Raw genomic sequence first — 139,783 nt, 5'->3', positions numbered from 1 at the left:
TTTTTCTTTTCTATTTTTTTTCTTTTTTTTGTCTTTTAATTTCTTTTCAATTTCCTTATTCCCCCTTCCTTGAATTCTACCTGCTTACTCTCATTCTCTTTAGTGACTTCTTCCCTTCCCTTCTAATACCTTTCCTCCCAAGCATCAAATAAATTTATAGGAATAAACAGTAACTCAGCAGTCAAACAAAACAAGAAGTAACATGAGCAGCATGAAAAAGCAAGGAAGAAAAGGAGTACAAACAATGCAGGACAGCCTAAATATTCAGGAGGACCTAGAGGCATCAGAAAAATGGTCAAATAAAGAACTCAAGGAATACCTTAGACAGATGGAATGGAACATTAAAGAGGACATGAGACAGCAAATTCAAACAGTGAAAGAACACATTCAAAATGAATTACATAAACAGATAAAAGAAATTAAGCATCTTTATCAGGAGATAGAGATTATAAAAAAAATCAAACAATAATTCTAGAAATGAAGGAAACTATAAACCAAATTAAAAACTCAAATGAGAGTATCACTAACAGAGTGGAGCAAGTAGAAGCCAGAATGTCAGATAATGAAGACAAAATATATCATCTTGAAAAGAGTCTAGCCAACTCAGAAAGGCTGGTAAAAAATCACGAGAAAAACATCCATGAGGTATGGGATAACATAAAAAAACCAAACTTAAGAGTCATCGGGATAGAGGAAGGTACAGAGGTTCAAATCAAGGGAATGAGCAACCTGCTGAATGAAATAATTATTGAAACCTTTCCAGAAATAAAAAAGGAAATGGATATACAAATTGTAGATGCATACAGGACACCAAGCATACAAGATCACAGTAGACCAACGCCAAGACACATTGTTATGAAGACATCCAATATACAGAACAAAGAGAAAATATTAAAAGCTACAAGAGAAAGGAGGCAGATTACATTCAGGGGTAAACCAATAAGGTTAACAACGGATTTTTCATCACAGACGCTGAAAGCGAGAAGATCCTGGAACAACGTATTTCAAACACTGAAAGACAATGCATGCCAACCAAGAATTTTGTATCCAGCAAAATTAAGCTTCAGGTACAACAACAAAATAAAAATCTTTCATGATAAACAAAAGTTAAAAGAATTTGCAGCCAGAAAACCAGCATTGCAAACCATCTTGAGCAAAACACTACACGAGGAAGAAATGAAAAACAATAACCAAAACCAACAGTGGGAAGTGCCTCAGTAAAGACAGAGGGCAGGGGGAAAGCTAATCATGGAGAAACAAACTAAATTTAAAAAAAAAAGATAAATAATCAAACATGGCTGGAAGTACAAACCATATATCAATAGTAACTCTAAACGTTAATGGCTTAAGTTCTCCAATAAAGCGACTTAGGCTGGTAACATGGATTATAAAAACAAATCCAACAATATGCTGCCTCCAGGAGACACATCTGATTGGAAAAGACATACACAGGCTGAAGGTGAAAGGTTGGGAAAAAATATACCACGCACACGTTCCTCGTAAGCAAGCAGGGGTGGCCATCCTCATATCGAATAAAATTGACTTCAAGACTAAGTTAATCAAAAGGGATAAGGAAGGACATTATATACTGTTAAAAGGAACCATTCACCAACAAGACATAACAATTATCAATATTTATGCACCAAATAATGGTGCTGCGACGTTCATAAAACAAACTCTCCTCAAGTTCAAAAATCAAATAGACCACAACACAATAATTATGGGTGACTTCAACACACCTCTCTCATCATTGGATAGATCCTCCAAACAAAAGTTGAATAAAGAAACTATAGAACTCAATATCACCATCAATAACCTAGACTTAACGATCATATATAGAATATATCAACCATCATCAAGTGGATATACTTTTTTCTCAGCAGCACATGGATCCTTCTCAAAAATAGACCATATATTATGCCATAGGGCAACCCTCAGTAAATATAAAGGGGTGGAGATAATACCATGCATTTTATCTGATCATAATGGAATGAAACTGGAAATCAATGATAAAAGAAGGAAGGAAAAATCCTATATCACATGGAAAATGAACCATATGTTACTGAATGATCAATGGGTTACAGAAGACATAAAGGAGGAAATTAAAAAATTCTTAGAGATAAATGAAAATACAGACACAACATATCAGAATCTATGGGACACAATGAAAGCAGTTTTAAGACAGAAATTCATCGCCTGGAGGTCATTCCTCAAAAAAAGAAAAAACCAACAATAAATGAGCTCACACTTCATCTCAAAGCCCTAGAAAAGGAAGAGCAAAATAACAGCAAATGTAGCAGAAGGCAAGAAATAATTAAAATCAGAGCGGAAATCAACGAAATGGAAACAAAAGAAACTATTGAAAAAATTGACAAAACTAAAAGTTGGTTCTTCGAAAAAATAAATAAGATCGACAGACCCTTAGCTATGCTAATGAAGAGAAGAAGAGAGAGAACTCAAATTACAAACATATGGGATGAAAAAGGCAACATCACAACAGATACTACAGAAATACAGAAGATAATTAGGAATTATTTTGAAAACCTATATTCCAATAAAATAGAAGATAGTGAAGACATCGATAAATTTCTTAAGTCATATGATTTGCCCAGACTGAGTCAGGAGGATACACACAATTTGAACAGACCAATATCAATGGATGAAATAGAAGAAGCAATCAAAAGACTACCAACCAAGAAAAGCCCATGACCGGATGGGTATACAGCAGAGTTTTACAAAACCTTTAAAGAAGAATTAATACCAATACTTTTCAAGTTATTTCAGGAAATAGAAAAAGAGGGAGCTCTTCCAAATTCATTCTATGAGGCCAACATCACCCTGATTCTGAAACCAGACAAAGACACCTCAAAGAAAAAAAACTACAGACCAATATCTCTAATAACCTAGATGCAAAAATCCTCAATAAAATTCTGGCAAATCGAATACAAAAACACATCAAAAAAATTGTGCACCATGATCAAGTAGGATTCATCCCTGGGATGCAAGGATGGTTCAATATACGGAAATCAATAAATGTTATTCACCACATCAATAGACTTAAAGATAAGAACCATATGATCATCTCGATAGGCGCAGAAAAAGCATTCGACAAAGTACAGCATCCCTTTATGTTCAAAACATTAGAAAAACTAGGGATAACAGGAACATACCTCAACATTGTAAAACCTATCTATGCTAAGCCTCAAGCTAGCATCATTCTGAATGGAGAAAAATTGAAGGCATTCCCTCTAAAACCTGGAACAAGACAGGGATGCCCTCTATCACCACTTCTATTCAATATAGTTCTCGAAACACTGGCCAGAGCAATTAGATGAAAGAAATTAAAGGCATAAAAATAGGAAAAGAAGAACTTAAATTATCACTATTTGGAGATGACATGATTCTATACCTAGAAGACCCAAAAGGGTTTACAAAAAAACTACTAGAACTAATAAATGAATTCAGCAAAGTGGCAGGATGTAAAATCAACACGCATAAATCAAAGGCATTTCTGTATATCAGCGACAAAACTTCTGAAACGGAAATGAGGAAAAACACTCCATTCACAATATCCTCAAAAAAATAAAATACCTGGGAATCAACCTAACAAAAGAGGTGAAAGATTTATACAATGAAAACTACAGAACCCTAAAAAGAGAAGTAGAAGAAGATCTTAGAAGATGGAAAAATATACCCTGTTCATGGATAGGCAGAACTAACATCATCAAAATGGCGATATTACCAAAAGTTCTCTATAGGTTCAATGCAATGCCAATCAAAATCCCAACGGCATTTCTTGTAGAAATAGATAAAGCAATCATCAAATTCATATGGAAAAATAAAAAGACCCAGAATAGCAAAAGCAACTCTAAGCAGGAAGTGTGAATCAGGCGGCATAGCGATACCAGATTTCAAACTATACTACAGAGTAATAGTATCAAAAACAGCATGGTACTGGTACCAAAACAGGCGGGTGGACCAATTGTACAAAATAGAGGACACAGACACCAATCCACAAAGTTACAACTTATATTTGATAAAGGGGCTAAAAGCATGCAATGGAGAAAGGATAGCATCTTCAACAAATGGTGCTGGGAAAACTGGAAATCCATATGCAACAAAATGAAACTGAATCCCCTCCTCTCGCCATGCACAAAAGTTAACTCAAAATGGATCAAGGAACTTGATATCAAATCAGAGACTCTGCGTCTGATAGAAGAAAAAGTTGGCTCCGATCTACATATTGTGGGGTCAGGCTCCAAATTCCTTAATAGGACACCCATAGCACAAGAGTTAATAACAAGAATCAACAAATGGGATTTACTTAAACTAAAAAGTTTTTTTCTCAGCAAGAGAAACAATAAGAGAGGTAAATAGGCAGCCTACATCATGGGAACAAATTTTTACTCCTCATACTTTAGTTAGAGCCCTAATATCCAGAGTATACAAAGAACTCAAAAAATTAAACAACAAGATAAAAATAACCCAATCAACAAATGGGCCAAGGACCTGAACAGACACTTCTCAGAGGAGGACATACAATCAATCAACAAGTACATGAAAAAATGCTCACCATCGCTAGCAGTCAGAGAAATGCAAATCAAAACCACCCTAAGATACCATCTCACTCCAGTAAGATTGGCAGCCATTATGAAGTCAAACAACAACAAGTGCTGGCGAGGATGTAGGGAAAAGGGTACACTTGTACATTGCTGGTGGGACTGCAAATTGGTGCAGCCAATTTGGAAAGCAGTATGGAGATTCCTGGGAAAGCTGGGAATGGAACCACCATTTGACCCAGCTATTGCCCTTCTCGGACTATTCCCTGAAGACCTTAAAAGAGCGTACTACAGGGATACTGCCACGTGGATGTTCATAGCAGCACAATTCACAATAGCTAGACTGTGGAACCAACCCAGATGCCCTTCAATAGATGAATGGATAAAAAAAAAAAAGTGACATTTATACACAATGGAATACTATGCAGCACTAAAAAATGACAAAATCATGGAATTTGCAGGGAAATGGATGGCATTAGAGCAGATTATGCTAAGTGAAGCTAGCCAATCCCTAAAAAACAAATGCCAAATGTTTTCTTTGATATAATGAGAGCAACTAAGAACAGAGCAGGGAGGAAGAGCAGGAGGAAAAGATTAACATTAAACAGAGACATGAGGTGGGAGGGAAAGGGAGAGAAAAGGGAAATTGCATGGAAATGGAGGGAGACCCTCATTGTTATACAAAATTACATATAAGAGGTTGTGAGGGGAATGGGAAAATAAACAAGGAGAGAAATGAATTACAGTAGATGGGGTAGAGAGAGAAGATGGGAGGGGAGGGGAGGGGGGATAGTAGAGGATAGGAAAGGTAGCAGAATACAACAGTCACCAATATGGCATTATGTGAAAATGTGGATGTGTAACTGATGTGATTCTGCAATCTGTATTTGGGGTTAAAATGGGAGTTCATAATCTACTTGAATCTAATGTATGAAATATGATATGTCAAGAGCTCTGTAATATTTTGAACAACAAAATTGAAAAAAAAAAGAAATATCAAGTACCAGTATCTTTGAATACTGTTGTGATTTAGATTTCCACTAATTCAAAACTTGGTCACACACAACATGCTCAAATTTTCCATCTTTCATAGCACATTAAAAATATTAGGAAAGGTGAACTTCCACAACCAAAGATGTTACAGAGTACACATGTTTCTGACAGCAATGATCCAGCAGTGACCTTCTTTAGGAAATAGTTCTACTAAAAAAAAAACAAAACAAAAAAAAATGAGAAGTAATTTAAAATATTCAAGACATTAAATGCATGACTGTGACTCTAAACTGCCATTTAATATGCTTTGTACTGTAGGCTATAAAGCTAGCCCCTCACCTATGGCATGTTAAGCTGACACCCAAGACAGTCCAAGCCTCCCATGATTCAATACCCCACTGTTTTTTGGTTGTACCCCAAAATAAACAACCAGCAAATTATCTCACTTGTGAAAAAAAATCATTTACAGTTAAAAAATGGGATGATGTAGGATTCCCTCTTTTATAAAAATGCTTCTAGAGCTACTTTAAAACTTGCATTTGTAAAATAGTCGATGAAAATACCCCTCTGGGGCTGGGCTGTGGCTCAGTGGTAGAGCGCTTGCCTCACATGTGTGAGACACTGGGTGCGATTCTCAGCACTGCGTCTAAATAAATGAATAAAATAAAGGTTCATCAACATCTAGAAATATTTTTAAAATATTCCTCTGGATTGTAAGAGAGCGGAGATGGGCCCACTGGTAAGACATGGAGTATGAGCAATGAGACCTGGCTTTGTTCTCGTCGCTTCATCAGAGGCTGGACTCTCCTCGGTTTTCGCTCTCAGGTAATGTTCTCTCCTGTGTGTCTTCTTTAGTTTCTTGGTTAGCCACTTCAGCTCATTTTCCCTGTGCTCCCCTTTTTCGCTTTTGTTTGAAGGTTTTTGTCCCCAGATTTGTCCTTGCCTGCGCCTTCCTGGGCGTGACCTCCACCTTGGCTGGCGCGGGTGGGCAGCCTCCTCTGGGGCTCCTCCTTGGCCGAGCAGTCAGCAGACTGACCTTCCTCTTGCCTGGCTGCTGCTACCACTGAGCTGCAGAGTCCCACCCTTTTTAAAACCTCAACCAGGATTTGTGAGGCTTCTGATGTTGGCAAGACCCTAATTCCACCAGTAAGGTGAGGTTTCTGCTGGTTCCTCCCTGCACCCAGCCCTAATTCATTTCCTAGCATCAAAACAGCCCATTATAGAGGCCACAAACCATGCTCAGAAGTCATATGTGGGATTTTGGTTTGTGACTTGCCCTTTTCTTCAAGCTGCTCAGTGACCAGGAAGCTGGAATCTCCTTCCTAAGCTCAGTGTCCAGGAATGCCTCCCTTCTCTCCCCACCACCTGGTCCTGGCTGGCCACAGCCTTTCACTGAGGGGATGGGGCCAGGACAGAAGCCCCAAGGTCACTCTCCAAACCGGCATGTCCTCCGCCCCTGGAGTACTGTTTCAAAAGTGCATTGCTCACTTCCTGTCTGGCTCTGGAGTCTGTCCCACTTCCTGTCTGGCTATGGAGTCAGGCAGGACCAGGCCAATCTAGAGAGGAGTCCAAAAGGCCAAGAAAAGGTGAATTTGTTTCCTGTCTCTTTGGGAACCAGGACACACCCTCTGCCCTGGACATCATGCACCCAAGTTCTCCAGCCTTCAACCTCAGACTGAGAGTTCTCCAGCGGCTCCTCTGGGTCTCCAGTCCAACCTGGACTGACCTACACCTCTGCTTTCCCTGGTTCTCTGACCTGCATTCTGAATGTGATAGGGCTTCTCAGCCCCATCCTCTATGCTTCAGTCCCTGATGCCCTTCTCAGGGGGCTGGTTATCTGGCCAGCTCCTGTTGGCCACACTTCTTTAAAGAATCCCAACTGACATGGGGTCAACATGCTGCGTGTGGTGTGATCATTCCCAGGACATGCCCACAGTCCATGGAGCTGGGAAGTATATCAGGGCTTGCCAGGGCTCGGGAGGAGGCCATGGACTGTGGCCATCTCCAGTTTCATGGGCTCTGCTGGGGTGAGAACATGGTCAGGACCTGGCTGGGGGCAGCATCTGCACAATGTTGTCCCTGTCCTAATGTCACTGTAAGGGTTGATTTTACATTGGTGTGTTTACCACCAGTTTTAAAAGCAGTTGGGCATGGTAGTGCCCATTTGGTCCCAGCTTCTTGGGAGGCTGAGGCAGGAGGATCACTCGAGCCCATGAGTTCAAGACCAGCCTGGGCAACACAACCTGACCTTGTCTCAAGAGAATAAAGAAAAGAGAAGGAAAAAAAAAAGTAGGAAAAGGAAAACAAATGTGGGGACGGAGGCGCGTCACCCTGGCTCCCTTGGCAGTTCTAGGGAGCCACCTAACACCCTGCCCAGGGGCGTCTGGGTGACGCTGGGCAGCTCACTGTTGAATCCACAGCAGGCCTGCCATCCGGACGCACCTTGAACTGTCAGGCAGGCCCAAGTTCCTTGTCTACAGCTTGTTTTACGAACAGGGCCCCAAACCACAGCCCAAACCTGCATCTATCTGTCTAATGTGGCTCCTGTGTCCCTCACTTAGGGACCACACAAGAGCCTCAAGGTCTTGGATGCAGTCTGTGTCCCAGGATGTGGGGGCAGTGACGGACCTGGACAGCCTGCCTCAGGAGCACCCCAGCTCTCACTAAGGAACTGGGAGGACTCTGAAGGGCAGTTTCCAGAGGATCTACATTTTTTAATTTTAAAATTTTATTTATTTATTTTTTAACCGGGGATTAAACCCAGGAGCACTTTACCACCAAGCCACATCCTCAGTCCCTTTCTTATTTTGAGGCAGGGCTCACTAAGGCTGAGCTAGAACTTGGGACCCTTTTGCCTCCTGAGTCACTGGGATTAAAAGCGTGTACCACCACACCTGGCCCAAATGGTCCATTTCTGCACAGGATCTTCCCTGTGTGGGAGGAGAACCTGCTGGCACCTCCCCAGATCCCACCTGCACACTGTTCAGGAAGACATTTCTGGGGTCTGGACTCCTTGCTTTGTAGGGGTGCTATGACTTAAAAACAGGGACGGAGTGGCTGGACCTCATCCCTCCAGCCCCCCACCCAACAAGGCGCAGGAGCAGCTGCCTGGATCTGCAGGCAAAGTCGAGACATGGCTAGGGAACCCTGAAGGCCCAGAGCCTCCACAGAGCACTCAAGCACATCTCCCTCCCTCACCCTCTCCCACTCTTCCCCACCTCCCCTCTCCCCCACACTTCTCTCCCTCCTCCCTCCCTCCCTCCCTTCCTGCAGGTTGTCTTGCATCTGGGAGGAGAGACCACCTTGGCTTAATGACAACAAGTCTGAATTGGAACCTCCCCGTGTTCCAAGAGCCATGCACTAACATCCATGTGAAGCTCAGGCCTGTTCTCTTTAATGTGGGTGGCAGGAAGTGATGAAGTAGGTCAAACTGGGTTATTAAATCACCTTTAAAAGCTCTGCTTTTGACCAGTCCCTTTATCCCAGACTTTCAAATGCTTAGTCTTTTCTTCTTCTTCTTCTTCTTTTTTTTTGAACCAGGGATTGAACACAGGGGCATCAACCCCTGAGCCACATCCCCAGCCCTATTTCGTATTTTATTTAGAGACAGGTCTCACTAAGTTGCTTAGTGCCTTGCTTTTGCTGAGGCTGGCTTTGAACTTTCAATCCTCCTGCTTCAGCCTCTTGAGCTGCTATGATAATAGCGTGCACCACTTGCCACCTGCGCTTAGTGTTTTCTACTCTTACAGCAAAAAGTAAAACTGGCAGGGGAGCTGTCAGAGTGAGTGTTTTTAGAGCAGTGTCTACCTTGCTCTTTCCTTAGAATCTTAAGAAAATGATCCTGATGTTTAATAAAATGAATGAAAGTTTCTCTGATTTTTTTTTTTTTTTTTTTTTTGATGGTTCTGGGGATCAAACCCAGGGCTTTGTGCATGGTAGGCAAGCACTCTACCAACTAAACTATATCCCTCGCCCCTCTCTGGTTTTTATACTTGATGCTGATTTAATAAATCCTCAAAGCCGAAACCGCACATGAACACACACATGCACACACATTTATCAAGTGACCATGGGAACTTCTGTCACACTCCTGGCTTCATAAGTAACTTGTTCCACTCGGTATGTGTTATGTTGCCTAGTTGTAAAGGATGTCAAAGAGCGTGTTGATTGATTTTCTTGTTCCTCAATATATGATAAAATAGATACATGAATTTTGTTTTTATCATTTAAATCTTGACTTCTTGTTAGTAATCTGCCTTATATGTCCCTTAGTTTATTTCTCAGTAGATTCTGTTCTGTTCCTGGAAATGTGTCTGAGCACACTGATGTAGGTTGGAAGATGCAGTTGCCTCCTGAAGGGAGTGAGTCTGGGCAAAAAGAAGGTCAAATTCAGCAAAGCAGATTGCATGCCAAATTTTCCCATAAACTAAATAAGCTAAGTCTACAACTCTAAGGGTTTGACAAAAGTGTATTTAAAGAATCAATAAGGGGCTGGGGTTGTGGCTCAGCGGTTGAGCACTCGCCTCTCACGTGTAAGACCCTGGGTTCGATCCTCAGCACCACATAAAAATAAATAAACAAAATAAAGATATTGGGTCCATGTATAACTAAAAAATTTTTTAAAAAAAGAATCAATAAATCAGGGTGTGGGACACAGCCTGTCTGTCCAGCTGAGCTAGGAGATCACAGGGTCAGCCTGGGCAACTTATTGAGACCCTGTCTCAAAATGTGGCTCAGTGGTAAAAGGCCCACCTCCACCCCCACCGGACCCCAGGTTCAATCCCCAGTATAAAAAAAAAAAAAAAAAAAAAAACGGAGCACCAGTCTATAGGGTTTGCCCCTTTTCCCTCCTGTGGCGCAAGTCTCTGGAGTGGACTGCTGGCTCATGGTGTGGATGTACGTCCGCCTTTGCTCAGAGCCCACACTTCAGGGGAGGGCAAGCAGTGTAGGATCTCACACCACTCACCCTTTCCATCTTGGTTTTGTTGGTTTCTTTCTTATTAGTCATTCTAGTGGTTGTGAAGTGGTGACTCATTGTGGTTTTAATTTGCATTTCCCTCATGACTAATGACATTGAGAGCCTTCTCACATGCTTATTGACTCTGTGTATGTGTGTGTGTGTGTGTGTGTGTGTGTGATGCCTGGTCAAGTCTTTTGCCTATTTTAAAAAAATCGAATTATTTATTTTTGGTTGTTGATTTGTAGTCATATTTTATATATGCTGGATACAAGACCTTTGCTGGCCATCAGTGTCACAAGTACTCTCTCATTCTGTGGTTTGCCACCTTCTTATTTTCTTAAAACTATCTTTTGTTGAGCAATAATTCTTAATTTTGAGAAAGTCCAATTTATACTTTCTTAAATACTTTAGTGCTTTTTGTCATCTTTTGTAAGGTATCTTTGCCTACCCCAAGGTTACAAAATAGTCACATTTTATTCTAAAAGCTTCACAGTGTCAATTTTATGTTTAGTTCTGTGATTCATCTTAATTTGTGGAGGAACACCAGGCAGGTGTTGAGGGGCGTTATTTTCCATGTGGACATCCAATTTGTACAACACCTTTTATTGAAAAGCTCTTCCTTCCTCCATCGGATTACTTTGGCAGCTTGGCTGAAAGCCAATTGACATTCCTGTGGATGTATTTCCAGCTTGCTGCTCGGCTCTGCTGACCTCTGGGTCTTTCCTTGTGTCTACACCATACCCACCTGGTTACTGTAGATTTGCAATCAGATGTGAAATTGAATAGAGTTGATCCTGAAATCGACTAGTACAAGCTATCCCATTTTGTTCTTTTTCAGATATTTTCTTTATGCCTCTTCTAATTCCTTTTAAGTTATATGTACATTTTGGGATTACTTCGCTGGTTTCAGGGCAGGGGGTGGGGCTCTGTGGTACAGAGGTCACCTAGCATGCAGGAGGTCCTGGGTTCTCTCTCCCCACTGCAAAAAATAATAAAATACTTTTTAAAAAAGTGTTAATCTGTCATTTTTTTTCTCCTTTTTTTCCTTTGCAAAGTGAAGTCTCTTTATTGTGATGATCTTAACAGGCAAAATTACGTAGGGCTGTCCGTCCACAAGGAGGGGGTCTGTCTTTAAGGAACACCGCGGGGAGCTGAGCCTCAGGGGCTCCACCAGGGCTCTCCCGGGAGCCTCTTGCCCTTAGGGGTGGGGGGCACCCTTCGGGTGGGAGGAGTCTGCCTGGGAGGTGGGGCACGCCCTCCCCTCTACCCCTCTCCTCAGACCCGCGGGCGCGCTGGGGGAGAGCAGGCTCGTGCGTGTTGGAGAAAAGAGGTCAAACCGCCTTTTCTTGGGAAACGAGATGGAAAATGGATCTGCGCACACCGTCGGGAGTCGCCCTTGACCCTCTCGCTCGCCTGTGAAGGGGGCTACATTCACCCGTTCCCCCGCGGCGGGGCCCTCACGTGGCCTCTCTCCTCGCCCTGCATTTCCAGGTTCTACGAAGCCCGGGGCCCGGGGCGCGGGTCCTTCCGGCGACACTCGTCCCCGCCCCGGCACCGCGGGTGGTCAGCGGAAGCGGTGGGGCTGGCGGGAGGCGCTGCCCGGGCTGGACTGGCTCGGCGTCCACTCGGGGAGGGTCAAGTCTCAGGTCTCCGCGAGCAGAGCTGGGGACGTCCCCGGGCCGTGCCGTCACGGGGGTTCCCAGGGAGGGGCGGGGTCGCCCTGGGCCGGGGTCCGCCCACCCTGCGCTCCCCGAGGCCGCCCTCGCCCTCTTCCCCAGGGCTGGACAGGCAGCTGCCAGCTGTGGGCCGCGCCCTCGGCGGTGCGAGGAGAGCACGTGGGAGAGGGCACACGGGACCTGGCATCGGTGACCGAGCACCCTCCATTCCCATTTGGCCTTTAGGGCACAGCCCTCTTCAGAGCTCACGTTGTGAGATGCAAAATGGGGACACCATTGAAGAGGGCCCTCCTGGATCTGCTTCCAGGACTAGGCGGGTCCGCCCCAGAGCATCTGCCTAGCAAGGCCCTGGGTGCCATCCCTGGCACAAAGAGAAAGATGCGTTTCCAACAACATTGTACTTCTCATGACTGATCATGATCACCCAGAATTTGTAACGTATCTGCAACAGCTGTGTACTGTAATTGTCATGATAAACAAGATTTTTTTTTTTTCTTTTTTGGGGATTGAGCCCAGAGGCCCTCTACCACTAAACCACATTCACAACCCTTTTTGAGACAGGGCCTCTCTATGTTGCTCAGGCTGACCTCGAACTTGCAGACCTCAAACTTGCTGTGCTCCTGCCTCAGCCTTCCCAATAGCTGGGATTACAGGTGTGCAACACCAGGCCTGGAAAGGATTTTTTTTCCCCTAACAAATGGAGCTTTGCAGGAAACCAAACAAATTTGGAGATTTCAGCTTATAGATTTTTTTGTTGTTGTTTGGTTTTGTTTGCTTTTGTTACTGCTGGGCATGGAACCCAGAGTCTTGCCCATGTTAGGTAAGCCCTCTGCAACTGAGCTATATCCCCAGCCCCTATACATCCAGTTTTGCTGTAGAGAAGTATGTAGAGGGATCAATGAAACTTTCAAACATAAAAATGTTACCTGAGGAGAAATATCTGTAGAAGAATTAAAATGGAATATGGGTTCTAGGAGCACAGGATGTCCTATGTCTGCATCCTGTGCTATTTTAAAAGGATTGTGAGGGACATCAAATGGATGTGGTATTTATATTCCATCTGGCTACATTCTTTAAAGTGATATGACAGTTTTGCTTCTAAGTGTCAATATTTACAGTATGCCAGAAGTTGCATTCTTTGTAACTACTTAAGCTTATGTAATGTTTTAGGTGTCGACTTAATGTGTTGGGGGATGGAATATTTCAGATTGTAGGGATTTATGAACAAGACTGTTTGAAGACTACTGAAGCCAGTGTTTTCAATGGCTCTTAGGGTCAGAAGGAACCCAGAGACCAATCTCAAGGTCCCTTGGTGTGATGGTACTACTGTGCCTCTTGGGAGGTGGCTGGTTCCACACTTTAGGCCAACCTACTGTGTTCAAAGCCGGCTGTGAACTCAAGGCCTCAGTTTCCCATCTGTAGGATGAGGGTGAATATGGGAATTCACGCACTGCCTGGCGCAGGCACTGGGCTGGCAGAAGTGCACCGTGCCAGTGTTCACTGGTTCTGATGGGAAGAACTTGTCTCCCAGCTAGGAGGTTGCTCCTCTCAAGGAACCATTCTTGGTCGGCTTTTTCAGGAAGCAGCAAGATTCTTCCCTTCTCAGTAGGAGGGCCCAATAATAGGCCTTGGTACCTTTGGGCTAAAACAGAACACCCTAGACTGGGTGACTTCAAGCAAGAGAAATCAGGGCTCCTGGAGGGCATGCCCATCTAGTCCTGGGTACTCAGGAGGCTAAGGTGGGAGGATCACTTGCGCCCAGGACTTTGAGGCCCGCCTGGGAAGCACAGCAACTCTCATCTCAGAAAAAAAAGAGGGGGATGGGGAAGGAGAGAAGGAAGGGAACAGGTACACAAGGGAAGGAAGGGGAGAAAAGAATGACATCAGGGTTGTGGGGCAGCTCAGAACGAGAACTCTGCCTCCTGCATGAGGTTCTTAGTTTGAGCCCCAGCACCCCCCAAACCAGAACAACAGAAACTGATTTTCGTAGTTCTGGAGAGGGAAAGCCCAAGGTCAAGGCAGGGCAGATCCAGGGCCTGGCAGGCCTGCCTCCTGGTTCAGGTGGTGCCTGGTGCTTATTCCTGCCTGATGGGTCCCTGGGTCTCTGCCACCAGGGCACCAGCTCCACTGAGAAAGGCTCTGCCCTCACGTGCTCATCACCCCCAGGGTCCCCATATACCGACGCTGTGGGGATAAGGTCTTCAGCGCGGGAATTTGAGGGCACACACACGTTGAAACAGCAATGCCCACTATCCACCCCACTGACTCAGATCAGAATTCAAATTTTCCTTATACTCTTATGATTTCTTTTCAGTTTTTTAAATATTCAAATGCAAATCCGGGGCATACTTTCTTTTGTTGAATAGAATTTTTAATTCAATGTACTCAAATTTTTCTTCACAGTAGTGTTATTTTGTCTTATTTCAGAAATCTGCACTACATTCTCAGTGTGAGACCTTTCCAAGATTGAATTTATTTTAAGATAATTGTAGGTTCACATGCAGATCTGAGAAATAAGTCCTTCCTGAAGAGGACCACCCTCATTCTGCCGGGTGTGGTGGCCACTCCTGTGATCCCAGCCACTCTACTCAGGAGGCTGATGCAGGAGGATCCCAAGCCAAGGGCAGCCTGGGAAACCTATTGAGAACCTGACTTGGAATTTAAAAAGGAGCTGGGGAGGTGGTTCAGTGGTAGCGTGCCCTTGGGTTCAGTCCCATTACCAAAAAGAAGGGAAGGAAAGAAGGAAGGAAGGAAGGAAGGAGGGAAGATGGATCCTGGGAGGCTTGACTCAAGTCCTCAATGCTGACACTTGCAAAAGGGCAGGACAGTAGCACAACCAGGCAGTGACAGTGGCCACCTGAGGTCCAGGGCTCTACCTCGCCTCAGGGTCCCTCACGGGGCTCTTTATGGCTGCACCCTCTTGCCTCCCATCCACCAGCTTCCTCACCCCTGGAACCACTTGTACTTTGTCATTTTGATAATGTTACATACATGGAATCACACAGCATGTGACCTTTTGGAATTCTTCTTTACCCTACATAGTTCTCCTGAGCTTCCTCCTGGTGGCTGTGCATTTCAGGAGTTATATATCTATATCTATATATTTATATTATTTGTATATTTATATTTGGGGTGGGTACTGGGGATTGAACTCAGGGGCATTTGACCACTGAGCCACATCCCAGTCCTATTTTGTATTTTATTTAGAGACTGGGTCTCACTGAGTTGCTTAGTGCCTTGCTAAGTTGCTGAGGCGGGCTTTGAACTTGCAATCCTTCTGTCTCAGCCTCCAAAGCCGCTGGGATTACAGGTGTGCACTACCATGCTTGGCCAGGGCTCTGTTCTTTTATAAATTATTCAATTTGTGACATTCAGTTACAGCAACAGAAAAGAGACTAAGATACCATCTCTGTTTCCCTCCTTTCTCTTTGTAGAAGTGAGATTCCTCATACTTTGCTAAAGGCCCTGAGGAGGCCTGCACTCAACAAAATAGTGTAGTGTTGTTTGACCCAGTGCTTCTCAGTTTGTTCCTGGACCCTCTGAATTATGTTCAGATCATGCTTTGGGAATGTGCTCATATTTTAGTCTTGAGGGAACTGAGGGCCCTCGAGTTGAGAGCTTTGCAGGCCCCTTCTCAGGAGCTGGCTTTGTGCTTGCTTTCCCCCAGGCTCTTTTTTCTTTCCTGGATAGGTCCTGTGTGCCCTGCCCAGCTGCAGAACAGCCAGTCTCCCTGCCTGGGATTGGAGCCCACTGCCTTATCACAGCATCAGGAACCCCTAATAAAGAGCCCAAGTTGCAGCAGGGAGGAGCTGGCCCTGGGGGCAGGCTGAGTGCTGGGAGAGGGCTGGGGAGCAGGATGTGAGGGTTGGAAAGGGTCAGAGCTGTGAAGAGAGGACTCAGCCACATGGAGGAAGTAGGGTCACTAACTACACGAGAAGAAGGCCGAGGAGAGGGAGCTTCCAGCTTCTCTGGTGGATGGTGAATCTGTTGGCCAAGCTGGAAGAGCAGGTGGGAAGAGGAGATGATGCACTTGGCTGGAGCTGTGGGCCTGAAGCTCTTTGGAGGCTGGGAACTGGGGCTGCAGGAAGGGGCTGGCGTCTGAGGAGGACAGGCCGGCCAAGAGCCGGCCGGCCAAGAGCCACCCGGCCAAGGAGTAACCTGAGTCCCAGTGCTGTGGGACCTGAACCCAGCCATTTCTTCTCGCCCTGGAAGTGCACTGGCAGACTGTAATGGCAAACCTTTGCCAGCAGGGGGCCCCCAAGTGTCAGGTCTGCGCAGTGAAGCAACACAAGGGCAGCCCGAGGAGACAGTATCTTGCTGCCCTCCAGGAGGGAAGCTTGGCAACAAAGTATCCCATTACGATACTGTTAAGTTCCGGTCTCCTCCTTAAGCAGTTCGGCTTCCAGCGATTTAGGGCAGAAGCCAGTTTTGTGGGTGGGTGAAGGAGAGAGGCAGAGTGATGGGTGTCTGGGCGTTGGGAAACTAATGAGACGGTGTGGTTCATAAGCAGGAGAGTGATAACCTTCATGATTAGTTGAATATTCTTTGTTGAGAAATACAGCAAAGGTACAGAAAAGTACATTAAAATGTCAATGTCTAAGTACATAAAAATTGTTAAGGGTTGGCTGCAGAATGAACAGCCAGCAGTACTGCTGGTAGGAACATGCTGGCACCCCAAGAGGCCCCAGGGCTGTGCTCCATATCAGCTCTGCCCATCATTCTGACGCTTACAGATATCTGTCTTGTTTTTCTGTGGATTTTTAAAATTTAATAACACATTAAACAATGTAGTTTAACTTAAGGGTTAGAACTTTATGAATATGAATGGAGCCGGGCAGAACGCCTACAGCCTCAGTGTGCTGAGACTCATCTATCTGTGTCGCTGTATGTGGCTGCAGTGGGTTCTCTTTAATAGCTGGATTCCATTCTAGCAGAGGCTTGATTTCTCATTGTACTGCTAGTGGGTACCCAGGAACCCCAGCAGTGTTCAGACCTGGCTGTGTGAGCAGCACTGCATCCCATCCAAGATTCCTGATCCACAGAAACCCATTTTATCACGATGCTTTTTGTGGTTGCTGTTGTTTGTTTGAGGTGGGGTCTCCCTGTGGTGCCCAGGCTGGTCTCATCTCTTGGGCTCAAGAGATCCTCCCACCTCAGCCTCCTGTGCAGCTGGGACCATAGGCCACCACCTATAGCTATGATGATCCATTAGTATCATCCACTGTGAAGACTTAGGTCCTCCTTTTCCGTTTATCTGGAGGAGAGTGGTAGTTTCCCTGCACTAACTTAGGGCCTTCCTTGAGGACTGCAAGTAACTAACAAACCTGCTTGACCTCTTGGCAAGCAGGATACCTGTTTATCTTTTGACCTGGATCCTCAACACTGGGCATTGCACCCCATAAGCTGATAACACCTGTTTACAGGACAAGGGAAGGGGTTGACACGGATGTTGAAAGATGATGAGCCAGTCTGGGTTTTATTTCCCCTTCTGCCTTCTAATCACCAATTAGGGGAGAAAACAGGAAACCACTGTCCGGCTTCTGCTGGACTCAGGGGCAAATGAAGGACCAAGAGTATTTGGGTTGGAGGAAAAACGGACGCCAGCAATTGGGGAAGGTACAGAAATGCCCAAAAGGAGTATGAGGGAGGTCCATGAGGTCCGCAGGGCAAAGAGAATGGGTTTGGATGCTCTGAGCGCGGAGAGGGGGTGGTGTTTGATCTGATCCTTGACAACTGTGAAAATTCACCAAAGACTGACTACTTTTTAAGTGCTTTAGGCGGATCATCTGGGCGCTCGGGACGCGCCGGGAGGTGGCAGTGTAGTCGCGTGCTAGGGCCGAGCTGCGCTCAAGTTCAAGCTCCGGGTCGGCAGAAGCTTCGCATTTGTTAATGACTTAAAGAGCCAGGCCGCGAGCTGGGGCCGGCTGCGCGGGCAGCCAGCGGACCCCAGCGCCCTCGGGCCTGCAGAGCTCTCCCCACGCGGCGAGGGACGGTCCTGCCCGGCGGCCGGGGCGCGCCCACAGGGGCCCGGGCGGAGTCCCGCCGCGCCGCCTCCCGCTCCTCCCGGGCCTCGGGTCGCCGCGTCAGGCCGGCCCCGGGGTCCCCGCCGCCCGGCCGAGGCCCCCGCCCGCCGCGCCGCGCCCGCCCCGCCCGCGCCGCGCGCCGGGCCCCGCCCCGCCCAGGCCCCGCCCCGCGCCCGCCCCCGCCGCCGCCCCGCCCCCGCCCCTCCCCCGCCCGCCGCCTCCGCCCGCCGCCGGCCGCGTCGGGTAAACCTGTTTGGCGACGCGGCCGCGCCGGGGCGGATCGTGCGGCCGGCGGCTCCCTCGCGGCTCGCGGCGTCGGGGCCCGTGGCGCGGCGGCCGGCCCTCGGCCCCGGAGCCCTCGGCGGCGCCACCATGTACTCGGGAGCCGGCCCCGGTGAGTGCTCGCGCGGCGGGCGGCGGGCGGCGGGCGGCGGGCGGGGGTCCGGCGGGGCGGGGCCGGGGTCCTCCGCCGCCGCCGCCGCTGCCCGGCCTGCTCGGCGCGGCCCCGGGCCCCGCGCGGCCTGCGTCCTGCGCTCGGGCCTGCGCCCCGGCGGCCGCGCGCCTAGGCCCGGCCGGCGCCCACCGCCCGCCGCTGCCGAGGGTCGCGGCCCGGGCGGGCGTCGCCGGCGGCTCTCTGGGCCGCACCTCCTAGGCCCCGGCTCGGAGGGGAGGGGGAGGCGGCCCCCCTGGCGGGGCCGGGGCCGGGGCTGGCCGGGAGGGCGCCCGCTGGCCGAGCCGCGGCTCATTCCCATTCCAGACACGCGGCGGTGGAGTGCTAATTGCCTCGTACGAGGTACTCGAGAGGTGGGGGACGTGTCGGTGTCCCCAGCACCCCTACGACTCAGCCTCGCTCCTGGGAAAAGTTCCAAAAAACTTAGACCCATAAACATTTTTTTTTCTTTTTCGTTTTCAATGCAGAGTAGTGGGGCCGTTTACTTGCTGGGCCCAGAAAACGGTCAAGTGCTCTGGTGCTTTTTTGCCTTCTCCCGCCAGGCACGTGGCTCCTAAATTTCCCGGCACTTGGACCGGGCACTGCCTGCTCCCCTTTGTCCGCCACACTCCAGCCTGCCGCCTGCCCCACAAGTCCCCGCCTGTCTACCTGGTCCACTGCTAGGTGGTTCACGTCCCGGTCTCTCCAGACCTGCTCCAAATTGTAAGGTCCAGAAGCTGCCTGATCCACTCAGGTCCCTTAATGGTGGCCCCGCTGCTGTGTCTGTACACAATTAGCTCCGTGCCTGGTGAATTCTGAGCAGCTTTTTTCCCCCTGATGTCACTTAGCTGCGCCAAGGCTCTCTGACCAACTTTTAAACCCCCAAGGGCCCTCAACAGTTTGATTGATGAATGGTTTAACCCTGCACCTAGAAGGTGCCGCAGACCTGATGGCAAATGCTGGCCTCTGGAGATTCTGGCAGTCAGCCCCCTGACTGTGAAGTGGGCTGCGCAGCCCCTGCCCTGTAATGTGAGAATCTTCTAGAGCAGAGTTACAAAGGAACCCAGCAGATGTGAGTCATGAAGCTGTACATTTTTTCAGATTATCAGTTTTAAAGTTGAAGGCCCAGAAAATGTGAGGAACCTTGAGGAAGGTCAGGCTTCTGTCTTGTTTTATGTGTTGATGGTTTAGCTTGTTGAAATTGGTGGACCACCTTCATTTTGAAGGCGGGCAGCAGAGGCTCAGAGAGGTTAAGAACTCTGCCAAGGTCATGGAGCCAGGAGCATTAGAACAATCTGCCTGGCTCCACTCCTGAGCTGATTTTCTGAACCCTCCTTACAGAAAGTGGCTCTCAGTCCCTTTTGACCTTGACCCACAGTAAAAAATACCTGTTAAGTCTAGGCTAGACTAGGCCATGCTGCGTACTTGTAACTGAAATGAGAACTTCAGGAAGTGGCATTGAGGCTGCTTGCTATGTGTACCTGCACCAGGCTGTTGACTTGTCTATGGAACACTGCTTGAAGATGGCTTCTGTGCTGTGGGCTTCTGCTTGGTGGCCTAGCGGGGACAACCTTTGGCCCGCTTTCATGGGGAAAATAAATGTCTGCAGGATAATTCCTAGCTAATGGCTGGACAGGATTGAGCCCAAGCTCCAGGTGTACAAGTGTGCTGTAATTATGCAGTTCAGTTTTTTTTTTTTTTTTTTTTCCCTACCCAAGCTTTTAATTTTGTTTAAAAGGAAATTTTTGGAATAGAATCTTTTCAGTGAGACTCTTTCTAATATATTGTTTCCTAATTTAGAATCCTAATTGCATCTGAATTGTAGAAAAGTTACAGATAGTTCTGCTACTTCCAATTGTTATAGACTTACTAAGCAACTTGTAAATTAATTTTAAAAATAAAGTTCACAGTAGGTTTATATTATTATGCCTGTTACAAAAAAATACTGTTACATATGTGAAACTGAAATTTGGATTCCAAAGTTAGGAATGTTACTGTTTCTAAATTTTTCTGAACTATTGAAAAGAGTGAGGATAGGTGGATTTTGCATTGACCCTGAAACTTCATAGATCAATCAATTAGTTGTGGGCTCCCCTGGCCCCCCAGTACTGGGGATTGAAGCTGGAGGCCTGTGCCTATTAGGCAAGTGCTCTACCACTGAGCTATATCCCCAGTCCCACATATTTTCCAATTAATTAATTAATTTGTACTGGGGATTAAAAACTCAGGGACACTTGACCACTGAGTCACATTCCCAGCCCAATTTTGGTTTTATTTAGAGACAGGGTCTCACTGAGTTGCTTAGCTCCCTCACTTTTGCTGAGGCTGGCTTTGAACTTACAATCCTCCTGCGTCTGCCTCTTGAGCTGCTGGGATTACAGCATGGGCCACCACGCCCGGCTTTATTTTTTATTTTGAGAGGGACTTGGTAGGTTGCCCAGCTGACGGGAACTCTTGACCCTCCTGCTTTGGTGGCTGGGAATACACCATGTGCCGTCTGAATGCTACCCACCTTGCCCCCGTTTAAAGATCTTAAATGGCATCTAAAGGCTGTTTCCTCCAATGGGGTGGTTTTCTGAGGATTTTGCCTGATGTTATACCCCCTGTGGGTTTGCTACAAAGTAATCTCTGTGACACCTAATTCCTAGTGAGAGTTGTCTAAATAGGATCTTGACTTTGAAAATACCTGGCTTTCATTGGTAATTTCTGGTACACTTAATTCTCTCTAAACCCCATTTCTCCGTGACTCGAGTTGTCCAGTTGTCCCAGCAAGGATGCGAGCAGCCCTCCCAGTGATGGTGCCTGTCTACCATGGCAGTGCCTCCACCTGGCCAGGAGGCATGGCAGTATGGCTCTGCATTGTGCAGTCTTCCTTCCTCTAACTGCAAGAGCTGTGACTCCTAAAAGGACTGTTGAAGAAGTAGCAGTATTTTTTATTGAAAATGTTGTTTTGTTTTGTTTTAGAACCACCCCCAGGTGCTCTACCACTGGGCTACAACCCCATCCCCCTAGGTGCTGTACCACTGGGCTACACCCCCACCCCCAGGTGCTCTACCACCCCCACCCCCAGGTGCTCTACCACTGGGCTACACCCCCCCACCCCCAGGTGCTCTACCACTGGGCTACACCCCCACCCCCAGGTGCTCTACCACTGAGCTACACACCCCCACCCCCAGGTGCTCTACCACTGGGCTACACCCCCCACCCCCAGGTGCTCTACCACTGAATTACACCCCCATCCCCCTAGGTGCTCTACCACTGGGCTACATCCCTAGTCCTTTTTAGTTTTTGTTTTGAGGCTGTCTCTTGCTAAGTTGCTGAGGCTGGCGTCAAACTTACTTACCTTCTTTCTTTTCAATAACTTGATTTATTTACATGTGGTGCTGAGGATCGAACCCAGGGCCTCACACATGCTAGGCGAGCACTTTTACCACTGCGCCACAATCCCAGTCCCACTTACTTACTTTTTTTTTTTAGTTGTCAATGGAACTTCATTTGATTGATTGATTGATTGGTTGATTGATTGTTATATGCCAGGCAAGTTCTCTACCACTGAGCCACAACCCCAGCCCTGGCATCAAATTTTCAATCCTCCTGCCTCAGCCTCCCTAGTGCCTGGGATTATGGGTGTGGCTACTCTTCCGGGCTATATTGAATGTGTTGACAAGGGTCTGGTTCATTCTCTGAGTTAAGCAATATTCTGCTGCAGTGTGCCAGTCTGATGAAATGTGGTTTTTTTTTTTTAATGAATTGTTACTGTGAACTTTGAAAATGTAACATTTGGCTTCTTTTTAGAAAGAGTTACTATTGTGAAGTAATTTGAAGAACATAAAAGTAGAGTGATTAGTACAAAATGTGCCTTCAGAATTTTCTACCTTTGCTTGTTTCCCCCACTCTTGTTTCTCCATGGATATTGTAGATGGACATGATACCTTTGTTCTGTCTGCCTGCCTACCTATTTGTGATGCTGAGGAGCCAGCCCAGCGCTTCACACGTGCTAGGCAGGTGCTCTACGCTGCAGCCCCTCCGTGAATACCCTTTAAAGTGGTTCCAGCCAGGTGGCTTCCTCTCTTTGTACGTGTGCACCCAGAGGCCAGGGAAGTTTTAGAGGAGGCTACTGTCACCCCAGTTGGCTGTCAGTTCTCATTCACTCAGGGACACGCTTATGGTTGACTGTTTTCTCTCCTGAATTTTAATAGAAGTCATACATAAATCTGGGTTTCTGTCTTCAGAGGCAATTTACTGAGTCCCCGAAAGCTAGTCCCCCTTTTGTCCTTTCTTTTTACTTGTTACAAACATTTAAGTCCTTAAAATTATCTTTTTTTCAGAGTAGGCATCTCCTCCCTCGTCTTCCTTGTTTCTTTTGGTTGAACCCCGGCGGCTTCTTGCCATTGAGCCACACTCCCAGCCCTTTTTGTGTTTCATTTTGAGCCACGGTCTCATTTAGGTCCTCCCTAAGTTGCTGAGGTTTGTCGCCAGCTTGCCGTCCTCCTGCTTCAGCTTCCTAAATTGCTGGAATTCAGGTGTGCACCTCTGCGCCCAGCTCAGTTTTCTTTCTTTAATCAGTTTTATAGAGAACCCATATTCACAGTCCTCGGTTCCCTGAAGACAGAGCTTGTGAACTTCACTCCAGTACCCTCACCAAGTGTCTTTGCTGACAGGTCACTCTGACTGTAAGTCACAGGTGAAGCAGAGCCCTCTTCATGTAGCGTCTTTCAGTAGAGTGACCTAATACTTAGAAAATGGAAATGACACTGTGGACTTAAAGTCATTCAAAAGAAGAGGGACCACCCTTCCCCCATTTTGGGCTGAGAGGGCCTCTCTGGCACGAGGAGGCTCCAGGACCTCCCCTGACCCGCTGTGCCCTTGTCTTTGCCCACCATTCCCTGCACTTGGCGCTTCACCCTGGCCTGGCTGTCTGTGGGTGAGCACCACCAGCCCACACCCGTGCTGAGCCTCCGCTGGTGCCTTGCTGTGGCCTGGCCTTTTCCCTCTGGCTAGCTAAAATGGAGCTCTTGGTATGGTGAAATGTCATTGAATATACTACTCTAATTTCTTTCTCCACCTTTTCTCCCCAAAAGTTTAAGAACCTGAAACCACTATTTGTTCTCTGGTCCCTTAGTCTTTTTTTTTAAGTTTTTTTTTTTTGGTTAGACACAATACCTTTATTTTATTTATTTATTTTTAAACCCAGGGCCTCGCGCATGCTAGGCAAGTGCTCTACTGCTGAGCCAAAACCCCAGCCCCTGGTCCCTTAGTTTTTGAGACCAGATAACCGTACCCTTCTGGTTTATCTTTCAATAGAGCTGTACCCAGTGACCACAGCTTGTCCTCTTGGCTGGGAACTTTTAGAAGTAAAACGGGGTCCTCCTGATTGTTTCCTGGGACTGCAAGCACATGCAAGGACTGTGGGCAAATTGGGGTGGCTGCTCCCTGACTGAGGGCTGGTGCGTAGCCTCAGGAGTAGTAGGCTTGCACCCTTTAACTGTGCCACTCCTTAGTGGTCCTGCGCTTCCGGGGAGACTGAAGGGTGTGCAGGTGGCTCCCTGCCCTGTGCCAGGAGGGGGAATTGGATTCCCACTTCCAGTCTTTCTCAGCTCCAGCCCTGTCCTCCTTCACTGGTATGGTGTGGGGAGTTGTCCCCTGTGTGGGCCTCAGTTTCCTCATCTGTAATGGCCGGGAGTCGGACCTGGATGGCTCATGCTCTTTCCGTCTCTGGATCTTGTGACTCAGTTGCTCTTCTGCCTCCTACCGCTAGGGCCAGAGGCCGAGGAGAGCTGCACATTTTCTCTGCTGTCTTGAGAGTGTTCTGGCAGGGTGGGTAGTTACCTAAGCTAGGGGGGAGAAGGCTGCTCCAGGCCAAGCAGGGATGGCCCGAGCCTCAGTGGAGTCCACTGGGCAGCACTCTGCTCCCAGCCACTGTGCTGTGTCACCTGCAGAGCTTCTTACTCTGTGTGTCCAAATAGACCATGGGTTCCAGAGTCAGGCCTACCTTAGAAGCATCTGTGCTGTTTTAACACTGAGTGGAATTATGGGGGGTGCTGAGAGCAGCACCTTCCTGCCATGTGCAAACACAAGTACCTGTGCCTCCATGTGTGCTGGCCCCAGGTCCCTGACTTTCCTGACTCTGGGGAACTCGCTCTCACAGATGCTTCCCTGAGAAGCACAGCCAGCTCAGGATGGGAGCACTAGCTATCCAGGAAGCAGTAGGTCAGAGCAGGTGAGGTTGCGGTGCTTTGGAGGTGGGTTTGTGGGGAGGAAGTAGATCCCTGCTGCTGAGAGGCAGGGTTGGAGCAGGGAGGTTGTTTGGGGTTTGGTAGCTGGGCAGTGCTAGTTGTCTAAAGAATCAGGGCCTGGCTTGGTGACACATACCTGAACTCCCAACTAACTACTCTGGAGGCTGAGGTAGGAGGATCACAAGTTCAAGGCCGGCCTGGGCAACTTAGTGAGTCCCTGTCTCAAAAAATAGAAAGGGCTGGGGATGTAGCTCAGTGGCAAAGCACTTGCCTAGTTTGTGTGAAGCCCTGGGTTCAATCCCCAGCACCATACACATCAAAAAAAAAAAAAAAAAGTGGGGAGGGATTGGACTCTGGGAATTTTTGTCTTGAACACTGGAAGGCTGATCATGCTCTCCTGGGAAACAGGGTGGCATGAGACCCTCCTGCCCGTCTCTAGAGAGTGGGGGGTGGGGAGAGTCTGAGCCCTAGGAACAGCTGGAGGAGACCCACTACTCTATGTGTGGGTATGCAGGGAAGAGGCTGCTTAGACTGTGAAAGGCTCTGTGCTCCCAAGCACATGGAGTGTCAGCTGGTCAGACTTGTTCTAGAAAGGCCATTCTAATAGCATTGTGGGGGCGGGGAGTTGGCAGCAGTGTTGGGAGGCAGACAAAGGTTGGAAGTGGGGAAGGAGAAATTGCAGGTGGGTCCTTGGGACCTGAGAGGTGGGGCTCACTGGGGGAGGTTGTAGGGGAGGAATGATGAACAGGAGCCTGTAGACCCTGCTCAGCACCTGGGCCCTGTGGGGGTGAGCGCTTGGAGCTGATGCTCTGGTACTGGGTGTGGAGGTGACAGGTGAGGCTGCTCACTCAGGCTAGAGTCTTGTCTGCAGAAGCCAACCCAGCTCACCCAGGTAAGGTGCTCGCTTGTGTGTGGCCTCTGGCCTCCACTCAGCTAACTCCTTGGCCTGGACAAGGTACAAGGCTCACACAAGACCTCCTCCTTACCTAGAAAATGCAGGTGATAGCGCACCTCCCTGAGAGTTGCTCTAAGGGTGGGTCAGGTGACAGGCTGAGCTCATCACTCGGGTGGGTGTCACCCTGCCTTACCAGGGGCTTTCTGCAGAACCCAGCACAGGACCCTTTGTTGGGGAAGCAACCCATGCATGACCTCAGGCCTGACAGGCCCTTCAACTTGTAACTTCAGCTCTGGGGACGTTTGAATGAGTGACTACATGCATTGTGGTATCTAGCTTCAGGTCCTGAGGGTGGTGACATGACTAGCACAGGCTTGGGGAGAAGGGTGTGCATAGAGAGGTCAGGGCAGTGCTGAAGCTGGTACTGGAAATGGGCTCAGAAAGGCTGGGAGATGTGGTATGGGCGTGGGCTCCAGGGTCAGTGATACTCTTCCTTGGTCCCCAGCTGGCCTCAGGCACACCCAGCCCTGGGCAGAGTGACCTGGGCAGTGGCTCCAGAGGTACTTGAAGGCCCAGGGAGTGGGCTTTGCCTGTCTCAGATGATTGCTATGTGGTGGAGCTTGGGACCCACTGGTGCTGGAAGTGGGGTGGGGAAAGGAGGTAGGAAATGGGCCAGAGCCCACTCCGGGGACACCTTGCTCATCCAGGCCACAGGGGAGACCTGGGCATAGCCTAGAGAGCTGGGTCATCAGTCAGGTGACCTGGGCATCTTTTCAGAAAAGCTCAGAGGTCTGACTGCTGGGCTTGGGTACTGTATGCACTGCAGTCTGTGGCTCCTGGTGGCCATGAGCAAGCCTGAGAAGACCTCTCAGGGTCACTGCTGCGGGGGGGCAAGTGCTGCCTCCGTGTTTAAGAACCTACGGCCTGAATCAAACAGAACTCTAGCGAGAGCGAGAAACAGCCACTCAGAGTCCCGGTGGCTCCTGAGCCACGTTTCTCTTACTGTAAGCTACTCCCATCTCCTGAGCGTCCTTCTACAATAGGGACCCCAATGGCAGTGTTTCTGGGGTTCTCCAAGCTATTTTGGATGCTTCCACTGTGAACTCTAGGGCATACTTTGTGTAGAGAAGGCAACAAGAAGAAATTTCTGGCAGTTACACATAAAAAGGTCAAAAAGCCATTAGAGATGTTTTTTCAAGTTTGAATCCTAAAGTAAAATAATGCAACCATTGGGATTTTTGTCTCACAACCTGATGGCCGTCTGTTGGGAGAGCTTGAACCCTGTGTGCTTGTCGCCATGACTGAGGACTCACTGGGGTGTCCTGCTTGGGCTATTTCCTGGACTTTGACAGCAGGAGGACCCTGCAGCCCCAGCTCAGGTGCTCACACCCTCAGTCTTGCTTTGCCTGAGCCCCTTCAGGACAGGAAGGGGCTGGTGCTGGTGAGGGTGGTGCTCTCTAGGCACTGTGTTGGTGGCTGCCTCTGAGCCTCAGGAACAGCGACGGATGCTCCCTTCACGTGGCACTTGATGCTCTGGGAGTCCTTAGCACAGTTCTTACCTGAGCCAGCCATGTAGCTGGCAGAGCCATGAGTGAGGAAGCCGAGCCAGGTTCCCAGAGATGGCAGCTTCCCCAGACTTTAGCTCTAGCAGGTGGTCACATCATTTAATAGAGTGATGCAAGAAAAGAGTGGGCGAAGCTGAGGAGAAGCCCGGGGAGAGGAGGTGCACTTGGAGAAAGCCAGGGAGTCAAGCCTTGGAGTGCCTCCCCTCACAGGCCAGGCGCCTCTTGGACCCCCAGTCTCCTGCTCTCCTTATGGAGAATGGAGAGCACGGTGGGGCACGTGGATCACATTGACCAGATGAGGTGCTGGTGCAACTGTTTTTTCCTGCCTGCTGTGGCTGCTTACCCTGCAGGTGCAGCCCAAGGGCAGGAGGGTCTCCTTCCCACCTCTGTGCTCCACTGTTGACCTCTGGGTCTTTACTTTGAAAGGAGAGAGGAGTAGAAATGAGGTCTCAGCTGGATAGCATTTGCCAAGTGCTTGTGCCTGTGCTCCTTTGTAAGGTGTGCCTTGGGGATGTGACAGTATGGCCTCAATGTGATGCAGCACCTGCAGCTGGCTGCTGGCTGGAGTTGGGGACCAGCCTTGCCTACCCACGGGGTCAGGAACATTGGTGAAAGAGTGCCATGTTATGTCCCCAGATCATACCACTGGTCACAGCTGGGCAGGACTGAAGGGCAGTGCACTGTGTGGTTTCCCTACAGTGGCTCTAGATGGGACATAGGGTGACTGGCAGGGAGACCTTACTGGGAACACCTTTTTCCCCCGAAAGGGTGCTGTTGCTCACTGAATATTAAAACAGGTGGCTTGTTTTGAGTGTGCTTGTGTTAGCCTTGGGAATTTTCTTAGCACCTGAGACAGAAAATCACAGCTTACCCTTTTCAGAGGCATCCAGAGCTTTGGGGGGAGGGGCAGTCAGGAGCACACTCAGGTGGGAGAGGTCCCTGTTCTGTTGAGTCCCCTGAGGAGTGCAGTGTGTTCTCTTGAGATGCTCTGGAACATTTGAGGAGGACCCTGTGGATGCAGCTGGCCACACTAGCACCTGGCATTGGAACGTAGGAACTGGGACAGTTTCGCAGAGAGAGGGTGGGAATCCTGGTTGGAAAACCCAGGAAATGCTTTTCAAAGAAAATACCATTTGCGAGGGACTTTTAAAGGGCAGGGTGGGTGCCAGCTCACAAGGAGCAGTGGAGAAGAGGCCTTGAACCATGTTCTGGGGGACGGACATTCCAAACATGCCACACTCAAGTTGCAAATATGTCTGTGCCTACTGCAGGAGAAATCCCACTGTGTGCTGGGGAGGGGGTCCCTGAAGCAAAAAGCAAGGACTAGAGGAGGGGAGGGAGGGAGGCCAAGGGCCCAGGTGTGCCTTGAGGACTCGTAGGGCACAATGGCCTGACTTTGAGCCTGGGAGGATCCCAGGAGAGGCCCAGCAGGGGAGGGCACCAGCTGAATGTAATGCCAGGTGAGAGTAGAAAGCAGGCACACCTGCCTGGAGGAGGCATCAGAGGCATCTCAGTGATGGGACTGGCCGGCCGAGCCTTCTCAGGACCTGGAAGAGCATGTGTGCATGTCCTCACACCAGCCAACATCTGTGTGACTCGTCCTGCTGCTGCTGTTGAATTTTATTTTGGGTTTTACAGATTGAACCCAGGGTGCTCTACCGCTTAGCTACAATTTCAGCCCCCAGTCCCCTGTTTTTTGAGTATCAGAGATCAAATTTAGGGGCACACGGCCACTGACCCACATCCCCAGCCCAATGTTTTGTATTTTATTTAGAGAGAGCATCTCACTGAGTAGCTTAGTGCCTCACCATTGCTGAGGCTGGCTTTGAACTCGAGATCCCCCTGTCTCACCTCCTGAACCACTGGGATTACAGGTGTGCGGCCCTTTTTATTTTTTGAGACAGGGTCTTGCTGTTCAGGCTGGCCTCCAGCTTGGGATCCCCATGCTTCAGCTCCCCGAGTGGCTGGGTTGCAGGAGTGCGCTGTGTGCCAGGTGCTCTTCACTCTATTACGAGTGTTCCCGAAGGTGTCCCCGTGGTGTGTGGTTCTGCCTCCCTCCCTGTGCACAGGCCCCTGAGAGCTGATGCTCCCTGGGGCAACAGAGTTCCAGTTGCTGGATTTCTCATGGGGTGGGAATCCCACGGTGGCTGAAGTGGGATGCAGGTACTGTGGCTTTCTCCGGTTCTCCCCAGCCTTGCTGTTTATTTGTGGAGGACACTGTCTGGGTTGTGCTGTTAGGTTTCCCACAGTTTGGATCTGGCTGGCTTGTCCTCTGGTGTGTTGCGGCATGTCCCTCAGTCCCATGTGTATTGCTGCAGGTGAGTAGTGAGTTGTAGCCTAACTGATGCAGTTTTCCTATTTGTTTTATTTTTATTTATTTATTTTTTAAAAGGAGTTTTTTTTGTGTGTGTGTGTGAGAGAGAGAATTTCAATATTTATTTTTTAGTATTCGGCGGACACAACATCCTTGTTTGTATGTGGTGCTGAGGATCGAACCTGGGCCACACGCATGCCAGGGGAGCGCGCTTCGGCTTGAGCCACATCCCCAGCCCTCCTATTTGTTTTAGCACCTTCTTCACCAGCATGCAGGGAGCTGGTTGTCTTGTGGCTCCTGCTGTTGATCCCCCATCACTGGGCTCCCTACTTCAAAGCTGTGGCATGCAGATTTTTTTTTTTTTTTTGGTGCTAGGGGTGGAACCTGGAGCCCTGTGTATGCTACGCAGCACCCTATCAACTGAGCTATATCCCCAGCTCTGGCATTTGTATTTTTAAATTCTACTTCTTCCAATTAGTTTCCCTGGTCAGCTGTTGGGATTTTGAGGGCAAAAGGGAAGCCAGCGTGTGATCTGAAGGTGGACCACTGCTGGGACCTGAGTGGGGAGGGCGTTCTGGGCTGTGTGGACAGGGGGACCCCAGCGCTGAGCAGGTGGTGACAGGCTGTAGCTGGCTGAGCAAGGAGCAGTGGCTGGGTGGGGAGGCACAGAAGCCAGCTTGATGGCCTCCTGAAGCTGAGGAAGAAGCACGGGGTAAGGTTTCTTAGGCTGAGTTTTAAGGTGATTCTGAGAAACACAGCAGAGGAGACCCGTCGAGTGCACGCTGCGTGTTTGCATCGGTGGGTGTGCTGCCTGAGGGTCCCCTGGTCACCCTGGTCTGCTTTCCAGGATCTAATGTGTCGTCGTCGTCGTCTTTTTTTTGTTTTTGATATTTTTTAGTTGTTAATGGATCTTTTTATTTTATCTGTTTACTTATGTGATACCTCTGGGCTGAGCCGCAACTCCAGCCCCAATGGTATCTTCTTTTTGACTACTTTAAATTGATTAAAAAGTTTGAAAGTTTATTTAAAAGTTAAATCTGTGCATTAGAACTTGTCCCCATGTTTGAGAATCCCACAGGCAGCTGTCTGGTCCCTTGGTGCCGTCCCTTGTGGGGCCTTCCCCTGCGTCTAGGTTCTGGGTGGCAGTGGGCTCCCTCCGCCCGGCTGTGCAGGGCAGGAGGCAGCACCCGTCCATCCCACTGGACATGGCCAGCCGTTGAGGGGATGTGGAGAGGACGGCAGGGCAGGTCAAGTCCTGAGACCTTAATAGCAGTGAGGCGGCTCCTTCCTTCCCACCTCTGTGTGGAGCTCAGCAGCTCCAGGTGCAGTGGCTGGGGCATGCCACCCTGTCACACATGGTGGCCCGCCTGCTTTCTCTGCTGTCCAGAGCTGTGCCCTCAGGGCACAGGCAGGAAGCTGAGGGCCTTTCAGTGCTCAGTGTCTGTAAAGCCGGGACCATGGTGGCGCCTGCCTTCTCATATGGATCAACTGTGGTGACCTGGGGCTTCTCTGAGCCAGGCTGCAGGCCCTCTGGGCCTGCGTATGTTATAGAATGGCCTCCTAAGCCCTGCTGTGGACAGTTGCCAGCTCAGCTCTGGCCTCCCAGACTTGGAACATGACTCGGGGAGACTGAATAGGGGTTGGTGTTTCATGGGGATATGGCAGTCCCTCGACAGCAGTTCTGTTTTTCCATTATCTGAGCCCAGTGAGCTGCCTGCCCTCTGCCAAAAGCTTGGAGGTGAACGAAGACAAAAAATGGGTGTCTTGGAGGGAAATTCTTATTTGAAGAATTTTCTTATGAAAGATAAATGCTGTGAAGTAAATATAAAAAATGCCCAGAATCTTGAGAGGCAACAGTTGCGTGCGTCTGTGTCTGGCTCGCTCCTTTCTCTTTAGGGTTGGCCCTGGAGGGATTTGAGTTTCTTTCTTTCCACAGCATCCTCCCTTCTGGTAAGAACCTGCTGCCTGGAGCACCGTGCTGAGGAGGGGCTTCCTGGACAGGCACACTATCAGTGTGTGCCACTGGCAGGGCGGGGAGGGTGTGCCCTGTGCCCGGCCCTGCCCTCCCTGCAGACCCACTCAGGAATGAAGTTTAAGTTGTGGTTTGTAAGACCCAGCCTTCCTGAGCGTTCCCATGGTTCCAGGTATCACTCAGTGACAATTTATTTGAAGGGTGGTTTCTATTTTATTTTTACCTTTTTTTGGTCCTGGGGATTGAACTCGGGGGCACTCGACCACTGAGCCACATTCCCAGCCCTATTTTGTATTTTATTAGAGATAGGATCTCACTGAGTTGATTAGCACTTTGCTTTTGCTGAAGGCTGGCTTTGAACTCAAGGATCCTCCTGCCTCAGCCTCCCGAGCTGCTAGGATTACAGACGTGGGCCACCAAGCCTAGCTTCCTTTTTAAAAAATCAGAATAAAGTATTTTTAGGTTCATGTTATAGAATGGCCTCCTAAGCCCTGCAGTGGACAGTTGCCAGCTCAGCTCTGGCCTCCCACTTGGGCCTTCCCAGCATGGGCTGAGTCTGACCCAATACAAGTCTCGGCTTCTACCGATGTGCTTGTGTTGGCTCGTCCCAAGTGGGTCTGTATTGTTAGCAGAGGGAAAAGAAAAATGGTCCATGTTTCAGAGGGAGAAAGTTATTTCAAAATGTGTATTTTAAGAAAAATTGAGGTGAAATTCATGCATCATAGCCATTTTAAAAACATTTAAGAATGAAACAGCCATTATTACTGTATGTGTATATGTGACTACATGACAAATATGATTCTGCAACATGTACACTCAGGAAAGTGAGAAATTATACCCCACCTATGTGTGATATATCAATAAATTCATAAATGCATTCTACTGTCATGTTTAACTAATCAAAACAAATAAAAAACGATTTAAAGAAAAGGTTTAATGGTACCCACTGAGCTGTCACTCCATTCTGACCCCCCCACCCCCAGCCTCTGGAAATCACGAGTCTGCTCTGACTGTGTGGATCTACCTCTTCCTAAGATCATGGGTGACAGTCAGACAGTGAATGGCCTTTTGTGTCTGGCTGTTTTTTGCTTAGCAGTGTATTTTCAAGGGGTGCATTTCAGCATGTATCAGAACTAAATTTCTTTCTCCTCCCTTCCTTTTTCTCTTTACCACTGAGCTACATCCCCAGCCCTTTTTATGTTTTGAGACAGGATCTCACTATGTTGCTTAGAGCCTCAGACTTGTGGTCCTCCTGCCCCAGCCTGTGGAGTTGTGGGATCACAGTAGTGCACCACCACACCAGCCGCTTCTCTTTTTTTTTTTTGAGATGGGGTATTGCCATGTGGCCCTGGCTGGTGTCAAGTGACCCTTGGGCCATGGATCCTGTGTGGCTGGGACTGTAGGCACAAGCTTCCATGCCCAGCTCTGAACTTCATTTTTTTTTATTGCCAAATAATATTCCATCATATGGTTATACCACAGTTTATCCATCCATTTTTGTTATTTCTACCTTTGGCATTTGGGTACAAATTTTTGTGTGAACCTGTTTTTTTGTGTGTGCAGGTGTTCAGCAGGGAGTGGAATTGCTGGGCTGTGTGGAGACTGCTGTGTGCAGCTTTGTGAGAAACAGCCGAGATGTTTTCCCTATGCTTGTGCTATTTCGTGTTTCCATGCAACACGAAAATTTTGGTTACTTCACATCCTTGCCAACACTTGTTATTGGCACCTCACATCTTTAAAAAAGTGAACTTTTTAAGTAGTAAACCATTCGTGACAGATTTTATTAGTCACCAAGCTGGTGAAAATGTTAAATTCATGCATTTTTTTTCCTAGACCAACCTAAGAGATGTAAGGTACATTGATTTCTTTATGCCAGAGTGTAGTATTTGGAACTCAGACAACCAGATGAATACAGAAAAGTCAACATAACAGGCCCCCCCCCAAAAAATAAAAGAATCCTGATTCAGTCCTGGGGTCTAATGTCAAAGCAGCTCATTCTTACAAGCCCCGAGTGCCAGCTGTGTTCTAGACATCATGCCTGGGCCTGGGAAATGCAGATTGGCTGCTGCCTTTGGGGCTCACTGACTGGTGAGTACAGCTGTGAATCGAGGGGTCACTGGCATTCATACGAAGTTCCAGGTATCTTTCACAGCACGTGGTGTGAAGGGCACCGTCTCCTGCTAAGTGAGGGTCTATGAGGGTCAGAGAGTGGCCAGGAATGGCCGGCTCCTCCGGAATGTCAGAGGCATAGTGCCTTTTCAAGGCCCCCCGCCAGTGGCAGGTGGGAACGAGGCAAGGAGAGGTGCCTTGGACTGAGCAGGTGGGTCAGAGTGTGTCCCCAGGTTCTGTGATTTTGCCTTAGATGGTGTGACTCACTGATCAGAGACCAGATTTATGTTGTTGGTATGAAGAAAATATTTTAAGGGTCTTTTTATTGTGGAAAAGTTATAATATACACAAAAGTAGGTGAGAAACTCTGAGACAGTGGGTCTTACAGCTATGGGATTAGTGCAGCCTGCTCATCCCCACCCTCCGTGATTCCCTGAAGCATGTCATTTAATTCATGACTTTTCTTGGTGCTGGGGACTGAACCTAGGGCCTTGCACATGTCCCACCACTGCACCGCACCGCACCCCAGCTCCCAGCTCCTTGACTCTTCATTGAACCACTTGAAATGATTTTGGCTTACAGAAAGTGGCCATAGTAACCTGGAGTTTGCTGATTAGCCCAATGTCCTCATCCTGCCCAGTCTTGGGACCACCGTGGAAACCTGGACATCCGCCTCTTACAGTGCTCAGCCCCGGCCTGCAGATGGATGCCCGCTTGCCAATTTGTCTGACTACCTTCTGTTTCTGGACCCTTTCCAACACACTGCTGTGTGGTTGACTGACAGCTCCTCAGCCCGACGTGTCTCTTGCAACCTTGAACTGAATGCTCTTTCTGGTGGGTCCCTGTGGGTGCACGGTGCTCCTCACATTCTGTAACATTGTGTACCTCCCTTTTCACTGTTAAGATGCTCCAGGCCTGTCTTGGGTTTGTCCTTTGCAGTCCATGTCGTCAGCGAGCTCTTGTTCCTTTTATTGGAGATCTGGGTACTGGCATGCTTGTGGCTGCTGGAGTGACCTGGTCCTCTGGGTGGACACAGCCAGGAAATCCTGTATAAATGACAGATGTGCGCACACACTTCTATATTTATCCTTCTGTGTTAATATTAAAATCCACAGTTCATGTGAGTATTTCTGATTTGAGTCACACTGGCCTTCCTGGTCCTTGTCATAACTTCTTTATCAGAAAATGCCTGGTTTCTCCTCACCCACAGTAGTTTGCCTACTGTGCACACAGTACTTCAGGATTGCCAGCCAGTGTTCCTGTGAGAAGCTGGTGTGTGGAGCCTTGGTCCTCAGTGGCCAGGCCTTCAGAGACGACGCGCACCTGGGAGGCCGGCGTGGCCAGGGCTTCCTGCCCACCCTGTCCCAGGTGCTCCTCAACTGGCTGTGCCCCCTTCTCTCTGAGGTGTGCATTCTGAATTTCATGGGTGCCAGAGGACATTCCTCTTTGCCGCAGCTTGGGTCCTCCCGCGTGTCTTCTCGCGTTGCAGTTAGAACTGAACCAGTCTGAGGAGGCCTTCTGACCCCATGGACTTGTTTTTGGTGTTGTCCCTGAAGGTCAGAGTTGCCGCTGGCGCCACTGCCAAGTATGTGCTTGAGCCTGGATGGTGACCCAGGAGCAGCAGCAGCTGCTGGAGTAGGGGTGGCGCTGGCTGTGTGTGGAGGCACTGCCCATGTGGTCAGTCTCTGTGCGGGCGGCAGGGTGAGGCCCCAGGCAGTCTTATCTTGGGTCAGGAGGCACAGGCTCTCCAGGCTCCCAGCACACTCTTCCTGTGCGGTTGCGTGGGTATGCACTGTTTTGCTTTAATTTGGTTTTCTTTTTTTAAGTTGTTCTCTTTAATAAAGAGGAATACACACTCTTCCCAGAGAATTTAGATGATTGGTAAATAAAAAGAAACAATAGCCTTTAATAATCACCTGCGAGAAACAGCTGTTGACCCGATGTATTTATTTGCAGATCTTTTCCTGTGTGTGCATAGATATAGATCAGCTTACTTTTCAGTTTCTTTTTGGGGATTTAACCCAGAGTGCCTAACACCGAGCCACATGCCCAGCCCTTTTTATTTTGAGATAGGGTCTTGCTAAGTTGCCGAAGCTGGCCTTGAACTTGCGATCCTCTTGCTTCAACCTCCCAAGTTTCTGGGATCACAGGCGTGCACCACCACACCCTGCTGTTCTGTTCTTTTTACCCAATATCTTGAGCATTTCTCAGTGCTGCTTACTTGTCCTGATGGAATCAGGCTTTCTGCACTTTAAAAACCTGATGACTGCACTCAAATAAGATGGTGGGCACCCATGAGGAGGGGCTGTGCATGGGGCAGTGGTGTCCCAGCTGTGGCGTTGGTGCCTAGAAACTCCCCATCTCCTGTTTGGTGTGGTGCCATAACCACAGTGCTCTCTTCACAGTTACTGTGAGTCATAGAGGAGTAGCTGGTATACAGCAGGTGCTCCTGCCTGCCTCATCACGGACACTCAGCATGTATTCCTAGAGCTCCCTGTTGCCTGCAGCGTGCTTGTTAATCCCTAATAGTATAGGGGATGATTTGATGTCCTGTCTCAATGCCTAAGGGCTGGGCCCTACCCTGACTGTGTCCCTAGCATCTAGCACAGTAGAAGCTGAGAGTAGAGTGTTGCTTTGTACTGTGACATTTCCTTGGAGTCAGATACAGAGGGACCATGCGTGTGGACTTCTGAGCACCTGGGTCTAGTGGAGAGGGTGGAGCCCTGGCCTTGCTCATCACTTCAGCTCTTTGGGCTTGTGTCTAGTTCTGTAAAACTAGGATAATAGTCCCTGTTATTATTGTTAATTATTGTGCTATAAAATTGTTAATATAAAAGTTTAATATTAGTACAAAATTTTGTATCATGACTATCAGAATAATATCATGCATTGTATTATATATGGTAAAGTGATATAGTAGTTTATGTGTATTATATATAAACTAGTTTATAGTATCATAACAACTAATCATGATATGAAGGGAATTGAATAAATGTGTGACTAGTCTCCTGGTGCCCAGGAAGTGCCTGGTGGGTGGAAGGGATGCCACAAATTCATTGAGGGGGCTGCTCCTGCTGGGGTCTGGAAGTGGCGCCGGTACTGCCTGGGTAGAGCAGGGGTGCTGGTGAGGTGGAGTTGGGGTTCCCTGGGGAGTCTCACCTGGGCTTAGACCAGGGGACATAGGAGCTGTGACAGTGTGAGCTGTCTGTCCACCCAAAAGACTCATTGCAGGGACCGTGCTTGGGCGCCATCTCCATCGTGTTCTGAGGTAGGGATCAAGACTGTAGGTGGGAGTGCATGTTGGTTCAGAAGAGTGATGCCAGCATATGTCTCATAAAATGTCCTTCTTTGTATGGGAACAGTATTCTTTTGTTCTTCTAAGTGACTTTAGCAGCATTTGGTCCCAGAGTTTGCTTGGATGTTGTTAAAGTTGTCTTCGAAACAAAGCTGCAGAAGAGGCACAGCAGACACATTAGTGCTGCAACTCAGTAGTGCATGTAGTTCAAGCCTGATGCTGGGCTGGGCTGGCAATTCTGTCTCTAGCAAGGCCAGAGATGGACATGCAGCAGAGTTGTCTTGTTTTAAAAGACAACTCTGAGCCAGGCACGGTGGCATATACCTGTAATCCCAGAGGTTTGAGAGGCTGAGGCAGGAGGATTGCAAGTTCAAAGCCAGCCTGAGCAACTTAGCAAGGTCCTAAGCAACTCAGGGAGACCCTGTCTCCAAGTAAAATATTAAAAAAAGCCTAGGGATGTGGCTCAGTGGTTAGGCAACCTTGATTTCAAACCCTGGTACTAAACAAACAACAACAACAAAAAACTCTGAACAAGATTGAATTTCATGTCACTGGTTTATTCTCCAAATTGAGTTGTAGGCTTCAGGTATACGTGCTGAGTCTGGATTCTGACCTGAGCAGTGCCTGCAGGTTCTAGTATCTTGACTGTTGTCCGCATGGTCTGGATCATGCAGTTCATGTGTTAGACCTAGGAGGTGGCTGTGGCTGTGCAGGGGTCAAAACAGGCCTACAGAACTGTATAAGGGATTCCTAGAAATAGACCAAACTTAATAAAGGAATAAAAGGACAGAATTGACTTAGAATTTGGATTTTTTAGTGTTTTCATTAAAGAACAGTCAGCTGAACAAATTATGTTAGGATGCTGTTTTGAATACATGAATGTTGACTTAAATTTAAAAAAAAAATTTTAGTTGTTGATGGACCTTTATTTTAGTTGTTTATTTATATGTGGTATTAAGAATCAAGCTCAGGGCCTCACACATGTGAGGCAAACGCCGCACTGCTGAGCCCCAGCCCCTGACTTGAGTTTTTCTCTTTTGTTGTTTTAACCATGGGTTTGTGATGCTCTTTGGTATACTATATGCCACTGATGCTGCAGGGCCCTGGGCTCCCTGGGGATCTCCACCAGTCTCCTGGGGCTGTGCTTGAAGTCACTGTCATCTGCTTCTGTGAAGGCTGATGGCACCAGCTGGGTACTAGGGTAAAATGCTTTTTTACAACCGGCTTCTGGCTTTCTACCACTTTCCTCCTTTTCACGTCAGAGCAAAGGGGTGGTGTTGGTACAGTGGCTGCGGAACCGTGGCTGCAAGCAGATGCTTCGCTTCCACTTCTGTGCATGAGGTTGGGCTGTGTGTCAGGTGATCCCTTCATAGCCCGCCACCACATTGAAATCTGGCCCCATCTTGTGCTTATGTACTCGGGACTCCTTTGCCCTCAGGAGCAGGAGCTGGAGTAGGATGACACTTGCATTCAGTAGCAACCCCCGCCCCCGCCCATCCAGTGCTGGTGATGGAGCCCAGGGCTTCGTGATGCTAGCTAGGCAAGGCTCTACCACTGAGCTTCACTCCAAGCCCAGACTTTTTTCCTTAAGGATAAACTAAAAACAAAAACAACAACAACAACAAAAAACACAACAATAACAAGAAGTGGAAAAGGAAAGCAGTTGTGGCGTCCCTAAAGCAGTGCAGTCCAGATCTTTATCATTTCTGCCCCCACTCTGGGTCAGGGGCTTCCTGGGGCAGGCTGGTGAGGACCTGGTCGGGCCTCTAATCCTGCAGCTCTGCAGCAGCGCACGGCTGTTTGCTCATGCATAGGGCAGAGGCGCACCTGTTTGCTCAGCTCTTTTCCCTGGTGTGGTTTTATGTATTTTGAAGTGAATGATGTTTGCTGTCTTTTGAGTTAAGCACTTGATAAGTAGTTGTTTAAACTGAAGTAACTGGATAAACTCAGAGGGAACATGATGATTTGCCAAACTTCCACAAAAATACAGGAAGTGTGTCCTGGTCACTAAATTAGGGATTCTGAAAGTCCAGTATTTGTAGAATGTGTGCCCACCTCCCTCTCCATTCTGGGCTGTTGATACTAGGAAAAAACAACGGGCTTAAAAGACATTTATAAGTTACCTTTAAATATCCGGGCCTGTTATACACTGACCCAGGCGTTCTGGAGAGATCTGGTTGCTGGTTAGGACCTGTTGGCTGCTGATGTTGGCCTGAGGGGCCTTTTCCTGTGCTGTGGGTTGTCTTCAAGGCCCGGCTCTGCACCCACTGTGAGGAGGAAGTGCCTTCTGTCCTGGGTCGAGTTGCCTTGTGGACAAGCCTCCAAAGAGTGGCCGGAGGACTGAGTTATCTCAGGCCCTAAAGACCAACCAGTCCTCCACACCTGACCATGTTGACATTTCTGTAGGTGTCCTGGTTGCAGTTCCTGTGTGTCCTTGAGTCTGCCAATGTTTCCATGCCGGAGGAAACCTCATGCCTTGAGAAAATATTCAGTCTATGCCTCCAAAATGATGAGGCCAGACAGCAGGTCTTAAGCCGTTGGGGTCAGCACTTCTTTGTATTCTTCAGTGATTGAAGATCCCAGAGACCTTCTGTTTATGGGGGTTATATTTACTATCAGTATTTACCGTATTACAAATTAAAGCTCAGGAGTTATAAGCACTTAATGTAATGAATATCAATAACAAACCAAATATGTATCAATATAAATGTCATTTTTGTGAAAAACATTTTTGTCTAAAACAAAAATAATACAGTAAGAAGAGTGGTGGTCTCTAACATTTTTGTAAGTCTCTGTACTGTTTGGTTTAATAGAAGGTAGCAGTTGGCTTTGGCATTCATTCAGGAATATGTGTAATGAGACTGGAAGCACAAGCCCTGTCCTCACACAGCTAGGTAACTGGAAGGAAGGATTATTTTCATATAATTGTGGATTTATTTATTTGCTATGGGGATTGAAGCCAGGACCTCAGCATCTAGCTAGGTAAGTGCTCTTCCACTGAAGTACATCACATTTTAAATTTTATTTTGAGACTGGGTCTTGCTGAGTTGCCCAGGCTGGCCTCAAATTTAAGATTCTCCTGCCTTAGCCTCCTAAGAATACTGGGTGGTTTTTGCTTCTATGCCTGAACTCTGCAAGTTGACGGTCCCCGGTTAGAAATCCAAAACGCCCCAGATCTGAAAATGAGTGCTGACACAATGCCACAAACAGAAAATTGCACCCTTGACCTCGTGCACAAAGCCTGGGTGCAACACGGATGTTGAGGTGGTTGAGTGCGAGGCGTGTGGGACACGTGCATGGATTGTGTTATCACATCGGGTTCCGTCCTCATCACAGTTCTTCACGCATGTGCAGATCTTGGGGAATCTGAACCACTTCTTCTGAGCCCAGTGAGTGAGGGCTGCTCAGCCCAAGTGGTCTCTCCTGAGCTGGTTGCAGAGCAGGCCCTAGAAGCACACCCTTCATGCCTTGAGTAAATATTCAGATAGCTGTGCCCTGCTGCTATGTGGCATTTCATAATGGCACACAGCGCCCCTCCCAGGCACCGACACCGTGTCACACAGGACCCCGGTCCCCCTGGTGGCTCAGCCCATCTCCTCAGGAGGCCGAGGGCCGAGAAGACTTCAGCCATGGTGGCGAGCACAGGTCTCTAGTTTTCAGTTTTCCATTCTGGTTTCATGCCACAGCTTGAATTTCATAATTGCAGCATGCACTTTGCCACTTTCTTTGGAGGGCAGGTCACTCGTTCACCTGAGACTGTCTGCCCAGCCCCACCCTGCTCTTGCCCAGGGAAAGGAGCCGGTCCTCAGCCCAGCACTCCTCTTCTCTGGACAGTGCTGCCAGGCCTGGTCACCGTCCTCTGCCTCACAAGGTGGTGAGGGCTTGAGGTTGGTGGTACAGCTCCACGCTAGACATTTAAAGTAAACTGGCGTATTTGGGGGGCGGGGTTACTGGGGAGTGAATCCAAGGGTGCTTAATCACCGAGACACATTCCCAGGCCCTGTTTTTGTATTTTATTTAGAGATAGGGTCTCACTGAGTTACTTAGGGCCTCGCTAAGTTGCTGAGGCTTTGAACTCTCTATCCTCCTGCCTCAGCCTCCTGAGCCTCTGGGATTATAGGTATGCACCTCCATGCCTGGTTTAAACTGGCATTTTATGATGCAAGTGTATTCTGGTGATAGATGCTGTGCTGGGAGTTCAGCTCCACCCTGTTCTGTGGGTACCTGCCCTTGACCCCATGAGCCCCTGGGCTGGGTGGATCACACCCAGTAATAATGAATCAGAAACATCCTGAATTCTGTTTGTTTTGCTCTACAGAGCGATCTGATGGTGAGTGAGAGTACTTCATTCCAGGATATTTTAGAGATGTGCCCCTTAGTTAAGCTGCACACTGATTGATAAGCATGCTTTCTAGATGCCTGAGCAGGCAGCCTGCATGGGGTCTGTTGTCAGCTGTGTGTGCTGGGGCTGCATGGGGAATCTTGGAGGCCTCCCTAGGCCTCCAGTGCAGAATGTGGCCCAGAGGGCTGCCCTCGTCATCAAGAGCCACCAGCCCCTTTTGATCAGGGGCCAAGAAGTGCTGCTCCTTGCTCATCTTGATGACCTTCTTTTGAAAATGGGCACCTTTGGGGAGTGGGGTTGTGGGTGCTGGATTTTGGATGTGCTTTCTGTGGAGAAGTCTCCTCCCTGGTGATGCATTGGGTGTGTCTGGTCGTTTCTGCACACCTCGACTTGGGGATTACCCAGAGATGCTTCCTTAGGTCTTCCTGTGTTTTTCTCTGTTGGGGAAAGAGAGCCTCCTCTCCACCCGCCCTACCTGGTTCTCACTTCCACTCTATGCAAAAATAAAGTATACTCCTCCCTCCCAGGACCATGTGGAAGCCCACCAGGAGGCCTGGGTGGGGTTTGGGAAGGTCTCTACTTGGTGGCTGATTCCAGGATGGCTCTGCTTGTCTGTGCCCGTGGGCTCTGACCTGCTGCAGTGAGGTAGGTGTGAGCGTGCATCCTACACGGTCCCTCATCACAGGCAGCCCTCTGGTGGTAGTCCTGTCACTGGGAGTCATGATCTGCCATGTGTGGTCTCACCACGGTCCCAGCCCAGGGGCCAGAACAGAACCCTTGTTGCCTTTTGTTGGGGTGGTGCCCTGCCCTTTCGCAGGGTCCTCTCTGCTCCTTTATTCTTCTCTGCTGGATGTCAGTTCCTTCCCGCCATCCCTTTCACTGTATCAAGCACCTACTGTGTGCTGGGCCCTATTCCAGGTGTGGCAGAGAGAGCAGTTACCCAAACAGACCATTCCTGCCCACAGGGAGCTTATGATGTGATGGGGTGGTGACAGACAAGTGCGGATAAAGAGCGTCATGCCTTCTGTGCAGAGTATGCAGGGACAGTGGTGGGGGAGGCCTGGTGGAGTGGAGAGTTTCCGGGAGGGAAGCCATACCTGGGGCTGTGCAGAAGGGAAGGGCCCCAGTGGAAGCCACAGGCCTGGTGTGGCTGGAGCCCAGGCTGGGAGGGCAGCAGTGCCAGTGCCAGTGGGAGGGGACCCTGTGCTAGCCTGCTGTGACCCCCACACCTCTCTGGAGGATCTGAGAGGTTGCTGGTCCTATATAGAAAGCATCCCAACCCCTGGAGCTGGGCCTGGGGACACCCCAAGTCCCCATGGCCACCGAGCACCATTGCAGAGCGTGTGCCATGTGGCTCCTAGCCTGTGTGACCTTGGCCCTTCTGCTGCTGGTGGAAGCTCCACTTCTCAGGCCCTGCTGGATGCCTCACCAGGTGGCTGGGGCAGCAGCTGGCTCGCAACTCAGTTCTCTTCCCTTCCCCTTACCTGTTGGGTCTTGCAGCAGGGTCTGTGCCTCGCTATGTGGTGGCCTGGGGAAGGGGCTGGAGCCCTGGCTCTGCCGCCCTGCTTGTCCTTGCCCATTGCCAGTAGACATTCAGCACCTCAGCTCACATGGTAAGTGTGGGCAAGGTCCGGATGGTATTGGGATCTGGGGAGGCACAGGTCCCTGCCCTGCTGGAACTGAGGTGCTGGGAGTGGTGAGGGCTGCCTGCAGTGAGCTGTGGGGACAGAAGAGCTGGAGCCCATGAGGCTGGCATACTGCACCTAGCGGGACCTGCCAAGTCCAGCTGGCCAGGTCCTGGGTCAGGGCCAGGTGGGGGCTCTTTACCATGGACTGTCCCACAGGGCATGTTCAGGGGCCAGGGTTGACTGGACATTGTTCTGTGACCCACCAGGTAACCTCTCCTCATGGAGAGTAATAATCTGGCAGGTGATCCTCCCTTAACTGCCCTCATTTGACTGCCTTGGCTTTCGGGACTTTTCCAGATCTGACGAGGGCGGCAAGCTCCCAAGCCTGGTCTGCACAGTGGAGTCCAGCACCTGGTAGTTCTCTTGGCTAGGGCTGCTGCGGGTGAGTTTCACAGGTGACGTGCTGTTGGCTGCTGACCCGTGACCTTGCTGCAGCTCTCCACTTCTCTGTGGGCTTTTGAGAAGTGAGAGGTGTCTGCCCACATTACTGCCAGCTTGGCTGCCTGCCCAGCCTGTGGGCAGCTCAGAGTTCTTAGTAGCACCAGTAAGAGGGATAGAGGTGTCATTAAGCAGCGAGACTGCAGGGGATGAAGGTGGACTGACGAGTGTGCAGAGCCTAGTGGCAGTTTTCTTAGGAAGGAACTCTGGGGAAGTGGCCTGTGCTGTGAAGCTGGGGACTTATTGGCTGTGACATTGAATGGCAGTGAATGGGAAGGGTGGCATCATTGTCCTGAATACCACAGGTACCTGGAAAAACCACACCTTTGTCTCCTCAGCAAAGAGTGTGCCAGGCCCCGGATTCCGGTGTGGGCTGGGGTGCGGGTTAGATGGTCTGAACTCGAGGTGCCAGGCATGCCTTCCTGGTGTTGGCTCCATCAAGGCCACAGAGGAGGGGCCGTTCCTTGCCAGGAGGGTGGCAGGAGCTCATTGCCGAGGACAATCGTTGGGTCCATTGTAAATGTGTGTGCAGAGCACTCAAAGCAAATCTGCCCCCACTGTCAGGTGTCTGTTGGCACTGGGTGTACCCAGTTGTGCATCCTCCACCTCCTACCCACTTCAGGATGTCTGTTGCCCCAGAGGGAAGTCCCATGCCCCTTAGCAGTCATTCCCCAACCCCCTTTGGGTCCCGGTAAGGGAGGGCTATCTGCCAGATTGTCCAGAGTAGCCAGCAGTGCCATTCTCCCCACCCTGCCTCATGTCCCGGCTGCTCCAGAGCGTGAGGAGGGTGCCTGCTGGGTCTGTGCCCGCCTCAGTGGCTTTCCCTGTTGTGACGTTGCCTGCACGTAGAACCACGCAGCACATGGTGGTCTGTGGCTGGCTTCTGTTGTCCAGGTGTTTTCTTTTCTTTTGGTGGTGATGCTGGGCATTGAACCCAGGGCCTTGCCTAGCGAGCACTGGGCAAGCACTGTAGCACTGACTACGACCCTACACCTGCCCAAGTGTTCTCAAGTTCATAGGGTTAGCGTGTATCAGTGCTTCCCTCCTTTTTATGAACCTGTGATATTCCACTGCAGGCATAACTAATACATTTGTTATGTCATTTTTCAGTAGACATTTGGGTTGTTTTCAAGTTTTTTTTTTTTTTTTAATTATAGAATTAGCTTGCTGTGCCAGAATTATAAATGTGTGCAACCTTATTGGGACACAGTGGCCAGTTTGACTGTTCTTTCACGTTGTACTGAAAGCACAGGAAGCGTGTGTCACAGTTGGTTCTCGCTTGCCCCGAGTGATGGGTGGGAGCCCCGTGTCCCATCTGCATTGGCCCCTCCGTGGGGTTGGAGTTGGCTTGGTTTCTTCAGTGAGCGGGAAATGTCGCCTCTGTTCTGGGAGGGTCGGCTCCAGCTTCATCTCTATGTGCATGTGATCATGGAAAACTTGCCTTATTCTTGGTAAAACTTTCTGAGTTGTAAGTGTGCTGCTGGGAGCATGACTTCTGTTACTGTAACCATGAAAAACAGCTTATTCTGTGAGATTGTGTATAGTGTTGCTCATGTTTACTGCATCTCAAGGCTCGAGGCTTAGAATTTAAGCTCAGCACAGTGGGGAGATGAATGGAGTTACTGTCACTGCCTCATTTCCCAGGAGTTAAGCCAGGGTTCCTACAAGGACCTCCCGGGCTGGCATTTCTACTGCACAGTACCTGCTGACCTTCCTACCTCTGTGAGCTCCTGGTTAACTTTGAACCCTTCAAGTGGGTTCTGGCTTTCCCCTCTTCTCCTTGAGGTGTTTGTTTCCATTGTTTTTCTTGTTCAATTTTATGGTCAGGAGAAAAATGCTGGGAAATAAATCTAGGCCCATACCTGTGTGCCAGGCTCCTCGCCAGAGGGTCCCATCATGGCTCTGGATGAGAAACCCCATTCCCAGCCCTGGCAGCCCTGACGAAGCTGCAGGCCCTGCCTGGAGGAAGCACAGGCCTCACCCACAGGATCTTGTGAACTCCAGCTGTGCACACAGTCCAGTTAAGAACCTGGTGGGGGTGTCCCTGTGTACCTCCCCAGGGAGGGCAGCAGCCTTACTGCCCATCCCCCAGCCTGCAGTCCTTCGGGTGGGCTGCTGGCCCAGGGGATTCCTGGCTGGGTAGCTGCATTCCACCCCATCTGTCATTCCCTCATGTGCTGCTAGGCGATGGTGAGTATATATTGGTGCTGGGGATCCAACTTGGGTGTCCTACCACTGAGCTACATTCCACCCTTTTATTTTGAGATGGGGTCTCTTAACTTGTGATCCTCCTGCCTCAGTTTTCCAAAAAAGCCGTTGTATTTCTTTAAGCTTTAAGACATGCCCATAGATGTCACATAAGCAGGAGAGTCCACTGTGCTTTTTGCCAACTGTGAGAGGTATCTAATTTCACTTCTTTACCTGGGGATTTTGAGGCAAATCCCCATATTTGATCCAAAAAGGCTTGAGTGTGTATCTGAGTCACAGCATCATGACCACGACAAATGGCCACTTCTCAGTGTCACCAAATTTACACTTGGTTTCCCCAGTTGACGCAAATGCATTTTTATTTTCAGTTTGAGTTTGATGTGGTGCTGAGCAGTGTGGGCCATACAGCACTCCTAGCTGCTGCCCAGTGATTTCAAGTGGTGCAGGCGGACTGCGGCTGAAGGAGTCTGCTCTAGTGGAGGCTGTGTCGTGGGCCACTCTTCATGGTGCAGAGCGCTCTGCTGAGCTTAAGAATGTGTGCTTTCCAGGTCCCGTTTCCCTGGTGCACCCGGTCTGGACAGTGGCCAGTTGAGCAGCTCAGCCACCACTGCTGGTCCTCTCGCTACCTGGATATCCAGGTTCTCTCGGTGGAACTAGTGGCTCATCCCCAGGAGATGGGGGTCCCAGGAGAGTGGGCAGAAGCAGGCAAGCACTTGATAAGCCTCCAGTGGTTATGGAACCATTGTTGGCCAGGGGAAGTCACCTGGATAAGCCTGAGTCTCTGGAAGGGTCCAGAGTGGCAGGGAGAGTAGCCAGCAGTGCCATTCTCCCCACCCTGCCTCATGTCCCAGGTGCCAGCTCCCTCCTGAAGCCCCAGAAAACCAGTTCAGGTGAGACAGCGAGGCATTCAAGGCCGGCCACAGCGTGGAGGAGCCTCGGAAGAAGCTAGGCACAGTGGCCGTGTGCTCCACGATGTCCTTATGCAGTATCCAAGCAGGCAAATCCAAAGGCAGAGGCTGGGCAGAGGAATGGGGTGACATCGGAGGGCATGTGGATCCTCTGGGGTGACAAAGGTGCTCTGGAATTAGTGTGATGGCCAGCATAGCAAAAGCCAGGATGTTGCACACTGTAAAATGGTTAAGGTGGCAAGTTTTATGTGCACTTTAATACAGAGAAGGATAAATGCAGGCTCTACATCATTTCATATATATTTATCAGCCTCACTTTCCAAACTCAGCTCTGTGTGGAGCTTGAAGGCCTCCAGACTCGCTTTGAGGTGTGTGCTTCTGGACCACTGGCTCCCGATGACATAGCGGTTCATTGGGGCACATAGACCCAGTCTCCCATCTCCCTGGGCTGCAGTTGGGGAGCCTTAGAAAACCAGCCCAGCTGGTTGCCTGGCCCACCGGCCAGTCGTGCAAGAATCCCGAGGCAGCAGAGGGCCCACCTTTCGCCTTGTAGAGCAAGGAGTAAACATTTAGCAAGTGCTGGAGCCTGACTTGGATGGGAAATCCCATGATTGTGCCATTTGAAAGATAGGAGTCAGGGCTCTGCATCAGTCACAGTGCACAGTCCAAAATATGTGCAGTTAACTTTAATTTTTTTTCAGTCTTCTGAAGAACACAGAATACAGTTGTAATTTATTTTAAGTTGTGAGCTTGTCTCCAGGAATGAATTGATTAAAGAAGCCAAACAGTCCTGGGGATTTTATCTGCTTGATTTTCAACAATTTACTCCTAATTAATTATTCTGACTAGAAAAAAAAAAAATTGTACCTCTACGGGATGCCAGTATTTAGAAGTGACATTTCAAATCTCTGGTTGGACAAATTGGGGGAATTTTCTGATTTCGTCATTTGTTGAATTCACTTTTAAGTGTCTCCTCGGGGGATTATGTTCATTCCATGGGCCAGGAATTGAAGTGGAATTTGCATTTGGTTGAATTGGATTGAGCCACAGGTATTGGCTGCAAAGCATTGCTAGCTTACAGGGAAATTTTACTTTATAAAAACAAAGCTAAGGCTGTTTTTTTTTTTTTTTTTAATGAACATTCTGGTTTTCATCTGGAACATAATGGTTTTCTAATACACAATGATATGTATATAGTTTTCTATTTAACGTGTGCCCTGTTTTGTCAACATTAAGACAGTATTTCCATTTGCAATATATTGTGATTGTAATCTAAGATAAATTGAGAGTGTTCTGGTAGCTGATGACCTGCTGAGTTGAAGTGCTAGGTTTCTAAATGTGTCACACGGGACCTGAAAATCCAGGCTGGGGAGTCCTGCTGTGTCATGGGAAGCCACATTTATCTCAAACAAAATATCATGAGCAGAGGCTGCATTTCCCTATCATAGTGCTTACTTTTAACATCGATTTTCTTACTTTCTAAAAAAAAATAAGCACCATAGAAAGCATAGTGGCCAGGAAGGGAGGTGTTGCCGAGGTGGGCAAAACTCTTAAAGCAGGTAGACCCTCCTGGGTGCATTGGCTCACACCTGCCATCTCAGCTACTCAGTAGGCGGCAGGGCAGCAGGTCCATCGCTCATTTGAGGCCACCCTGGGAACTTAGTCCTTGTCTTAAAAAGGGGATGTAGCTCAGTGATGAAGCACTTGCCTAGCATGCATGAGACTCCAGTCCAATCCCTAGCACCAGAGGGAACAGAATGAAACAAAAGTAGCACAACAGAACCAAACATAGTGGCTTTCTGGGAATCCAGACCCTTAGAAACTGGTTTTTCTTCTCCAGGATTGTGTGGCTTTCATGCTGCTCTGTGCAGCCACCTAGGTCACGGGAACATGCAGCCCCAAGGGTAAAGATGTGGCAGGGGTGCTTCTGTGGACACCCACAGTTGACCTGCCTACCACGTACCTAAACACCAGGGGCACCTGGAGCATGGTACAGGTGGGCAGCTACGTACCCAGTTGCTGTAGAAGAGTCAGCAGGCCGCAGTGGACAGCCAGCAGCTTCTGATACGGTAGAGCAGAAGGAGATGCTGTGCCTGGAGACTGCCCATCCACTTCCTGTCGTTCCTCAACCTGTTGTTTGCCAGTGGGTGAGTGCTGGAGGTGCACCAGTGAAAAAAGCCGAGGAGGCAGCCCTTCTTGGTTTACCTGGTGCGGGGAGGACAGATGATGTGATACACAAGTATGTAGAGAAGAGTGGGGGGTGGTGGAGGGCAAGTGCCGTTTTAATGAGCAGTCAGCAGTGGTCTCTAAGAAGGTGACAGTTTAGCAAAGATCTGAAGAGGATGAACAAGCAAAGGCCCTGGGGCAGGCAGCCAGGAGGAGAAGAGTAGGTGACAGAAGAGGCCTGGCTTGGGCCTTTACCTGATAGAGATGGATGCCACTGGGAGCCTTGAGAGCAGAGGGAGACCCAGTCACCTTACCAGTCTCTGGCTGCTTCTGAAATGCAGGGGGGATTTGTCAGGGATTATGAACCAATCCAGGTAGAAGAAAATGATGGCCTACAGCGGCACTTTCATAGTAGAGAGGGTAAGCTGAGGCACTTCCAGATGTAAGAAATACTTAGATGACACAAGAAATCAGACCAGTGTTGGAAAGTGGGTGGGTAAGGCAGACTTTCCTGCTGCCGAAGGGCTGCTGCCAGGACGCGGCTAGCAAGTGCACCTGACCTAACGTGCACTGCCCTGCGTCCTGATCGGAGGAGCTCGGGGTCCCAGTCTGCATCATTGGCTGATTCTAAAATCGGGTTGGGCAAAGGGAAGGGCTACAGTTGGATCCAACTAAGGCTCTTCTGAAGACGGCCCCAGACTGCTGTCTCTCACCCAGGCATGCCTCGGTATTTCAGAGTTGGGGCACTGTGCTTGTCGTGAGCTAGGTGTGAGAGGGACAGGAGAGTCATCGAGCCTGCTGACATTGTGGCCTGAGCAGCAGCCTCCTAACTGAGATGAGAGCGTGCAGTGTGGGGGTTTAGCACGGCCTAGTCACAGGGGTCTAGAGGAGTCAGGCCTTTGCCTGACTGGAGGGGAGGACTTGGAGCTGGCGAGCACAGGTGGCCCTGGGGGCATCTGTTGAATATCTAGGTAGAGCTGCAGTGCTGGGTGAGGTCCCCAGGGAGGTGGAGGTTTGTGCAGAGCTGACTGTTGGGACCCAGCCCTCTGTTTCAAACTGAGAGAGTGGGAGGAAGGGCGGCCAGCGAGGTGGTAGGGGAAGCCAAGGAGGCAACGGTCTGACCGTCTCTGTGACACTGACAGACCAGGGGGCTGAGGTCTGACTGTGGGTGCTGACTTTGCAGGGTCAGGGTCATTGTGCGGTCCGACTGGGAGAGGGGGTGGGAATGGACAGGGGAATGGAAGGTTGGCTGGCAGGTTGGAGGGGAGGTGCACTTGGGAGATGGTGTTCCTTGTGCGGATGCTGTGGGCTCTGACCTGGTATTTACCCAAGAACTCCTTTCTCTTCACTCTTCAGGGGGAGGTTTTGGAAGGCACGTCTAGAGTCATTTTCTTTGTGCTCTGATGGTGCGCCTCCTCTGTTCTGGGCGAGCGGAGCTGCTGTTGGCTGCTGTACGCCTGACCAGTCTTTCACTCTCGTCCTTTGGGGGTCTTTGCCTTTGTCTTGTTTGGACAGCAGCATGTCCGTGTGCCTTTGGGAATGAGCCGGTGGAGAGAGACTACATCTTTGGTATGGAAGCCAAGCTGGTCCTCCTTTGGGCAGCCATAGTTCCCTGCACAGCAGGCAGAAGGCTTGGGCAGTGTGGTGAAGGCTGGGGAAGATGAGAGGCTAGTCGCCCAGCCGCCTGGTGCTCAGTCTGGGGGTAAGCAGCAGCTTCCTGGGAAGGCCTCACCTCTTAGGCAGTGTTGGTACAGGGCTAGATGTGGCACCCTTACAGTCTGATTTGATTTGCTTCTGAGTTTGTGAACATTTTCAAATCCTTGAGCCTGCACCATGCTGACCTGTCACAGTGCTGCGGGGTCCTGAGTGGAGGAAGTCCTCCTGTGTGGAGGGACGGACAGAGTCTCTTTGAAGTAGATCTTACACTCGTTCGTCTCTCTTTTTTGTACTTTAGTTGTTGTTTGCAAATGGCATCTTTGTAAAATCAACTTTTAAGATTAGTACTGCTCAGACACAGGAACGAGAGTCCTGGTGCTCCCTGGCTCCTGCAGCACCGTTGCTCGTGTGTGGCCATGTGTCTGCGCCAGCCTCACTGCTTGCCGCTGCTCTTGCTGGGCCTGCTGAGGCCTGTGGAAGCAGTGGTCTCTGGCCTCGTGGGTTCTGAGCTTAAATCTTCCACTTCCCAGTGAGCGTGATGTTGTCATAGGCCTTCTCAGGCCAGAGAAGCAGCCCCCGTCCTGAGCTGCTGGGGGTTCTCGTCTGTTAAGTCATGAGAGGCTCTTGATTTTTCAGACAGGTGAACAGATGCAAATTATATGGGGGGTGTGTGTATGCTCCACCTCATTTAAAGAAATAGCTGTGAGGGGGCCGGGGGCCGTGGTGCACGTCTGTAATCACAGTGGCTCGGGTGGCTGAGACAGGAATATTGCTAGTTCAAAACCAGCCTCAGCAACGGTGAGGTGCTAAGCAGCTCAGTGAGACCCTGTCTCTAAGTAAAATACAAAATAGGCTGGGCATGTGGCTCAGTGGTCGAGTGCCCCTGAGTTCACCTCCCCTGCCCCCCCCCCCAAAAAAAAAAGAAGTAGCTGTGAGCTCCCTGGGGGCACTTCATGTGTGAGTTCAGTTTCTCTGAGCTTTCTGGACCCTACAGAGAGTGCAGATTCAAAGCCCAACCTGTGACTTGAGCCTGTAGCTAAGGGAGCCTGCTGCTTTGCCTCCACCATCTCCTGACTGCTCTTGGGCAGACCTTGTGTCCTCATTGTCACTGGTATGTGGTGCCCTCAGAGGCCACCAGCCTGGGTTTGTGACTCTGATAATTTCTTGATTTATCTTACCCATCTCGTCTAAGGTAAAATTCTTCATAAAATTCTTCATACTAGTTAAGAAAGTGAACACAGTGCTCTTAGCACACAGTAGGGGTTCAGCAACATCCCTTTCAGATGCTGCTTGCTGGGGGACTTACAGAACCTGGTCACAGATGCTGAGTGACAACTGCATTGCAGTGAGCACTCGCCGAGGTGCCAGGCTGCCGGGTGCTAGCATGGTGCTGGGACCCCTGGGTGGTGGCAAATGCAGAGCCCTCCCTGTCTGCAGGGGGCTCAGGAGCCCCCTACACACCACGACACACAGGTGGACTTGGAGAAAGGACAGGTTGGTTGTCTCACTTGGCAGAACAGAGGCAGGGAGTGAGGGGCTGGATGGTGGCTGCGCCTGAAGGTCCTCCTGTCCTGCCGGAAGGTACCAGAAATTCCAGGGGAGGCTCTGGGGTCAGAGCCTCTCCCTCATTGAAGGTGGAGCTTCTCTGGTGACTTGAGGCCCAGGAAGCAGGAGAAGGGCAGGGTCCCAGAGCGGGGAGGGGTGTGGCGAGGGAAACCAGCAGTTGGTCTGTGCCATGGGCTCCTCGGTGTGGGGGACATCAGTTGCTCCTGGAGGGCCCTAATGTTTGGCCTGCAAGGATTGAGGAAGGGCTGGCTATCAAACTGGTGAATAACAAAGATTTGGCAAGGTTTGCCTCTTGCAAGGTTGGACGTGGATGAGCAGAAGCTTCTCTGGACGGCCAGGCTTCCAGTGGTGGGACCAGACTCAGGTCTTGCAAGTCCTGTTGCTTTTGCCCAAGTTGGTTCTCTGGTGCAGTGGCCCTAAACCATCTGACCCAAGCCCCTGATCTCTGTGACAGCACCGGATGTGACTCTCCTGTGACGAGAGCCTCTTCCCATAGGGGTCGTGGGCTTTCTTGTGGATGTCCATTTCTTCCCGAATGGCCGTTGGCAGTGGTAGGGCAGCTGTGCAGGACTTCTAGTCCCTTGGTGCAGCCGGCTCTCATCCCTTCTCTCTCTCTCACCCTCTGTGTTGTGTTGTGTGGAATGATGAGCTCAGTGCTGCATGGGGCACGAGGTCCTGGGTAGCAGGGTCATTTTCCAGTTTTCCCAGGTGGTAGGTGACACAGTGTCTTGTGCAGAGTATATAGAGTGTGTGATGTGCAGATAAGTGGAAGATATTCATAGGTTTTGCTGCTTCATTGGCAAAAATAGACATTCTTTTCAAGACAGGCCAGAGCTAAGACCTGCAGAGCCGTCAAGGACAGCTGAGAGCTCGGTCACCACTGCCCATCACCAGCACGCGGGCTTTGGGGCTTTTTGCTCTGCTGGTGGCCGAGGCCTGGTCCTGGTTGGATGGGGCTGTTCCAGCCAAGCAACTGGAGAACGCAGTGGCAGGCAGCTTACCAAGGCTGACGCAGAGCGAAACTCCCCTCTCACTGGGTAAGAAACTGGCCTTCCACATCTCATTCACACGTATGCATGTGCAGATCAGAAAGACACAGATGGAAGTTCACAGAGGGGACTTAGCTGGCAAGGTGCACTGCTGTGAACAAGAAGCAGCTCCCCTCTCCCTGCAGGTCGGGTGACCCTGCTGCCCGAGTGGCCACCACACTTCCCAGAGTGTGTACTGGTGCCAGGTGGGCAGTCGGGCTCTGGAGATGGACTCCTCCTGGTGCCCACTGCAAAGGGTGTGTGTCAATGAGATGTTTTCCCGACACTTTAGGAGTGTGGGGGAAGGACCTCCCTGCCTGTGTCGAGTGAGCAGCAGGTCCTGCCCAGGCCGTGTCGGTCGGGTGGAGCTAGAAACAGAAACAGATTGGCCGAGTCGAAGTGTGAGTTCTCTTTAACTGTGATAGAAACCCAGATTGTGGCTTTTGTCTTCTTTCAGATGGTACAATCACCAGCTGTCCTGTAGAAGAGCAGGGTGTGCTTCCATGCAAGCATGTTGTTTCCATCTTGCCCTGGCTGGCTGGGGCTCCTGGGCAGCTCCCCAGGGACTGGTGGTACCAGGGGAATTCTCTAGGACAGAGCTGTTTGGCCGCAGGGTGGCGTGATGATGGTGCTCCACTGTGGTGCTAGGCACCTACCCCTTAGCCTGCCGCTATACCTTCTGCCTCCTAGCACCTGTGTGACCCGGTAAGGGCTTCACCTGTAATCCCCACCTTGTCATTCATGAGATGCACAGTGGGGAGACAGGCCCACCTCAGGGCCTGAAGTGAGGCAGTGACTCTGCACACATTTCAACTTCTTTAACTTTAGGAAATGTCAGGAGGATGACATGTCAAGTGTGTTTTGACCTTCCTTCCAGAGGCCACTTGGTTTGTCCCTGTCTTCTTTTCTAGTAATAGATAGAATATGCCTACTTATAAAGTGTAGGAACACATCAAAGAGCAGGAGACCAACCAGGACTTGGCTGCCCAGGAATAATCGCTGTTAGCATTTTGTTTTTTAATCTGCCCGTAAATTTCCTCATTCCTTCAGCAAGACTATGTGTGTCAGTATAGGACAAATGGGGTGCCCTGCACCGTCTTGGAACCTGCCCACTTGCTAGTGTGTGGACCTTTTCATGTGATAAACGCAGCTGCACAGCTGCACTTAACTGATGGGTGTGTTCCTTTGCACTCAGTGTCAGCTGCAGTGGGTTGGGAACAGCGCTCTGGGTATGGGTGCCCGAGCCTTGCTTAGGACGGTGGCTGGAGGAGGTTTCTGGATGAGAGGCAGTGAGTCAGACCCTGCACTGCATCCAGTGCTAGTGAGGTGGGGTCCTTCCCTGCTTTCGCCACAGGGGGAGGCAAAAATTTGCAGTTTTCATTTGTATTTCCTTGATTAAAGGCTAAATATATTTTATGTTTGTTGGCCCCTGGCGTTCGTCCTTCCTTGTCCATTTCCTGTTGGATTTTAAAATCTCGTTGTTAATTTATATAAACTGAGTTTTTATACTTTTAGGTTTGTGAATTTATGATACCATAAATTTTCTGGTTTTGTCTTGCAATTAGAGACATTTAAAAAAAATCTTGTGTAGGGTTGAGGATGCTGCTCCGTGGTAGAGGGCTTGCTTAGCACGCTGGGTTTCATCTGTCGCACTGAAGATTAAAAAGACATGAAGATCAAAATGTTAGGCGGTTGGGCTGGACATGTGATCCAGTGGTAGAGCACTTGCTTGGTATCCGTGAAGCCCTGGGTTCAGTCCCCAGCACTGCGAAAAAGACGAAGAAGAAAATGGTGGTCAAGTTTGTCTTTTGTGGCCTCTGCTTTTTTTTTTTTTTTTGCTTCTGAGAAAGTGCCTCCTGCCAAAAATTATTAAAAAATTACTGAATTTGGGCAGGGGTTGTGGCTCAGCAGTAGAGCACTCGCCTAGCATGTGCAAGGCCCTGGGTTTGATCCTCAGCACCACATAAAAATAACTAAAATAAAGGTATTATGTTCAACTACAACTAAAAAATAAATATTTTTTTAATTTACTGAATTTTAAGATTCTTATGTGGATGTTTTTGTTTTGCTTAAAAATACTGACCAGTCAGTTTTGTGCCCATTTGGAATTTGTTTCATGGGATGTGAGAGAGAGGCCTTACTTTCCCTCAGGTGCTCCACAGGTGGTTCCCACACTACCTCTGCAGTGGGCCTTGGTTCCACCCACTGCCTGCTCACACCTCCCTTGGGTGTGGGGGAGGTGCAGGGTGTGGCCAGTGCAGATGCTGTGCCAAGCTGGCCTCTGCCTGGACTGTGGCTGTGCAGTGTGCTGCGCTGGCTCCTTGGGGTGAGCCTCATGCACCTTTTTCCTGCGCACCTTTGATAGATGCACACACATCTGCACCTAAGAGGAGGCAATCTGGCCTAGAGATTGGCTCCGGGACAGGTGCCCCTGCCTTCCCTCCTCCATACCCACTTCCACTGCTGCGCTGACCTCACAAAGTGATCTGTGGGATGGCATTTGCATAGTGTTTGGCATAATGGTGGTGCTTGCTACTTAAATTCTTAGGCAGAATTAAAATTAGAATAAGTAGGGCCAGGCATGGTAGCACTCACCTGTAATCCCAGCAGCTCCAGAGGCTGAAACAGGAGGATCACAAGTTCAAAGCCAGCCTCAGCAAAAGTGAGGTGCTAAGCAACTCAGTGAAACCCTGTCTCTAAATACAATACAAAATATGGCTGGGGATGTGGCTCAATGGTCGAGTGCCCAAGTTCAATCCCCAGTGCCCCACCTCCAAAAATGGGGAAATGGTAGATATTGACAAATGTTCTTAGTGTCTAGGGTGAATACATTACAGTAAAAGAGCATACAATAGTCCTTGCCTTGCCATCTGCTGCCACATGTTGGTGTCCTTTTATGGGACACAGGGTTGGCTTTGGGGACCATCTCTCAAAGAACGATGGTTGGAGTTTGAGGTTGAATCACGGAAGCCCATGCTTTGCAGTGAGAGTGCAGCAAGCCCTGCCCACCAGGTAACTGGGAGTGTTTACAGTTCATCTGAAACTCAGTGTCATGTGCTTCTCTTTTGCATGCCATAGTGCTCACTAAAATAAGGTCAGAGTATTTTTAGAAGAATACTCATGAAACCAAAAGAGCTGAGTGAGTAATGGCAGTAGACTTGCAGTGCGTCGGGGAGCTCTCCACTTGTGCCGGCCTCACCTGCTGAACTGCATCAGGATCTGCTCTCGCGCTGTCTTCCCCGGGGTGCGCTCTCTGCCATGCTTGCCGGCCGGCTCCTGCATGTCCCTTTGGACCAGTGACTCCCCATTCGGGCGGTCTACCAGGGCCCCTTTCTGGTGCTCCCCCAGGCTGTGATGGATTAGAGATGCTCAGGGGGTTTTTCAGAGAGATAACAAAAGGAACTGTGTACCGCCTGCCTGCCGATACAGCATTTCTAGAGAGCAGTCCTCGGGGCTTCCTGCACATCCTCCAGTCCTGGTTGGGCCTGCTCGGGGCTTCCTGCGGGCCCTTCACTCCTCACCTCCTCATTCCTGAGCCGGCAGCGCTGGTCCAGCCTCCCTAGGGGTCAGGAGAATTGGAAGTGAAGTTCCTTCTTGGGGCAGATGGACGTGTCTTGTGCCCCCAAGCCTGCAGGAGAGGGGGAAGGTCCTTTATTCAACTGTAACCCATGAGGTCCTGAGGGCCACATTAGGGGTCTGTTTCTAGGAACAAGGGACCATTGGCTGATGGACAGTCATGGTTAGCCATACGTCCTGGGTCTCACGGGAGAGCACTAGTTGAATGGCTCCTGTGCTCTGTGTCTGAGGATCTGTCCTTTTCCTGAGCAGTGCGGGCTGGTAGCAGTCCCTGGAACATACTCCCTGAACCTGTGACTCTGGGCCAATTACCATCACATTTACATACCCTGGTGGTGCCAGCCACACCTGAGGACAGGTATTCCTCCTTTCAAAGGGAACTGATAACATAATTTCTACCAAGTATTGATTGGTGCACACTTCGCCTGCATGGACTGGCGTCAGGAGCTGCCTCCCACTTGGTGGCTGTGAATGGTGGCTAGAAAGGCTGGGGCCGTCACCCCGTTCCACCCTGGAGTGTTTGTGTGCCTGTCTTAATCCTGGTTTGGGCAGGGTTCTCCAGGTCTGGGAGCTGGGGCCTCCAAAGGCCAGGGCTCCTTTCCTCCCCACTCTGGCCACATTTCACTTCTCCTATGTCCTTGAACACCGGAAAACTCAGGCTCTCATTTTGGATGGAGTCTGCCGAGATTTGGGAATTGGAACCGGGACGGGAGCTGCCTGGCTGCCGATGCATCTCCTGTCCCAGCTCTGCTTGGCTGTGAGGTTCGAGTGGGACAGGAGAGCACTAACCACTCTGAAACACGTGTCCGTGGGATGCAGGCCGAGTTTAATTGTGTTTCCTCTCTGCGGTTGGCGGGGCCGTGCTCCAGGTTGTGCCCTACTCTTTTGTGGTTGGTGTGCAGTAGGCTTATTCTCCAGCCCACTGGGCCAGGTTCCCAGCTGCATCTTTTTTTTTTTTTTTTTTTTTGAGACAGGGTCTCTAATTTGCTGAGGCTGGCCTTGAACTTGCCATCCTCCTGCCTCAGCCTCCCCAGTAGCTGGGAGTACAGGCTTGGCTACCACACCTGGCTCCGATTACATTCTCAGCATCTATTTTTAATGCCCTATTGGTTTCTCCACAGGGATGCTGTGGTTGTGTTGAATGCAGTCCAGTTCATTTGGTGACCAAGAGTGGGGCTTGCCATTTAGGCAGCAGATGACTTCCAGCCACATGTCCTCTGCCTCCCAGGAGGGCACGGGTTTGGTGGTTCTCCTCTCCCATCAGTGTTCCTGTGAGCCATCAGGATCCTTCCTTGACTGGAGCCAGTGATAGGTGGCAGTTCTCTTGGCCACTGCCTGGCCAGCGGACCCTGATGAGGCTGTCAACCCTGCAGCCTGTGACTCCCCTTGCAGGTATTACCAGAGGCATAAAAAAGATGGTGTCTATGCCAGCTTGGCCCAGGTTGTAGCACAGAAGTGCTCCTCAATCCTGAGCCGTTTTTGCCACTTTATGTGGCCTTCACACTTCCTAGAGGGCACCAGTGTGACAACAAGAGTTCTTGAGGGAGATCAGGGAGGTGTGGCTTGGAATAGTGATGTTCACCCCGAGGCCTCAGGTGAGTAGCTGGAACCCGGCAGTGTTCCTGCCCCCTCCTGGGGGTTGCTGGGCCTGCCCCCTGGAGGGCTGCGAGCTCCATGCCATGCTTGGTTCGGACAGCAGCATGGCACGTTGTGGGAGACCTGGGCCCTGGGGTTCTTGAGCTCATGGTTAATTGGGTGACTTGTGGGGTTCAGTTTTCACGAGTGACCCGAGACTGAGCATGATGCGGATCTTTCTGTTTTTCAAAAGCCCCGTAACTCATACTAAGATGTCGTGCAAGGCATGCGGGCTGCAGGCAGGGTGTGATGGGAAGCTGCAGCCAGTGGCCAGCCCTTCTGGGAAGTCTGGGTGCTGCCTCTTGGCAGTTCCCTTTTCATTTCCCCTTCCTTAGATGGAGCAAGGCCCTAGACTGTCTCCTTGGCTTTGTGTGTCCAGCAGCTTGGAAGAGGAGTGAGTGATTCTCTCCCGCTTTGGCTTCTAAGGTGACTTCCAGCTCAGTTCTGAGGTTTGTCAGGCATTGGCTGTGGTCAGGGGCGTGGTCCTGGGCCCTGTGCTGGTGCTCATTACACAGTTGGCGTACAGTGAAAGCCTGGCCACTTGGAATGGGATGAGATTGGGGTGCGGGGGTTGGGATGAGGTTATTTGCCGTGTAGGTTTGAGACCAACCTGATGGGTTGAGCAGCTGTTTTTTGAAGTGCTTATGTTTAAGTCTATAGAAAATACCAGAAATTTCATCTCTGGCAGTCGCACTCTTCTGCTTGCATGCCCTCCAGAGTGCCCTCAACGCTAGACCCTCTTACTTGCCAGTGGCTACTTGTTTCTCTGGGCAGGGGTGCCAGCAGAGCTTGAGTGTCAGGTCCCCCGGCCACCTGCTTGCTAGCTCTCCAGGCACATGTTAGTGGGGTGCCGCAACTGGGGGCACAGCATTGACGCATGGGTGTAAGACCTGGCCAGGATGGCTGCTTTCTGTTTCTGGTTCTGAGCCCCACCCACACCCAGGCAGCCCGTGTGGTGAGACTCTGAGAGCATGGTTGTCATGGTAGCTGGTGCATCGTGAGCTCAGTGCACATCAGTGCAGCCATGGAGACAGCAGAGCCCCCTCTGGACCTGCAGTGCATGAGCCTATCCTGGGAGCTGCTTCTCCTCAGAACCCTGGCAGGTGCATGCCTGGGGGCTGTGGCAGAGGAACAGTAGGCCCTGCCCATCCTGCCCCAGCGATGACCAGGGCAGGCTTGGGTAATGTTCTCAAGCCGAGGCACCTTCTTTTTAGAAAGGAGGCTACCGGGCCCGAGGAGAGGTAGTTCTCAAAGGTTAGGTCAGTCTGGTGACGCTAATGAGGATTCCTTTCCAAAAATGGTTTTCAAGGACAAAACAAAATAGGATGGCAGACCTAGCCAGTTGTACTAAGGCATGGTTATCAAGACACCAAGCCAAATGTGACAAAGTTTCAGATGAGTTCTTTATCACATTTGATTACAAGGACACACAGTGGGTGATTTGAAGTGCACTCTGTGGCTTTGATAATGACTGTTGTGTGACATGGGGTCAGCTGTGCTTTCTGTCTGAGTTGCAAGTACTCCTGGCCTTGCAGTGACTAACTGTACACATTCCTAGTGGAAGGGAGAACAGCTAAAATATTCCTCATCTAAATTTGCCGCTCCAAGTTCCAGGGGTGAAAATTCCAGCCCTTGGGTGCATGGCGACTTGCCACCAGGGTACGTGGTCAGGGCAAGTGACGAGATGATGATGGCCTGAGAAGCTTTCCTGGTGAGGACTCTGGTGCCAGGGACTTGCCTGCCAATTTTGTGTGTAGGTTTTGTCCCAAGGGAAAGATGGCCAGGGAGTCCATGGTTTCTCAAGGCGCACAGAATGTCAAAACCACAATAGCCACTAAAACCCCTCAGAATCGGGGTGTGGCCAGCAGCACAGGAGCATTGGTGCTGGGGTTGAGGCAGACATAGGGGAAGCAGGGAGCCAGGGTCCCATTGCTGTTGGGCTCAGCTTTGCACTGCGTCCCTGGGCTGGGGAGCACCAGGAGTGTGTAAGGGTTCTTCTGGGATGGGATGGGGCTCCAAGCCTGGGTTGGTGCCTGGGCCAGGGCCAGACTCACTGGGCAATTCATCAGTGATAGCCTGGAGGCTCAGAAACTGTAGGCCAGAGGCCAGAGTCTGGCCAGGAGGGGTGGGGTGTGTTGGGATGGTTGGGTTTGCTTGCATTGCCGGGTAGAAGGGCAGGTGGCTCAGTGTAGCAAGAGGGTCTCCGCTGACCACCCTGGTTCTTTCAGGATGAAGAAGTTGCCACAAGGGGCCTCAGCAGAGTATGTACATTATTTAATGTGAAAAGTTGGAAGCTGTTAAAGTCGGCATCAGCAGCTAAAGCTGCCTATCCCAAGCTAGCACACACATGCTTAGTTCCATGTGCACCTAGAACGAGACCTGACCTGCAGGGCTGCCCCTGGGGTGGTAGCATTCTACCTGTGTTACTTGCCTCCCCTCTTTCTGTAGCAAGTTCTCATCATCAAAGAAACAATACGTGACCGTGAATACCTGGTCACGTGTCCCGCAGTGGGTGGGAACAGTTCCCTGACCTCCATGGCGTGCGCCCTGGGTGCTTCCTGGGATGATGCCCCCTGACTGTGCTGAGATCCTGGGCTGGTGAGGAGCAGTGTGCCAGGGTGCGCCCCCACCCCTCCCCCACACAGCCTGGTGCCACTGGTGTGTACCTAACGAGAAGACACACAGCACAGATCTGGAAGGCTGCTCAGCCTCTTTCCCTGGGAAGGGTTCGTAGCCAGGCATGAGTTTGCCTTCCGCAGCAGGGTCACTAGAGTAGGGACAGGTGACCATTGAGTATGCACTAGGCAAATGAGCTGGGCACCTCCATGCCCTCTCGCTCCCTGCCTGGGCAGTGAGCTCACCACAGGAAATGTTTGCTCTCCCCTCGTTCCAGTGCTGGTTGGCCTATAAATGAGCTCGGAACATTGAACCCGGCTCACCAACTCCAGTGGAGAGAGGGGATAGTGTGGTTCCAACTTGTGCCCATGTGTTTCAAACCAGGATCCCTTTGGGATTAGGTCACCAGAGTAGTCAGAAAACCCAGCTGTGCTTAAAACCAGTAAGATCTCCTAGGTAGGCCCAGCCCTGGCCTTGCTGAACCTCCCTGCAGCATGCCTGAGGGGTGATGGTGGGGGCATGTGCCCAACTGGTCATTCTGCTGGTGCTCGCCAGCTGTGGAGCGGTGGGCTATGGCTCTTTTAGTTGAATCTTTGACCAGGCCCCTGAGGACAGACCTGGGCCTTCCTAGGGTGGCTGAAAGCACAAGCAGGCATCTGGCCATTGCTCCCAAGGACCCCTCCATGGACCTGATAGCTGTCCAGGTTCCTGTGCAGTTTCCTCATGCTACACTGGCGTGGAAGTGCGTGCCCCCAGCCGTCCTGAACATGAGTGACCGCGGAACCCTCTCCCACAGTGCTCTCAGCAGAGTCTCTGTGAGCGCGTTTTCATCATTAGGCGCTCTCCCTCTGCCTGCAGGCTTCCCCTGTCCTCCGCCCTGACTTAGAGGTAGGGCTAGGGATGAGCACATTCAGCTGTTCCTGGAGGTGGCTCTTGAGCAGGTGTCCCTGGGCATCTGGGGGGACCTCATTCACAGGCATGCCTCTCTGCGCCTGTCATCCACACTGGGACTTGGTGGTGACCCAACTGCTCACACAGGAAGTCAGTTACTTGCTGCTTCTCTCTAAAATGGGATCTTATTACCGCTGTGCTGAGTGACATGCAAGTCAGCAGACACTTGCACCCACTGTCCCCGACACTGCTGGATTCTGGGCCTCAGGACTCTCGCTGCTAGCGGTGCTCAGCAAGGAGTGCCTAGCCCAGGGGTATGTCATTATGTGCAGAGCAATGGCACTGCTCCTTCCTGGAGACGCAGGTCCCTTCCCACTGTTAGGGTCCAGGGAACCCTAGATGAAAAAGAGGGATTTTCCTTCTCTTCCCACAGGCTCCAGAAACAAGTGGAAATCATTTAAAACAAGCCCAAGTGATTCATCCCAGATGAGAAGCACTGGTGTGCTGCCTGTGGTCTGGAGGAAATGCCTGCGGGGGAGCTGGGGTGGCTAGGACCCTGGGGAAGATGCACAGTCACTTGGGCTGGGTGGGCAGCGCATGGCAGGAGCTAGAGTGAGGCCAGGGCAGGCAGCAGGAGCCGTGCTTTCTCCTCTCTGGTGCCTGGGTTTTGATCCCTCTGCCTACACTTGAGACTCCCTGTGAGTGATAAAAATAGCCCAGGCACTCCCAGGGCTTGAGGCCTGTGTAGGGTTCCTGTTATTCAGGGAATTTCCTTCCCCAGGGAGGAGGTGTGGGTCCACTCCCTCTGCTTGGAAGACATTCATGACTTTAACTTGGGGATTTCTGTTCCATGTGCCTTCTAGCGAAGTCCTCAGTATTTTCATTGTCCCCAGCAGCAAGGAAGAACTGTCGGGGGAAGGTGTTCATTTTATAAATATATTGCCTTTGTATTTTCTCATGGCTTTTATTCATTTGGGTTAGTAACATGGGCTGGTGGTTAGTAACATGGGCTGGTGGTTAGTAACATGGGCTGGTGGTTAGTAACATGGGCTGGTGGTTAGTAACAGGCTGGTGGTTAGTAACATGGGCTGGTGGTTAGTAACATGGGCTGGTTTCCCACAGTAAATATGAAAGGAATGAGGCCTCAGGGGATGCTCCTTAGGAGAAGCAGGGTTGACTCCAGAAAGGACCTGGCCCAAATCTGTGCTGCTGGTCAGTTTTAAGTACCAGTCCATCAGCTGCACTGGCTGGCGCTGTCTCTGCTGCACCATGAGGATCTGCTCCCTCCATCAATGCCTCGGACCCCTCCTCTGTGCCGGAGAGGCTCAGTCAGGAACGCCCATGAGCACCGTGTGAACCATACCTGCTAGCAAAGGACTGTTCATTCTTTTCCACCAAGAGAGTGTTCTGGCCCTGAAATGGACTGCAGGGCAGCATCGGGGTCTCTGTGTCTGAATGTTTCCTGGGCACTAATGTAACTTTGCTTCTACTTTTGGGTTGGACGGATGGAGACCTAAGAACTAGAGCATTTGTCTGTTGGTATCCTCTTTGTTCAGTCCGCCTTGTCCTCAAGGGACCAGGTTTGCAGAGCTGATGTGGACAGTGATGTCCATTCCTTGACACAGAGTCCATAGTGGAAAGTATCACTGGCCAAAGAGAAAAGATCGGGCTGGGGGTTGTAGTTCAGAGCACTTCCCCAGCATGTGAGGCCCTGGTTTCTGTCCCCAGTACTGCCTCAAAAAAGGGAAAAGCTTCCTCCAGTTGGGGTGACTTACACTCAGAAACAACAGGAGCTGCTTGAGAACAGTTGTTCCTGGGCCCCCAACAGGGAAGGGGCGCAGTCGGTGTGCTGCTGTGCGGTGAGTGTTCTGCCTCTGCACAAGTGTCTCCTCCCCTGAAGTCGGTACCTATGGAAACAGCTCAGTGACCTTAGTAACCCCTGAGCATATAAGTTTGTCCATAGAAAGCAAAACACAAACAGTTCAAGAACTGAGTTTTCCTAGGTCAGAAGTACAGTAAGAACAGATCACTTTTGCTCTTCTTAGTAAATTACTTGTTTCAGGTGAATATCAGTAAGTACTGAAATATACTGAATTCTTTTTAAATGGAAAGGGTTTGGTTTTTGGAAGTAAGAGAAGTCCTTGTTGAACAAGTGCTTGTGTTTTCCTAGATCCACAGGTTGAGCTTTACCATTATGGAGTGCCTGAAAATTTGACATGACGTTTCTTTCCACTGCCCGTGTACCGGTGTTTCTGAGTGAATTACTGTTTTGAATAGCAGTGAAAGAGGGGCTCCACCTTGACATTTGGACCCCTTTATCACAGTTGAGCCTTGCCCTTTGGCCTCATCTGCCTTGCCAGTGCTTGATGGTGCCTGTCTTTCCAGTGCCCCAGGTGTGACAAACCGTTGGTGATTGATGTCCCTTAGGTCTGTGATCAGGTTGACACCGAGACACCTCCTCTGTGGAAATACAGTTTTGGTCTGTTGCAGACGCAGGCATGAAGCTGTGCTTTCCAGGGCTGCAGAGAATGCCTGGAGTAGCTTGCACGGCTCTCAGGCACCAGGGAGTGGGTGCACACAGCAAGTGCTGCTCAGGCCCTGGGGCAGACGTGTGCATGGACTTCTGCGTTAGGAAAGCTGGCCTTGGACTTGGAATGGCATGCACATCTTCCTTTGGGACTTCGGTCATGACAGAGGATGCTTTCTGGGTGACTTTAAATAGTCATTCAAGGGTTGATCGAATGGTTCTAGGCTCCTTTGTGCCTTCCAAGACCCTGGGGGCAACAGGGTAAACAGGATGACAGCATGGCCTAGAGTGGGAAAGGAGTAGGGTGAGGTGGAGACGGGGAGGATGCGTCCTGGCTGATGATGCCTGAGCAGCTCCTCAAAGGGAACACTGCATCAGGACCCCAATCACAGCCAAGGCGCAGTGTCTGAAGCAGGAGAGGCCGGCTCTCTTGGCTGGGAGGTGGTTAGAGTGCAGAAGTAAATCTGAGGCCAGATGGCAAGGACTGGCAAGTGCTTGAATGTGTGGCCTGGGTGTGGGAGCCATAGAAGCATTTGAACCAAAAGTGATCAGAAACTCTGGCTACAGCTGGGCAAATGGATGCAGGGGAGACCAAGACTACCACCACCTGCTGTGAGGCCTGTGTGTGGAGCCCTGCAGGACAACATGCAGCCCCAGGCTGAGAAGGGTGAGGGCTGGGCAGTAGAGGAGGCTGCAGGTGAGCAGAGGCACGCTCTGCAGTTTGCTACACTGTGTGGGAGGCCCCTGGCTGCCCCTGGAAGTAGGGTGCTGGGGAGAGAAGGGTGACTATAGATGCCGAGTCTGAGCTGCAGTGAGCCTCCAGGGAAGGGCCTAGTAGAGCAGATCCATTTTGAAGATCTGGGCAGAAAATTTGGAAAAGAATGGCATGGTGCAGTGTTACTTGCCACCACGCCATTAGAAGAGGGAGGCACTGCAGACAGGCCCTGGAGCCTGGCAGTGGGGCCCTGGGATGAGGAGGGTCTGCACAGGGACAAGGCCAGGCCATAGTGCATCCAGCTGGGTGGGTGGTGAGCCTCAGATCTCCTCCAGGCATGTGAGAGCCCAGGAGGAGAAGTGGCTGAGAAGGCACAGGAGTCCTGAGGGCTTGAAGGCAGGGCCTGCCCCACTCTGGGGCAAGCCTGCTGGCCTTGATGACAGGGTTCTTCCCACTGTTTTCCAGTGCTTGTGCCTCCTGGGCCCCCCGCGCCACCCATCCAAGGATATGCCTTCAAGCCGCCACCTCGACCTGACTTTGGGACCTCGGGAAGAACCATCAAACTACAGGCCAACTTCTTCGAAATGGACATCCCCAAAATTGACATCTATCACTACGAATTGGATATCAAGCCAGAGAAGTGTCCAAGGAGAGTTAACAGGTATTCCACTCCGTCCTTCACTTCTTCACTGGTTTATGGGGCGGGGTCTGTGCAGACAAACTCTGTTTTAAACCAACCAACTCACATTCTCAGCGTGGCCTTCTGACTTTTTTTCTTAAAGTTTCTGTTGTGTTTGTTTTTGAAAAATATTTTATTATTGAGACAGTTGCAGTGAAATACACTGTAAATGTAGAGCTCTGTGAGTCGGTCACAGGTTCTGATTTCTGTCACCATAGATTTTTTTTCTCTTCATAGAGACTTGAGTGACACAGCAATGGGATGGGGTCCTCGGGTCCTAACTTCTTTTTTTCCAGGATTAGTTTTGGAGATTCACCAACTGTATCATTTTATGTACTGTAACTTATTCTTATTGCTAAGAAATACTTAAAAAAGAAAAACTTCATTGTGTACTCAAAACACCATCCTTTTAGACACTTGGGCAGGCTAAGCTTTGGCCAGTATATAGAAAGCGGCTAAGAACATTTGCTCAAGTCTTTTTTTTTTTTTTTTTTTGGGGGGGGGGTGCACATATGTTTTCATTTCTCTTAGATAAATACCAGGGAGAGGAGTGGCCAGGTGCAAAGCAGGTGTAGGTTTCGCTGTCTACGAACACCCCCACCCCCAGGATTGTCCCCAGTGAGTGCCGCACTTTGCTTCCACCAGCAGTGTGAGAGGATCCCATTTCTCCATGCCCTTGTGAGCTCCTAGTGGGCCAGTCTTCTGGGGGAGTGTGGCGGCTTCTCCTGGTGGTTTTAATTTTCATTCCCCTGATACTGGTGGGCAGAGCACCTTTTCATGTGCTTACATTCATATGTTCATGTATTAAATATTGATCAAATATTGTTTCTAGTAAGGTGTCTGTTGCAGTCTTTTTTTAATTTTTATTGGATTATCTTTTTATTAATTTGTAGATTTTGGTAGACTCTAGATGTAAGTCTCTGAAGGGGAATGGGTTGGTGGTTCGGGTGGGGTCTGTGTGTGGGCTGCGTCTCTTCTCCTGTAGGCCACACTCGTCGTCTTGTTCCCTGAGGTTGCATGACAGGCTTGGCTCAGAGAGACCAAGACCTCCTGTTCTTCACAGTTGCTCTGCCGTGCCTGGTCCTTTGCTTTTCCACATAGACTCTACTAAAAGCCCTTTGGAGTTTTTAAACTCTGGTTGCTTTGACTCTAAAAACACATGATGTGCTCTTTGCTGTTGTGAATAGTATCTTAAAATCTCTTTTTCTAGGGGTGGAAGAGTGACTTCTAATGAGTCTGGAGTTTGTTTGTGGGGGTGGTGAAAATACTTTAAACCTAGGTTGTGGTGATGGTCAAAAACTCAGGATATGCTCAATCATTGAATCATGTGTGTTTCTCCCTGCCCTCCCTCCCTCCCTCCCTCCCTCCCTCCCTCCCTCCCTCCCTCCCTCCCTGCCCTCCTCCCTCCCTCCCTCCCTGCCTCCCTTTTACTGGGGATTGGATCCAGGGACACTGTACCACTGAACCACATACCCAGCAATTTTGATTTTGACACAAGGACTCTCTAAGTTGTTAAGCCTGGTCTTGAACTTGTGATCCTCCTGCCTCAGCCTCCCAAGTTGCTGGGATTACCAGTGTGTGCCACAGCACCTGCCTAATTGTACACTTACTGGTGAATTTTATACTTATCTGAACAGTATCCCAATAGTTAAAAACATTTTCATTATTTTTTTATTAATAAAGATGGTTTTCCTTCTTCCCAGTTTGTAATGTGTTTTATTTCTCTTGCCTTCGTGTGAGTGGGACACCCGTGGAGTGTCGAGCCTGGTGGCAGAAGTGTGGGCATCTGTCTGTTCTGGTCTGAAAGATGTGGTCCTAACTGTCGGGTCTTCTTCCAGACCCTCAGAACCTTGTCAGGCTGAGGGTTTGTCAGCCTAGTTTGCTGAAAATTGTTCTCAGTGGTGACTTGGATTCACGTTTTCTGCATCTATTGAGATCATCATGTCTTTCTTTCTTTTTTTTTTTTTTTTTTGTATTTGCTGTTAAATTCATACATATCATTTCTGTGCAGTGTTGGATTGAATTTGTTAGTCCTGTGTTTTTCGGTGCTAGGGATTGAACCCAGGGCCTCAGGCATGGAAGGCAAGCACTCTTGCACTGTCCCCAGCCCTCTTGTCGTGTGCTGATATGAGGGCTATGAGGCACAACTGAGAACACTGTAAGGCATTCCCGTTATACTGACAGAGTTTTCTTTGTAGGGAATGTTTTTTTTTTTTTTGCCATTAAATTGCTTTATCGGATACCTCCTCCTTGACTTGTGGACATGTGGCTTTTTTGTGTTTCTGTTTTGGGTCAGTTTGGGTTTGCCTTCAGGACTCTTTCAGCTCCATCTATGTAAGGATTTTAAGAGTCTGATCCACCCCCACTGTCCTCAGGTGTCACTGAGTTTTCAGTACGACGCTTTTGTTTTGTCTTTAATATTTTTATTTGTAGATGGACACACACATTGATTTTATTTATTTTTATGTGGTATGGAGGATTAGACCCAGTGCTCTACCACTGAGATACAACTCCAGCCCAATACAATGTTCTTATTTTTAAACAATTAGAAGAGTTGTTCTCTTTCCTATGTTGACTGCATAGAGTGGTCTTTGATCCTTTCTGTTGACTAGTGCCCTTCTGGGTCTCCATTTCCTTCAACCCGAGAATGTCCTTTAGCCTTCATTGTTTTGCAGGTAGGTCTGCCAGTGATCTGCTCCGACAGCATCTTATCTTATCTCACAAGCTGGTGACGGAACCCAGGGCCTCCTGCATGCTGGCCAAGCACTCGACCACTAGCAATACCCCCAGCCTCGCATTTTAAAAAATGTTCCAATGTTTTTGTTTCCCCCTCATTCTGAAGGGATATTTTTGCTGGGTATAGATGTCTTCCCAGGGGCCGACAGTTGAACGCAGGGCCTCGTGCATGTTCTGTGTGAGCTACTTGTCCAGCTTTAGGTTTAAAGTTCTAATTGGTAGTTTTTCTCCCCACCACTTGAAAAATGCCATTTTTCCACCCAGGACCTTGCTCATGGTAGGCAAGTGCTTTGACACTGAGCCACATTCTTAGCCCTCGTTTTGTTCTAACTCCAGTGATTCTGATGAAATGTCAGTCTATGTTCTTATCACGGCTCCCGGAGTGTAATTTGTCTTTTTTCTTTAAATGTTTAAAAGTTTGCTTTTCCAGTGTTTGACTTTGATGTGCTTATGTGTAGTTTTCCTTCTTAGGATTCATTGTTTTGATTTGTATGATGCTGTCTTTCATGAGGTGGGGAAATCAATGGCTTGAATTTCTTCAAGTAATTTCCTCTCCCGTTTTCTCCTCTGGGAGAAGCATCACATTCATGTTAGGCGATTTGATGCTGACTCCAAGCTAGGGAGGCTGGGACTTTAAAAAAAAACACAAAATCCCCTTTCCCGTTTTCATTTGGGATAATTTTTTATTGAATTTTCTTAGATCACTTTGCTCTTCTTCTGCAGTATTTGATATATTATTTTAGACGTCCAGTGAACTTTTCACTAGGAATTCTACTTTTTAGGTCTAAAATTTGCATTTGACTCTTTCTCATAGTTACATTCTCTAATGATATTTTCCCATCCCTTCACTCATTATTTCTATCTTGGTGCATGTTTATACTAATAGCTTGTTTGTGGTAGCGTTCTTTGTCTGAGAATTAAAAGATGTGTCATCCCCACATCCTCGCCAGCACTTGTTGTTGTTTGACTTCCTAATGGCTGCCAATCGTACTGGAGTGAGATGGTATCTTAGGGTGGTTTTGATTTGCATTTCTCTGACTGCTAGAGATGGTGAGCATTTTTTCATGTACTCTTGTACATTACTGGTGGGACTGCAAATTGGTGCGGCCAATTTGGAAAGCAGTATGGAGATTCCTGGGAAAGCTGGGAATGGAACCACCATTTGACCCAGCTATTGCCCTTCTCGGACTATTCCCTGAAGACCTTAAAAGAGCGTACTACAGGGATACTGCCACATCGATGTTCATAGCAACACAATTCACAATAGCTAGACTGTGGAACCAACCCAGATGCCCTTCAATAGATGAATGGATTAAAAAAAATGTGGCATTTATACACCATGAGTATTACGCAGCACTAAAAAATGACAAAATCATGGAATTTGCAGGGAAATGGATGGCACTAGAGCAGATTATGCTAAGTGAAGCTAGCCAATCCCTAAAAAACAAATACCAAATGTCTTCTTTGATATAATGAGAGCAACTAAGAACAGAGCAGGGAGGAAGAACAGGAGGAAAAGATTAACATTAAACAGAGACATGAGGTGGGAGGGAAAGGGAGAGAAAAGGGAACTTGCATGGAAATGGAGGGAGACCCTCATTGTTATACAAAATTACATATAAGAGGTTGTGAGGGGAATGGGAAAATAAACAAGGAGAGAAATGAATTACAGTAGATGGGGTAGAGAGAGAAGATGGGAGGGGAGGGGAGGGGGGATAGTAGAGGATAGGAAAGGTAGCAGAATACAGCAGTCACTAATATGGCATTATGTAAAAATGTGGATGTGTAACTGATGTGATTCTGCAATCTGTATTTGGGGTAAAAATGGGAGTTCATAACCCACTTGAATCTAATGTATGAAATATGATATGTCAAGAGCTCTGTAATGTTTTGAACAACCAATAAAAAAAAATTTTAAAAATTAAAAAAAAAAAAAGATGTGTCATCAAGGTCTGTTTCTGTTTACAGGCTTTACCTTAGATTCCATGTCACCTTTACTGGCTTAAGTACATGTAAATTTTTTTTTAAAAAAAAATTATCATTCAATATTCATTTTTTGCAGTGCTGGGAATGGAACCCTGGGCCTCACACATGCCAGGCAAGTGCGCTACCTCTGAAACCCACCTGGCCCTGCACTGCATTTGTTAGACATGACACCGAGTCTTTTGAGGAGTCCATTGCTGTCTGTTCTGATGCCCTGTGGTTCCTTTCTTGCATGGCTCTGGATGCCACTTTGTGTCACCTTGGCCAAGCAGAACTCTGTGCTCCTAACCTAGGTGGTAGAGGGACAGCTCCAGAGCAGGGTTTGAGGACAAATGTGTGGCCTTCCCCCAGTGCCTACCTCCCTGCACATCCACGGCCCTAGCTACCCAGCTCTCAGTGCCTCTTGCCTTTCTCTTCCACTACAGCTGCTTAGCGCAATAAGTCTAAGCCATTGTGTCGTGGGAGGCAGAGATCTCGTTTCGGATTGGCTGTGCAGTATGCTGCTGCATTGTGGGTAAAGCAGTCTTTGCTGCAATGCTTGGTCCTGTTTGAAGCTTGCATATGATTATGGGTGACTGAGAGCTCCATTCCTTTACCTGTGAAACTAGCTGATGGATTCTTTCAGTGTGCCCAGGACATGTTGAAAGCGCAAGGTCCTTTAAATGTACCCTTATTAAAAAGTATTTCTAGCTTGGGTACAGTACCTCACACCTGGAACCCCAGCACTGGGAGGCTGCAGCAGGAAGATTGCAAGTTTTAGGCTAGCCTCAATAATTTACTGAGACCCCGTCTCAAAATCAAAAAGGGCGAAGGGTATAGCTCAGTGGTAGACACCCTGGGTTCAGTCCCCAGTGTGAGTGGTAGAGGTGGGGGCAAATGTGTTTCTGAGCAGAAAGTACAGGCACAACTGGCTAAATGGCTCTGGGGAAGGGGACGCAGTATGGAGATTGAACCCAGGGGCGCTTGACCATTGAGCTATAGCCGTAGGTCTTGTCTATTTTGAGTTAGGTTCTTGCTAAGTTGCTGAGGTTGGCCTCGAACTTGCGATCCTCCTGACTCAGCCTCCCAAGCTGCTGGGATTACAGGTGCCTACCACCACACCCAGCTAAACCACTCTCTTTACTGAGGGTATTTCTAGATCTTTTATCCTGTCTCCCCCTTTTGGCTTCTTGGTTTGCTTTTCAGTTTTCTGGGACAGGGACTTCCGAGACCTAGGATGTTGTCTCAGATCTAGAATGAGAGTAGCAAAGGCTGCTTGTTTCCTGGATTTGGTGCCGTAGCCGTTAGGGTTTTGTGTCTTCAGCGCAGTGCAAAGTGGCCTCCTTTCTAAAGGCTGGTGTCATGAAGGCTCCGTAGCTGGCAGGAGCGGAAGGGGTTGGTGATCACTGTAGGAGTTCTCCTGGGCTGTTCTGCCACTCCTGTGTGTCCACGTGCCCTGAGGTTCGGAAGTACCCTGCCCTTAGAGAGTGCCTGGGCTGCGTGTGTGCCTAGGCAGCCCAGTAGGTCTTATTGCTTCATTAAAGGTAGAAGCTGTAGAGTCTACATCCACTTCACTGCTGACTCTGGGGGACTACCACCCAGGCTCAAAGGCATGACTGCCCCAGGTGTACAGAAACCCTGGCCACACCACTTGTGCTCGGAAGACCCACGTGCCAGCACTGGGCTCCCCCTCCCTCTTGTAGCTAACCAACATCTGTGCTGCTCAGGTGGCAGGTACTATACCCCAGGACACGGCTTCTGTCCCCAGAGGGCATGAGTCTGCCTGGGGCCCAACTGTGCTCATGCCCTCCTGGCAGAGATGGGAAGCAGAGAAGTACGCTAGCTTGACTCTGCCTTGTGCCCTGGGTGCGGCTGCCTAGTGGCCCCACCTTATCTCTGTGCCCATCTCTCTCCTGCCACACGGTAGTATGTGCAAAAACCAAGAAGATGATTCCACCACCACATACGTGGTGTAGGATAGATGTGAAGTCCACCGTCGCAGCTCTCGGCAGCGCCATGAGAAGACACTGCCCTCCCCTCTGTGGGGATGCTAGGGGCGAGCCTGTGACCACTCCTCTCGTTCACCTCTGTATCTAGCAGTGCCACAACCTTGTGACTGAGTGGTACTGCAGTGGGGAGCCTTGTGAGGCCGGTCCCTTGTCTCAGGGTGCCTCACTCGGGCCTGTGGCCTTGCTGAGCCCACAGGGAGGCTGCAGGTGGAGAAGGCAGCAGAGTCGGGCCGGCTGTGGCCACATGTGCAGCCCAGACCCACCTCTGCTGCTCCTGTGAGCCCAGCTATCGAGGTGCAGATCACTTCAGAACCTTCCGGGGGCAGGACATGCAGGAGTGGGGCAGAAATCTAGAAAGACCTCATGTGGTCATCACTGCCAGCCTTATACTGTAGCCTGTCCCTTCCTCCCTGCTGATCTCCAGCTCTGGTTCAGGCCAGGGAAAGAAGCTGGCCGCATGGCAGTGGTGTCTGAAGCCTCCCATTTGTGCTCCGGGACTGCCCACCGACCACCTGTGAGTGTGGATTGATGTCGACTTTAGAAGGCAGTCAGATGTGCACAGTAAATAAGAATGCTGTGTATCCCAGGGCCTGCTGATTGTCCTTCACACATACACGATGTTGACTCTGAATATTTCAATGGCCAAAAAAAGAGAGAACACACCACTGGTTAAATGTCAGTCCGTAGGGAGGTAAAATGAATGGCAGTGTCCAGTGAATGTGAGGTGGGATTCTGGGCCACCACCAACCCAGTGAGGTGGAGCCTCTGGGTACGAAGACCTGGGGACTGCAGTAGTGTCATGGAACGGTGCAGGAAGCCAGTATTTCAAGGCCACATGGCCTCATCAACTATGGTGAGAAGGACAGGTCTCTGAGATATATATTAGGAAAACAGCAAGCTTCAAACCATGTGCTGGATACCATGTGTATAAAAAATAATAGTGCATTTATTTTTATGTGTCTGTGCGTTTGTGAAACAGCAAGGGTGTTTGTGAGGGGGTTTGGTCAGGAGGTGTCTTGGCTTTGGCACTGAGAATGCCTGGACTCCAAGCCTGTGTAATTGGGGACCCGGGAGAAGGACTATTTTGAGGCGGAGTCTTCCTCAGGGATGGCGGCGAGAACAGCGGTGACAGGGAGTTGCTGGCTTTTCCCAGCGCACAGACCCATTCTGCTTTCGGAGTGGTGGCTTCCTGTGGGGTCAGGAGCAGGGACCCGGGCGAGCCCTTGCCCAGGCCACGTCATTGTGCGTTCCCTGCCGTGTTTCTCCTGTCCCCGGGTGTGAAGTGCAGGTGACAGTGTCTGCCGCCTAGCTTCTTGTGGGCTGAGCCAGTGGTTCTGCTCCAGGTCTTGGAGAGAGTGACGCCCGCAGGCTGGATCCCTGTCCTCGCTGTTGTGCCCAGGACTTCCCTGTCAGGTACCGGGTGCACAGGGTGCCCAGAGAAGGTGGACAGGGGGCCTCTTGGTCGTGGCTTTCTGAGTGAGGCCCGGCCCATCCTGCGACTGTGTTTGGGGAGGGGTTTCTCTGCGGAGCCGTGTGGTGCAGTGCAGCCCCTGGCCTTCTGTGGTCCACCTTGATGTCGAGGAAGATCTGGATCCGGGGACTCTGGGAATGGCGACCTGACTGTTCCTCCCAGGTTTCCTGGGGACAGGGCAGGGAGGTAATGCTTCGTGGGTATGGAGCTTTGTCCAGAAAGATGAGAAAGTCTGTGGACGAATGGTCTGGCACTTTATCTCCCCCCACACCCCACCGCACACGGAGGAGGTGGCGGAAGTCGTGAATTGATGTCACCTTTTATTTTACTATAATGTAATTTTATTCATTTAAGTTTTATATTTTAGGTTTTTTGTTTTTTTTTTTTTCATGGTTTGCAAGGGCCTCACACATGTCAGGCAAGTGCAGAATTATACCCCAGCCCCTTGCCATAATTTTATAAAGAAAGAAGAGCTGGGATTCCTAGCAGGTTTTCAGGGCCTGTTCAGCTGGCCAATTTCTGTTGGACTTTACCTGGGACAGTAGTGTCTTTTCTGTACAGAATCGGAGTGCTGAGGCCTGGGGGTAGCTCGTGGGTCTGGGGGCTGTTATCTTGGCAACACAGGTCTGGATAGCACAGGGCTGTCTGGGGCAGCGGCCTGGCTGTCACGGCTGAGCAGCCTCCTGGCTCACCTAGGACATGCCTGCCCTTGCATGCCTGGTGCCTTGCCCAGTACTGGGCTCCGACTCCTGCCCCAGATCACCCCATGGGATGAGTTCAGCTCAGGAGAGAGAGTGTTCGTGAGCGTGGGCTCAAGTCCTTTCTTGAATACTGGGTGCCAGTTGCCCTGGTACAGTTTATTGAGAAGTGCCCTGTTCTCTGTTTTGCTGCTTCTAGATAAGCAAGTTGGCCCTTACTTAGCATGGCATGTTTCTTTGGTATGGTCTGGTCCTGAACTGCCTCATCTGCCTGGGAGAGGTAAGGGCCAAGGCTTGGTGTCAGGACTTCCTTAGACAGCATGTGTAAGCAGCAGGTAGCTAATGAGGTGAAACATGCCCCAGAAGCCCCCGAGATGCCAGGAATATGTGCCAAGCAAAGGCCTCCAGAAATGGAAGCCGGAAGGTGAGGGGCTGCTGTTCTAAGCCTCCAAACCACGGGCAGCCAAGTCCTGGCCATTTGCGGTGTTCTGCACATGTGTGCTCGGTGCAGAGGGCACACAGAGAGCCCTCCGGCCTGCTGCACGCCGAGCAGCAGAGCAACATGGTTGTGTTCATCAGGTTTGTGCTGAGGTGACGCCAGAGGAGCACAGAGTGCCGAGACCTCACTTGCTGGCTACGCAGGTGGGCTGGGTCTTGGCAGGGCCAACTGGGCCATGCCGCTCTGGGCTTTGAGTCAACTTCAAGGTCTTCATTCTTGGTAATGACATGGGACACATTGGTCTGATGATCCCAAGAGCACCAAAGGCCAAGCCAGTCACATGAGACCCACGACTGAACCCCACAGGGGTATCCCCTGTATGCTGCGGAGGCCCTGCACAGTCATGGCAGAGACACCGTGTCTGATCTACAACTTTGGGATGAGAACCCCATCAGTGCCACTCTTTAGGGTGCCCGAGAGTTCTGGAGGTTCCAGAGGTACCTGTTGTCTGCTGTGGGTACGTGTACTTGCACGACCAGATTGAACAGGCATTAGCCACTGCAGGTTCTAGGTGGTGGTTACAGAAGAGAGTGAAAACTCACGTTCCTAAAACGAAGCTCGGCTCTTAGGAGGCTTGTTAAAAGTCAGTGTCGGAAGGGTGCTGTCCGGCTGTGCTGGCTCCTGGATGTTTATTGTCATTGACTTGAATTCTTTGTTTCAGGGAAATAGTGGAACATATGGTCCAGCACTTTAAAACACAGATCTTTGGGGATCGGAAGCCAGTGTTTGATGGAAGGAAGAATCTTTACACAGCTATGCCCCTTCCAATTGGGAGGGATAAGGTAAGGCCATTAATTGGGTAAAGTGCATTGGAATGCAGTGCAGATGGTTTGAAGTTAATTCTTCTTATCACATACTGCATCATTTTACCAGGAGAAAAGGCGGCTAATTGCCTATGTGCTTCATCCTGAGCCCCATGAAAACCACCTTCCATGTGGTACAGTTCACAGTGATCATGGATTAGATACAGAGCACACCACTCCACACAGCACATGTGCACCCCAAATGCAGGCCCCAGACAGCACCAGGCGAGGCCTGTGGATGAGTGTGTCTATGGCTGGGGTGTAGCGTGGCGTGAGTGTGCCAGGCCTTTGTGGGCCTTGGGCTTATCCCCATCATCTCCACGAAAGAAGTGTGCTCACACGGGGTAGTGTATGTTACTGGCAGTAAAACGAAGTGCACGTTCTGCTGTAGCCAGTGATCGAGGGCACTCAGAAGAGGGTATCTGTCAAGTCACACAGGTAGTGACATTAAAATGCCTCCTTTTCTCATGATCTTTATCCTTACTGTGGCTTTGTTTAAAAGTAATAAAATCTCTCCCTGGAAGCTGTCATTTCTTGGCATCAGCTTTTAACAAATGTGCTGCTGCTCTAGGATGATAGTGGGTGTTTGTAAGTTCAGAAGGAGCAGAGACCAGCTAAGGAATAACCCTTACACATACTTTAACAAACACTAGAAAAAGGAGCCACTTACCAGCTGTGGGAATGTGCCAGCTGATCCCTTCTGGGAAGGACATACAGGACCAGCCCCTTCAGCCCCGGGTCCCTGAGGAAGAAAGGACTTGCCATCTCAAACTGCGTTCCTCTACAGAGGTGGAGGTGTTTTGTGCTTTTGCATCTTAATAATGATCTTAAAGCAGGTGAGCTCCGTAGCTGCTCCAGCTTGTCTGCCTCTGCTGCAGGCCCTCTGCGCACAGCGCTATGTGCTGACAGGCGGACTGTGCGTTAGGAGGCTGGAGGCCAGGTGCCATCCACGCCTGGCTCTGGTCTCATGGTGATTCCCAGAGTCACCAGTGGTGTGTGGGCTGTTGTTGCCAGCTCAGGGTGGTGGAAGGCCTGTCCCAGGTTGGAGGGCATCCAGGACTGGATGCAAACGGGCTGAACGTGATCTCCTTTGCAGATCAACATGCTGTGATGTGAGTTATTGATCTTAAAGAGTTTTATGTTTAATTTACATTTATTTTGGTTTAAATTTATATAAGAAAGAAAAATATAAGGAGAGGATTTACAGTTTTGTCTGTACGTATTTAAAATTAGACTCCAGGAGGACACGAGGAGAGCTTACCTTAAGAAGGTGTGGGGAGTCTCTGTTGCTCAAATTCGAAACAAGTCGTTGTGAAAGTCAACCCCAAAGTAGATTTGCCCCTCTTGGTGCTGGGACCCTGGCACAGCCTCCACTGGCAAGACTCAGTGTCCCCTCAACAGCACTAGAGGTCAGATCGTGCTGGAAGGCACACCCAGGAAGGACGGGTCCGCCTGAGATTCCAGTGGCTCTGGAGCTCTGCGTTTCCAGCTCGTCCCCAATGCTGCACCGATCCCTGCGTCTCCTTCTGCATAGCGGGTATGTGAAGCCCTTCATTCCCTGCCAGGACGTGATAGCACTCGACAGGTACTTGGTTGCTGTTACTGCTCTGTCATCCTGGCCCAGGTCCAGAGCATCATTTGGGGTGTCCAGTGCTTGCAGTGGCCTTCATGCACCCAGCTGACACCTCCGGGGCTCATGACCTCCCAGAGACCTGGGTGCAGCCTGCTCCGGTGGGCATGGTCTCCCCTTCTTGCCACACCCCTCCCACTTGTTGGCACGGTTCTGCCACACACCTGTGGGACAGTGAGGTGAAGCCTTTTTGTCAGAGCTAAGAGCCGTCCCCTTTCCTGTGTCCATACTGCTGTGTGGCATGGAGCAGAGTCATCTTCGGGGCTTTTCTTTGTTTTTGCTTTTCATCACCTATAGTAAGGGAAGAATCTCCAGCTGTCCCTCTAATCCCTGTCTGCCCAGAGGCTCAGTGGGGACTTTGGTAGTGCTTGCTTGGGCTCTGCGTGATGTCCAAGCACAACACCTGTTTGAGGTGGCTTCCCTCCAGACCTTTCCTTAATCCCTCCCACTTGTGTATTTACCTGCCTGCTTTTCCTCCCTGTGGAAAGAAGCCAAGAGACTCCTCCTCACCATCCAGGCCTGCACCCTCACTTTCAAAGTAAGAGACAGGCTCGGAAAGTTGTAAGGATCACGCAGAGGTCCTGTGTACCTTGCAGATGCACTGGCTGGGACTCGTTTTCATCCCACATATTTGAAGGGACGGTGATCTGCTTTTCAAGATGATTGTTTGCTGTGCAATCATAGAAGCCCTTTAGACAGTAGCTCCTTGGTTACATTTCAGTAGGATGTTACCTGCAGCTGCACCTCTTTCCCAGCCTGGCTGGTGCAGTGGGTGTGACACCCTCCTTGGGTCCAGGAGGGTCCTGACCATGCCAGCCCACCTCCTAGAGCTGCCTCTCCTTCTCTCCAGGGCACCTCCAGGCCTCAGTGACCTGACAGCTGAGCTCTGTGCCAGAATGCCTGGGAACACAGCTGCTACACTGAGCTCGCTGTCCCCAGGCTCACACGTGTTGTTTTGTGTTCTTCAAAGTGTCATTTTCCTTCCGTTGCTTCTTAGTTGTGTAGTGGCACTAAAGCAGCTCTGATGACCTCTGAGCAGGGTCCGTGGCTCAGTGTTAGGTCTGCTGGGGAGGTTGCTTACCTGGGCCGCAGGTTGGTGCTGCGTGCTGACGTTTTGGTTTTCCATGTTCAGAAGTGACAGTCATGGTGTCCCTACAGCATAGACAGCCTCCTGCAGCCCTGTGCTTACTCCTCACATGCAGAAGGGCCTAACGGAGCCACCTGCCATGATCAGGCCTTAGGGCCACAGGACCGTGCTTCAGTTGGGGCTCTTGGAATGCTGTGTTAATGAGGCCCAAATATTGCTGTGTCATGGGCACAGCCAGTAGCTCAGACACAAATGAGGCCTGCTCTCCAGAAGCTGCCAGGCCACTCTGCCTGGGAGGGGATGAACTGGCCAGCCTCTACCCTAAATGACTGCACGCCTGTCCAGAGGGTGTTGCCAAGCCCAGGGTGGGCATTGCAGCTCTTTTTGTGTGGCCAAGAGGAGATTGGGCTGGAACATATTAAGAATGTAAGTATAGCTAGTTGCAGTGGCTCACGCCAATAATACCAGTGACATGAGACTGAGGCAAGAGGATTGCAAATTCAATGTCATCCTCAGCAGCTTAACAAGACTCTGTTTTCAAATAAAAATAAAAAGGGCTGGGGGTGTAGCTCAGTGGTAGATCACCTAGGGGTGCTCTATACCCTATACTTTGAAAGTATAGGGTCCTCAGTTTTGATCCTAGAGGCTTTTTTAAGAATGACATTAATAAGCATCTGCTAGGTACCACTTCTTTGAGTATTCTTCACATCTGTGGAGATGTGTCTGGTAGAGGTGAGCAGGTTCAAAGTCCCCACTGAGAGACCTGCATGCCGGTTTCCATTCCCACGTGCACTGTTCTCCAGTCACCTCTGTGGTGGAGCCTCATGAAGGTCTCTGCCAGTCCTGCATGGCAGCCTGGTCCCATCACAGCTCCACAAGGTAGGGACAGACCTTCTGCTTCCTGTCCCTGTGGTCCCAGAAGCTCACTCAGCCGCTCTGGATCTCAAGGCCATGGCTGTAACAGGAGAAGACGCCTACTGCATTATCAGTGCTGCATCAGATGACTGACTGCAGCTTTTACCAAAAGTAGAAATAAACCCATGTACCCACCATCCACACTTAGCCCACAGTGCCCTCTCACGTACCTCCCTGTCCCGGTGACTCGGGCTGGTCCACCCTGACTTCTAGTGCATGTGCCCCTCATTGTTTTGCTTAGTCTGGTTTTGAAGTCTGCAGGGAATCGGGTGCAGTGCCCTTGGTGGTTCTTCCTTTCCCCAGTGTTAGAGTTTGAAGACCTCCAGCCTTCAAAGTTTCCACAGTCCCCCCCAGCAGATGGACTTCGGGCACTTTCCAGTTTGGAGTCTCAGGTGCAGCGGAGCTCCAGGTGTGGCCAGGTGTGAGGGCACAGCTGGAGGCCAAGGCCCGAATATAAAGCATGTGCAGAGCAGCAGTGGGCTTTGATCTTTGCCCTTGGGAGGCTCAAGCAAGGAGTGGCAGATGGGACAGGAGGGAAGGCTGTGTAGAGGAGGCTGATGAGCAGCTGGGAGCAGTGTGTTTGGCCTGTGAGTGAGCGAACGCCCAGGACAATCGGATCACACTCGACCAGGACTCCGAGGCTGAACAGGATATGCAGGGTACCTGAGTTGGGAAGGGTGCTACAAGCACATGGGGCAGAGGCAGCAGGTACAGGCATGAGGTGGGCCTGGGGCTGTGTCCATGCATCTGAGTCACATGCCTGAGGGTGCCTGAGGTCCTCGTAGCCCAGGTATCACGTGCTGAGTGGAAAGGCCTCAGTGCAAACCAGCCTGGTTCCAATTCCATCCCTGCCTGTGCATGTTGCTGTGGCCCTGGGCTGTTGTAAAGTCTGAATGTGTTTAAAAAAAGGTGAGCCCTGTCTCCCTTGCTGGGATTTGTGGGCATTTGAGGATGAAATGTAGGCAGTCCCTCAATGTCAGGTGATTACTCCAGAGGTGTTGGGACGTGTCATCAGCAGAGTGAAGCTACTATAGCCAGCCTCTACCCTGCGTGACTCCCTGGGGGCTTTGTGTGTACCACAGTCAGGACATGCTGATGGCCTGGTGGCACTCAAGCCGCAGGTTGTAAGTGGTGGGGCCAAGCGAGCAGGCGATGTCAGGCCTGTCCTCTTGTGTAGCAAGGCAGGGGCGTGAAGGGTGATCCAGAGGCCCTTCCTGAGGGAAGAGTGGCTTTTTGCTAAGTACCAACCCAAGTTCGAGTCTTGGGCCGTTGTTCTTCATGTGGGCCACCTGCCACAAACAGCTGTGTAGACAGGCTTTCACTAAAAGGCAACTCAGCTAGAAATTCAGTTTCTTGATCACATTTGACATGCTCAGGAGCCACGTGTGGCCAGAGGATGGGTAAATAGCTTCAGGGAGTGTCTTGGCCTGGTAGTCTGTGCCTGCCCACTGCCAGCTATCCTGAGTGGCTTTTTAGGAGGGAATGACTGTGCTTCTGACCTTTTGCAGGTAGAGCTGGAGGTCACACTGCCAGGAGAAGGCAAAGATCGAATCTTCAAGGTATCCATCAAGTGGGTGTCCTGTGTGAGCCTGCAGGCCTTACATGACGCACTTTCAGGGCGTCTGCCCAGTGTCCCTTTTGAGACGATCCAGGCGCTGGATGTGGTCATGAGGCATCTGCCATCCATGAGGTAAGGGCGCCAGGGGAACCAAGGGCTGAAGGCATCTGTTTCTCATCCCAGGTGTGCTGGGAAGTGTACAGGGTTCTCGGAGAGTTGGCGGGTGTTCTGTGTGAAGGCAGTAGATGGTGCCGGCGTGGAAAGCATCCCATGTTACAATGAATCACCAGCATTCTCAGCCAAGCACAACAAGGTCACCTCAAGGTCACCTCCCTATCTCTGTGCCCCACATGCGTGGATTTCCACAGACCCCCCTGGAGGATCCTGTGGTGCTCCTGTGCTCGTCTCCCCTGGAGTCACAGTATGGTACTGAGCAGCAGGTCTACCCCACAGAGACCTTCTCCACAGCTTTTCATGACTGTGGACAGCAGAATAGAGGCCTCAGACTTGGGGGGGGGGGTCTGGGGATTGAACCTAGGTACTCTACCATTGAGCCACATCCCCAGGCCTTTTTATTTATTGAGATAGGACCTCACTAAGTTCCCTTGGCTGGCCTTGAACTTGTAATCCTCCTAGCATAGCCTCCCAAGGAGGGATTACAGACATAAGCCACCATACCCAGCTCCAGCCCCCAGACTTCTTGGTTCATTCTGTGGGATTAGCTTTTTACCACAAGTTGCTGGGAATAAGGGCAGGTGAACATTTTAATGACTCCTCATTTGCCCAGTTGCTGGGCAGGGGTTGTGCTAACTTCTGTGGGACCAGCCTGGAGGAGTGAGGCCATCTCACCACATCCAGACCTGGGTCTTCACACCAGTGCCACCCACCCCGCCAAACACACACACATTTGGCACATAGTGGGACCTCAGGAGCTATGTGAATGGCTCTGTGAAAAGCAAAAACTGGAGGTTGGGTTGTGGTTCAGCCGTAGAGCGCTTGCCTGGTGCATGTGGGGCCCTGGGTTTGATCCTCAGCATGACATAAAAATAAATAAATGTATTGTGTCCAACTACAACTAAAATATATATATATATTTAAAAAAAAAAAGAAAAGCAGAAACCTCAAACTGAAACAGCTGCACTCCAAGTGCCCCCAGGGCTGAGCAGGCTTTCACTAAAAGGCAACTCAGCTAGAAATTGAGGAGAGAGTGGAAGGCTCCTTTCCGTCCATGGAGCGGTCTGTGGAGGTAACCATACCCAGGACCAGCTGACACTGCAGGGCCTTGGTATATAATCTGCCACTGTCTGGACTGATAACGCTTCTCTCAGTACGGTGCTTGGCGCTGTGGATCGGGGAGAGGCAGTGTGTGTGTGTGTGTGTGTAGAAGGAAACATCCAGAAGGGCAGTTGTTGAAATGTTGTCTGTATCTTTCATTGAGTGGCAGGAATGACTGTAGTGATCTTGTTTCTGAATTCTTTTGGATGATTTACATTAATTTTATAGCAGGAAGAAATGGTTATTTTCATTTTGGAAAAACAGTAGGAATAGTGGCAGATTTAACACATCTTAGGTGGGAAATGAAAAGGACCACGTGATCTTTAAGACTGTGACCCACAGGCATCTCTGCTAAACCACGCATCCTCCTGCGGGGTCCTGCATGGTGGCACATCCCAGGCAGCCCCTAGGCATGGTTGCTCTGGAGAATGTATCCAGGTGGTCCTGGCTCCGTTCAGCACTCCAGACAGTTGTAACCCCAGGCATGTGGATCTTCCTGTGCTGACCTTACTGTCCCCGGTGCATAAGCTTCAGCCCTGCCTCTGGGTGCCTGGTGCCTAGGAAGCAGTCAGTAAACAGCTGAGCAAAATGGGAAATAAATGCTGGGTTGTGCATCTCTGTGGCATCCTCAGCAACCACACAGCCCGAAGCAACCTCTCCCCAAGGCCTGGGGCTGGCCAGTCCAGCTGCCTCAGCCTGATAGTTGTTGGCACTTGGAAAATGCTCACGTCTGTCTGCCTGCCCCATGTACTTGATACAGCCCTGTTCTAGAGTTGACATGCATAGCTGCTACTCTTAAGATGAGCAGTAAGGGTGATGACCTTGAGGTGGGTGGGAAATACCAGGCAACGCCGGGACTCTGAATGTACCTGGAGACTCTGAGCCACAGCCAGAACCTTCCCAAGTTGCCTCTGTCTTTGTAGACTCACAAAAGAGCACCCTCTAGTTCCAGCCATGCGTCCGTGAGCTGTGGCCACCAGGGTCTCAGGCCATCTGGCAACAGCACTGAGGAGAATGGTCCCCTGGGTCTCCATGCTGTGTAATAGGTTAAACATCTCATGCTGTCCCTACTGCAAGGCCACAAGTCCCCAGGGCTGTTGCCCGCACAGTGTCCCTCGGTCGGCTGTGAACACAGCCTGGAGTACAGTATGGTAAAAGCAACCTTACAGAAGAATAAAACAGAATGATTGGAGTGTGTCTGCCTGCTGGCTGGCATGGAAGGAGGGCGGGTGAGGTCGACCTGCCCCTGCTTGGCTGTGCGCTCATCAGGCGAGGCCTCTGTGGTTGCAGGTACACCCCTGTGGGTCGCTCCTTTTTCACTGCCTCTGAGGGCTGCTCCAATCCTCTTGGTGGGGGCCGAGAAGTGTGGTTTGGCTTCCATCAATCCGTCCGACCTTCTCTTTGGAAAATGATGCTGAATATAGATGGTAAGCAAAGCCCTGGGCCCTAACTGTGGGTGGGTTGGGGAACATGTGGAGGAGCCAAGACCTTGGGGAGGACTCTTGTGGCCAGCTCCAAACATGGCTTATGGCAAAGCACTGGTGTATCTTGACACCTGGCTTGTGTCACCTGTGTGGTATGTAGGTCAGGAGTGGTTCTCAGAGGCATCATAGCCCTGGGATGCTGAGGTGGCCCGAGGAGCTGCCTCTGCCATGGCCCTTGGTGTTACTGAGGTCACCAGGCGTAGGGTTGGCACTGCATGCCTGACTTCTCGCCCTCGTATCTTAGGCTCGCAAGTTGCTGCAAGTTTCAAGTACAGTCGGGGCCAGCCGTGTCTGGCCACCCTTAGCAGGTCTTTCCCAAGTCACAGCCAGAGCTTTCCCAAGTTGCCCCTGTCTTTGTAGACTCACAAAAGAGCACCGTCTGCGCACCAGCCATGCGTGGGCATGGCTGTGCCTTCCTGAGGATGGTTGCCCCTCAGTGTTGGGCCTCCATTTGTTCTCTGCTAACAAGACAAGAGTGAAGTTCAGAAAAAAGAATTCTCGTGTGAGAGTTAGCTACTATGGAAAGCTCTAGAAAGGCCTCAAGATGCTATCTTGCTCAGATACACATTTATTAATGGATGATTATATAAAGGGACTAATACTTCTAGAAATGTCTGCTTCAGCGGTATCTAGAACACCCCAGCTGTTGTGATTGTCAGGCTTTATTTTTTAAGAACTAGTTTTATTGTCACTGACTTCTTCACCGAGGCTCAGCCAACCCCTCGATGTTGAATCCCTGGGTCTTGGTCCCGCCCCTCTCGGGTGGGGACCCTGGGTGGCGGGCTGGCCTGCAGAAGCCTCGGGTTGCCAGGACCCACCTGCAGGGGCACAGACAAGCCTCGGCTCTCCTTTCCTATCCACAGTGTCGGCAACAGCGTTTTACAAGGCACAGCCAGTAATTGAGTTCGTTTGTGAAGTTTTGGATTTTAAAAGTATTGAAGAACAACAAAAACCTCTGACAGATTCCCAAAGGGTAAAGTTTACCAAAGAAATTAAAGGTAATGAGCAACCCATCCCCACCTCCAGGGTACAGGGCTGGGCAGCCCTTCCTGGCCCTCTGGCCTCTGAGTTCTTATTTCTTTGCATGTGGAGGGAGGTGGAAGTGGCAGGAGAAGGCAGCCGTCGGCTCTCCTGGTAGAGATGGTTGGAATCCATTCCACAGAGCCAGAATGGTCATTTTCTAGATAAATGCAGCTGTCTTTGTGGGATGGGGTGGGGTGGGACAGCTGATGGGTCAGTGCTGTCTGAGTCGCAGATGGAGGACTAGAAACACCCTCAGAGTGTCCTCTCCAGACCGTGGGATGCCTTCTGGCCCTCACATTGACAATGCCTTCTCAGCCTGGCATCCACTCTAGGAGGCGTGGGTCCAGGATTCCAGCATTTTCTTGGGGACCCCTGCCCATCAGTGGCAGTGCTGGCTGCACCTGCCATCAAAGGGCCGTCAGCATTGCTGATGTCACATGGTGGCCCCGTGGAGGGCAGAGGAGCCTGCACTCCCTGCACAGTCCACGGGCTCCCCAGGGACGGAGATGCTGTGTCTTGCAGCTTCAAGTTTCCCTGCAGGGAAGTGGACTCCACCTCTGTGTCAGCCTGTGTTCCCCTCCTCGGGGAATCCTGCAGCAGATTTGGAACCTCCGTGTCTGGGTCTATGGACACAGTTCCTGTGAAAACCGACTCTAAAGGGGAGTTCAGCCTGCACGCTCACACTGTCTGTGCTGGTCCCCCAGGTCTAAAGGTGGAGATAACGCACTGTGGGCAGATGAAGAGGAAGTACCGCGTCTGCAACGTGACCAGGCGGCCTGCCAGCCACCAAACGTAAGAATGCTACCCCTTCAAATTCTGGGGCCTTGGTCCTCCTAGGGGGGTCATTTGTTTTGCTTTCGCATGACAGTACCCTACTTGATATGGCTGTTTAGAACCTAGAGTTCACCTGATAAAATAAACTCAAATAGTAAAATTCCACCTGTGAAGGGTAGTGGTGGACAGGGCTCCTTGTCATCCTTCTTGCTGTCACAGGAGAAAGAAGTGGGGCTGGGAATAGTGGGCCGCTGTGGGCACGGTCCTGACCCTCGGGGCCACCAGGCCCAGACTGCCCCATCTGGCTGCCTGGCGTGTGTCTTCTGCTGTCTCCTCACATAGACCACATGCTTCAGTGTCCATGCCTGACTAGGAATGCAGAGCTGTGCCCGCTAAATATGTGGTGTGTTTGCTTTTGTTTTAAGTTGTAGATGGACTCAGTACCTTTATTTATTTGTTTGTTTGTTTTTATGTGGTGTTGAGGATCAAACTCAGTACCTCACGTGTGCTAAGCAAGCACTCCACCACTGAGATACACTCCCAGCCCTGAGTATGTGTTTGTGTGTCAGGGGGATGATGGGTTTGGACCCGGTGCCTACTTGGAGTCTACTGAACCCAGTGAGGCCTTGTCTTGTCTTGTGGTCTTGTATGGAAACCCCTAGCCTGTGGCACAGCACTGGGGGTACTGACATGGAGCAGTAGGGGGAGCTCAGCCGGATCTGGGCCTAATGCCGTCTCTGTCTGGGCAGAGCCTGCAGATTGCCTGGGCATGCTAGATGGAGCAGAGGAGTCAGCACAGAAAAGCTGTGCCTTGTGGCCTTGTCCCCTGGTGGGGCTGCCCTCCCCAATGTGGGGAACATCAGCTGGCTCTCCCATCCTGGTCCCCTGCATCTCCTCCTGCCTCAGCCACACATAGGGCAGTGCACACATGAACAGTGGGGCTTGCTGGGGCCTGAACACAGGAGTGACTCTCAGAGTCACCGTGGTCTTTTGGGAAGCACACAGGCCTTGATTTCTAGATTTGTCTTTGTTTATCATGAATTATTTTTTTTCCTGTATACATGTGGTTAACTTCTGACTGTTGTGTCTTTGTGTGGGGGTGTTCTTTATTTTCCTCCGGTAGAGACAGAATGAGAATTGTGGGCTCTGGAATAGTTGAGGTCAACTAGGAGATAGGGCTTGACTTCTATTCCCAGAAATCCTTGAGCATTTCTTCCCACACATCACCCCAGCAAAGCAAGCACAATGACACAGCCCTGGGTAGCACATGCAGACTCCAGCAGTTGCTCCAGGGATCCCAGGATATTCTTGTCTGAGCCGCCTCTTTGCCCTCAGGTTCCCCCTACAGCAGGAGAGTGGGCAGACCGTGGAATGCACAGTGGCCCAGTACTTCAAGGACAGGCACAAGCTGGTTCTGCGCTACCCCCACCTCCCGTGTTTACAAGTCGGACAGGAGCAGAAACACACCTACCTTCCCTTGGAGGCAAGTGGCTTGGAGGAGAGAGTGCACTGGGCCAGGCCTGGCCATCTCAAGAACAACACGGTCCCAGCTTGGTCATCGTCTGGTGTATGGTACCCTGGGCGAGTTATCGGATGTTGCCGAACCTTGGTTTCCCTTTACGGGAACTGGACTAGCAGCTCTAGTGGGATTGGTGTGTGGGTGAATGAGTTCTAGGGCCTGTGCCCAGCAGGAAGTAAGTCAGTGCTCAATGCCCGTGTCAGGTGTTCAGTTTCCATCCAGAGTAAGGCTGCTTGGAAACTGCTTTCCTTGGGGAAAGATCCACACTGCGCAACAAGCCACGTTAACTCATCCTTGCACGTCAGTCTTCAGATTGCACAGGGCCTTGGCTTCTTTGCTGCCCTAGACCTTTTCTTGTGCAGCTGGTTTCACGTTCACACACTTCACGTTGGTACTGCTGAGGATTTGAGATGTCCTGGGGACTCTCGAGGGGCCCCAGCCCTACGTGCCTCGCAGGCTGGAGTCGGTGCCGTCGTGTGCCTGTGGTGTGCCCGTGGTGCCGTGCTGGGTTTCCTCAGCGTGGGTGCTGTGGTGAGCCAGAAGGCCTGCAGCACCTCTCTTCCAGTGTGGGTGCTTGTCCTCCACTGCTGAGACCCCCTTTGCTTCCTGGCTGCACTTAGCATAGGTGCTGACTCCTTTCCAATCTCTTCTGTAGGTCTGTAACATAGTAGCAGGACAGAGATGTATAAAAAAATTAACCGACAATCAGACCTCAACTATGATCAGAGCGACTGCCCGGTCAGCGCCTGATAGGCAAGAAGAGATCAGCAAATTGGTGAGCATGTGTCCTGAGGTTGGACCTGGGGTGGGCACCAAGGCTAGGAGACCTCCTGTGCGTAGGACAGATGTGGCCACTGGAAAGCACAGAGGCCTGTCTGACTCCAGGCTTTCTCTCCTTTCCCTTTTCAAGATGCGAAGTGCAAGTTTCAACACAGACCCATATGTCCGTGAGTTTGGAATCATGGTGAAAGACGAGATGACTGATGTGACGGGGCGGGTCCTACAGCCACCCTCCATCCTCTACGGAGGCCGGGTAGGTGCACAGGGGCCAGGGACATGTCTGCTGGTGCTGTGGAGCTGCAGTCTCTGAGCCTTGTGTGGCTGTCCACGAGGAGAAGAGACCTGAGGACCCGACCTCCCTGGGGCCTTGGGGGAGGTCTCAGAATGATCCGTGATGCCTTCAGAATCCCGCGTCACTCCTCCCGTCATCAGTGCTCTCTGGTGCTGAACTCTTCTCCAGAGGCTTATCCTGTTTCCTGTTCTTTAGCTTTTGCTTCATGGGTATTTGGTGGCCAGCCTGGCACCTTAGGTGTTTGTTTTGTGTGTGTGTGTGTGTGTGTGTGTGTGTGTGTGTGTGTGTATTTTTTTCTTTTTTCCTGTTACTAGGGAGTGAATCCAGGGCCTTTTATATACGCCAGGCATCACACTACCACTGAGCCACACCTGCAGCCCTTTTCTGTTTGATTTCATTTTGAGACGGGCTCATAAGTTGCCCAAGCTGGTCTCTAACTTGTGGACCTCTTCTTTCAGCCCCTCAAGTTGCTGGACTTACAGGCCTGGCCACCATGCACTTGATTTTTGCAAGTTTAACCTGGATTTTTTGTTGTTGTGTGTGTGTGTCTATAGTCAGTGTGTGTGCCACGATATCTTGACCACTGAGCATGATAGGGCTCATAAGAAGAGTCTCCTCATTTCCTCTGGGGTGCACAACATGGAGCACTCTCTGGACAGGGACCGGGTGATGGCCCTGGGGGCAATACCTAGGCCTTTGGGCCTGAGCATCCAGAGGTACCTACTCCACAGCGGCGGATCTTGGGGGAGGAGTCTACCTGTCTTTGTTCCCTTTTTACGTACTAAAACTTTAAGCTGTAGTCTTTGAGATCTGTAACAGGACTTTGTTTTTGCTGCTGGTGCAGGCTAGGATGTGAATCCAGAGTTGCCCTCCGGGAAAACATGATGTCATCTTTCTCATTTGTAAAACCACCCAGGGGTTATTATATATTTTTTCATGCCTTTTTGTTCATATCAAGTACACTCTGTGCCCTGCCTCTTGTCAGTGTCCTGTTCACTCTCCCAGCTCACAGAGGGCTCACAGGTCATCTGTGTTATGAGACGAGATTCTGATTCTTGGTGACGGTTGTGTGGTATTCCACTGCTGAACACGGGCCACAGGATGCTCCCTGTCCTGAAAGGACTTCTGAGCAGGCCTCCTGCTGTGAGCCTGGACACTGTATAAACAGCACCTGTCTCCCTCCAGGGTGGTCCCAGGGCCGGCCAGGTGGTGGAGTGAAGACTTCAAGCCCAGACCTTAGACGTGTTTGCCTCTCTGGCACCCTCATTGATAGCAGAGGAGGTGACATCAGGGCACATTTCATATAGCAGGAAGCCTTGCTGTGTCCTCACAAGACACTTGTGTCCCACCAGGCTATTTAGGAGGCTGGATGGAGATTTGGGCCCTTCCTTATCTCCTGGCTTAGCTTCCGTACACCCCCACACCCATCCATTCTTCCTACAACTCTCCATGCACACCCCACCCTGCCTCCGTCTCCCCTCCACCTGCCACATATCCACCTGTTAGTCATCCAGCTCCTCCCCAAACACCCGCCATCTGTGGTCCACCCATTCTGCAGATAGGTGCAGGTTGCCTGTGACACTTCAGGCGAGAGACAGGAGACAAAAGACAGGTTAAAGTTTTTGCCCTCAAGTCATTTTTGATCAGGGGAATGTGTTCGCCATTGTTTCTCACTCTACACTTCTTGATGCTTGCAGAACAAAGCAATCGCCACCCCTGTCCAGGGTGTCTGGGACATGAGGAACAAGCAGTTCCACACAGGCATCGAGATCAAGGTGTGGGCCATTGCCTGCTTCGCCCCCCAGCGCCAGTGCACGGAAGTCCATCTTAAGTAAGCTTGAAAACCAGACATGCCTGGCAGTGGTTCTGGGGTGGGGGGTGGTAATCAAGTGACTTCTTGGAAGATCAACTCTGATCGGGCGGCAGGGTGTCTACTAGGGTCCCGATGTCAGGGCTTGTCAGCCTTTCCCTATCAGAACACATGGTGGGGCAGCCAGATCAGGAGCTGCGGCCCTCTTGGTGTGCATCTTACCCACAGGACCACTGTGAACATGGGCACAAGCAGGTAGTACAGATTACAGACAATACCTGCCAAGTGAGTTTAAAATGTAGACAGAGCAGGCACAGTGACGTACCTGTGATCCCTATAACCCGGGAGACTAAGGTAGGAGCACTGCAAGTTTGAGGCCAGCCTTGGCAACTCAGCAAGACCTTGTCTCAAAAAAATATTAAAATGGGCTGGCGATTGGCTCAAGACCAAGCCTGGTGTAGTGGCAATACCTGTAGTCCAGCTGCTCGGGAGACTGAGCCTCGAAATCAGCCTGGGCAACCTAGCAAATGCCAGTCTCACAAAACAAAATAAGTAAATTAATAAATTAGAAACAAAAGAGGAGGTTGGATCCATGAACTAAATTTTTAAAAACTACTTTGATACATCTATAAACTGAGAAAAGAAGACGGGGCTGATGGTAAAATAAGGAGGTGGCAAGGCTGGGAGTGTCTTCTTCCTCCCTGCTCAAGAGGCGAGAGAGGAGCAAGAGCGTTAGGTCGTTTGCTGTGTGCTGTGCAGGACCACTCAGCAGAGGGGCACTGGGAGGGACCAGTCCTGACCTGGTGTCAGGAAACACAGTTTTGTGGTTCGTGCTGTTGTGCTTCTCCCCGTCTGCGGGGTAGAAGGGGGAAATCCCAAAGCCCATGAGTATAGCTGACAACTTGACCAGACCAGCCAGGGGCCTTCTGAAAGCTCAAGGCAACCACCCAGGGCCAGAGTCCATCACCTCCTGGAGGCTGCACTGCTGGCAGGATGGGCTGGAATCACAGAGGACTCTGGGGACAGGTGAGAGCCTGGGTGCCACCTGTCCATGGTCCTCCATCCCTTCCTCTGGCTTTCACCTGGAGCTCTGGAGTGCTGAGGCATGGTCACCTGTAGATAAGAGTGCAGGGGCAGGACGTGTGGGGAACTGGACACTGACATGCTATGCTGGAGCACACTGTCCTCCGCCTGATGGTAGAAGATGACGCAGGGTTCATCCCTAAGCTCCACAAAGAAGCAGTAGATCCCTGTTCCACCAGCTGAGCTTCCAGGCTCGTTGGCTGTGGCTGTGGGTGGTGCTGTGGCTTGTTCTCTTTCCTGTTATGGTTGTGTCAAGTCCAGCCCGTGTCCCCAGGAATAACAGGCTAATCTAGGATGACGGCACACAGGTCGTCTTCTGTACTCTCTCTGCCTTCATTCCGGTGGGGGAACTAAGCTCTTACCTGACACAGGGACTGCTGTGGCCTGCAGCGGAGCAGCAGCAGCTTGGCACCGTCCTGTGAAAGGACACCTCTGCACCCTGGGAGTGTCGAGAGGCGACATGAGTACAAGTTGGAGTCTCTGCTTGGTCTTGGCCCTGCCTCCTGAGTCCCTTTCTGGTAGCCCCCTGGATGGTTGCATGTCAGCTCTTTCATGGGCTGATGTTTCAGCACACACTGCTTTGAATTCTGGCCCTGTCTGAGACTTAATTTAAAAACTTAACTCTGACCTCTTAAATGTACTTTTGGCTTCATGAACCTTGTGCTCTTTATTCAGGACCTCTGGTTGGTATAAATTCTTTTGCCACTAGCTGTGTGTCTTAATGAAATGGACCTTCTTCCCCAGGTCCTTCACAGAGCAACTTCGAAAGATCTCGAGAGATGCTGGAATGCCCATCCAGGGCCAGCCGTGCTTCTGCAAATATGCCCAGGGGGCGGACAGTGTGGAGCCCATGTTCCGGCACCTGAAGAATACATACGCTGGCCTGCAGCTGGTGGTGGTCATCCTGCCTGGCAAGACCCCAGTCTATGGTGGGTATCTGGTGACTGTTGGATTCAGGGGCCATGGTGGCCTTTGTAGGAGTAGGTTGTAACCTGAGTACCCTTGTGTTTTGCCACACTGGGGAGCATTGGCCTCTAGTTTATTCGTGACTCTGAGGAAGAAGGTTGCTCCTGGCCACTGCACTCCAGCAGCCAGGGCCAGCCTCAGTACTCCATCTGAGGCCACAGGACTAGGGAGCCAGCACCTCCAGACAGTCGATAACTGGGCCAGAGGGTAGTTGTGTACACCATGCCACATGAGTGCTGGCAGATAAGTGGGGTTCCCTAGCTCTGCAGTGTCTCCCAGGAAGCCTCCAACAGCTCCTGTGTCCGCCATAGCCTAGCTTTGTCACCTCTAAACCACTTCAGAGTCATTTATGCCAAAGAACAGTTGCACATTCTTCTAGCCATGGTATCCTGAGCCTTGTGGTGCCCCAGCCGCTGGAGAATACAAAGAAGTCAGATACAGCCCTGTGTCCAGAAGCCAGGGCATGCGGACAGAAGCAAGAGAGCATAAGGACAGCCTGGGTAGAGCTTCTGGCAGCAGGGCGGAACCCAGAAGGGCCCAGGGAAGCACTGGGGCTTGGTGGGTGTCCCCAGCAAGGCTCCCTGTCTAGTCGGAGTCCAGTTACAGACAAGTGAAAGCCATGCTTCTCCCCTCCAAGTTCAACTTCCAGAAAAGCAGTAACAAGAAAGCTGTGGTGCTGCCCTGAGCGTCCTCTTTCCTCAGAGCTGCCACAGGAGCACCTTCTGGGGGAAGCGTCCAGGGTGGAGGCCTGTGGGCCTGGAGAGCTCTGATGTCAGATCTGCGTTTGCCAAGGGTTCCCAGGTGTGAGTGTTTTTATATCTAAGCACTCAAGCCTGTGCCATAAGAAGATGTCATCCTGCTGAGCAGTGCCTCGTCTTCCTGCCCTTGGCCCTGGGTAACTCATTTAAGTCCTCTTGGTTCACAGACTGGAAGGATGAGATATGCCCATGCAGCTTCACATTCCCAATGAGGGTGAGCCTGGCACAGGTGCACGGCAGTGCTGAAGAGCACGTGGCCAGAACCTCGGCCCCTCCACCTGCCAGAGATCCTGTCACATAGGTGACCGCAGTCACTCATGACCAAAAATGTCCAGAGGAGTCCTGTGGTTGGACACTGCACCAGCGCAGTTCAGGTCGGGGCTGAAGGGCTGGAGAGCTAGAGACAGCTGCTGCCCTCAGGCCAACAGAGGAAGGGGCACTGGTGGAATCTGAGATGTGTGCACCTTTGTGTCTCACAGCTGAGGTCAAGCGCGTGGGCGACACCGTGCTTGGGATGGCCACACAGTGCGTGCAGATGAAAAACGTGCAGAGAACCACACCACAGACCCTGTCCAACCTCTGCCTGAAGATCAATGTCAAGCTGGGGGGCGTCAACAACATCCTGCTGCCCCAGGGCAGGTGAGCCAGCCCTTCTGCCTGTGTGCTGGGTGCGTGGATGGTTTTCAATGGGACAGTGCATGGTGTGCAGAGGTGCCTGGTGAGAGCTGTCCTGGACAGTGCTGAGGACAGGGGGCAAGTGCAGGGCCAGAGTGGGCACCCCTCCCTGTGCTAGGAGCTGTGCAGGTGAGTGAGGCTCAGCAGGGGCACACTTGGAATGGCTGGGAGAGGGGTGCCCTGTTCACCTGCAGGACCCTGGAGCAGCGGGATGTTCTAGAGTCTGCATGGGAGTTCCTACCAGAGGCTCCCTACCAGGGAAGGATGGCACTTGATGCTGTGATTGGAGCACTTCGGTCTGAAAAGTGTCACACAGGAACCACTGTTGCTGGATCCCAGGCCAGCCCAGGAAGTGTGGCTGAGCACCAGCTGCCTGTATGTCCCTGAGCTGGGGGCGGGTGTGATGCAGCTATGCCTTCCTCGAGTGCCCCTCCTCAGAAACCAGGGCCTCCAGCACACATGAAAGGGGTAGTTATGATGACAGATGTTGAGATCTTACCATTAAAGTCCCAGGGCCTTGTCTTAGCATAGGAATGACAGAAGAATGGCGAAGACAGTGAAGTAGTTCAATGAACCTGACTGTCCTAGTGTAAAAGAGATGATGGTGAAAAGTGGAGGCAGACCTTGATGAGCACTGCCCTGGGGTTAGGTTAGTGTCTCCTTCCATTTTGTGTTGTTAGAAGGAAATACCTGAGGCTGCGAAGTTTAGAAGGAAAAGAGGTTTATTTAAAGGTACAGTAGAGGTCCAAGAGTGAGGTGCCAACCCTGGCTTCTGCCGAGGTTTCCTGGTGGATGGTTTCATTTTGGGAATGCTCACATGCATGGAGAGGGGTCACATGGTGGAAGAAGTTTGTAACAAGTCTCTCATGGTAACTAACTCATCCCAGCAAGATGGGCATTAGTCCCTTCCCAGGGTGACGCCCCAGTGACCTAACTAGGCCACACCTCTCAGTAGCCTCGCACTGGGGACCACATCTCCAAAATGTGGGTCTGGATAGTCAGTGTCTGGCTCGGCAGGTCATGTTTCTGGCCCAAGAATCCACTCTCCTGAGGGCATGCCCTGCACTGCTGATGTGGTGGCCAGGGACACACACTCTAAGCACTGCCGAGTTATGCTCGCAGCTGGGGAGAGGAGGTTGGTGCAGAGGAACCTGGCCTCTGCCTGAATCTGCTCTCGGCTCTGAGCGAGAGCCGTTCCACTCCCACGAGTTCCTGGGAACGAATGAGGACACATCAAGGGGCAGTTGGCAACCCCAAGGGTAGTTCCGTTAGCCAGCAGGCTCTGAGGTTGTTGTGTGCAAGGAGTTTAGGCCATAAACAGAGAGCCCCGGGACCTCATCTGTACCCTTTAATGGAGGGGTGATGGCTATGAGGACGTCACACCTGGTGTGCCAGTGAGCCGCATCACGGTGGCAGGGGGTGAGCTCAGATGAGCATCTGGCAGAGGATGTGGCCTCCAGGGCCCTGACATGGGAGCTGAGGGAACGATGGTAGCTGTTTCGCTGAAAGGCTACAAGAGTGGTGGGCCCGTGAGGTAAGCTGCAGCTACGGGAGCACACCTGCCCTGTGTTCTGGAAGACTGCCTGTGGCTCTGCATAGAGGGGCCACTGGCCTGGGCCAGGCTGGAGGCAGATGTGGAGAGGGAACACCTTGACTCTGGGTGGCTTTGAAGAGAGAACCCTGGAACTGGCAGGCAGGTGTGTGTTTAGGGAAGAAACAAAAGGGACGAAGCAAGGATGGCTTCAGAGCCCTCGGCCTTGTTCCCGAGAGGTCAAGCGCATGCTCACAGCTGAGGGCCCAGGCTTGCTGCTCCAGCCTCCTGCTCAGGCCTCTGCAGAGCCCCTGTGTCATGTGATGTGGCCTGTGGGAAGCAGGTGTCTGATACCCAGAGGCCATGAGATCCCGGAATCCTGGATGGTGTTCAAAGCCAGGAGGCTGGAGGAGATCCCTTGAGGGAGCTTCTGAGTGCTGGGAGGGCCAGTGTCGCAGCCCTGGGGGCAGCAGTGGAGACAGCAGTGAGGCCAGGGAGGGAAGGTGGCCAGGTCTCTGGATGCCTGGGAAAGTGTGTCCGGGGTCGCAAGGCCGCAGTGAGCCGTGCTTGATGAGGTCTGAGTGCATTTCTGGATACATGAAGGTCTGTTGGGCCAGTTGAGGTGACAGTCCCTGGAGACCTTGCCGAGGAACCTGACTGCCAGGCAGTGGGAAGGTGGTCATCAGGAGTCTGGGAGGCAGTCACAGGTTAGTAGATTCAGGGAGCTGGCTGCAAGGCAGGCGAGGTTGCTGGGACAGGTGTGGTTTTTGCTTGTTCCGTGTGATTTGCTTGTGTGAATGAGGGTGTCACAGGCTGGCCCTGCACTCTGAACGCCCTGACAGTGAGTGTCAAGGCCTGTGGTGTGGCTTCCCGCGGCTCCTGCCTTCTGGTGTGACAGAGCATAGTGAGGCCACATGGGGTGCTGGCTGGTTCTAGAGCCTGGTCAGTGGGACTGATGCCATTTGGGGGCCTCCCCAGAGTTCACAGTGTGGGGCGTGCTTTCTCCATGCCGTCTGCCTCCGTACCTGGCAGCAGTAGTGATGTGGCACTGCGGGAAGCAGGTGCCTGTGAACTGACTGGCCTCAATGGGGCAGCAGATAGAGGCCTGAGGTCTGCCAGGAACCCCCACCCAGCCAGCCAGTGCCCCAGGTGCAGCTGGAACTACAGTGGGGATTGGAGGGACCCTGGCCACCTGCTGAGGCAGCTGGCACCGGGCATATGTGTATGAAGCTCCTTCTGCATCCTGAGGAAGTGCAGGGGTGGGCATGCACAGCCATGCTGGGCTTAAGGGCTGTCCCTGGAGCTGAGCAAGGGACACCCAAAGTGAGATGGGAGCAAGTCCCAATGACCAGCATCCCTGGCGGGATCCCTTCTGCCAGCCTGCTGAGGAGTATGGTCAGAGACTGCAGACCTGCCCAGCGCTGGGTGGCGAGCACATCCTTGCTTGTGTCTGTGTGCCAAGGAACCCACCTTCCACACCAGCTGGTGGCTGGGACAGATTCTCCTGGCTGCCACTCCCTGCCTGGGAGGGTCTGTTCTTCAGTTCTCGTGGCAGCACCCACTCATCCTTCTGGCACCAAAGGGGAGTCCTGAGACTAAGCAGTTGATGCAGTTTGGAAGAGGGCAGATTAAGACCCACTGCAGGTGGAACAGAACCCTTTCTTACACCCAACCCAGTCTCTAGCTGTAGGGCAGGATGCAGCCGAAGGTGTGGGACAGGTCTCTACATTCTCATGATACTTTCTCCATCAGCATGGAAATGATAATGGGGCCAGCTGCTAGTGCTACCGTGTGAGGAGCCCTCTGAAAGTACTGGACACGCAGGAGCTTCTGTGGTCATGTAGCATCCTTGGAAGCGGACAGCACAGCCCTCCCTAGAGCAACCCCTCCTGTGCACATTGCTTCCCAGGAGGAGAGAGTAGAGGCCGAGTGCTGCTGGACCTCCTCCAGGGCTCAGAGCAGCCTCCCCACAATAGAGTCGAGGGTGGAGAGACTCCCTGCAGCAGCACCAAGCCTGAGTAACGACCCATGGGACTTTCCCTCTCCCTTCCCCTCCCCTCTGGTGCTAGGGATGGAACCCACAGCCTCCCACATGCTAGGCAAGCACTCTACCTCTGGGCTACGTTCCTAGCCCAAGCCATGGGAAATTTTTTGGAAATTTTAAAGTAAACACAAAGAAGATAAGGAACAATGAACCCTCATGTGTCTGACCTCTGACCTCAACAGCCATCAATGCCTGGCCAGTCTTGTCTGGGGTACATTCCACCCATGCTCCACTTTCTCAGGGTCCTTCTGAGGCATATTTCAGCTCTCATGTTACTTATGTGTGAGGTTTCTTTGTGACCTTTAAAGTAAAGGTTCTGCTCAAAAGCATAACCACTCTGCCGACTGCACAGGTCACAGGGGTGGTAACTGACCCCATCAGAGATCCAGGCCTCCAATGCCACTTACTTCTGCAGGCCTCCAGTGTTCCAGCAGCCTGTGATCTTTCTGGGAGCAGATGTCACTCACCCACCTGCGGGGGACGGGAAGAAGCCTTCGATTGCCGCAGTGAGTGTCAGTGCTCTCCTCTGAGCCTCTGTTGGTGGCGTGGTGCTTGGGACTCTGCAGAGACCATAAAGACACATGTGGTCTCTGCAGCCATACGGCTGAAGGGCATGGAGGTTTGCCCAGTGGCTCAGAACCTCAGGGCCTCATGGCGTATAGGTGATTGGAGGGGACACTGACGGTGGCATGAAACAGGCCCCAAGAAGCTGAGTCGCACGCACCAGCGCTGTCCGTAGACGCACGTGGACTGGCTGCCCACCTGGCGTTCCACCCTCTTCAGCTGTGCCTCCGTCCTGCTGCCTAGCAGTGCTGATTGTTCTCAGGAGAGTCTAGGGTTACTGTTACAGTGGCCTTTCGTTTTAAAAGAGAACCAAACCATGCCTTCCTTGTAGTGAGGGTTTAAGCTTTGGAGTGCAGAGAGCAAAGGGGGTTACCTGAGAGCCATCTTTTCTGAGGGTCTTGGCCTCGTAGCAGTCGGGGAAAGCAGAAAGCATCGGGTGTCTCTTTTTGGTCATTGTCTGGAGCCACTGGGTTTCACCCCCCAGTGTCACCTTGGGTTCTTGAGAGCCTTGCCATGTGCCCTGGCTTTCTTGGCCGAATTGCCTCAGAGAAGTGCTGGGCTGCTGGCAGGAGTGAGAGCTGAGGCCCCTGAAGGTGGGTTCCTTTTGGGCAGGGCACAGCTGCAGAGGGTGCCCTGGATGGATCACAGAAGCACAGGCTGAGCTCGGCCCTGGACTACTGCAGACTCTGCCTGCTCGCGTCTGTTTCTTTTGAGCAATTAAGCAAAACATTCCTGAACTTTCTCTTGGGTAAAGTGAGGAAACCACTGCGGATCTCTAAAGATTATTATGAGACAGTGTAGTTAAGCCCCAGCATGGAGCCTGGCCCATGGAGCTAAGAAAATGCGGCATCATCTGATAAGTCTGGAGGGACTGTGGTATAGGACCCTGTCTCAGGGATGTGGGGAGCCAGGTGAGCCCTGGGTGGAAGGGAGCTGCCATGGTACTGGTGGGTACATGTGTGTGCAGCTCACATAAATCGTGCTTGGCTGTCATTCCCCTTATGAAATCAGTGTCATGTAAGCAAGGCAGTTCCTGCTGCCTGGCCCAGTAACTGCGACCCAGCACTTCCCGTGCGAGCAGCATTTCTCGCTTTGCTGGATGCCTTTAGCTCCTTCCTCCCTTGGTCAGAGAGCAGCAGCTCAGCAGCTCAGCAGCTCTGCTCGGCGCGGCTGGCTGTGCTCAGGTCTGCAGAGGAGGAAGCTGGGCCCAGAGAGGAGGCCCCCGGGGCTTCCCCCGCCGAGTTCTGCACCCACTGCGGGCCTGCAGGCTCCAGCTCTGGGTCTTGCCATCTCCCTGCCTCACCTGTCCCTGTTAGTGTTTGTTCTCCTGGGCAGATGTGGTGTAGTGTTGAATATTATCTCTGGGTTTAGAGGGTTATGTTTTCAAGTTTTCAGGAACAGAAATCTGTGTTCACCCCAACCCCCAAATTCTCAATAAATAGAAACAGATTTCTGTTTATGTTAATTTATTTGTTTATACCAACTTAACATTTCAGGGTCTGTCTATTTTCACTTGTTTGAGAGGAAAATCTTGGCCAAGGCAGGACCTAGGCAAGGCGACGGGGGCTGGCCCGGGGACTGCTGCCCTGCGTGGGTGTCCTGAGAAGCTGGCTTCCTGGAGCCTGCTTTCCACGGGCACAGGCTTTCCCTCAGTCTTTCCAGTTTAAGGAACCTGCCTCCCAGCTCAGAGGTGAGCAGGTCCTGGTAGTACCTGGTCCATTGTCCTACAGGGCTGAGTTCCCGTTGTCCCTGACACTCCCTATACCCCGACCAGACAACCTGAGTCGTCACGGGCTCATTCTGCTCGCTCGCCTGCTCACCCTGTCTCCCTCTGGTTGGCATTCATACTTGGGCTCATACAGCTTCTGGTCTTTGGGAGTTCCCCTTTCCTGAGAACCAAAATCTGGGTTGCTGTGTGTTGATAATGCAGAGGGCTCTTTGGAAAAGCAGGTGCCAAACCTTCAGAGAAAGCAAGGACACCACTTCCACTTTGCTGTATTGGGACATCCAGGTGGAGACCCTTCTGCCCACCTGTAGGCCAGCGCCACCACGTACCTAGAAGAGGGAGCCTGGAAACCTTGCCAAATGCTCACTGCATGTTTCCACAGGTTGTGGGCAGCATGGATGCGCACCCTAACCGCTACTGCGCCACTGTGCGTGTGCAGCAGCACCGGCAAGAGATCATTCAGGACCTGGCGGCCATGGTGCGTGAGCTGCTCATCCAGTTCTACAAGTCCACACGCTTCAAACCCACCCGCATCATCTTCTACCGCGATGGTGTCTCCGAAGGCCAGTTCCAGCAGGTTGGCTATCCTCCCTTTGAGCTTCTTTGGTGTCAGAGATTCCCCAGTACACTAATGCAGACCGACTCAGTGGCTTTCTACCCAAGGTTGATGCGATCAGAGTGTGGAAGGCAGAGTGGTGGAGACTGCAGGGCACGGGATTGTCCAGGCCCTGGCCCTAGTGGGGCTCATGGTGCAGAGTCAGGGCAGAGGAAGTGGAGAAGGAGTGGGTATGAGCTTGGGCCCTGGAGACATGGGAGTGAGGGTCTCACCTGGCCAGCGGTGGGCTCAGCAGCATAGTTCACTGCCCATGCTTTCCAGAAGTGTGGACTTTGCCTTGGAGGATATGAAGAGCTGTCAGGGGAACAAGGTCTTTGCACGACAGAGACCTTATATCTGGTGACCCTTCTGTCTGTAGTGTGAGAGACAGGCTGGAGTAGGTACCACAGCAGCAGGATAAGAACTGCATGTGGCAGAAGGGGCTGGGCAACATCATGACCCTGGCACCGTGGGTACACAGAGATGGGTGGGCCCGGTGGGTAAGAGAGGGTCTGGAAGGGGAAGAAAGCCCTCACATGCAGGGGTGAGCGAGGGCATGGGAGTGGCCTTATTCTCCTGATTCTGCCTCCAACAGTGCTGGGTCAAGGTGCCCTGCCTGTGGCATTAGAACTCCGTCCTGGCCCTGAGATTCTCCCCATCAGATTGGGCTGGTTGCACTTCTGTTTCTCCACTCCCAAAGCAAGTGTGTTGTTAAGCAGTGGTGGCAGTGGGGGCCATTCATGGTAGGGAATTGTCCTTGTGCACTTCAGAGGCTCCAGGTGCAACAGATTCTGCTTCTTGGCCAAGTGGCCTTTCTGAGCTGCTGCAGAGCCTGGGCTGGTGGCTCCCTCTGTGCCCTCACAGCCCAGGGTCCTGTTGTGTTGACAGACCTCCTGGCTCCCCGAGCAGGGACTCTTCTCCCTCCCTTGAGCTCCTGGCCCTTTTCCCCCGTGTCCCAGTGCCATTCCCCCCATGTCACAGTGCCATGCCCATGTAGAGAGGGGATCTGCCTTCCTAGGCTCTGAGCACTCTGTCTTACAGAGTCCCACAACTGAGTTTTCTGCACCCAGAACTTATGTTCTTGAATCATTGTAATAGAGTATTTTGATTAAGATTATTGCTTAAAATCTATAGTGTAGCCAGGCACAGAAGCACATTCCTGTCATCCCACCTACAAGGCTGAGGCAGGTGGATGGCTTGAATCCAGGAGTTCAAGATCAGCCTGAACAGAATAGCAAGACCCTAAAAAATAACAGAAATTCAAAGTGCCCTGGTTCATAGGCTGTGCCCATCATTTTCTGTCTTCCCATCGGGACTCAGGTAGGGCATGCAAGTTTTACAGGTAGGATTGGGGGTCAGAATGTGTGGCTTTCCACATGGCTAATTGGTGGCAGAGCTCAGATTCAAACTCCGGCCTGACTCCTAAGCCATTGCCTTTTCCATTAGATATGTATTTAAAAAGCAGCAGCTTTCTCAGTGCTGTAAGTCCTCTGCAGTGCCTCAGCCCTGAGGGGTGTGAGTGCCGTCTACTGAGCCCTAAGAGTCTTCTAAGTGCTGTGCTCATCATGTTCATGCATTTTCTAACTTAAAAACCAGTTAGCCATGAAACCTGGGTGTCCCTAGCTCTATTGTATAAATGAAAACAGGAAGTCACAAGGGAAGTTGCGTGCCCAGGCACACGCTAGCAGAGCTGGAAGGCTTGACTCTAGGCGTTTAAGTGGCACATATTTTTAAGATGTTTAGTTCGAGTAGCACGAGGCCTAGAACGACCCTGAAACCTGCCTGTCTCTCTCTCCCTTTCAGGTCCTTCACCACGAGCTGCTGGCCATCCGTGAGGCCTGTATCAAGCTGGAAAAGGACTACCAGCCGGGGATTACGTTCATCGTGGTGCAGAAGAGGCACCACACACGGCTCTTCTGCACTGACAAGAACGAGCGGGTAAGCCCCCCGGCATGTCCTGGTGATGCCCTGGGGATATGCGTGGGTCATTTCAGGGTCCCGAGCCCTGGACCTGAGCCACCTCACAGAGCTGCTGCCCCAGGCCCTGGGCAGACTGTGCTCTGAGGAGCTTCTTGGGACCTGCCTCAAGTGTCCTGGCTGGCTCGCTTTGCCTTGAGCAGTTTTGTCTTGAATCTCACAGATCTGGGATAGGTCCGGTTTTAAAATGTCATTTATCTCATAAATTATCGAAAGAGATGATTCTGAGAACCCGTTGGACACCCAGCCGTGGACAGGGCAAGTGTGGAGTGTGATAGGATGGAGTCAGCCACGGGCCCATGTGGGACTGTTGGGAAGTGCTGCTAGGTGGTTCTGAGGAGCTCTCGCCTGGGTTGGGAATAGCTGAGAGCATCTTCCACACACCTAAGAGGACACATGGTCCTGCCTCTGCCCATGAAAGAGACAGTGCCTAGGATGGCAGGACCCAGGCTGAGAACCACAGCCCTCACACTGGAGGCAGCAGGCAAGAGCATGGTGGTTCAGATGCACTGGGTGCTGAAGAGGACTAACTGCAGCTCAGTCCTGGTGGCCCTACTGCCACACCAGTGCAAGAAGCAATGTTGTGATGTAAATGGAGGAACCAAAAGGTAAATGTTACAGTGAGGAAAGGGGGATATTTTGTCTCATAAAAGGGACTAATTCACTATCAAGATTGAGCATCTGTGATCTTAAATGTACCCAGTACTCTGCCCTAAAATTATATAAGAATGGGGAAAAAAAGTGAAGCAAAACTAGACAGAATTTCATCAGAAGTTGAAATGGGAAAAAATGAGAACTGAAAACTGCAAGAGTGAAAAGTATGATCCAGGCACCATAACTGGACAGGACCTGCCACAGCACCTGGGGCCACACAGAAGGGCTACGAAGCCGGCTTTCCACCAGGACAGAGGAGCCGCTCACATTTCCATACCTCAAGTTTTGTATAATAAGCCTTATGTTTTGATCATTATACAGTTAAATTCCAAATCAGTAGGAATGAAGTTTAAGAACACTTGAAACTTTCAATTTATGCTAAGTAGCTCATGCATTAAACATATAATGAAGATAGAAATTGCAGAGCACTCAGAAATGAACAAAAACCAGAAGATTTCATATCAAACCTGTGCAGTATAGCTAAAACAGTGCAGCCTGTAGACTTAGATGCATTGGGTATGAAACAAGAACCATGACAGAAAGTGAGAATAAAGACATAATGGAAAGAAGAGACCCCAGGACCCAGGAGTCGAGGGAGAGCTGCAGAGCTCGGGGGCTGGGCTCCTTCCTCTCCTCAGTCCCCAGGTCTCCGTTGCCAGGAAGCAAGAAGGCTCCGTAGGCAACTATTCCTGGAAACACCTACACCCTCTCCCCCTTCCCAGAATGGAAAATAAGTACAAAGTAAAGAAGCAAGACAGGAGATTAAAATCAAAACCTGCCTCTTTGAAAATAGACCTAGTAAGACTCCACATTGTCCAAGCATAGGAGCGTGACCCTTTATGTGATCACTATATGATCATTCTAAGGTATTGGCCCAGAGAGCTTCACAAGCAAGTTTCTCCAAACCTTCAGTAACAGATCATCTTAAGTATGACAGAACACACGGAGTTCCTTGGTGTATTTATGAGTGTAGTGAGAGTTTTGCAGGTAAGATTTATCAAACCTTCAAGGAAAACTCTTTTACCATGACAGAGATCAGGAATGAGGTGGGGGATTAGTTTACATTCTGAGGCTGGCTTGCTAATCCCAAGTGTGGAGATGTTCTCGCCCTTGCACATACATACCTAACCCTTTGTATTTCAAGACAGAGTCTAAGTTACTAAGAGCAAGTGGTGGCCAAGAGCCAGCCACTCGTGGGAGCCCTGGCCAGCTTTTAGGGTTTTGCTTCCCTGCCTTGAGTGCTACATGGACGGGCTGGGCACCAGCTTGGATGTTGATAGCATGTTGCTTCAGTATGTTGCTGGCAGTACCCCTGGGCCCCAGATCAGAGTGGCACCGACAGTGCCAAACCCTCTTAGAGTAGATGGTTCGGTGAAGACTGCACTTGGCCTGTGCAGCTTATAGGATGTGACGGTGAAGAAACAGAGCGAGTCTAGTTATTAATACTGGCTGGAGTTTCACACTTTCCTCTGAACACATGCATTAAGCAGTTTGAAAATTTGTCACGGGGCTGGAGATATAGCTCAGTTGGTAAAGTGCTTGCCTTGCATGCATAAGGCCCTAGGTTCAATCCCCAGCACCACAAAAAATAAATAATAAAAGTAAAGATTTGCTTTGGCCAGAAAGCCTGTGTGGACTATCTTTCTTACTCCTTGTGTCCTGTCTGATGAGGCTCTTGTGTTGCTGCAGGTTGGGAAGAGTGGGAACATTCCAGCAGGCACAACTGTGGACACGAAAATCACCCACCCAACGGAGTTTGACTTCTACCTGTGTAGTCATGCCGGCATCCAGGTGAGGACCGAGGGCCCCGTTCACACAGTTTGAGATATTTGCAATGTCATCACACAATTGGCCAACTCCTGTGCTCTGATCAGCCCTGGGACATGGTGAAGTGGCATGGACAAGGGTCTGCCCACCCCCCGCCCCTGGCTCACACTCTGGCTATGAGAGATGGGTAGTTAACCTGGGACCCAGGAGACTGTGGCCGTGTCAGACACTTGGAAGGAAAGAACCACAGAGGTGCTAGGGTAGACCATGTGGAGTGGCTACCAGGGCTTCCCCAGCTGAGTTCCCTTTTGAAGGAAGTGAGGTCCAGGCAGAAGGAGCTGTGAGTGCCAGGGCACTTGAGGGGGTAGAGGCTAGATTGTGGATGGCGCTTAGCAAGCTAGAAAATGAGACCTGAATGTTCACGCGGCCACCAGGAAGCTGCTGTAGTAGGGCACATGAAGAGGCAGCTCTGGCTGGCCGACCTTGCAGCCCCTCCATGGGGGCTGGCTGGTTGGGCAGGCTCCAGGGGAGTGCTGGCACCAGGAGATGCAGTTGCCATCTCCTATGACCCTGTCAGGCTCCTTCGGGGAAAAGACCCATATCTGGCCAAGGGTGGACACATGCATGTGGCCACCAAAGTGCCATTTCCATTGAGAAGCTGACCTGCCTCAGTCCACACTGTCTTTACCACTCTGGTGGAGGACTGCAGCCTGGGGTGTGGCCACCTGCAGCCCATTTTCTAGACCTAAGAACTGAGGCTGTTTTTACAGATTTGAAACTTGTTTATGAGGAAAGGAAAAAGAAGAACAAAATAAAGGTAGAGAATGTGAAGGCCTCTATGCAAGTTCCTGATGCAGATGGCCTGTCCCGTTGGTCCCGTCCCCCACCACAGCTTTCTCTGTGAAAGCACACTGTTTCTGAGATGTCTCCTCTATCTGCTGTGTGCCTGCCCCCACCCCCCACCCCCCGCCGCTTCCCTCCTGACAGGGGAACCCTCACTTTCAGGCCTCTGGCTTCTCTTCTGCCCAGAGACTTTCTAGGGGGGAGCCTTATGGTGGGCTCAGGGAGCTGGCACCCTGCTGTCTCCGTTTCTGGACACGCCCACCTGGGCCAGTCATCGCTTTTTGTCTTTAACATCATTGCAATTTTCTTTGGGAAGATTTCACAGTGCATTTGGCATATTTCATCCTGTAATCTGCTTTCAGGGGACAAGCAGGCCGTCCCACTACCATGTCCTCTGGGATGACAATCGTTTCTCTTCTGACGAGCTGCAGATTCTCACCTACCAGCTGTGTCACACCTACGTGCGCTGCACACGCTCTGTGTCCATCCCAGCGCCAGCCTACTATGCCCACCTGGTGGCCTTCCGGGCCAGGTACCACCTGGTAGACAAAGAACACGATAGGTGAGTCTTGTGCCCATTGTGGCAGGGACTGCCTCTGATAGACAGGTATCCTAGCAGCCACCTAGGCCCATTGAACACACAGGTCCCTCAACATGGCAGCCTTGCAGCCACTCATCAGCTGTGTGCCCGCGCACACTGCTCCCCTCCCCAAGTGTCTGTCCAGTAAAGGCTGTTCTCTTTCCCTCCTGTGTCCCTGCAGTGCTGAGGGGAGCCATACCTCGGGGCAGAGCAACGGGCGAGACCACCAGGCCCTGGCCAAGGCGGTCCAGGTCCATCAGGACACGCTGCGCACCATGTACTTTGCTTGACGTGTCTAGTGTCCAGCGATTGTGCACCAAGTTGGATTCACACGAGACCAGCCTCACTCAGACCAACAGACGCCCAGCCCTCCGTGACAGCCAGCATCCAACATGAGACGTCATTGATTTTATCAGATCTCCATTTTCCAGAATGCCTTCCGTCCCAGATTTCAAACTTGGATTTTGAACTGCAGACCTGTATGAGACCCCACTGTCGTAGGAAATATGGTTTGCCAAAATCTATGAGCTGCTTATTAAAATAGAATCCCGTGTTTCCTAAAAATCCTAAAACCAGTCTATGAACTCAGGGCTTTAAAACATTTTTTAATTTATTTGGTCATTCAATTTACTTGTTTTTAACACATAATTCTCTATGAAATTGATGGGCTCAAACTAGCTGTGAATGTTCTGAGAGTGAAAGCAACACAAAACATTGTGGTTTTAAAGCCTTGAACATTCTGATGTTGTCACTGAAGTTGATTTCCAAGAGGCGTGGTGTGCTTGTGGCCTGGCTGCACAAGCTCAGCCCCAAGGGCAGGTGGCCGTGCGCGGCATCCACAGGTGTGTCTTGCTCTGCCGTTGTCTACCTCCCATAGCGTGAGCCGAGGTACAGTGGCAGAAGGAGGGCCACGTGTGTTTACAGCAGTGACATGTCCAGAGAGATTGGCAGATAAGTGCCATTTTAATAACAATTTATTTAAAAAGAGAAGAAAGACAATATACCGACAGTCTAATCATAAGATTTGTCCTATAGGACTGTGACGTTTATTTTCCAAAGTTTCTAAAGAATACGGGTCTGTGGTGAGAAATACAGTACAATCCTTTTTCACTGTTATGTCTTTAATGTAAGAGAAGAATATATATATCTGGTTTGCAGTATTAATGTGATAGGTAGATGCTGTTTTCCTTTTGTTGACTACGGGGTGCTTCTTGTGACCTGTTTTGCATATCAGGAGTGTTGGAGCCTGGAGACAGGCCACCTCTTGTGGCTCTTAGTGCTTAAGTACAGGAATATGCAACTGACTTTGTGTGACAGCCATCTGCCCCCAGTGTGGACTGTGTGGCCTGTACCTCCGGGAGGGACGGCGTGTCCACCAGTCACTCGCCACCCTCCCTCTGCCTCCTCCCCATGTGTTGCTCAGCCGATGAAGCACAAATGGAGTTTATTTATTCTTCCATCGCTGGGAAACAAGTTCATGTATCAGAGTGCACTTCTCCCTGCGTGCAGTCTTGTTAGGCGAGTTTCATAGGATCTATGCACTGAGACAGACAGAAAGCTGCTGCCGGTAGCTCTCTCCTGGCTGCAGTCAGGGCAGTGGAACCTGCCCTGGGAGGATCGCCCATGGAGATGCCAGCAGAGGACACAGAACGCTCTGTTGGGATTTGCATCCAGGGCCCCAGATGTGGGTTTGCCAATCTAGAAACCATTGCACTAAGAGTGACGCCACAGACAGCTTAAAGGTAACAGCAGATGTGGCTATTTGTGCTGAATGGGCCTGTTGTCCTCGTGTGCAATCTGAGAATCATGCCCATGCTCCATGTAGACCTTAAAGAAGGGGACAAGCCTCCCCTGTGCTGCTTTGTGCTCTGCAGGTTTCCCCTCTCCCTGCCGATGTCCCTTCCCCATCCCTATGTGACGTTACCTCTGGCACTGCGGTGGAGTGAGGGTCCCAAAGGTGGTGCCTCATGCTGAGGTAGGCACCCACCTGTTCCTGTCCTTCAGTCCAGAGGTGGTAGGAGTGTTGGTGAGCCCCTGGCAGAGCATCCTGACCCTGGGCCTGGGCTGGCGGCAGTGACAGGTGGCTGTGGTCGGTGAAGATGAGTACTCAGTGGGGGGTGTCTGTGTGTGCATGTGGGTCTCTTACTAATGACATTAGTCTTTTCTTGCTGTATCTTTTTTTAATCTTTTTAAGTGACAGCAGCCTCCGCTCTAAGAAGCACTACAGCTGCCTGTTGTCTTATTGGCAAGTGGCACTTTTTCCTGCTTCCAGAAGGACACAGATACACTGAGCTGAGCTCACCAGGCATACTGAAGCTGAAGAGGGAATGTTTTGGCTAGTAAATTTTTAGAATCTGAAGTTTGGTTTCAGCCATTCTTAGAGCCATTTGGAACCTTGTTTCCCAAAGGTGTCTCTCTACCCTCTGCAACAGGGTCTGGGTGTCAGAGAAGGGCAGGTCTGGTTCAGATGCAGATTCTGAGCTGTCTACAAACAAACAGCCTGAATCAGGTTCTGGGGAGTGGCTGGGCATCTGCATTTTTTAAGGTATCACTTGCCAGCTCTGGCGTAGCTGGGGAGGGGGAGGCCTTCTGAGGACCTCCTCCCAGGGCACCTGCACGGAGGGCCTGCTCAGCAAAGCCAGGAGGTGTGAGAAAGTACAGGCTGGCAGGAAATCAGACCGGGTTTTGTTTTGTTTTGTTGTATTTTAGTTTAGTCTTGTTTTGATCACTTTGAAGGATAAGTTTTCTTTGAAGAAGGGTACTTTTTATAACCCTCTGCTTGTTTTGTAAAACTTTTAATTAAAACTAAAAGCATTAACAGACCAAATGTCCCCACTTGTCAGCTGCATATCTTGTACATGTCAGATGATTCAGAATTTAAATGGCTGTAGTCACAATTTCTCAGGTAAATAATTGTTTAATAACCCCATTATCGGCATAAGTTTTGAGGCAGTGCAGTAAGTAGCGTGAGTCCAACCCCGTTCACGTGGAAGCCAGGAGCGGTGCCCCTCCGCCTCTGCCCACACTGGTGCCCAAGGAAGCTGGCTCCCAGGTGGCTCCTTCCCCCTGGGGCTCCTATGCTTATGTTCAAATTTGAGGGCTGACCGCTCAATCGCTGGCTTTTTCCCCCCCCCCACTGTTAAGTAAGGTGTGCCTTGCTTTAAGCAAACTGAATGTGAAGATGACAATGTGGAAATCTGGATTCATCTAAAAGGAAAACTGGGATCTATCTCTTTAGAAGAGGCCTGCCAATTAACAACGATTCTTCCTGGGACTCTTCCTAGTATACTTTAAAATACTCACTTTTTAAAAACCATTAGTGAACTCCCGTTTACCACTCTCTCTCATGCTCAGCAGCTCCTCCCTGTGATACTAAGTGATGCAAGGCACAGGAGACCATTTAAAGGAGAGCCCCCTGTAACATTAGCAAAGATACCATCCTGTCACTTGGTTGTTGTGAGCTCAGATTCCTCGCTCAGAAAAATTTTGTATAACTGGGTGTGTCTGTGCTTTTAGAAAGGAGTTGCTTGCTCTTGGCCTGGGTTTCCTGTGGAGAAGTCTGTGTACACACTTTCTGGCATCCATTCTAGGGTCTGCTTGGTCTTCTCCATATCACCAGGTGGCCCTGGCCAGAGGCTCCAGGCCTTCTCCTGCCTGCCCCCCACCCCCTTCCCCAGGGCAGGCGTGGCTGCCCGCAGGGAGCAAGCTGGTGCTCTGGGCCCTGCTTGCCCCATTACTGAGTGCTCATTAGAAAAAACTTTTAGGTTCAGTTCCTGCAGCGGGATTCGGGATTGGGGGAGTTTTATTATTGTTGTATGTTGTTTTTATTGTTGTTAAATGCAAATATTGCTATTTATTTTTTTTTTTTTTCCTTTCTGCTCTGGTTTGATTTGGCTGATGTGGGTATTCCAGTGCATGGTACCTGATATGGTAGAAATCATTTTCCCCAACTTTTATAAATGACCTAATGTTTACCTTCAAGGTTGCTGGATGATTTTATTTTTGAAAGCCACAAATGTAGTTTTTCTGGATGAATTGTTTTTTTAATATATGCAGCAGTGTGCTTTCACATTGATCTGCCGGGTGGTTTAAATTTTATTTTTACAAGGCAGTTTTTCAGTCAAATTATATATTTGATACAATATGTCAAGGGCACACCAGCCATGTGCCATGCAGTGGGACACCAGAGGGTCAGGGGCCTCTGGGGGTTGGTGGCCGCTCCTGGCTGCCCAGGGTCGTGGTAGCACTCAGCTTGTTGCAGGGGCCCCGGGAACTGGGTGGGCCTTTCAGTGCGGCTCTGGTCTGGCAGGCAGGTCCAAGGGACTTCACGGGCATTCTCCTGCACCTATGGCAGCTCCATTAGGAGGTGCTTTAGATGTTGACCTAATTAGACAGTGGACAATCCCAGTGGCCCCGACAAGCCATAAGAAGCTCCCCTGTGACCTCTCTTTGACTCATCTCTGTGCTCATGAGAAAAGGAATGTATAATAAGTAGAAACAGATCCTCGTCAGTGTTCACAGGCCTCCCCTGCAGAATGCACATGTTTTATTTATACTTCAAGCCCTCCCTTCTCCAGCTGCCATGCCAGCAGTCTCATTGCTGTGACGTGTTTCCATGTGGACACAGTGCACATGTGACTCTGTCACGGGGCGGGGGGGTATCCCTGTTACATGCATGTTGACGCTTTTGTAAGGAAAATTTTTCAGCTCAAGTAATTGCACTGATTTTTTGACAACTTCTTTTTATTGTGTCCAACTTTGCATCTGCTGTACTTGTTTGAAATGATTGTAAATAGACTCGTAGTAGCAGAAATGATGTGAAGACAGGATGGACGCTGCTTGGCTTCAGTGATGCCGCTTCACGTCTCAGTGTTGTGTTAGGGTGGTGCAGACTGGCCTCTGCCCTGCTTCCTGCTTGTTAGCCTCGTGTCTTGACCATTCATGAAGGACAGACAAGCCTCCTTTTCTCGTGTCTCTGACAGGAAGTTTCCGTCTGCTTTCCTGATGGCTGCAGAGTCAAACTTAAGAGGACTGACTGTAAACCTTTGGGACACTTCTTGGTCTGTTCAGTTTTTTGTTGTTTGTCATGGCTCCCCAAAGTACTTCTTTGTTGTTCCATTCAGCCTTTGACAGTTTGGGCAGAAGCATCTACATGGCCCATATTAGCAGACCATGGGGGCCTCTCTTGTATCTCTTTGGCCAGCTGTCTGTTTAAAGCCACAAGGTCACTGTCATGTCAGACTTTCATTTGTGGCTGTATCCATTAATGCCAGAGAGACCCGAAGCCCAGTGCTTGCTCATACATTGTGTTCTGCTGGATGCAAGGGACATGTTCCAGCTGCCATGTATAATTGTGTCTGTGGTCAGGCTTCTCAGTATCAGATACAGAAAGGAGCTTTCAAACCCAAACGGGTCGTGCGTGCGTGCGTGCGTGTGTGTGTGTGTGTGTGTGTGTGTGTCACATCAGTGCCATCATGTTGCCCCCACTTTGCTTCTGTGGATGTGTCCTGCCATTTTATTGTCTCAAGTGAATGTATTGGCTTAGCCAAGTCACTAACAGAAGGTGGTTTCTAAATACCTTTTAGTTAAAACAGATACAGATAAAAAGCTACCTCTGAAATCTCAGTAGATTCTTATTTGCTCTTAAGTGTAGCTATCCACACTGAAAATAGCCAAAATGTTGCCTGAGTAAACTGAATTTGGAACATCTCTCTGTTCAGTTCTGGCTTGAAAATGTGTGTGCCATACTGTGACCAGGGCAGCCCCCCATCCTCTGCTGTGGCAGTGGACCAGGGACTTCTCAGTGCTGTCCAGCTGCGAGGGTCTAGTGCTCTGGGGGGCCAGGTGTAAAGGGAATGAAGGGCTTCCCTGAGCAGTTGGAGTGCCTTCTGCCAGGCCGTGAGGAGCACCCTGCAGGGCACGTGCGTGATGGAGCTGGGGGTGCTCTGTCCTGCCTCCTGTGCTTTCCTGTTGAAGGGAAGCAGCACTTGTTTTTTCTGCTTGCTTATAAATAGGTAAACAATGGCTTCCCCCCGCCTGCTCTCCTCTCCAGTCTCACTCTCTAAAGTCACCAAGGTGCTTTAACACCGGCTCTCTTTTAAGAGACACTTTTGAGATAGTTGCAGAGTTTCAAAATAGGGCAGGATCCTGGATTTCTGTCACTCCCTATTTATAAAGGAACTAAGGGTTAAGAGTAAGATGATCTGTTCCAACCCAGGGTCCTTTGAGAAGACCATAGGTCGAGTGGAAGGTCCTGCCGGCCACCCTGGGGATTATTACATGCTGTCTTGCAGGAAGTCTGGCCCCAGAGTGCCAGTTCCTTTGAGTAGCCCTCAAGTGAGGACCCACTCTGCTCTCAGCAATGTCGTCCCCACGCCCTGCACTGTGGGTCTGTCGCGTCCCTGGCCTGCCTCGCTTCTTTCTATAGGTTCCTCATGGTCTCTGGTCTTGGAGCTTTGCAGTCACTCCAGAGCCCCTCCTCCATTGGTTGGATTTGGAATTCTTGAGGGACAGGTGACAGGTTTACCACTGTGTGTGTCTGGTGTGGAGATGGCTCTGTGCTTCCTGTGGCTTTGACCCTGAGTGGCCTGATACATCATTCCCTGGAGAAGCTGCCTTGTAACACTGTGGTTGGGGTGGGATGGGGTTCGGACCATCTGGGGTGCTTCGATTCTGAAAGAGCTAAGTGTCCTTCACAGTCTAAGAATGTTTGGATCCTGCCCTCACACTGTTCTCTACCCCAGGAAGCATGGGTGTTTAGGTTGGGTGCCAGTGGCGTTCCTGACTGGCCTCCTTGGCTACTTGACTCCTCTGTGTTGGCCTTGGGTTTTTAGCCAGAGTCCAGTGCAGGGCATTTGAGAGAAATGCACAGCCCCAGCCCCCGCTGCACTTGGATCTGTCTGCCTGCCTCTGCACGTGACTCCAGGAGGCAGAGGTGGCTTCTCCCACTCCAGGTGTGGGGGAAAGCTTATTCTGAAGGAAGGCACTGAGGGCCACTGGTGCTTTTGCTGACACTTTTCTTATTGGTTACGGTGAGAAATGCAGATATGTTAGGTCTCTAGAGCCCTTGGTGGTATGACTGGGGGCTAAATCCTCACCTTGTCCCTCTCCCTTTTGGTGGGGGCAGTGAAAGGAGGCTGTATCATCTCCTATTAAAACCTCCTTGGATTTAGATAGTTCTGAGGTAAAGCTGAAACACCAAATATTAACTCTTCTCATTCTTTCCATAATTTCAAGGTCCTTAAAACCAGTGAGTTGATCCCAAGAACACCTGCGCCACCCATTGGCAGCGGGCAGGGGTGTGATGCAGGCTGCCCAGCAGAGCCAGCTGTGTGCACAGGACCAAGGCCCCTTGGCACCCGGGAGATTGTGAGAACAGTCTGAAGGGTGGAGTAGGGTGGAGTGGGGCAGGCCCCCACCCAAGAGGCAGGTGGCCCCAGGTCTTCCTCCGATCTCTACCCGTGTCTAGAAACTCAGTCCCAGACTCTGTGCCTTTGAAGTCTGGTTCTCAGTGTCCTTTTGGAGTGGTGTTGGGGCTGTGTTTGTAGTGGGAGCAAGCCTGAGCCATCCGACAAGTCAGCTACTGCGCTGCCACCCTCAGCCCCAGGCTACAACCTGATGCTGCTGGTGCCATCCCATCCCCAGCGTCTCCTACGCCCTGAGGAGCACACTTCTGCTGCGGTTTTAGGAGACTGGTGTGACCACCTCTTAGTCAGGCCTTGACCGTGACCCTCAGCAAAGCCTGATGGTTTTGTTCCCTTAGTGACTCAGCAAGAATATCTGTTGTAATGGAAGTAGATTGTTGAAACAGAAGTTGGAATCATGTGTTTGTGAATGTGTGTGACGTCCTCAGACGTAAGGTGCTCTTCAGTCCTTCTGTTCTTATCTTGTTGTTGCTGTTTTGTGACTTTCGGGGACACCATTTACTTGGGCCTGGTGTCACCTAAGCTGTGCACAGAGGGCTCCGCTTCCCCGAGCAGTTTCATCTCTAGTTTTTCCAAGCCAGGTATTGAGCAGCTTCTTGGTCAGTGGTCTAACTGAAAACCACCCCTCCCTGTCAAGGGATGACCTTGTTGGTTTTGGTTGGAGACAGAATCCATCGTGTTTATTTTTTTAAATATATGGAAAAGGCCTTTCCCTTGGCAGAGTCACTGGCTGCAGAGAGGATGATTCATTAGCAATTCTGGTTCCTCTTCAAAGCCAAATAGACCCATGTGACTAAGATTCTAAAATATGTAGTTTAGCATTAAACTGAAATTCAAGTTCTGAGTTTGATAGTGGATTTTAATAGTTGTTAAAGGTATGAATTCATGTTTTATAACTGTAGAGGCAAGTGAATTTTTTATTTTTAAAAAAGTTTTAAGAGAATAATTGTAAGTTTCTGTGCAGCAAAGTGGCTAAGAGCTCATTAAATATAAGCAGAGAATGTAGTATCTAAATCCAGACTTTCCATACCTCCGGTACACTTCAAGATCACTTGCCTAATATGTATTGAGGGGCTTTAGCCCTTAGTTTTGTCAATTTTTCTAGTTTTATTTTATTTTTATAAAATAATTGAAAAAGAACCAAAAATGAATTCAAAAGTCCCATGATGGATCTTGCCCCTTCTTAATTTTACCCAATAGTAACACATTTTAGAAGACATTTTGAATCAAAATGTATTATGAACATTTGAAGTTTACTGTTTTCTAAGAAGTCGAGCAGCTAAAAGGCCTCACTTCAGGTAGTACTCCATGTATTGTCCTGGACTCGGTCGTCCCTGCACGGTGGATCTGCGTGAAGATGTCTTGTGCTTGCAATATGGAAACCATGCAGTGCTGTTTTGTAAATTGACAGTTCCTGTATAAACACCATTATTTATATCCGTCGGCCTCTCTGTATAATTTTTCATTTGCTACATGGATTGTATAATTAATTATAAAATTATAGTACCTGCTAAATCCAGTCTGAGGCTTCATGTCATTATCTTTGGTTTGATACCATTCTGTGTGTCATGAGGGTGTCCAGTGTTTGCGTGATGCTAGGCGGTAATGCCACTTTAAATTAAGCCTTAATTAGATACTAAATTTGTGAGATTCAGAGTATGCAAAAATAATAGGCAGAGTGAGTTTAAACTGCTCCAATCAATACACTATATCATAAATAAACAAATGTTTTTCTCTGAAGTTAAAAAGGGAAGCATCTAGTAATTACCGCCCTCCCCACCCCACCCTAACCCATCCCTGCTATTGCCCTTGTTTGATGAAAATGGACCGTTGTTCATTTCTGTGGCAGTCAGTCCAAAAGACCTGTTCTGAAAGTCTAGAGACTTTTTCAGGGTTGTTTTTTAAATGTTTGATTTTTTTCCCCTCCAGTCTGAGATTTATTTATACTACTGGAGAGTACGATTTGGGTGTAGGTCTTACTTGCAAACCTGCTCATGTTCTATAAGCTTTCTTCAGGTAGTGCCACCTGTCATTGCTTCTGCATACGACTGAAACGGATTTATGTTTTGTAAAAGCATCTTCAATTTAGAGATAAAATGGAGGGGACCCAGCTTTCTTTACAATGTGGATCTACCTCAGTTAAACAGTTGGGTGCTATTACTAAGTCTGTCAAATTAAATTGGAAAAAGTAACCAAACAGTGAGATGTTGACTCCACATGAAACTTGAAATCACAGTTTCCGTTTATTTAATAATATTTTTATTTATTTTGTGCCTTTTATGTTGAACCCTAATGCATTTGAAAAATCAGTATAGAATTACATTGCAGATGGGGAGAAGAGCCCAATTGGCCATGGAATTTGATAGATTCCCAGCCAACTGCTGCAGAACATCAGAATCCCAACTACCCTCTTGTGGAAAGGGAAAAAATTATGTCTAAAAGCAAATTTACCATTTAAAAAAATTCCAAATTCTTCTATGCATATATTTAAAGCTATCACTTCATTTTCTGTGCCAATGAAGGGGCGGCCAAAAAAAAAAAAAAAAGACTCATAAGTACTTTCTTCATCGCTGTGTAGCCATTCATGCCCCTCTTCCTCTGGCGAATTCTCTAAGAGCTTCTTTATGAGCAGCAGAGGGACTGCTGCTGGTCCATCTCCTGGCCCACCCAGTGCAGGTGCTGATGACCAGGAGCAGAGGAAGGGTGGGCTCACGGCTGTCTGGAGGCAGGTTTCCAAAGTTAGGAAGGCTTCCTGATGAGTAAGAAAATCAGATAGGAGATCGATGACTTTCCACTTTTATATTTGGCAGTTTACAATTCTAGACTTTTCCTACTGTGGCAATCTTTTTTAATTCTTTGGAGGTAACACAATATTTTGGAGTCTTAAGAATTTGATTTTATAACAATAAGAAATAAAAGTTAGGGATCTTTCCTGTAGTATATAGTTTTACTATTTTAAGGAGATCTCTGAATTTTACAAAAGAACCAACATTCCTTAGTGGCAAAACTTTGAAAGTTGATTTGGGAGGCTTTTTGCTGTAGGACCTCAAGAAAAAAAAAAAGATAATAATTCTAGTTTAAATGTTTTTTAATTTTTTAACTTCCATCAGGTTGATACATAAGCTATATTTTATAAAGAGTAAATCATCCTTTAGTATGCTGCATATAAAGATCAGAGTTGTTGCACTTTCTCGGTAATAATAAATGCCCTACAATTGGCTCGCCAGGAAGCATTTTGTTTTCCCCTAACAAGAGTACTTTGGGGCGGGGGTGGGGGGTGATTAAAATCTATATAGGTACCTCAAGAAAAAGAACCTGCATATGCTGCATTTTGTTTCTTTAGCTTTTACATGTAGCATTTTGTCTTGCTTTGGTTATTTTGTTTAGATATATGCTTTTTGGACCCCAATAGACTGTTGGAAGAAAATTCAAAGTTTCTCTTGTCGAGGTATAGTATCCTTTTTTAAGGTATAGTATCCTTTTTTAACGTACTGCAATGTCTGATTCAGAGGTTGCCCTGCATTAGAGTACCGTACCCAGACACTCCTGAGGAAAGGGTGCGACGTTCATGGCAGACAGCAATGTGGCGGATCCTTTCTGTTCATGCTGCTCTCGATTCCCTTCTCCATGTCATCAGAGGCTGGAGACCTTATTTCTAAGCTCAAAGTTGAAAACCATGGCATTTTAGTTTTTCAACACAGACCTCACAGAGTCGCCATTGGGCAAGTGCGTGACCCTACAGTGCTGCTGGTGGCAGCAGCTGGTCGGCCTGGCCTCTGAGGAGCCAGCCTGCGCCTTTCTTCATTCCCTTGCACTCACCCCAGGCTGAACTGGTGGGGGTGGTCTGGATGGACAAGACAAACTGGTGAAGAAAGCTAAATGCTGAGACACTGAGCACCTGTTGTGTTTAAGCTTAGCTGGGTCCTTTCAAGTTTGTTTTTACAGCTTACTAGGTTAAGTAGTTTGCACTATTTTTGCAATAAATTCATGGAAAACCTAACAGTTACTTGTTTTGTTTCTTACTGTGTGTATATAAACTAATATTAAAAGTTTGGCATAGTGTTTTTTCACCTCCTTACATAACCCCTAACATGCACAGAATGCTGTAAATCTGATAAAATATGATGTGAATGATATTTTATAAAGTTATTTTGTATGGTGTCGATTTTGTTTTGCCTCATAGTATGTCAGCAAAAATTAAATAAAATTCCTCGTATTTACAGCTGCCTCTTCCAACAATCTCCAGTTACTCACGAAGTCTGTCTTTGGGCGCTGCCATGCGCACAGGTGCTGAGTCCGATTTCCAAGGTCGAAGCAGGCCTTGAGGGAGGAAGTCCAGAGCCCTCTTACACAGCTTGTGGGGGCTCTTCCTTGAAAAATGGACTTGGCAGAGCCAAGCATTACCTGAGGACCTGAGTCTTAGGGACGAGCGGGACAGGACTGAGGGTGAACGCAGCATGCAGGAGACCTACGTGGTCCCACACCAGCAGCCAGGGAGGAAAGACAAAGTGAAGGGGCCCAAACTGTCCTTGTTTCTTGCTGGTAAGAACTGGCTGTTCACACACCTCCATGCTGCTCTGAAATTCCTGGTGGTCTCATTGTGGGCTGTTTTTGACTTCTATCTATCTATCTATACTGAAGAATAGGTGGTGCTAGGAAAGAAAAAGAGGATTGGATTAAGAAAGCCAACAGCTGAAAATCCCTAGGATATATGCTTTGCTAAAGCAGGCCACTGGGTTTGTGTTTTGTATTTTTTTTTTTAAATATTTTTAGTTGTGGGTAGACTTTATTTTAGACCTTTATTTATTTTTATGTTGTGCTGAGGATCAAATCCAGGGCTTTACATGTACCAGACAAGTGCTCCACCTCTGAGCCCAAGCCCCAGCCCACAAGCCATGTCTTGTCATTTAAGTTACCATAATCCATTATTGAATTAATTATTACTTTTGACATTCTGGTCTCCTTTTTCTTTTTTATTATTTATTTTTTAACAAAGTCAAGATGTAGTGATTTCTTAACATATCTAGAACCCTGTACTACTACTACTTAAATGTAAAAAAACTACATCTGGGCATGGTGGTATACACCTGTAACCCCAGCAACTTGGGAGATTGTGGCAGGAGGATCACAAGTTCAAGTCTAGCATGGACAACTTAGTCAGATCCTGTCTCAAAATGGCCTGGCGGCATAGCCCAGTAGTAGAACACCCCTTGGTTCAATCCTAGTACCACCCAAAAGAAGAAAGCCACAAAATACCTTTGTGCCCACCAGCCCTGGATCATGTTAGTCAAAATCCAAAGAATACTCAAACTGATAAGAGATCTATGCGGCCCCAACCTGCACAGGCACAGATCGCTTGAGTGAGTTTGCAGGGACACCAAATAAAACAAACACAAATTACCTTTACACATGCTTCAGGACAGCTTCTCTACTCTCGGCCTCAAGCTCCCCAAAAGGGAGAGCAAGAGAAAGAGGCTGGCGAGAGTGAGCACGTTTGGAAGTGGGCTTTTGTTGGGGGGACTCTTATTATTTAGAAAGTTCTAACCAAAAAAGGTCAGAAGGTGCAGGGTTACAAGGGACAGGTGAGTAAAACTCAATCTCAGGGTGACACACCTGAAGACCCGTCTTACTATCTGAGCTGTAAGGAATGTAGTGATTGGTCAGAGCCTTCTGCTTCAGGACTGGAAGGTGTGGGGCATTCAGGGCAGCGCCCCACAATCTACAATATACTTACTATGGCCTGACCTATTAAAATCTCTTGTTCACTGTCATTTATTGAATGGCTAGAGACAGTCACAATCTGATTGGAGTGACCTAAATGTAAAAGCAGTGCATGATGGTTAATGTTAAATGAATTTGGAAAGGATTCCAAAGAACTCCTTGCATGTGGACATTTTTGCTCTATTTGGATAAGCAGCCTGTATCAGCAGGAAATGAAAGTCAATGGAGAAAAGTTCTACAATAGAGTGAGATCAGTCTCATGGGCCTTGAATGTTAAACTGAGAACCTTCCCCATTGTGGAAACGCTACTTCTTAAGCTGCATGGTTCAACGAAAAGTCTAGTCTGGGATTTCAATTCCATTTCCACTAATGACAAAAAAGGTGTTAATCTTCATGAAATTACTTGATAGGAGGAAGGAGGCTGTAGAGATGAGGAGGAAACCTTTTATACAGTATGTAAAGTAATTGTTTACTTTTTAGTACCGGGGAATGAATCCAGGGGTGCTTAACCACTAAGCCACATCTCCTGCCTGTTTTTGTGTTTTATTTAGACACAGGGTCTCACTGAGTTACCGAGGGCCTTGCTAAGTTGCTGAGGCTGGCTTTGAACTCACAATCCTCCTGCCTCAGCTTCTGGAGCTATGGAGATTACAGACATGTGCCACCACACCCAGCCTACCTTTTTAACTGGTTAAAGAAAAATCCAAATATTTCATGACATGTGAAAATTATAGAAAATTCATATTTCAGGGTCCAGAAATAGTCATTACTTTCCATTTAACATATTATCTATGGTTGCTTTCCTACTATAATAATAGAGCTGAGCAGTGGCTATTGGCCCTTTCCAGAAAGTTTTCAACTGGGAACAGCTCAGAGGCTGCAAGGGTAAAGTGGTGGATTGACCAGGAGGGCATTGTCCAGAGGGTGACAGAAGTGTTGTGTCTTAACTCTGATGGTTACTCGACAGAAGTGGATTTCTAAATACTTAAAACACGAGGAGCCAGGTATGGTGGCACATGCCTGTAATCCCAGTGGCTCAGGAGGCTGAGGTAGAAGGATTACAAGTTCAAAGCCTGCCTCAACAACTAGGTGCAGAGCAAACTCAGTGAGACCTGTCTCTAAAATATAAAAACAGGGCTGGGGATGTGGCTCAGCAGTTGAGTGCCCTTGGTACCAAAAATGGGGGTGGGCACAGAAATGTCAGTTATTGCCAGAGGGTACAGAAGGTAGGGGATAGACCAACTATAGGCAGCACAGGGTAAGCCTTTGGGTGATGGAACTATCCTGTGTATTGACTGGCTACATCTGCATTTGTGGCTGGTACAGTTGTAGGTGCCCACAGTTCCAGCTGCTAGTTCAAGGCCAGCCTGGCCAACATGAGACCCTATCTTAAATAAAATCCCCCAAATCATACATTTGTCAAAATTCGTACACTTGAAACCAAAAAGGGCGATTTTACTGGATGTAGGTTATAAGGAAAGTATACCAAGGCAGAGGCAGTATTTCTGCATTTCATTTGATAATCTGGGAGTTTACCTTTGGGAATAAAAGTGGGTTTTTGTTTTTTGGTTCTGGGAATCAATCCCACTGCTGAGCCACAGCCCCATAAAGAAATGCTTGCTTTTAAATTTTACAAAACTTTCAGGTAGTAAGCAAAGGATTGGAACAAATGAGTCCTAAAACTAGTTCCACAAAGCACATTACTGTAAAAAATATGTACAGACCTTAATAGAAAAGAAAAGGTATATTTCTTTACAATAAAAAAATAAAATTTGAACAAATAGTCAAATTTTATAAAAATACATAACTGAAAGGAAGCATATGACTATAAACTACATATTTAGCTGAAACTAAATCCAGTTCTTATAAGAATTTCAGAATATAAATCATAAATCCACAGCTTATCCAGAAGCTTGTCAGAATCTGTCTGCAAGTTCAAAGGAAAGGACAGTGGTTTCAGCTGCAGAGTGGCCTGTCAGACCGCAGTAGCACTATTTTCCCTTCAGCTCTTCATGGTGTAGATGCAGGAGATGCTCAGTTTTAGTCATGAAGGAATATGCTGTACTGGAAATTTCTGGAAAGGGAGACCAAAGCCACATGGTGATTTGATTGCTTCAGAGCAAGAGGGTCACCAAGGAGGGTCCCGGCCAGGTGATTTCTAGCAGCCTTCTTCCTTGGTCTAGGACTCCGCTTCATCATCATCACTTCCTTCATCGTCCTCATCCTCCTCCTTCTTCTCTTTAAGCATTTTCAGGTACTTACTAGCTAAAATCTTCTTTGGTAATATATCTTAAAAACATAAAGCTGACATCAGCAACTGGTTATGATAAACTATGAATAGAACAGTACAAACTGAAATCAAAGAAACTGGTTCCTATTTTGACCTCTAGAACAGGTTCCAAAACAAGATGAAATAAATCATCAGGGAAACTAGCAATGCTACAGACCTGCTCCCACTCCACCAGCAGCAAACCATGCTGTTTTTCTTTTTTCTTTTGGTAGGGGGGAGCAGTAACTGGGGATTGGATCAGGACGCTCAACCCCTGAGCCACATCCCCAACCCTATTTTGTATACTTAGAGACAGGGTCTCCCTGAGTTCCTTAGTGCCTGGCTTTTGCTGAGAGGCTGGCTTTGAACTCAAGATCCTACTGTCTCAGCCTCTGGAATTACAGGTGTGTGCCACCGTGCCCAGGTAAACCATGCTGTTTCTATGTGCTGGTTTTGTGAGCAACCCTGCCCAACCTACCTGAGATGGGCAAGGCTAGACCAAGGGCAGACTTGAGCTTTTTTTTTTAGCTAGGGCCTCTTCCATAGAAGCAAGCATTAGTTTCTGTTTTTGAGTTTCCTTTCAGTGGCAGGGGTTGAGGGTCTATCCAGCAAACCATCTTCCCCATTTATTGACTTCATTACTGTTCTAGGTGGACAAACAAATTTCGCAACAAAAATGTGTAGGGGGCTGGGGTTGTGGCTCAGTGGCAGAATGCTTGCCTCACACATGTGAGGCACTGGGATCGATCCTCAGCACCACATAAAAATGAATAAACAAAATAAAGATATTGTGTCCATGTATAATTTAAAAATTTTTTTTAAAAAATGTGTAGTCTTCAAACATAAAGGACTAGAAATATCTCCCTGTGCCAGATCATGATAAACTGTGGCTCGTGAAGAAAGCAGCAAAGGATCTAATCTAATTCACTGCAAGCAGAACCAGGGTTAAAACAACAACAAAAGATTAATGATTAGGAATCCTTTAACCAGATGTTTCAGAGATTAAGTACCTGCAAGAAACTGAAAAGTGTCCGATTCCTCTGCAGTATTCGCTAAGTCATTGTAAGTCAGTGCTTTCTTTTCTTTTCCACTGCCATGTCTGTAGGAATAGGTGGCTAGGTACTGAACAAAGAGCTCCTAAAATAAAATGAAACGGTCAAAGTGTGCTTTTAAAATCACAGGACTTTCTTTATTCTGGTGGGGGGTGGGGTGTACTGGGGATTGAACTCAGGGACATTAGACCACTGAGCAACATCCCAGCCCTATTTTGTATTTTATTTAGAGACAGGGTCTCACTGAGTTGCTTAGTGCCTTGTCATTGTTGAGGCTGGCTTTGAACTCACAACCCTCCTGCCTCAATCTCTTCAGTAAAAATAGGTAGCAAAAGACTTCTCAAAAACTCTATATAGGGTGGAGTGCTTGTCTAGCATGCAGGTGGCTCTGGGTTCAATTCCAAAACAGCCCCTAATCCAACTTAGGAATGCCTGGGCCTGACACAAGCAAAGGTCTACACTGACACTCCTAATCCTTTTTGAGAAAGGGTCTGAATGAACTGCCCAGGCTGGTCTTGAACTTGCCATTCTCAGGCTTCAGCTTTGGGAGTACCTGGGAGTACCATGCCCATCTGTAAACACTGTTTTGTTGTACTTTTTAGATATACATGAGAGCATAGTGTATTTTGACATACATACATGTAGCATGATGTTCTAGTTAAGATTCCATTCTTACAGTTGTGCATTAGGAACACATTTTTATCTTCCTATTTGAATCCCTTGTGCAAAGATAGAATCAAACACTAAAAATGGACATATCCTGTGTTGCCCAAACACCTCTTTTATGTTGGGAACTAACCCACAATCCTCAAGCCACCTTAAATCAACAACCTGAGACTTTTTTCCTCAAAGGTCAGATTTTAATCCATCAGTCCAGTTAGTAATAAATTACAGAGGTGACTGCATAACTAAGTTCCTGATTATTAACCATGAAACTGAACAGGAGACATGAAAGTCCCAAGATCTCACGGGAACATGCAATCGCAGTTGCCCTGTGGTTTACAGGTTTCAAAGTATACAGAAGGAGGTGATTGACTTTATGTGAGTACCACACCGTTTCCTACCAGGGGCCGAGCACCCAGGCCTCTGGTGTCTGGAGATCTTGAGAGCCACCTCACAAGAACACCCAGGGATGTCTATTTTGCTGGGCTCTAAAAACGCCCAGCTCTGGCACGACGGGGAAAACCCGGACCTCCGCTTCCTCGTCCCCAGCCGACCTTCACCGCCAAACATCACGCACTGAGTTAGTGGGGCTGGAAGCCGCCTAAGAAAGTTGAAGCAATTAGCCGTGTGACTTAAACTCGGCCCAGCCTGGGAACGGGAAGGCTGTGGTCCGCGCTCGTCGACACAAGTCGCTCAGGGCCCAGGAGGGGCGGCGGGGCCGCACACGTCGCCGACCCGACCCTCTCGCCTAGGCGTGGACAAGGAGAGCCTTGGGGGCTGCCTCCGACCCGAGGGACCCAAGTCTTTGCGGCCGGGCCAAGGAGTGGTGGACACCCGCGACGGTCCGCACGTTCAACTCTAGGCAAGCAGGGACCGGGGAACGGTGGAGGGCGCGGAAACGCAGGGCGCGGCGGGGGCGGGACGGCAGGAGCGCAGGGCACGATGGGAGCGGAAGGGGGTGCGGCGAGCAGGAGAGCCGGGGGCGTGGTGAGGGCACGCAGGGAATGGCGGGACAGCTCGGGCGCTAGAGCGCGCGCTGGCGAGGGCAGGAAGCGGGGCGCGAGAGACCGAGGCCGCAGGAGACCCGGAAGTGCCGCGGGGCCCAGCGGGGCGGGCGGTTAAGGGCGCCCGCCCCTCACTCCGCCTCACCGTGGCTTTGGCCGTGAGCACCAGTGCTTCCTGGTTGATGCTGGACACCTCGGGGGAACTCTTCATGATGACCCGGATGCGGGACAGGGGCAGCGACACGAGCCGCTGCTCCCCGCACTTGTCCTTGCCCACGGCCACGTCCGCCATCTTTCCGCTGCCGCCCAACACGGCGGCCTGCGCGAGCCAGCGCTCCGCTGCCCGCTGGGAGTTGTAGTCTCTGGGAGTTGTAGTCGGAGCGGGCGGCACGTGATGCGCCGCGCCTGCGCAGAGCCGCCGCGCCTTCCTGAACGCCGACCTGGGGTGGGGAGGCGACACCTCCCGGCCACGTGGTCGAGTGAGGACGGCGCATGTGCACGTGTGCTCGCTTGTGGTAGGTAGCACCTGAAGGAAGACGAAGGCATGTATCGGTGAGCACTAGGGTGACAGGAAAGAGAAACGCTTTCCCAGGAAACAGGTGCAGAGGCCCTGAGGCCCGCCGGGACTTGCCGCCCAGGGAGGCCTAGGGAGCCCACAGTGGGGAGCCGGAGCCGCGCCGGGTGCACTGTGTTTAGGAACAGCGGATCGCCGAGGAAGAAGAATCGGTGGGCCGAGTCTTAGGTTTTGAAAGGATCCCTTTGGCTACTGGTTGTGAACGGGCGGGAGCCTAAGGGTGGGAAGGGAGACACCAGGTCCTCCCAGGCAAGCGCTAGGAGGTCAGCTCCCTGCGGCCCACCCAGCCAGACAGAAGGGCAGGGCGCGCTGACCCCAGGGACTTGTGCTGGGGAGGTCCTTAAGAGCCTGGTGGAGGGGTCATGGGTAGTGGTAGGAGTTGAGATCTGATTGGAACAACAGCCACGAGCACTTGCTGATGTGATGTGGAATGGGTGAAAGAAAGATGGGTTCCTTACTCTGCCGGGAGCCCGGGAGCCCAGCAAATTTGGCAGTGGTTTGGTTTGGAGCATGTGTAGTTTTAGTGCCTTCTTTACCATCGTGACCTCCAGTCCTGGCCAAGATAAAGGAGCACACAATACAGTTGTCCCTCAGTATCTGGGGAGATTGGTTCCAGGACACACACACACCCGCATTCTCTGTAGAAGCTCGAGTCCCTCATCCTCCCTGGCACAGTATTTTAAGTCGTCTCCAGAGTACTTACAATGCCAATAAAATGTACATGCTCTGCAAGTGCTTGTTATGCTGTCTTGTTTGGGGAAAAAGACAGAAAAGTCTTTTCGTTTATTTTTCTGAATGTTTTCTGTCCAAGTTTGGGTGAAGCAATGGATGTGGGATCCATGGATACTGAGGGATGACTACACGTCGGCCAACACTAGGCAAAAGGATACAGCCCACGAGTAAGATGGCCAGGTCCCTGCTCTTGTGGCTCTTACTTTCTGTTCCGAGGCACATTTAAAAGTAAAAGCATGGGCTGGGGTTGTAATGCAGTGGTAGAACACTTGCCCAGCACTGGGTTCGATTCTTAGCAAGGCATATGAATGCATAAAATAAAGGTCCATTGATGATTAAAATATGTCTTTAAAAAAAAAAAGAAAAGTTGGGCTGGGGTTGTGGCTCAGCGGTAGAGCTCTCCCCTAGCATGTGCGTGCGAGGCCTGGGTTGGATCCTCAGCACCACATAAAAAATAAACAGGGCTGGGGATGTGGCTCAAGCGGTAGCACGCTCATCTGGCATGCCTGCGCCAGGGTTGGATCCTCAGCACCACATACAAACAAAGATGTTGTGTCTGCCGAAAACTATAAATATTAAGAATTCTCTCTCTCTCTCTCTCTAAAAAAAAAAAAAATACATTTAAATATGGAAGGTCCTCATTAAAAACATAAACGAAAATAAAAGGTATTGTGTACAACTAAAAAATATTTTTTTAAAAAGTAAAAACATCTCCAGTGGTAAGTGCTATGAGGAAAACAAAACTGAGGGTAACAGGGTGGCTTTTCTGAAAAATGGTATTTGTGCTCAGATCTGGTACAAAAAGCTGGCACATGATGAGTTTTCTGAACAAGATAGCCTGGAGGATACCCCAGGAGGAACATGCCTTGGCAATTTGAGGAACAGGCCAGTGTTAAGGGAGCTCAGTAAGGAAGGAAGCATGGGAGATGTGAGCAGGGCAGGTGGGGTCAGCTCAGGCAGCTAGGTAAGGAGTTTGGCTTTCATTCTGAGAGCAGTGGAAACCGTTAAGAGGTGTGAAGAAAGGGATCAGATCCATTTTAGGAGCCTAAGTGACAATGGCTAAATGACACCCCAAGCAGAATCAACCTTCTGGGTTTGCAGGGGTAGAAGGTGCTGCTTCTATCTCAGGGTTCAGGTCTTGAGCAGAGCACTTTCTTTCCTCTAAGCGGGGAACCCCTGACCTTCACAAAAGTCAGAAAACTGCTCAACAGCAAACGACATACAGTAAGATCCTTTGCTTCACACAAGAAACAAGCACTCATGTTAGCATATTTTTAAGTTTCTGAATGTGGTATTTTTGGGCTGGTTATTTTTTGAATAAATAAATGGCTTGTCTTTCTTGAGTGTGTTTGACAGTAGGATTGGTTAAGATGAGGAAAGAAAACAGTAGGAAGGTTTTCTGGAGACAAGATATCCACAAGAATTCAAGTAGAGGGATGAGAAGTTCTGATTTGGAAGTGACAAATGATATTTGCAAGCATTAATCATTTGGAAAGCAGCTAGAAGAGCAAAGAAGGAAATATTCGGAAAATATTGGAAAAGTGGGGACCAGCCCATTATTTAAAAGAAAGAAGTCGGGGCTGGGGTTGTGGCTCAGTAGTAGAGCACTTGCCTATCGCTACATGCAAGGTGCTAGGTTTGATCCTCAGCACCACATAAAGATAAATAAGATAAAGGTATTGTGTCCATCTACAACTAAAATTCATATGTGTGTGTGTTTTCTGCTAGCTCCTGTCTGCACCTCCCAAAGAGGTGTGTGGTGGTTCTCTGATGCCTCTGCAGCATCTCATCAGTGCTAGAAGGCACCCGATGACACTCTGGGGGACACACTTGAGAATCCCCTGCCTGCTGGCTTCCGTTAAGTTCTGCCAAGAGGCCATATTGGGAATGGAGGAGGAAGCATTGTTTATCTGCTGGTGAGGACACTGGCACAGGTGCTGACTATAGGGGGGTAACAGTGAGTGCCACCAGATTGGGTAGGGCTTGAGCTATGCAGGCTACAAGGTTCCACGTCCCATCCGGCAGGACACATCAACGTGGGCAGCGAACCTAGGTGGGGAGGAATGAAGGGACAAGAGACACGAAAGATGACAGCAAGACAGGAGTTCTGATCAAGCTGCAAATTTTTATTGTTCACACAGAGGTATTTATATGCTGGGGATGGGGAAGCTCTCTAATCAGCAATTGCTGGATGTGGGTGGTGCCAGCTGCAAGATGTCTGATGATCCTGATAACCACAGGATGTTCCAGGGAGATAGGTAGCTGCAGGATGTCTCCCAGGCAGGATGTCTCCCAGGGGGCTGTCAGGCTATTCTTTTAAGGAGAATTTCCTTCTAGCCCCTGACAGTTCCAGGCAAGGGGCAGTACCCACTTCTGACCTCCAGGTAGCATCTTCTCCCTTGAGTGCCCAACCCCTTCCTCTCCTTCCTACAGCCTCTCCAGCTTTTCCAGCATCCTTGGAAACATTTCTTGGCTTTAGATCCCTGTTTGAAATACATGGAGAAGTGTCTGCATGTTGCGATGGGCAAAAGTCTCATGCGACTTATGCAGTCCAGGGGGAGGAATAAAGAATGTCCATGTCTTCTGCCCTTTTCAATGCTTTAGTCACTCAAATCACTCAATACAATTTCACTCTATAGGTTCTTAATCAAGAAAACAACAATCCTTAATGCTAGGCACTGCAATAAACATAATCAATTCACAGCAAATAATTCTAGATTAATTAATTCTAAGCACTGCAAACACAATCATGACAGGCTAATGACAAACATTCTCTCTGAATGCTAAGTTCAAGTGTCAGATCAAAAGTCTCCAGCCTTAGTCTTGGAGTCTAGCAAATGTGCACACTCAATACTGCGGTAATCAGGTCTGGAACCAAGGCAGGCTTCTCCTGGGGTGGAGCTGATGGCTGGCTGAGTTCTGGGGTGGAGCTGATGGCTGGCTGAGTTCTGGGGTGGAGCTGATGGCTGGCTAAGGAGACCATGTCCTAGGGAGAAGTTGCGACTCACCAGGGTCAAGATGTGGCTGTAGAGTTTGAGAGCGATGAGAACTACACAGAGATTCAGGCAGATGAGAAGAGTAGGGATGTCAGTCCAAGTCCTCACCAGGCTCTCAGGCTTGTGTGCATCAGTGTCACCTGGCTGAATGTCTGTTTATTTACTCTATTATTTATAATAAATTTTGGGGCTTTTGACCCCCCTTTTAATCCGGTCAGCAGCCGCTGGATCTCCCAGTGACATCAATAACCCTGGGGTTAAAACATCTGGTCTGGTGGTCCCCACCCTGATCTTTTCGCCTTTCCCTCTTATCCGAGAGGACAATCTGCCAGGGGCTTTACTCTGAGTTTATCAGGGTGGAGGGAAGTGACTTGTTTGTGTCTGAGGGCCATACTGGAGGGCTCCCTAGGTGTGCCAGGTGAGACTGGAAGTTTCAAAATGGAATATTTAAAGTTGCTTAGGCTTCAGGCCTCAGGCCATCCTCACACTGTCTTTCTGGCTGAGTGCTGAATATATGCACTTGATTCCTGGAGTGAGCCTAAAAGCTTGTATGTGTATGTGTGCACACTCACACGCAGAGGAAGCTAGAGTTAGTCTCACTACCGTGTGCCCTGGCAAACAGCTATTTAAATGATTGCCAGTCATTGTATGGTATGTCTGTTGAAGGCAGGACCAAGACTGTGGCCATCACAGTGGGAGTGGTGAGCACAGATTTGTGGAATGGGCCAGCTTCTGATTGCAATGGAGAGATTTCAGGAAGTCAAAACTCAGGCTTTAAAATGTCAGATCAAACTCAGTCAGAAAACCAGTTTCCCTGATAACCCAAAGAGATTCTCTTATTCTGAGCAGATAGGGCTGCTTGTCAGACTGGCCTGCCCGGTACATAATTAGCAGCAGAAATTCAATTTGGAACTTCAGTTTTGAGTGAAGTCAGGCTACTGACTTGGAAGAATAGGGTCCTGAGCATGGGACTAGGGAGTGTTGGAAGGAAGCCTGAGAACCTTTAACCCCAGTCCCTCTAAGCTGCTTTGTCCTGAGAAATGGCTGATGGCCTCCCGCCATCTGAGGCAAGAGACTTTCCTTACAGAAGGTCCTCTCACTAACCTCCCTGGAGTCCACCTGGCTAGGGCATGCTGTCTCTTCAAGGTGACCCCCTCCCAGCTCCTGTCATTGTGTCACACCTCAGTGTGCCTCTGGGAGACACCTGCAAATGTTGTTGTGGAGATAGTTCACTCACTGAAAGAACTGTAGGATATTAATCCTTGGTTACCAGACGGAACCTGGGGGGTGTATGGGAAGTGGGTTCAAATGGAGTTGGTCTGGAGCATAATACTGGATCGAACCAAATCTGTTAAGATAGCAGACTTACCTAAGGTTCTAGATTTGGTAGTAGCTCTAGCAGATAGGGATCGTGCAGTTTGCCCAGCAAATGTGGAGAGAGATCTGGACTTGAGTGTCCTTCACTGGTGGCTTTCTTTGACTTTTGGAGACGGTGTAGACCACATTTTAGCATTCTGCTCTTACCTGTTTACCAGATGGCCCCAGGTCCTGTAGTGTTCAGGGTAGCCGTGCATGTCCCAATTTGAGAGTCACAGCATATACTCCACAGAGTCTGGAGCAAAGATTTGGCCTCTTCTGCAAAGAACTATGCTCCATTTGATCAACAACTTCAGCAAACATGTGAGCTGGCTTCTTGAGATCAAAGGATATCTGATCCCTACTGAGAGGACTGTGCAATGAGGTTTAAGGTGGGATGTTTAGGCAATAACTAATTACTTGCTAAAGTTGCCAGTATTTAAAATTTCAGAGATTTCACTTTTAAATCCAAATCGAAGTATGGGAAAAGAAGGGAGTAGCATCTGCTCCCCAGCATTGTTGAGGCGCTCCTGTGAGCTCTTGCCCATTAAAGCCCCAGACCCAAACTTAAGCTTCCTTCTTCTCCAAGGAATGACTGCTGAAATTGGAATGCATGGGATGGACTGAGGAAGGAAGAGTCCAGAGCTGATGCCTTACCTTCTAGTGCAGTGCATGGTTGCAAGTGCTTCATAAACACTCAATACTAACAGTGATGATTTAGTTTAAAGAATATGATTATATAAATTGTGAAAATAAAATTATGCCAGGCTATCATTAGAGATAATGGCCTAAATACAGGGATAATGAGGGTAAGAAGAGCCCTCTGTCATGATGGCTGCCACAGGCAGGCACTTGAGTGCCACTGCAGATCTTCATGTTGGCTGGGGGCACCTGGCAGCTGGGAACAAGGCAGGCAGCAGCAGTGTGGGTACAGGAGAGAGGTTAGTGGGAGCCAGTCTCCACAGAACCTTAGGGACCAGGATGGCAGAGCAAAATGGCAGCAGGAGAGCAGCAAGTGCTGACAGGATTCCTAACATTTTTTATTTATTGTGTCCAGATGCAGAGGCTCACATTCTCTGACCCCAACTACTAGGTTGAGGCAGGAGGACCACAAGTTGAGGCCAGCCTGGGCAGTTTAGCAAGATCCTGTCTCAGTGGTAGGGTGCTTGTCTTGCATGCATGAAACCCTGAGTTTGATACCCCCCCAAAAATGTGGTAAACTATATAGAACATAAAATTCACCATTTTAACTATTTTTGAATGTTGGGTGGGTGTGATACCAGGGATGGAACCCTTGGCCTTGAGCTTGCTGAACAAGTGCTCTGCCTCTGAGATGTGACCCCCCCCACCATTTTAATTATTTTTAATATTTATTTTTTAGTTGCAGTTGGACCCAATATCTTTATTTTATTTATTTTTTTTATGTGGTGCTGAGGATCAAACCCAGGGCTTCACAAGTGCTAGGCGAGCGCTGTACCCATTTTAACTTTTCAGAGACACTAAGTTCAGACCATTGTCCAACATTGCCACCATGTATCTCCTCCATAGTCCCTGGTGCCACACCTCTACTTCCTGTCCCTGTGATTTCCACAACTCTTGGCACCTGGTGATAGTTGGACCACGTGGAGTTTGTCCTGTGCCTGGCTTCTTTTGCTTAGCGCGTGTCCTTGGGGTCTTGTACTGCAGCAGTAAGACTCTCCTTCTGTTATAGGCATGTGCCAAGTCCTGCTTGTCGATTTTCCCATCAGTGAGCACTTGGGTTGCTTCCACCTTTAGGCTACTGTGCACAGTGCTGCTGTGAACATAGAAATACAAATATCTATTAAACCACCTGTTTTAAACCCTTTGGGTCTCTATCCAGATGTGGAATCGCTGTATCAGATGCAATTCTAACTGTAATGTTTCTTTTCTTTAGTGGGCATTGAGTCCAGAGCTCTGCATGTGGTAGGCAAACGCTCTGCCACTGAGCTACACCCCAGCCCCAGTGTTGCTTTCATGAGGGGCTGCTATACTGCTTTCCACAATGGCTGTACCATCTAACTTTCTTACCCACAACCTAAGGGCTCCAGTTTCTCCACATCCTTTCCAGAACTCTGTTCTCTGATAGTAGCCATCCTAATGGGCCTGAGGTGGTATCTCATTGTAGTTTTGATTTCATTCCCCTATGATTAGTGATGTTGAGCATCTTTTCATGTGCTTCAAGGCCATGTGTATGTCTTTGGAGAAATGTGTATTCTAGTTCTTTGTCCATTTTCAGACTGGAGGTTGATGGTTTTGTTATTGAGTTAGTATTTCTCTATGGTTTGCAGATATTCTCTCCCATTCTGTGGGTTGCTATCCTACTTTGTTCATAATGTCTTTAGTGTTCAAGTTTTAAAATGTCTTCATCAAATCAGGCTGTCTGGTTTTCCTTTGCCCATGCCTTTGATGTCATATCCAAGAAACATTTCTGATGATGCTGCTGTGAAGCATCTGCCCTACATCTTTTTAAGTTTTTTTTTTAAATATTCTTTTTTAGTTGTCAATGGACCTTTTTTTTTCTTTTTTAATGCAGTGTTGAGAGTCAAACCCAGTGCCTCACACATGCTAGTCAAGCGCTCTACCACACTGAGCCATAGCCCCAGCCCTGCCCTGTGTTTTCTTCCAAGAGTTTTTTAAAGTGTTAGGACTCAACAGTTAGCTCTTCAATCCATTTTGAGTTAATTTTTGCATATGGTTTAAGGCAAGAGTCCAGCTTCATTCTTTTGTATGTGGATATCCCATTTTCTCAAGCTGAAAAAACTGTCCTTTCCCCATCTTGGTACCCTTATCAAAAATCATTTGAGCCAGAATGTCATATGCTTGTGATCCCAGTACCTTGGGAGGCTGAAGCAGGAGGATCACAATTTCAAGGCCAACTTTAGCAATTTAGCAAGTCTCTGTCTCAAAATTAAAGAAAAAAAAGAAAAAGCTGGGAATGTAGCTTAGAGGTAGTGTGTCCTGGGTTCAATCCCCAGTGCCCTCCAAAAAATCATTTGGCCCATATATGCAAGGGCTTATTCCTGGGATGTCTATTCTATTCCGTTACCTGTTGGTCTTTGTTGATGTTAGTACCACACTGATTTGATTGCTGTAGCTTTGTAGTCAGTTTTTTTTTTTTTCTTAGCAAGGTTCATTTTATTGTTTTTATATATGGTGTAACATTGGTGATTCTGACTATAATACCATTTAATTAAGATGAAACAATGAGAATACAAGTCAGCAATACAATAGGTAAGCATGTTAATAAGCTACTTTATCTTCTGAAATTCACTTACCAAAATTAAATTGTTTATGCATACAATATATCTAATGTACTATTACTGTATTCATTTATTCAAGTAAAAATATCCACTATGGGTCAGGAATCATTCTCAGCCTAGGGATAAATAGGTGAGTGAACAAAATAGAAATCCTGTCCTTACAGAGTTTCACAAAAGATCATATAGCAGATGTCTTTCTTCTCCCAAATTGTAACATGATGTAGCAACACATATATGAAGCTAATTGTGGATTTGCCTTCATTCTCTATTCTTCACAGAAAAAGAAAACTTTGCTCTGAAGTAAAGGTATAATCAAAGATTATGTTTTTGAAAGTATTTTGAGGTTACACTACAGTATTATATGATACCCTAAAAATGCTGTACTTTAAATAATGTAGCAATGAAATTTCTACAAATAACCTTTACTCTTAGGAATATGAGAAGAGCTCTGTGTGCTGATCCAAATATAGCTGGAGTAAACAGAGGCCAAGACCTTCAAAAATCGCATTTTAATAGACGGAGTTATTGCAAAAGTAACCACACTCAAATATATGAAATGATGAAAAACATTTTAAATTCAGGAAACATGGTATATAATGCCAGAAGGAAGTTTTCAAAAAAGAAAAAAGAATCTTATTTTCCATAATTTTTTTCTTTTTGACACTAGGGATTGAACCCAGGGGTGCTCAACCACTGAACTACCTCCCCAGCCTTTTTTTTTATATATATATTTTATTTACAGGATCTCACTGAGTTACTTAGGGCCTCACTAAGTTGCTGAGACTGGCTTTGAACTCTCAAACCTCCTGCCTCAGCCTCCTGAGCCACTGAGATTACAGGTGTGTGCCACCACGCTGGGCTTATTTTCCTTAATTTTGATAACATTGAACTCAACTTACAGTGAGACTGTAAGGATAACATCACCCAAATGTTACTCATGGCTTCCCATTGGACTCTGCTTCTAGCTTTTGAATCTTTTTTTCTAATATCAGTTCTACAGAGTCTGGCATCAAAGCACAGGAATTCTAATCAAAAGTCAATACTGGGGGCTGGGGTTGTGACCCAACCTTTACTCTTAGGAATATGAGAAGGGCTGTGTGTGCTGATCCACAGGTAGCTAGAGTAAACAGAGGCCAAGACCCTGAAAAATCACATTTTAATAGACGGAGTTATTGCGAAAGTCAATGGTAGAGCACTTGCCTAGGATGTGTGAAGCACTGGGTTTGAATCTCAACACCACATTTAAATAAAATAAATAAAGATCCAACAGCTAAAAAAATAATAATAATTTTAAAAAGTCAATACTGGGAGCTGGGATTGTGGCTCAGCGGTAGAGCGCTCGTCTGGCACTGGCAGGACCTGGGTTCGATCCTCAGCACCATGTAAAAATAAAATGTATTATGTTGTGACAATCTACACCAAAAAAAAAAAGTCAATACTGTATTATAGTGATAATTATCAAGGAATTATTATCAATGGAATTTGATAAGGAAATGTGTTTCATTATGACTTTTTAATATTTCATACCTATCATTTCACAACAAAGTCCATAGTTTCTATTGAGATATAAATTTTAAAAGTCGCTACTGGAGCCACAGCCATCACTATGGTAAGAGAATTTCCTCTACCAAACCAGCTCTATTTATACTGTGCTACATATTATTTTAGTATCTTTATTTTATGTTTATTTTAATGTGGTGCTGAGGCTCAAACCCAGTGCCCCAGACATGAGAGGCAGGTGTTCTGCCACTGAGCTATAGCCCCAACCCTGAGTGACACTTTCTGCATATCTATGTTGCAGCATCTAACAAATGGAAAAGGTTTCTTTTCCTAAGGATTTCACATTCTAATTGAGGAAGATATACATTAAGTAAACAACATTTTAAAGTTAGAACCTTAGGGCTGGGGTTGTGGCTCAGCAGTAGATCGCTCGCCTAGCAAACGTGAGGCCCTGGGTTTGATCCTCAGCACCACATAAAAATAAAGTTATTGGGTCCAACTACAACTAAAAAATAAATATAAAAAAAGTTAGAACTATAATCAGAGTTAAATGCTATGAAAAAAATCTCTCAGGTTGAGGGAATAAAAAGTGACAGAACTCTACAGCAGCTGAAATGGTAAGAGGACTCATCCTTACACCCTTTGTTCTTCCTTATATAGGTGCACACCTGAGTCTGCAAGGTTTTGGAGGCAGCTTTCATTTTAGGAGATCTACAATTTTTTCTTCCAGTTGTCTGTCTTCTCCTTCAGGCCTTATTATCTCCTCTTGTTGAAATCTTTTAAGGTTCTCAAACTTGTCCTCTAACTCTCTTCCAGCATCTTTAAGTGTTGTTTCTTTCTCATTTATTTGCTGCTTAAACCTGTGTTTCAATCTTCTTCCCTTTGACATTGAACATAAAACTCTTATCTTTTGGCTTCATACATCTCTTGAAAAGTAACTGTCTTGTTCTGGTCCCATGTCTGTAAAGCCTATTTCCTGAAGTTGCAGCACCTATAACATTCAGAGTAATGACAGTGGGTTTGTTCCTTCAGGCCTTCTGTATTGGTACAAAGAAGCATATCCCAGAGCTTCACAAAGTCACAGTGATTTTAATTTTCCATCTGCAAAATTCCCCAAGGGTAATGATGGCCTCTGACCATCTTTTTTCCAACTTTTACCTCATCCATACTCTACCACAGCAAAAGGTAGCAGTCCATTAGTCAAAGAGTTTTCTTCAACTATAGCTTCATCATCTGTTGTTGGGAACTGATATATTTGGATGTTATTGCTAATCAATTCATTCATCAGCTTACTCTTAAACTTCTGTAAGTCATTTTTATAAATTGTATCTGCCTTAGCAATCAATGATATAATGTTCATCTTATTGTCAATGTTCTTCATTGTCAATAGATCAAAAGATTTCATTCCTGCTGCTTGAATCCTGAGCCACGAAGCAACTAGAAATGCAGCCTTCCTCTGACCTGCCATCTTGAATCCCCTGTAGTCAGTTTTGTAGTCAGAATCTTTGAGACCTCCAGCTTTGTTTTCTTTTCCAAGATTCTTTTAATTGTTCAGAATTCTCTGAGGTTTCCTACAAATTTTAAGATGGATTTTTCTATTTCTGCAGAAAATATTGACTAACGTGTAATTTTAACTTGGGGTATGGTGGGTGTGGAAGCAGGAGACCAGTTAGGAGGTAGCAGGGGAGGGAATGAATGGTGCTTCTGAGATAGCACCAGACACAGAAGAGCCTGGACAGAGTTAGCAAGTGTTTGGATGATGAAATCATAGGACTTAGTGATGGACTGGATATGGGTGAGGAGGGAAAGAAAGAACCAGGAATGACTCCTCAGCCTGGAGTTGGAGCAAACAACAGTGTCCATTGCTGGCATGGAGAAGACAGGAAAATGAAAAAGGTTGATGGGTATTAAGAGTTGCACAGAGGGGCTGGGGATGTGGCTCAAGTGGTAGCGCGCTCGCCTGGCATGCGTGCGGCCCGGATTCGATCCTCAGCACCACATACAAACAAAGATGTGTCCGCCAAGTACTAAAAAATAAATATTAAAAAATTCTCTCTCTCACTCTTTCTTTAAAAAAAAAAAAAGAGTTGCACAGAGGACACCAAAGTCCAAGATGACCATGAAATAGCCAAGTGGAAAGTTCATGTGTGTTGCAGACACCACAGCTTGGCTGGGTTAGAAATTGGGGGGCATTCAGAGCCACAAGCCTGGTAGGGTGGCCAGGGAAGGAGAACAGCCGGAGAAAGGCAATGCCGGGAGCCAGGTCCACCCTGGTATTGCTCACAGGGGACAGGAGGAATGGAGTCAGCACAGGCAGCGTAAGCTCTGGGGAGCAGGCTTGCTGTAGTCGCCATGGTACCCATACATGAAAATCAGAAGGAAGCCAGGAACCAGGCCTCTGCAGGCCCGGGCTGAAGTTCTGCTGCTGCAGTAAGGCATTGGAGCAGGCAGGAGACTAGTTTATGAATACTGTCATTTCCACTAGCCTTTGGGCTTGGAGACCCCATCTACCTGATCTAGCTTACTTCCGGCCCACCCATCTCCCTGGCAAAGTCCTACATATTCTGTCATGCCTCTCCTCCTCCCAAAGACTTGCCTCCCCTAGCAGGCCCTAAGACTGCCACCTCTCTTACACCTCTCTCTTCCGGTGGATCCCTGCCTGTGCCACTGTGGTCTGTTGGTGAAGCTGGAGCTCCAGCAGCCTGTAGAGCCCTTAAAGACAGATAATATGTTTTATTCATCTTTGTTTCCCTGAGCCCAGTTTGGAATCTGAAACAGAGAGATTAAGGGGTAAGTTTAAAAATATATTTTTGCATTAGGGTCCTAATTTCTATGTCCTGGCCTAATTTGTGTAATTATTTCAGATAACAAAAGCTGCCAGATGCAGTGGCACATGCCTGTAATCCCAGTGACTTGGGAGGCTGAGGCAGGAGGATTTCGAGTTCAAAACCAGCCTCAGCAATTTAGTGAGATCCTGTCTCAATAAAAAAATTTTAAAAAGACTGGGGATATGGCTAACTGGTTAAGCATCCCTGAGTTTGAGCCCTGGCACCAAAAAAATAATAATAATGAAATAAAATAACAAAAGCTAAAAACACAACAGATGTGAAAGTAGAATAAACATGAATTTGAAAATGACAAAAATAACAATAGCTAAGTGCATTCACTCCTGCATTCTATACTGAGGGAGTGGGAGCCAGTTGCTGGTATATGCACTCTGCAAGAAGAGAACCAATGGTGCCTATCTTAGATAGAGTGTATGTAACTGTAATTCTCACTGCTGCTGGCAAAGTTATATGGTATAGACCCCTTGGGGAACAGTTAGCATGGTAACATCCTCTTACCATGTTACCCAGCAACTCTACTACTGATATTCACCCAAAGAAATTAATACCATGTCCAGGGAGAAGATTGTCACTGGTACATCAGCTTTCTTTACGATGGCCAGGAACAGAAGCACCCGCATGGGCTATTAACACCTGTGCTATGCTATGCTATAGCACTGTGCTATGCGCACTCAGTGCGTCAGTGACAGTGACACTCCACAGCAGAGAATTGGTCCATAGAAATCTGGTGCACAGAAAACTATTTTCTTATTACCTTGGAAGCATTATGCAGAGGAAAAGAAGCCAGACCCAGAGGCGGTCACACTGCACGACTCCATTGTGTGAGATGCTAGATTGGCTAAACTAATGCACAGTGATGAGAACAGATCGCAGTGGCCAGCCAGCGGGGACTGGTACTGGCTGCTGAGGGCATGCAGGAAACGCTCTGCATCTTAGTTGTGGGGATAGTTACAGGAGCATATGCATTTGTCAAAAATCATTAAATTGCCTATTCAAAAGGGATGTCTTCTACTGTATGAAATCATACCCCAGTGAGGTTGATGTAAAAGAAGAGGCACAGTCCCTGCTTTCATGAAGCCAGCGAGTGAGGGATGTAATACAAGTAATGACAAGAGTGCATGTGGAGTCAACACCTGTGGCAAGTGTCATGCAGGGCTCTGTGGTCTCGCAGAGGAGCCTGAGGTTGGGCTAGCTCCCCAACTAGGAAAGAAGCCTGAGCAGGCCTTGGTTTATCAAAGGCAGGGTCAGGGCTGCTACTGGAATGGCCTTTGCTAATGCAAGAGTTCCATGGAGCCAGACAGCCCAGGGAGAGCAGAGTTCCTCCCTAGAGATGACTCTGACCTGGGACTGATTGCCATCTACACCATCACAAACTGTTTTCTTATTACCAAAGCAATGCCTCTTGAGTACAGATAGGGAAAAAAAAAAGAGAGGAAAAAAAGCAGACAAGCAAAAAGAAGAAACTCTGACTTCACTATATCCTGCCTGCATAGATCTCTGATGTGCATCCCTCCAGACCCTTCCTACTGAGGGGGCCTTGAACGAGAAGCAGGGATCAGAGGGAAGGGTGCTTCCGACAGGAGAAGGAACAGCTTGCATGAAGGTGGGGTGTGAAGTGAGGTCCCGCTGCGGTCACATGGTTCCTGCTTCCCCAGGGTCTGAGTTAGTCCTTACTAGAGAGAGCCTACCACACAGAGTGAATGATGGGGGTCTGGTTACCAATGTGGAGGTGAGGGGAGAAGGGGTTCAGGAATCCAGCTCCTTCCACTCCCCAGTGATAGGATGAACCCAGGGCCTGGGCCTGCTGGGCAAGTACTCTACCACTGAACTACACCCCGGCCCAGGAATCCTGCTTTGATGCAGGAATTGAACCATAGTCCCCATGGGTTCCTACCCTGTGGCTTACAGAATTTGTCTCTTGATTCACAAACAACAAAACTCTTAAATACCACATCAGTGATTAGGCTTGGAGATGTTTTTTTCAGGAATTAGTCCCCAGGATGCCCGTGTGCTACCCACATGGCCAGACTCCTCTCCAGGCAGGGCCTGCTAAATATCTCCTTGTGTCACTAACACCTTGTTGTCTTTCTGGTGATGTGGCCATTACAACAGTGGAAACCATTGACTTTCTCATCTGGGGCTTGTCCCCTGGGCCTGAATGAATGGCCAGCTGGCAACCAAGAACATCCTGGTGTGGAAGGTCCCAGCCATTGGGCAGGAGGCTGGCCTGGCCCCACCCTCTCGGCCCAGGTTCTCTCCGCCGCAGTGGGGTCCAGGGAGGACCAAGGGTTGCATAAAAGCTGACCTTTGGCAGAGTCCTCCCCACTGATCAGCCTCCCTGTGACCCTCCTGGATAGCTCAACCCAGGGGAAGGCCTGTGCCCTCAGGGACTCCCCACTTAGCTCTTCAGGCCTTGTCCAGCCTTGCCTCCTGATCTCGCTCTGACCTCCTGGAGGCTTTTTTTGTGTGCTCAATTTCATTAGTTCCCACACATGGTTTGTTAAAAATTTGTTCAGTGACACTTTTTAAAGCAAGGTAAGGACCATGGAGGTAGGTACAGAGGCCACTGCCACAGGGGTTTGTAGCAGAGGAAGGAGATTGGGCTCCACTC

At 49.5% G+C, this 139,783-nt stretch overlaps 2 protein-coding genes and 1 pseudogene across 2 annotated transcripts; 1 reads left to right on the top strand and 2 right to left on the bottom strand.

The window, feature by feature from the left end:
• The first annotated feature begins 18,491 nt into the window (after positions 1 to 18,491).
• On the top strand, positions 18,492 to 117,404 carry Ago2 (argonaute RISC catalytic component 2). Its single transcript, XM_076836215.2, has 19 exons — positions 18,492 to 18,605; positions 65,453 to 65,648; positions 75,703 to 75,823; positions 80,985 to 81,166; positions 83,600 to 83,736; positions 84,657 to 84,791; positions 85,521 to 85,608; positions 86,926 to 87,073; positions 87,765 to 87,884; positions 88,020 to 88,142; positions 89,879 to 90,012; positions 91,819 to 92,003; positions 93,278 to 93,437; positions 97,464 to 97,554; positions 99,721 to 99,915; positions 101,737 to 101,871; positions 104,254 to 104,355; positions 105,537 to 105,736; positions 105,936 to 117,404. The coding sequence occupies exons 1-19, from the start codon at positions 18,584 to 18,586 to the stop codon at positions 106,042 to 106,044; spliced, it is 2,583 nt and encodes an 860-aa protein (XP_076692330.1). The 5' UTR covers positions 18,492 to 18,583; the 3' UTR covers positions 106,045 to 117,404.
• Positions 117,405 to 117,776: 372 nt separating this feature from the next.
• Chrac1 (chromatin accessibility complex subunit 1) lies at positions 117,777 to 124,198 on the bottom strand. Its single transcript, XM_076835626.2, has 3 exons — positions 124,033 to 124,198; positions 122,179 to 122,305; positions 117,777 to 121,188 (listed from the first exon to the last, which is right to left on the bottom strand). The coding sequence occupies exons 1-3, from the start codon at positions 124,177 to 124,179 to the stop codon at positions 121,079 to 121,081; spliced, it is 384 nt and encodes a 127-aa protein (XP_076691741.1). The 5' UTR covers positions 124,180 to 124,198; the 3' UTR covers positions 117,777 to 121,078.
• Positions 124,199 to 134,895: 10,697 nt separating this feature from the next.
• LOC143381976 (septin-14 pseudogene) lies at positions 134,896 to 135,731 on the bottom strand (annotated as a pseudogene).
• Positions 135,732 to 139,783: the final 4,052 nt, after the last annotated feature.

The sequence above is a fragment of the Callospermophilus lateralis genome, chromosome 16 (assembly GCF_048772815.1).
Source record: "Callospermophilus lateralis isolate mCalLat2 chromosome 16, mCalLat2.hap1, whole genome shotgun sequence".
Lineage (NCBI taxonomy): Eukaryota > Metazoa > Chordata > Mammalia > Rodentia > Sciuridae > Callospermophilus > Callospermophilus lateralis.
Note: the sequence above shows the minus strand (reverse complement) of the source record. Positions and strands in the feature narration are given on the sequence as shown.

Excerpts from the sequence above, each read along its gene's own strand:
- Ago2 (XM_076836215.2), top strand. The coding sequence starts at position 18,584 with ATGTACTCGGGAGCCGGCCCCG. Across the intron at positions 18,606-65,452 it reads GTACTCGGGAGCCGGCCCCG|TGCTTGTGCCTCCTGGGCCC; the intron begins GTGAGTGCTCGC and ends ACTGTTTTCCAG. Across the intron at positions 93,438-97,463 it reads ATCCTGCTGCCCCAGGGCAG|GCCTCCAGTGTTCCAGCAGC; the intron begins GTGAGCCAGCCC and ends TTACTTCTGCAG.
- Chrac1 (XM_076835626.2), bottom strand. The coding sequence starts at position 124,179 with ATGGCGGACGTGGCCGTGGGCAAGGACAAGTGCGGGGAGCAGCGGCTC. Across the intron at positions 122,306-124,032 it reads TGCTCACGGCCAAAGCCACG|GAGCTCTTTGTTCAGTACCT; the intron begins GTGAGGCGGAGT and ends ATTTTATTTTAG. Across the intron at positions 121,189-122,178 it reads CACTTTTCAGTTTCTTGCAG|ATATATTACCAAAGAAGATT; the intron begins GTACTTAATCTC and ends TATGTTTTTAAG.